Genomic DNA, 144,179 nt, shown 5'->3' with positions numbered 1-144,179 from the left:
CCACTGTTGTGTTGTCAGCAAACTTAATGATGGTGTTGGAGTCGTGCTTGGCCACGCAGTCGTGGGTGAACAGGGAGTACAGGAGGGGACTAAGCACGCATCCCTGAGGGGCCCCCGTGTTGAGGATCAGCTTGGCAGATGTGTTGTTGCCTACCCTTACCACCTGGGGGTGGCCCATCAGGAAGTCCAGGATCCAGTTGCAGAGTGAGGTGTTTAGTCCCAGGGTCCTTAGCTTAGTGATGAGCGTTGTGGGTGCGATGATGCTGTAGTCAATAAACAGCATTCTCACATAGGTGTTCCTTTTGTCCAGGTGGGAAAGGGTAGTGTGGAGTGTGATTGAGATTGCATCATCTGTGGATCTGTTGGGGCGGTATATAAATTGGAGTGGGTCTAGGGTTTCCGGGATGATGGTGTTGATGTGAGCCATGACCAGCCTTTCAAAGCACTTCATAGCTACCGACGTGAGTGCTACGAGGTGGTAGTCATTTAGGCAGGTTACCTTCGCTTTCTTGGGCACAGGGACTATGGTGGTCTTCTTGAAACATGTAGGTATTACAGACTCGGTCAGGGAGAGTTTGAAAATGTCAGTAAAGACACTTGCCAGTTGGTCCGCGCATGCTCTGAGTACACATCCTGGTAATCCGTCTGGCCCCGCGGTCTTGTGAATGTTGACCTGTTTAAAGGTCTTGCTCACATCGGCTACGGAGAGCGTGATCACACAGTCATCTGGAACAGCTGGTGCTCTCATGCATGCTTCAGTGTTGCTTGTCTCGAAACAAGCATAAAAAGCATTTAGCTCATCTGATAGGCTTGCGTCACTGGGCAGCTCGCGGTTGGATTTCCTTTTGTAGTCCGTAATAGTTTGCAAGCCCCGCCGATGTAGTAGGATTCAGTCTTAGTCCTGTATTGACACTTTGCCTGTTTGATGGTTAGTCTGAGAGCATAGCGGGATTTCTTGTAAGCGTCCAGATTAGTGATTACCTGCAAGTGGCTAGCTACACAATTGTAAAAATAAATCTCTGGAGGCATGGCTTAGTAGAGGCCAGGCTTTCATTTACATTACATTTTAGTAGACGCTCTTATCCAGAGCGACTTACATGAGCAATTAGGGTTAAGTGCCCTGCTCAAGGGCACATCGACAGATTTTTCTTCTAGTCGGCTCGGGGATTAGAACCAGCGACCTTTTGGTTACTGGCACTACGCTCTTAACCACTAAGCTACCTGCCGCCCTTTCAGATAGTTATTTTTTGCCACCCGTGACAGTAAATGTAATTCCGGTTAATCTGTTCTGTTGTCTTGTCAATACATGCTAAGGTTGAGCACTGACACATTAATAGCTTTAATAAGTCTTACACAAGCGTACGAGTGCCTATGCATACCCACCTTGTTAAAATATTTAAATAACAATCTCATTAATTTTATATTAAAATGTCATGTGCAAAATGTTTTAAGGAACTTTTAAATTTGCACCATACAAATTTAACATGATGAACATGAATGATTTACTCTCAAGGGTGGCCAAAAAGAACTAGCAGATGGGTCCTTTTAATCTAATCCACAGTGTATTTCCAGGAGGCATGGCCTATTGGGTGTGTGGCTTTCAGATATGTATTTTGGCCACCCGTGAGAGTACATGTCATTCCTTTTCATCGTGCTTTGTTTGTACACTACAAACTAAAATGTTACTTCAATATTTTTTCCACATTACACATTTGAATGTACAATTAATAATATTATTTAAATTGCCAAAAATAACTACAGTGGGGAAAAAAAGTATTTAGTCAGCCACCAATTGTGCAAGTTCTCCCACTTAAAAAGATGAGAGAGGCCTGTAATTTTCATCATAGGTACACGTCAACTATGACAGACAAATTGAGAAAACAAATTCCAGAAAATCACATTGTAGGATTTTTAATGAATTTATTTGCAAATTATGGTGGAAAATAAGTATTTGGTCACCTACAAACAAGCAAGATTTCTGGCTCTCACAGACCTGTAACTTCTTCTTTAAGAGGCTCTTCTGTCCTCCACTTGTTACCTGTATTAATGGCACCTGTTTGAACTTGTTATCAGTATAAAAGACACCTGTCCACAACCTCAAACAGTCACACTCCAAACTCCACTATGGCCAAGACCAAAGAGCTGTCAAAGGACACCAGAAACAAAATTGTAGACCTGCACCAGGCTGGGAAGACTGAATCTGCAATAGGTAAGCAGCTTGGTTTGAAGAAATCAACTGTGGGAGCAAATATTAGGAAATGGAAGACATACAAGACCACTGATAATCTCCCTCGATCTGGGGCTCCACGCAAGATCTCACCCCGTGGGGTCAAAATGATCACAAGAACGGTGAGCAAAAATCCCAGAACCACACGGGGGGACCTAGTGAATGACCTGCAGAGAGCTGGGACCAAAGTAACAAAGCCTACCATCAGTAACACACTACGCCGCCAGTGACTCAAATCATGCAGTGCCAGACGTGTCCCCCTGCTTAAGCCAGTACATGTCCAGGCCCGTCTGAAGTTTGCTAGAGTGCATTTGGATGATCCAGAAGAGGATTGGGAGAATGTCATATGAAACCAAAATAGAACTTTTTGGTAAAAACTCTACTTGTCGTGTTTGGAGGACAAAGAATGCTGAGTTGCATCCAAAGAACACCATACCTACTGTGAAGCATGGGGGTGGGAACATCATGCTTTGGGGCTGTTTTTCTGCAAAGGGACCAGGACGACTGATTCGTGTAAAGGAAAGAATGAATGGGGCCATGTATCGTGAGATTTTGAGTGAAAACCTCCTTCCATCAGCAAGGGCATTGAAGATGAAACGTGGCTGGGTCTTTCAGCATGACAATGATCCCAAACACACCGCCCGGGCAACGAAGGAGTGGCTTCGTAAGAAGCATTTCAAGGTCCTGGAGTGGCCTAGCCAGTCTCCAGATCTCAACCCCATAGAAAATCTTTGGAGAGAGTTGAAAGTCCGTGTTGCCCAGCGACAGCCCCAAAAGATCACTGCTCTAGAGGAGATCTGCATGGAGGAATGGGCCAAAATACCAGCAACAGTGTATGAAAACCTTGTGAAGACATACAGAAAACATTTGACCTGTGTTATTGCCAACAAAGGGTATATAACAAAGTATTGAGAAACTTTTGTTATTGACCAAATACTTATTTTCCACCATAATTTGCAAATAAATTCATAAAAAATCCTACAATGTGATTTTCTGGATTTTCTTTCTCATTTTGTCTGTCATAGTTGACGTGTACCTATGATGAAATTTACAGGCCTCTCTCATCTTTTTAAGTGGGAGAACTTGCACAATTGGTGGCTGACTAAATACTTTTTTGCCCCACTGTATCTGAAAGCCATGCCCCTTCTAAGCCATGCCTGCAGTCTTCTGATCTGACCTGCTGGGTCATAGCTCAATAACCGAACTAAGGCCTAGATTCAATCAGATCAAGTGTTAACAGGCGATAGCAGACACCCGCATAGCGGATGTTTTGACGGTGTCGGAGGTGGAACTGAGTTGGAGCCATCAAATTGGTGAGCAGCTGCTCTTGCGATCATTGTCATGAAGCAACACCCACCCAACTAATGTTAGAAGTTCAGAGCTAAAAGGTGTAGGCTATATAGAACGCTCAAATTGAAAAAACATTAAACAAAATAATGAGGATTTCTATCATTCTAATCAAGGTGTAGATTACATCTCACATTCTAGTGTTCAAACTTGTAAACAAGGCTACATGGGATTTCTGTTAATGTGACTCCATGCAGCCATTGGCAATATCCACTTTAGGTATAATGTAGATTTGACAGCTTTAATGCAGTTCCACCTCCGACATCGCCAAAACAACCGCTATGCCGATGTAGGCTTAAGCAGATCTCATTGAATATTGGCTGGGTCAAAAATAACCCAATGTGTGTTCTGTCCAATATTTATTTACTCAGCCTTGGCTTTTAGAAACCAAAAAGGGTTCGTCTATGGGGACAGCCAAAGAACCCTGTGTGAAGAGAGGACCTCCCAGAGCTTCCTGTCAAACACCTGCATGCAACAACCAGTCTTGGTCTGGTCTGGTCTGGTCAGCGTTAATTTGACCTGACACCCCCTGTACATGTGGTACAGCTCAGCAGCTTCCACTGATGGCCCAGGGGCGGAGGGTGCCATTAGCTCTGAGGTGTGGGGAGGGGAGGGGAGGGGAGGGATGATAATGGAATGTATATCCATAAATTATGTCAGGGGAGTGAATAATGTTATGTTGTTGTGATCTCTTTATTCAACTTTCTTTGTTTCTCTTGTCTAGTCTGTGTCTTTATCTGTTTCCTTTGTCTTCAAGTTCTCCAAGTAGACTTCAGACCCTAGAGCAAAAGTCTATTTGGTTAGAAAACAAATTTAAAAGAAAATAAGAAAATAAGTTAAGTATGTTGGACATATTTCTTCAGAAATGTCTGGCAAAGTTAGGCATTTCTGAAAGTTCCAGAGCTGTCCGGAAATACAACTGGAGTTGAAGAGGTTGAGATGTGCTTTGTTTCGCCAGAAATAGTTGTGTATTTGGACAGCACCGTACCGGGTCACACAAGGCTGCTTTTTGGCAGATGTATGGGAGACCAGATAGCTGCACACAGATGTCTCGCACACGCACACGCACACACACGCACACGCACACACACACACACACACACACACACACACACACACATATATACACACCAGGCCCTTCCCTCTCTTCCCTGTTTCCCGTAAGGAAGATTATATAAACACCTCAGCACCAGCAGACACCTCCATCCCCTCCCACCCTCCCTTCCCAACAGTAGGAAGGTGTTTCCTGACTATCTGATGACTTCCATGCCCTCTGCCCAGACTGGATAGCTAGTGGACAGATGGGATGCTTCCCAAAAGGCACCCTATTCCCTTTATAGTGCACTACTTTTGACCATGGACTGTAGGGCTCAGGTCAAAAGTAGTGCACTACATAGGGAATAGGGTGCTATTTGGGACATTGACATAATCTCTGTCTGACTCTGCTCCTGCTTTGTCATCCTAGTGGCCAGGTACATTCCAGAATGCCCCTGGCAAGAGTCTATTGACAGACAGAGATGAATGACGATATGATGGGAGCTACAATACAGTGAATCCCTTATACAGGAAATCCTCTATACTGTGACAACTTATACATCTCATCACCTAATGCTTGGTTTTGGAAATGGTTTTAAAACTTCCTGCATTCTGGTTTTATTCATGTGCTGAATCCTTATGTCTATAGCTGAATCACAGAGTGCTGCTTAAGCGCAACCTAGTGGTAGATTATGATACATATCCCCTCAATGTCTGAACTAGGTACCTATTAAACTGTGAGCAGGCACAAAGGGAGTGAAAAAGTAAATCACCAATTGACTTTACAATAACATTTGGAAGTGTAATTTAGTAAAAACAGGCTTTGATTCAGTGCCAGTCAATTTTACTCAGGAATAGAATGAGACATTTCATACTGTGTCAGGAACAACTAGCTCTCACAGTCTCACGTCAGAATAAGACATTCATCCATGTTTCTCAGATGTAAAATGTAGAAGTTGTTGCAAAAGTGTTTAAGGTTAAGTTTAGGCATTAAGTCCACATTTTAAAGGTTAGAGTTAAGTTCAGGTGTTAAATCCAAAATCTTAAGGGTAGGCATTAACTCTGAGGTTTGGGATAGGCTCAAAACAAAAACAAACTTTCTATCGCTGGATTCAAACGTGCAACCTATGTAATTAGAGGCAGATGCTTACACCCATCCACCATCCCAGTCCAAAACCACCTAGCAAAACCAAAACCTACTTGAAGGTAACAGCGCTCATTCTTTCCCCCTAGTGACCAGTTTCCACATAATCTCCTGACGTCCTCTGACATGGATGGATGTCGAATACTGACTTGTATCACGGGTGACCTGGCTGGTCAGGAATGATTTCATAAAACAATGATTAGCCTAGCCAAATTATCTCACACATGCCGAACAGGATGAAGCTAATCATGTTGCTTTCTTCCATTAGCTAATCTACCATTGGACATAGATTCAAAGTGTCATTATAAATATATGTCTTTATCCTTATTGGTTCTTTCTTTTCTTTTACGGCAGGGTTGTTCTTGAATTCTGGTGGCATTTGGGCATGGCATTTTAGAACAAAATAAGTTCATTTTGTTCCAGAATTAGTTTTTATTTAGATGTATTTCGGTGTATCTTCCCATTATAAATCAACCAATATGGCAGCTCAATGATTTAAAATATTTGTTTACATTTAGCAGACGCTCTTATCCAGAGCGACTTACAGTCAGTGAACACATATTTTTTTATACTGGTCCCCCGTGGGAATCGAACCCACAACCCTGGCGTTGCAAACGCCATGCTCTATCAACTGAGCTACATCCCTGCCGGCCATTCCCTCCCCTTTCCTGGACGACGCTGGGCCAATTATGCGACGCCCATGAGTCTCCCGGTCGCGGCCGGCTGCGACAGAGCCTGCGACAGAGCCTGTTTACCATTAGGATAACATTGTGCCACCAGTAGGAGTAGTAACACCAATGACGGTAACGTCAATGAGAAATGGAGGCCACAAGGCCACAGATTCTCAAATCTAAGGTCATTAATCCTAGAATAATTATTTACTAAAGTGATATGATTCATAATTTTGCTCTCAATGTTATTTCCCTTCATTTAAATTGACCAAGTGACACTTTGGATTTAGACACACCAAATTATCAATGGAATCTGCAAATGTATTACACTAAAAGCGTGTGATTAGCAAACATTTTATTTAATATAGACCCCTCCCCCGATAGCAGTTTGCCAATGGAGGGAATGCTCAAGTCTTTGCAATCAGTGATTTTCAAGGTGGCATACACTAATGACATAAAACTGATGGACAGACATTATAGAAAATAGCAAAGAGAATATAGGTATTTTATTGATCTATACAATATATTGAATAATTGAGTTCACTTTCTAGCATTCCAAATAACATATATATACAGTACCAGTCAAAAGTTTGGACACACCTACTCATTCAAGGGTTTTTCTTTATTTTTACTATTTTTTACATTGTAGAATAATAGTGAAGACATCTTTACTACGAAATAACACATATGGAATCCAGTAGTAACCAAAAAAGTTTTTAACAAATCAAAATATATTTTATATTTGAAATTCTTCAAATAGCCACCCTTTGCCTTGATAACAGCTTTGCACACTCTTGGCATTCTCTCAACCAGCTTCACCTGGAATGCTTTTCCAACAGCTTTGAAGGAGTTTCCACATATGCTGAGAACTTCTTGGCTGCTTTTCCTTCACTCTGCCGTCTGACTCATTCCAAACCATCTCAATTGGGTTGAGGTCGGGGGATTGTGGAGGCCAGATCATCTGATGCACAACTCCATCATTCTCCTTCTTGGTAAAATAGCCCTTACACAGCCTGGAGGTGTGTTGGGTCATTGTCCTGTTGACAAACAAATAATAATCCCACTAAGCCCAAACCAGATGGGATGGCGTATTGCTGCAAAATGGTGTGGTAGCCATGCTTGTTAAGTGTGCCTTGAATTCTAAATAAATCACAGACAGTGTCACCAGCAAAGCACCCCCACACCATAACACCTCCTCCTCCATGCTTTACGGTGGGAGCTACACATGCTTAGATCATCCGTTCACCCACAATGTGTCTCACAAAGACACTGCGGTTGGAACCAAAAATCTCAAAATTGGACTCCAGACCAAAGGACACATTTCCACCGGTCTAATGTGTATTGCTTGTGTGTATTGGCACAAGCAGGTCTCTTCTAATTATTGGTGTCCTTTAGTAGTGGTTTCTTTGCAGCAATTTGAACACGAAGGCCTGATTCACACAGTCCCCTCTGAACAGTTGATGTTGAGATGTGTCTGTGACTTGAACTCTGTGAAGCATTTATTTGGGCTGCAATTTCTGAGGCTGGTAACTCTAATGAACTTATCCTTTGCAGCAGCGGTAACTCTGGGTCTTCCATTCCTGTGGTGGTCCTCATGAGAGCCAGCTTCATCATAGCGTTTGAGTTTTTCTTTGACTGCACTTGAAGAAACTTTCAAAGTTCTTGAAATGTTCTGTATTGACTGACCTATGTTTCTTTGCTTATTTGAGCTGTTCTTGCCATAATATGGCCTTGGTCTTTTACCAAATAGGGCTATCTTCTGGATACCAGGTTTGCACACATCTCAGGAGGGATTTTGTCCCACTCCTCTTTGCAGATCTTCTCCAAGTCATTAAGGTTTGGCAACTCGAACCTTCAGCTCCCTCCACAGATTTTCTATGGGATTAAGGTCTGGAGACTGGCCAGGACCTTAATGTGCTTCTTCATGAGCCACTCATTTGTTGCCTTGGCCGTGTGTTTTGGGTCATTTTCATGCTGGAATACCCATCCACAACCCACTTTCAATGCCCTGGCTGAGGGAAGGAGGTTCTCACCCAAGATTTGACGGTACATGGCCCCGTCCATCGTCCCTTTGATGCGGTGAAGTTGTCCTGTCCCGTTAGCAGAAAAACACCCCCAATGCATAATGTTTCCACCTCCATGTTTGACAGTGGGGATGGTGTTCTTGGGGTCATAGGCAACATTCCTCCTCCTCTAAACACGGCGAGTTGAGTTGATGCCAAAGAGCTCGATTTTGGTCTCATCTGACCACAACACTTTCACCCAGTTCTCCTCTGAATCATTCAGATGTTTATTGGCAAACTTCAGATGGGCCTGTATATGTGCTTTCTTGAGCAGGGGGACCTTGCGGGCGCTGCAGGATTTCAGTCCTTCACGGCGTAGTGTGTTACCAATTGTTTTCTTGGTGACTATGGTCCCAGCTGCCTTGAGATCATTGACAAGATCCTCCCGTGTAGTTCTGGGCTGATTCCTCATCGTTCTCATGATCATTGCAACTCCACGAGGTGAGATCTTGCATGGAGCTCCAGGCCGAGGGAGATTGACAGTTATTTTGTGTTTCTTCCATTTGCGAATAATCGCACCAACTGTTGTCACCTTCTCACCAAGCTGCTTGGCGATGGTCTTGTAGCCCATTCCAGCCTTGTGTAGGTCTACAATCTTGTCCCTGACATCATTGGAGAGCTCTTTGGTCATGGCTATGGTGAAGAGTTTGGAATCTGATTGATTGATTTGCTTCAGGTGTCTTTTATACAGGTAACAAACTGAGATTAGGAGCACTCCCTTTAAGAGTGTGGTCCTAATCTCAGCTCGTTACCTGTATAAAAGACACCTGGGAGCCAGAAATCTTTCTGGTTGAGAGGGGGTCAAATACTTATTTCCCTCATTAAAACGCAAATCAATTTATAACATTTTTGACATGCGTTTTTCTGGATTTTTGTTGTTGTTATTCTGTCTCTCACTGTTCAAATAAACCTACCATTACAATTATAGACTGATCATGTCTTTGTCAGTGGGCAAACGTACAAAATCAGCAGGGGATCAAATATCTTTTCCCTCACTGTATACATATATGGACAAGCAATGACAGAGCGCTACGGACTTAGATACAGTAGAATTTTATAGAATAGAATGCAGTATATACATATGAGATGAGTAGTGCAAGAAATGTAAACATGATTAAAGTGACTAGTGTTCCATTTCTTAAAGTGGCCAGTGATTTCAATAGGCAGCAGCAGCCTCTAATGTGCTAGTGATGGCTATTTAACAGTCTGATGGCCTTGAGATAGAAGCTATTTTTCATTCTCTCGGTCCCAGCTTTGATGCACCTGTACTGACCTCGCCTTCTGGATGATAGATGTGTTGAACAGGCAGTGGCTCGGGTGGTTGATGTCCTTGATCTTTTTGGCCTTCCTGTGACAGCTGTATGTGTCTTGGAGGGTGGGTAGTTTGCCCCCGGTAATGTGTTCGACAGACCGCACCACCCTCTGGAGAGCCCTGTGGTTGCGGGCGGTGCAGTTGCCCTACCAGGCGGTGATACAGCCCGACAGGATGCTCTCAATTGTGCATCTGTAAAAGTTTGTGAGGGTTTTAGGTGCTAAGCCGAATTTCTTCAGCCTCCTGAGGTTGAAGACGCTCTGTTGCGCCTTCTTCACCACACTGTCTGTGTGGGTGGACCATTTCAGTTTGTCGGTGATGTGTACGCCAAGGAACTTAAAGATTTCCACCTTCTCCACTGCGGTCCCGTCGATGAGGAAAGTGGGGTGCACCCTCTGCTGTTTCCTGAAGTCCACGATCATCTCCTTTGTTTTGTTAATGTTGAGTGAGAGGTTATTTTCCTGGCACCACACTCCCAGAGCCCTCACCTCCTCCCTGTAGGCGGTCTCGTCATTGTTGGTAATCAAGCCTACTACTGTTGTGTCGTCTGCAAGCTTGATGATTGAGTTGGAGGCGTGCTTGGCCACGCAGTCATGGGTGAACAGGGAGTACAGGATGGGGCTGAGCATGCACCCTTGTGGAGCCCCAGTGTTGAGGATCAGCGAAGTGGAGATGTTGTTTCCTACCTTCACCACCTGGGGGCGGCCCGTCAGGAAGTCCAGGACCAGGTTGCACAGGGCGGGGTTCAGACCCAGGGCCTCAAGCTTAATGATGAGCTTGGAGGGTACTATGGTGTTGAATGCTGAGCTATAGTCAATGAACAGCATTCTTACATAGGTATTCCTCTTGTCCAGATGGGATAGGGCAGTGTGATGGCGATTGCATCGTCTGTGGATCTATTGGGGCGGTAAGCAAATTGGAGTGGGTCTACGGTGACAGGTAAGGTAGAGGTGATACGATCCTTGACTAGTCTCTCAAAGCACTTCATGATGACAGAGGTGAGTGCTACAGGGCGATAGTCATTTAGTTCAGTTACCTTTGCTTTCTTGGGTACAGGAAAAATGGTTGCCATCTTGAAGTATGTGGGAACAGCAGACTGGGAAAGGGAGAGATTTAATATGTCCGTAAACACACCAGCCAACTGGTCTGCGCATGCTCTGAGGATGCGGCTAGGGATGCCGTCTGGACCGGTAGCATTGCAGGGGTTAACATGCTTAAATGTCTTAATCACGTCGGCCATGGAGAAGGAGAGGCCACAGTCCTTGGTAGTGGGCCTCGTCAGTGGCACTGTGTTATCCTCAAAGCGGGCGAAAAAGGTGTTTAGCTTGTCTGGAAGTGAGACGTCAGTGTTGGCAACGTGGCTGGTTTTCCTTTTGTAGTTCGTGATTGTCTGAGCCGTTGAATTGCTACTCCACTTTGTCTCTATACTGATGTTTTGCCAGTTTAATTGCCTTGCGGAGTGAGCAGCATTGGTGTAAACTATACTGAACAAAAATATAAACGCAACATACAACTATTTCAATGATTTTACTGAGTTACGGTTCAGATATGGAAATCAGTCAATTGAAACAAATCCATTAGGCCCTAATCTATGGATTTCACATGACTGGGCAGGGGCGCAGCCATGGGTGGGCTTGGGAGGGCATAGGCCCACCCACTGGGGAGCCGGGGCGCAGCCAATGGTGGGCTTGGGAGGGCATAGGCCCACCCACTGGGGAGCCGGGGCGCAGCCATAGTTGGGCTTGGGAGGGCATAGCCCCACCCACTGGGGAGCCAGGCCCAGCCAATAATAATGTGTTTTTTCCCCACAAAAGGGTGGCTGGTCTCAGACGATCCTGCAGGTTAAAAAGTCAGATGTGGAGGTCCTGGGCTGGCGTGGTTACACGTGGTATGTGGTTATGAGGCCGGCTGAACGTACTGCCAAATTCGCTAAAACTACGGCTTATGGTAGAGAAAATAACATTACATTATCTGGCAACAGCTCTGGTGGATATTCCTGCAGTCAGCATGCCAACTGCACGCTCCCTTGTGTTGTGTGACAAAACTGCACATTTTAGAGTGGCCTTTTATTGTCCCCAGCACAAGGTGCACCTGTGTAATGATCATGCTGTTTAATCAGCTTCTTGATATGCTACATCTGTCAGGTGGATGGATTATCTTGGCAAAGGAGAAATACTCACTAACAGGGCTGTAAACAAATGTGTGTACAAAAGTTGAGAGGAAAAATATTTTTGTGCGTATGGTTCATTGCTGGGATCTTTTATTTCAGCTCATGAAACATGGGACCAACACTTTACATGTTGCGCTTATATTTCTTTTCAGTACACTTCCTAATGTTAAAGGTCATGAACAGTCAAAATCATGGTTTTCATGAAATTGGATGATATTTGGATGAAACCAGATCAAAGTATGATGACCAAAGTATTTAAAGTGACTTGATTCTACATTGATAAAGTTTGATCATAAAGTAACTAGTCTCCTCCCCCATGTCAAACACTTGGATTCAGGAGGCGGGATTATTAAGGGGATAGGGTGACATCACCCTAACTCTCATTTTAATACACCAATGGTAACATGATATTCTATTACCTAATTTAAATAAGTACCGCCTTATAGCCAACATCGGAGAAGGCAATATGTTATGTCCTCAATGTGAGCAGTTAATTTTTCGGATGGAATTTTCAGACATTCACAGAAGTAGCTACAGCATAATATAATTCTCATCCAAACCGGAAAATGTAGGCTACATTAGTTTTTGCGCTAATTGAGGAAAGAGTGACCTAACACAAGCGGTCATATTTAGCTAACTCTCAGCTGACAGAAAACATAATATAAATTAGCTAATAGCAATTACTATGTACAATTCATCACATCACGGGTGACCTCACCAGTGATCAAAATAATTAAGTAAAACACTTTTTAAAAACGCCATGTTTTTTTTTTTTTTGTGTCAACCAAAGGTAAGAGGTTACAGGATGAGTTACTGTTTGCAGTATGCATGTTGAAGGGGTTGTGTCGTCTACCATCATTCACTTCCGGAAGTTTACTCGAAAGACGAGTGAACCATCCAGTCACCTCGATTTGTTATAACATCTTTGGTCTGACAGACGTTTACGTGACAACCAGAATGCATTGTATGACGTCAACAAACATGGCGCCACACATAGCTGGCAATTAGCTCATCATAATCACTACAACCTTCAAAAAAGTATTTTACGCACATCATACCATTACAATCTATGCAAGAATTGGAATGCATGATACATACATACATACATACAGTGTGCTACAGTAGAAATGACAACACGATATACAGAAACTATAATGATAGCGTAATAAGGCACTTACTTTGATAGGAACGCACACATGTCCAAAGTTATTATTAGTAGTGAAGGCAATACAGGCACCAACCGGAAAATGTGCCAGGGAGGAAGAAGTTTGTGCTTGGGCTCTAGTTGAAGAGAGAAGTTTGTCCTGCTCAGTAATGCCTCAAACGTAAATTGTCCGCAGCAGTGAAATGGGCTACTTCTATGTGAATTAATGAGGAGGTTGGAACACACCTCAATTCAAACTGTTGTTTGAAAATAAAACTTGTTAGAAAATAAGTTGAAGCATAGCCTATAGATAATTAGCAGGAAGCGTGCCATGATTTGAGGGCAGCGTGGTTTAACTGTCCTGTTGCATAACAAATACATTTTGGAACAGTGAGTGCATTCTGACATCACGTGAAAAAACAATTTAATTTGGGGGGCTGACCTTTAGAGATATTTGAAATTGATAAAAGTTTACACTGTTCATACTTACAGTGAGGGAAAAAAGTATTTGATCCCCTGCTGATTTTGTATGTTTGCCCACTGACAAAGACATGATCAGTCTATAATTTTTATGGTAGATTTATTTGAGCAGTGAGAGACAGAATAACAACAAAAAATCCAGAAAAACGCATGTCAAAATGTTATAAATTGTTTTGCATTTTAATGAGGGAAATAAGTATTTGACCCCTCTGCAAAACATGACTTAGTACTTGTTGGCAAAACCCTTGTTGGCAATCACAGAGGTCAGACATTTCTTGTAGTTGGCCACCAGGTTTGCACACAACTCAGGAGGGATTTTGTCCCACTCCTCTTTGCAGATCTTCTCCAAGTCATTAAGGTTTCGAAGCTGACGTTTGGCAACTCGAACCTTCAGCTCCCTCCACATATTTTCTATGGGATTAAGGTCTGGAGACTGGCTAGGCCACTCCAGGACCTTAATGTGCTTCTTCTTGAGCCACTCCTTTGTTGTCTTGGCCATGTGTTTTGGGTCATTGTCATGCTGGAATACCCATCCACGACCCATTTTCAATGCCCTGGCTGAGGGAAGGAGGTTCTCACCCAAGATTTGACGGTACATGGTCCTGTCCATCGTCCCTTTGATGCAGTGAAGTTGTCCTGTCCCCTTAGCAGAAAAACACCCCCAAAGCATAATGTTTCCACCTCCATGTTTGAAGGTGGGGATGGTGTTCTTGGGGTCATAGGCAGCATTCCTCCTCCTCCAAACACGGCGAGTTGAGTTGATGCCAAAGAGCTCCATTTTGGTCTCATCTGACCACAACACTTTCACCCAGTTCTCCTCTGAATCATTCAGATGTTAATTGGCAAACTTCAGATTGGCCTGTATATGTGCTTTCTTGAGCAGGGGGACCTTTGCAGGCGCTGCAGAATTTCAGTCCTTCACGGCGTAGTGTGTTACCAATTGTTTTCTTGGTGACTATGGTCCCAGCTGCCTTAAGGTCATTGATAAGATCCTCCCGTGTAGTTCTGGGCTGATTCCTCACCATTCTCATGATCATTGCAACTCGACGAGGTGAGATCTTGCATGGAGCCCCAGGTCGAGGGAGATTGACAGTGCTTTTGTGTTTCTTCCATTTGCGAATAATCGCACCAACTGTTGTCACCCTCTCACCAAGCTGCTTGGCGATGGTCTTGTAGCCCATTCCAGCCTTGTGTAGGTCTACAATCTTGTCCCTGACATCCTTGGAGAGCTCTTTGGTCTTGGCCATGGTGGAGAGTTTGGAATCTGATTGATTGATTGCTTCTGTGGACAGGTGTCTTTTATACAGGTAACAAGCTGAGATTAGGAGTACTCCCTTTAAGAGTGTGCTCCTAATATCAGCTCGTCACCTGTATAAAAGACACCTGGGAGCCAGAAATCTTTCTGATTGAGAGGGGGTCAAATACTTATTTCCCTCATTAAAATGCAAATCAATTTATAACATTTTTGACATGCGTTTTTCTGGATTTTTTTGTTGTTATTCTGTCTCTCACTGTTCAAATAAACCTACCATTAAAATTATAGACTGATCATTTCTTTGTCAGTGGGCAAACGTACAAAATCAGCAGGGGATCAAATATTTTTTTCCCTCACTGTATGGAGGCTTAAATATCCTGTTCTAGTGAGATATATATGGCGGAGACTCAATCAAGCTAGTCGTCTTGACTTCTTTTTATCTCATTCTCGTTGGCACCAAAAGTTTAAAAAGTGTTGATAGGGGACAGAATGCGGTCGGACCATCATATAATTGCCATATACATTACTCTTACTCAATTTCCACATGGGCGAGGAAATTGGACATGTTATCAAAGCCTATTGGATGATAATTTATTTTTAACTAGGACAAAGGAATTTATAACTGACTTTTTCCGACATAACATAGGTACAGCAAATCCCCTTATTGTATGGGACACCTTTAAATGTGCCTTTAGAGGCCATGCAATTCAGTACTCATCTCGAAAACAAAAGCAATTTAGGTTAAAAGAGTTTATACTAACAAAGGAAATAGAAAGTCTAACAAAACAGATAGATGGCAATAAAAACTGTAACATAGAGATGGAGAAACTTATTCAAGAAAGATCAAGTGTAATATATTATAAAAAATAAAGCAAACTGGATGGAATATGGGAAAAATGCACCAATTTTTTTTAAAATCTTCAACATAGGAATGTTACCAAAAATAATTTAATGAAATTGGTTATAATTGATGGAGTATACCATAATTCACCAAATTATATTTTGAAGGAGGAAACAAGGTACTTTAAGCATATGTTTTTGTTTCAGTCGCCTCCATCTCCTCTAACTGAAGCTAATTGTAGAGATTTTTTTTCTATTGATAATGTCAAATTAACAGCCAAACAGAAAGACTAATGTGAAGGTGAAACTATAGAGGAGGAACTTCTGGATGCAATTAAAGACTTTAAGTCTGGGAAAACTTCAGGGTTGGATGGCATACCAGTCGAAGTATACCAAACCTTTCTTGATAAACTAAGAGGACCGCTATTTGCATGTTTTAACCACTCCCGTGTAAATGGTAGATTATCTGACACTCAAGAAGAAGGTCTGATCTCATTATTACTGAAACAGGATACAAGTGGAAAATATAAAGATCCAGTCCATTTAAAAAATTGAAGGCCCCTTACACTTCAGTGATGTGATGCAAAAATTATAGAAAAATGTATAGCGCATAGAATTAAAAAGGTATTGTCGGATATTATTCATTCTAATCAGACAGGTTTTTTACATGGAAGATACATTGGAGATAATATAAGGCAAGTATTGGAACAATAGAACATTATGGAAAATCTGAGAAACCAGGCCTGCTATTCATAGCATACTTCGAAAAGGCATTTGATAAAGTATGACTGGGGTTTATATATAAATGCCTGGATCATTTCAATTTTGGTGAATCTCATATAAAATAGGTCAAAATCATGTATAGTATCCCTAGGTGAAACAAGGTTGTCCACTATTGGCATATATATTTATTGTGGCCATCGATATGTTAGCTATTAAAATCAGATCCAACAATAATATTAGGGGATTAGAAATCCAGGGTTTAAAAACAAAGGTGTCATTTTACGCTGATGATTCATGTTTTCTTTTAAATCCACAACTAGAATCACTCCACAGCCTCATAGAGGATCTAGATACATTTTCGAACCTTTCTGGATTACAACCAAATTATGACAAATGTACTATATTATGTATTGGATCAATAAAAAATACAATTTTTACATTGCCATGTAGTTTACCAATAAAATGGTCTGATGGTGATGTGGATATACTCGGAATACATATCCCAAAGGAAATAAATGATCTCACTTCAATAAATTATAATAGAAAGTTAGCAAAAATAGATAAGATCTTGCTACCATGGAAAGGTTGGTTTCCTGTCAATTCGTGGAAAAATCACCCTGATTAACTCTTTAGTATTATCCCAGTTTACCTATTTGCTTATGGTCTTGCCTACGCCTAGCGAACAGTTTTTTTAATTATATGAGAAAAATGTTTTCCATTTTATTTGGAACGGCAAGCCAGACAAAATTAAACAGGCCTATTTATAAAATGAATATGAATTCGGAGGACAGAAATTATTAAATATTAAAGCATTAGACCTATCACTAAAAGCTTCAGTCATACAAAAGTTATACTTAAATCCGAACTGGTTCTCTAGCAAACTAGTAAGATTGTCTCACCCAATGTTCAAGAATGGCCTTTTCCCCTTTATTCAGATTACAATCACTCACTTTCAGTTATTTCAAAAGGAAATCATCTCCCAGATATCACTATTTCTAAAACAAGCCATTGAAAGTTGGTTGCAATTTCAATATAATCCTCCAGAAACGACAGAACAAATAATGCAACAAATATTGTGGTTAAACTCAAATATACTAATTGACAAAAAAACGTATTTTTTTCACCCCCCCCCCCCCCAAAAAAAAAAAGGTATAATCTTTGTAAATGATATCATCGGTAGGACTGGTGGAGTTATGCAGCTAACAAAAACATATGGAAATGTCTGCTCTACCCAAAATTACAACAAAATAATTGCAGCCTTACCGCAAAAATGGAAGAGGAAAGTGGAAGGAGGAGAAAGTAAGGAACTTGTCTGTCGGCCTTGCATTAAAGAACATAATTGGATAAGTAAAACTGTGATGAATAAATAAGGTATATCAGTTTCATTTAAGGACCAAAGGATTGACAGCCATCCCATATAGATCGAAAAATAGTTGGGAAGAGATTTTTGTCGTACCGATCCCATGGCATAGTGTTTATGAACTGATACGCAAAACGACACCGGATTCAAAACTTAGAATCTTTCTATGTAAATTATTATATTAAATTCTTGCTACCAATAGAATGTTATTTATATGGGGGATACAATCTTCACAGCTCTGCAGATTTTGCTGCGAAGAGACAGAATCATTAGATCATTTGTTTTGGTACTGTACATTTGTAGCTTGTTTTTGGACACAGGTCCGGGAATGGCTAAAGGATTGCAATATTTACCTGGAGCTAACCCTGCAGATAGCACTACTGGGTGATCTGAAAGTCATAGTCAATCGATCAATAACATAATAATACTATTAGCAAAAATGTTTATTTTCAATTCACAATCTGTAGAAACAATGAGAATAGAAAGGTTCAGAACTTTTGTAAGACATCACAGTACAGTTGAAATATATATGGCAAATAGAAATCCTATATGGATGGTGTTAAAAGATAGATGGGAGGTGTTGAATGGAATTGAAGCATGGGACTAATAACAACTAACAACAAACAATAACAAGATAACTAATAATGTAGGCACGCTGTGTCCATAATAAGTGTATGGGTTGTAGGTTGGGAGCTTTTGTGAAGGAGCACAGTTAGAAAGATATGGCATATAGAAGCAAACCGGATGGACATCATGAAAATGATCGGAGAGGTTGAGAGTAGAAGAAGTTCAGGAGAAAGAACAAACAAAATGTAATTACTGTAAAATTGACTGTGTCCATAAAATGTAGATAGTGGGTATGGGCTGGAAGTAGAGGCCTAGGCGTTGTTGTTCACTAGTTTACTCCAAGTGGGGAAAGGGTGGCGGGGTTGGAAAGTAATAAAGGGGAATATATATATTTAAAAAAAGGATATGTATGTGTATGTATGTATGTACAGTTGAAGTTGGAAGTTTACATACACTTATGTTGGAGTCGTTAAAACTTGTTTTTCAACTACTCCACAAATTTCTTGTTAACAAACTATAGTTTTGGCATGTCGGTTAGGACATCTACTTTGTGCATGACACAATTAATTTTTCCAACAATTGTGTACGGACAGATTATTTCACTTATAATTCACTGTATCACAATTCCAATGGGTCAGAAGTTTACATACGCTAAATTTGCTGTGCCTTTAAACAGCTTGGAAAATTCCAGAAAATGATGTCATGGCTTCAGAAGCTTCTGATAGGCTAATTGACATCATTTGAGTCAATTGGAGGTGTACCTGTGGATTTATTTCAAGGCCTACCTTCAAACTCAGTGCCTCTTTGCTTGACATCATGGGAAAATCTAAAGAAATCAGCCAAGACCTCAGAAAAAAAATTGTAGACCTCCACAAGTCTGGTTCATCCTTGGGAGCAATTTGCAAACGCCTGAAGGTACCACGTTCATCTGTACAAACAATAGTACGCAAGTATAAACACCATTGGACCATGCAGCACTCATACCGCTCAGAAAGGAGACGCGTTCTGTCCCCTAGAGTTGAACGTACTTTGGTGCGAAAAGTGAAAATCAATCCCAGAACAACAGCAAAGGACCTTGTGAAGATGCTGGAGGAAACAGGTACAAAAGTATGTATATCCACAGTAAAACGAGTCCTATATCGAAATAACCTGAAAGGCCGCTCAGCAAGGAAGAAGCCACTGCTCCATAACCACTATAAAAAAGCCAGACTACGGTTTGCAACTGCACATGGGGACAAAGATCATACTTTTTGGAGAAATGTACTCTGGTCTGATGAAATAAAAATTGAACTGTTCGGCCATAATGGCCATCGTTATAATTGGGGGGAAAAGGGGGTAATTGCAAGCCGAAGAACACCATCCCAACCGTGAAGTGGGGGTGGCAGCATCATGCTGTGGGGGTGCATTGCTGCAGGAGGGACTGGTGCACTTCACAAAATAGATGGCATCATGAGGAGTGGAAAATTATGTGGATATATTGAAACATCCTCTCAAGACATCAGTAAGGAAGTTAAAGCTTGGTCGCAAATGTGTCTTCTAAATGGACAATGACCCCAAGCATACTTCCAAAGTTGTGGCAAAATGGCTTAAGGACAACAAAATCAAGGTATTGGAGTGGCCATCACAAAGCCCTGATCTCAATCCTATAGAAAATGTTAGGGCAGAACTGAAAAAGTGTTTGCGAGCAAGGAGGCCTACAAACCTGACTCTGTTACACCAGCTATGTCAGGAGGAATGGGCCTACATTCACCCAACTTATTGTGGGAAGCTTGTGGAAGGCTACCCGAAATGTTTGACCCAAGTTAAACAATTTAAAGGCAATGCTAGCAAATACTAATTGAGTGTATGTAAACTTCTGAACCTCTGGGAATGTGATGAAATAACTAAAAGCTGAAATAAATAATTCTCTCTACTATTATTGTGACATTTCACATTCTTAAAATAAAGTGGTGATCCTAACTGACCTAAGACACAGAATTTTTACTAGGATTAAATGTCAGGAATTATGAAAAACTGAGTTTAAATGTTTTTGGCTAAGGTGTATGTAAACTTCCGACTTCAACTGTATGTATGTGTGTGTGTATGTACAGTGGGGAGAACGAGTATTTGATACACTGCCGATTTTGCAGTTTTTCCTACTTACAAAGCATGTAGAGGTCTGTAATTTTTATCATAGGTACACATCAACTGTGAGAGGCGGAATCTAAAAAAAATCCAGAAAATCACATTGTATGATTTTTAAGTAATTCATTTGCATTTTATTGCATGACATAAGTATTTGATCACCTACCAACCAGTAAGAATTCCGGCTCTCACAGACCTTAGTTTTTATTTAAGAAGCCCTCCTGTTCTCCACTCATTACCTGTATTAACTGCACCTGTTTGAACTCGTTTCCTGTAGAAAAGACACCTGTCCACACACTCAATCAAACAGACTCCAACCTCTCCACAATGGCCAAGACCAGAGAGCTGTGTAAGGACATCAGGGATAAAATTGTAGACCTGCACAAAGCTGGGATGTGATACAGGACAATAGGCAAGCAGCTTGGTGAGAAGGCAACAACTGTTGGCGCAATTATTAGAAAATGGAAGAAGTTCAAGATGACGGTCAATCACCTTCGGTCTGGGGCTCCATGCAAGATCTCACATCGTGGGGCATCAATGATCATGAGGAAGGTGAGGGATCAGCCCAGAACTACACGGCAGGACCTGGTCAATGACCTGAAGAGAGCTGGGACCACAGTCTCAAAGAAAACCATTAGTAACACACTATGCCGTCATGGATTAAAAACCTGCAAAGCACGCAAGGTCCCCCTGCTCAAGCCAGCGCATGTCAAGGCCCGTCTGAAGTTTGCCAATGACCATCTGGATGATCCAGAGGAGGAATGGGAGAAGGTCATCAGGGATAAAATTGTAGACCTGCACAAAGCTGGGATGTGATACAGGACAATAGGCAAGCAGCTTGGTGAGAAGGCAACAACTGTTGGCGCAATTATTAGAAAATGGAAGAAGTTCAAGATGACGGTCAATCACCTTCGGTCTGGGGCTCCATGCAAGATCTCACATCGTGAGGCATCAATGATCATGAGGAAGGTGAGGGATCAGCCCAGAACTACACGGCAGGACCTGGTCAATGACCTGAAGAGAGCTGGGACCACAGTCTCAAAGAAAACCATTAGTAACACACTATGCCGTCATGGATTAAAAACCTGCAAAGCACGCAAGGTCCCCCTGCTCAAGCCAGCGCATGTCAAGGCCCGTCTGAAGTTTGCCAATGACCATCTGGATGATCCAGAGGAGGAATGGGAGAAGGTCATGTGGTCTGATGAGACAAAAATGTAGCTTTTTGGTCTAAACTCCACTCGCCATGTTTGGAGGAAGAAAAATGATGAGTACAACCCCAAGAACACCATCCCAACCGTGAAGCATGGAGGTGGGAACATCATTCTTTGGGGATGCTTTTCTGCAAAGGGGACAGGACGACTGCACCGTATTGAGGGGAGGAAGGATGGGCCATGTATCATGAGATCTTGGCCAACAACCTCCTTCCCTCAGTAAGAGCATTCAAGATGGGTCGTGGTTGGGTCTTCCAGCATGACAACGACCCGAAACACACAGCCAGGGCAACTAAGGAGTGGCTCCGTAAGAACCATCTCAAGGTCCTGGAGTGGCCTAGCCAGTCTCCAGACCTGAACCCAATAGAAAATCTTTGGAGGGAGCTGAAAGTCCGTATTGTCCAGCGACAGCCCCGAAACCTGAAGGATCTGGAGAAGGTCTGTATGGAGGAGTGGGCCAAAATCCTTGCTGCAGTGTGTGCAAACCTGGTCAAGACCTACAGGAAACGTATGATCTCTGTAATTGCAAACAAAGGTTCCTGTACCAAATATTAAGTTCTGCTTTTCTGATGTATCAAATACTTATGTCAGGCAATAAAATGCAAATTAATTACTTAAAAATCATACAATGTGATTTTCTGGATTTTTGTTTAAAATTCCGTCTCTCACAGTTGAAGTGTACCTATGATAAAAATTACAGACCTCTACATGCTTTGTAAGTAGGAAAACCTGCAAAATCGGCAGTGTATCAAATACTTGTTCTCCCCACTGTATATGTATGTATGTGTGTATATATATATATATATATATATATATATATATATATATATATATATATATATATATATATACATGGGGGATTGGAAGTGATGCAGACAATTACATTGAAGGAAGTTACAATCTATCTGCAATTTTAAGCTTATCTACCCCCCCCCAAAAAAAGGAATGTCCATCAGAGCTGTTGCCAGAGAATTTAATGTTAATTTCTCTATCATAAGCTGCCTCCAACATCGTTTTAGAGAATTTGGCAGTACGTCCAATCAGCCTCACAACCGCAGACCACGTGTAATCACGCCAGCCCAGCACCGCCACATCTGGCTTCTTCACCTGCGGGAACGTCTGAGACCAGCCACCCAGACAGCTGATGAAACTAAGGAGTATTTGTGTCTGTAATAAAGCACCTTTGTGCGGAAAAACTCTTTTTGATTGGCTGGGCCTGGCTCCCCAGTGGTTGGGCCTGGCTCCAAAGTGGGTGGGCCCAGTCATGTGAAATCCATAGATTAGGGCCTAATGAATTTATATCAATTGACTGATATCCTTATATGAACTGTAACTCAGTAAAATAGTTGAAATAGTTGCATTTATATTTTTGTTCAGTATATATTTTCTCTCTCCCTATCTGTCTCTCTCTCTCTGCAAATATTGCTTCTCCCTCATCAAGTATGAACACTCAGCATGCAGACACTCCAGCTGTTAAACATATATATATTTTAAACACTTGCAAATACATTTGACAGACTTCAATGTTTATTTTATTTGTTTAACCTTTATTTAACTAGGCAAGTCAGTTAAGAACAAATTCTTATTTACAATGACGGCCTACACCAGACGACGCTGGGCCAATTGTGCGCCGCCCTATGGGGCTCCCAATCACGGCCAGTTGTGATACAGCCTGGAATTGAACAAGGGAGTCTGTAGTGACGCCGCAAGCACTGAGATGCAGTGCCTTAGACCGCTGCGCCACTCGGGGGCCCAAATTATACTGCAAGTATGTTAAATGTTTAAATAACTTACTTCAGAGTCTTATTGGCCAGTGTGAGCGGTAAATACAGTATGCTACTTTATAGCCTTCCATATGTCCTTATTTGACAGCCAGGCAACGAGCCTGATGATAATGTAAAAACCATGTCTCATTATGGTCTACCTATAATTATGTCAGTCATGCTGCTTTATATCACACTAGCCCTTGTAAATCTGTCAGTACCACAGGTCTGGTCCGGTCAGGTTTCACTACTGTAAGAGGTATCCTTTGTGCAGATAGGAGGAGGTCACAGTACGCTATACTGTATGGTCTTATAATCATTGTGGATTTTAATTTGAAATCATGTATAAGATTCTGTTGCTTCTGGCAAATGTAGGAAATCTTGAGACTACTGGTGTAATGGTGAGGCTAAATATAACTCACGTATGCATGCAGGCACATACAGTACATGCACGCGCCAAACACACACACACTTGTGAGAATGAGTGTACTCTCTATGACACTTCTAGACCACCCTGGTTTTCCTCATGCAATTATAGTCTCCTGACTCTTCACTCTATACCCCAGTTACTCCACTCACCAGACAGACTGTCTTGTACCCACAAGACAGTCTGTCTTAACCCTCTCACCCTCCACTCACCCCTCTCACCCTCCACAGAGACAAATGGAGGTGATTTATGGTGAGACAATTAAAATGTCCTTAGAGAGTTGAAAAGGGGATGATTTTAGGCCTTGTCAGCAGATTGAATGACTAACAATTGCTGGCGTAACGTTGGTGTGGAGAGACGTAAGAATGGGCGTCTATATGTGAGTCTGATTCAACCTGAGGGGTCAGAATCTCTGTGTGTGGCCATCTCTCTCTCTGAGTGTATGTGCATGTGTATGTGTGTGTGTGTGTGTGTGTGTGTGTGTCTCTCTCTCTCTTTGTCTCCCTCCATATCGCTCTGCCTCACTAGGCTGCATGCCTCCTCTCCACAAGTAAAACCAAACAAGAGGAAGGGATTTTTTTATTTTGTATTTATCCAGGCGAGTCAATTAAAAACAAATTCTTATTTACAATGACGGCCTGGAAGAAAAGAGACAAACAGAAAACGAGAGAGCCATGAAGTTAAACAGACAGTCCCCAATCCCCAATTCCCACTGTTTTTACTCCTTACCCAATAACCCTTTCCCCCCTGACTCATTATGTGTGTCTTTTTCCAAGCTTTCAGTCATACGGTTTAAACTCCATAGTGATGGGAAGGACCCAGATAAAACATGACTACCCTACTCCCTCCCTCCTCTTAAAGAGGAAAATGAGTCAGGCGGTTAGCATGTGTTGCAGCTCCGCAGCTGGACGGGACATAGCTGCACCTGCAGTTCCCCTCTAAGTGGGATAACAAGCTGCCGGGTAACATGCGAGAGAGAGAAAGAAAGACCCTCTGTGTATACCCTTTCCTCAATTAATTAATGTATTTCTTTCTCACTGGGCACACAACTGGTTGAATCAACGTTGTTTCCACGTAATTTAAAAGAAATTACATTGAACTAACGTGGAATAGACGTTGAATTTACGTCTGTGCCCAGTGGGTTCTTTCTTTCTCTCGATCTCCCACTTTCTTTCTTTCCCTCCTCCCTCTTTTTTCTCTCTCTCTGGCCTTCTCTAGCTCTGTCTTTTCCTCCTTCCCTCCCTCCTCTCTGAATTTACCCCTCCTTTCTTCCCTCCTTTTTTCCTTAATACATCAATCGACTCTCTCCCTCCCTCCATCCTCCCTCTATCCCTCCCTCCAACACCAGGCTAATTGTAAACAGCGAAGCAGCCAAATCGTTGGTTCTGGATTTGACAACATTCAGCTTTGCAGCCTCTGCATGCAACACAAAAAGGGTTGACTAAGGGCCTATAGGGATCTCATTTTTAATTAGCTGTAACTAGCCGATTCAAACAACTCAGTTTATGTGACATCATGTAGTGCACTGCGGAGACCCAACCTTTTTGACACCAATCAAACAAAAAGTTATTTTGTAACTATCATTACTCAGGGTTGCCAGCTCAGACCCCCTTTTCAAGGCGTTTTATTTTTATTTAGCTTATAAACTTATCCTGTGTTTACCCCTCAAGTCATGTGCTCCGGTTGTTGTATGCACTGTAACAAGTACATCGAAGGTTTGTAATATGCTGAAAAGTGGCCAAACAAAGTTAATATTTTTCAGGCAATGTGCGCAGCCATCTTTGACTTTAACTTTGTTCATTTGAGTCTTGTAGTGAATGGTATTCTGGGATTAAGGAGTTTTTGCTCGTCAAACAAACAAACATGGCTGCCATCATAAAGAATGTATCTGCTGTTAGCTTAGCTGACACTCAACTATTTTCTAAACTATATAACATTTCTCCCTTGTGCTCACCAGAGATGTGGTACCCTGTAAAGAAGTCTAGCTGTTAGGTTGCTAATATATGTTTTGTTTTTTGTAAGCACAACCTGTTATTTAGACTGGTTTATGGAATGAGTTTGGCTTTGGATGTGTTCCGTGTGATGTTTGGATGATGAAGTTTGCATTTATCTTTCACAATAAAAGGTGAAACTGAGGAATAAAGTTGTGAAGACCTTTATTGCCCATCAGTACAAAACATTGTTTAGATGCTTTTCAGACAACAATGCTGTTTAGACGCGTTTGTTGCATCATACGTTCTATTGCTGCTGATCACATATTTGCGATGGTACGCTGCAGGGACCACTCAACAATGATCACAATTATGTGATCGTACGCTTTAAAGGGTTAAATACTTTAATTTAAATTACTAACAGACACTTTATTATAAAGGTGGTTTTGAAATTGTATTTATTAGGGATCCCCATTAGCTACTACAAAGGCAGCAGCTACTCTTCCTGGGGTCCAAACACATCAAGGCACTTACATTACATATAAAACAAAATATAAAACAGTACATAATATAACATGTGATGCCACGAGAGGCTACCGCTTCCAGCGGGGTTGCCCAAGTAGTGCAAGGAGTCCAGGTTCAACCAAAACAAGGATTTTTATTAAAGGTCTTCGGCAACTAACGAAATTATAACACAATTCTCTTCTTCCCCGAGCCCACCCTCCAGACCGTGTCTCTTCCCTTCCAAAACAACTCCAGCCCATCAGCCCCTGATTGGTTTCAGCTGCGTGGGAAGATTGGCCACAGAGGGTTGGAGTTCCCGACCATACCAGCAGATGGAGCCATAGCTGTCTGGGTTTGCAGCCACCTCAGGGGGATGTAACGTCCCTCCAGGACACAGCCTCTCGTGACATCACACATCCCCCTCCTCGGGACCGACGTCCTCGTCGGGGTAAAGGCAGTGAAGAAGGCATCACGCCGGGAGAGGGCGTCCGCATTTCCGTGGTGCTTGCCAGCCCTGTGGACAACCGAAAAGTTAAACGGTTGCAAGCTCAAAAACCATCTGGTTACTCTACTGTTTGATTCCTTGTTCTTGGCCATCCACTGCAGAGGGGCGTGATCAGATACCACCATGAAACGTCGGCCCAGGAGATAGAACCGAAGGGACTCCAGGGCCCAGACTACAGCCAGACATTCCTTCTCCACCGTTGAATAGTTCTTCTCTCTTGGAAGTAACTTCCTGCTTAGGTAGAGAATGGGATGTTCTTCCCCGTCATGTGCCTGGGTGAGGACAGCACCCAGACCCACCTCCGAAGCATCCGCTTGGACCATGAATTCCTTCTTGAAGTCTGGTGCCACCAGGATCGGACTGGAGCAGAGTGCTCGCTTCAGGTTGCGGAAAGCCGCCTCCGCCGCAGGGTTCCACTTCACCATTCGTGAGTGGCGTTTGGTCGTCAGCTCCGTCAATGGTGCCGCTATGGTAGCAAAATCTGCAATAAAGCGTCTATAGTAGCCAGCGAGGCCCAAAAATGACCTTACTTGCTTCTTGTTGATGGGCTGCGGCCAGTCCTGTATGGCCCGCAGTTTGGCTTCCTGTGGTTTGACCAACCCCCGCCCAATGGTGTACCCCAGGTAGTTTGTCTCACTGAAGGCCACCTTGCACTTCTTCGGGTTTGCCGTGAGCCCTGCTTCCCTGAGCGAATCCAGCACCGCTTGTACCCGGGGTAGGTGGCTGGCCCAATCCTGACTTTGTATAACCACATCATCCAAATAAGCCGCTGCGTGCCTCTTGTGGGGGCGCAAGGACTCGATCCATCAGGCGTTGGAACGTGGCAGGTGCCCCGTGGAGACCAAACGGAAGTCGGGTATACTGGTAGAGCCCCTCCGGGGTGGCAAAGGCTGTCTTCTCCTTAGACGCCGGGGTCAAGGGCACCTGCCAGTAGCCTTTTGTGAGATCAAGAGTGGTTATGAAACGAGCATGCCCCAAGGAGTCTATTAAATCATCGACACGAGGCATTGGGTACGCATCAAATTCAGACACTTCATTCAACTTTCGATAGTCATTACAAAATCGTACTGAACCGTCTGGCTTGGGAACTAGTACTATGGGACTTGCCCAGGCACTGTGGGACTCTTCGATTACTCCCAACTCCCGCATCTTCCTTACCTCCTTCTGTATAACCACTTTACGAGCCTCTGGCACGCGGTACGGGCGCTGGTTTACCGTTCGGCCAGGCATGGTGCGGATCTCATGTTGGACCACCTCTGTGTGACCGGGAAGGGAGGAGAAGACATCCTGGTTCTGCTCCACGAGTTCCAGGGCCATCTGTCGTTGATGTGTGACAGATTTGGACCCAGCTGAACCTCTTCTCGCGCCGGTTCCTGGGTCTCTGTGGGGGGTAGAGAGCTAAACAGCGCCTCTCTGGCGTGCCACTTCTTTAAAAGGTTAACATGATAAATCTGCTCAGTTTTCCTCTTATCTGGTTGCCTCACCTTGTAGTTTACTTCTCCCATGCGTTCAATGACCTCATATGGTCCTTGCCAGGTTGCCAGGAATTTGCACTCAACGGTTGGCACCAGGACCAGCACTCTGTCCCCCGGCTTAAACTCCCTGGGATGAGCAGATCTGTTGTAGGAGGCTTGCTGTTGCCGCTGACTGGCCTCCATGTGTTCCCGCATCATGGGATAGATGGCCTTCATTCTCTCCCTCATAGCCCCTACATGGTCGATCAGTGTCCGCTGTTGGCATGGCTGCTCCTCCCAGGCCTCCTTGGCGATGTCGAGCAGTCCTCTGGGTCTGTAGGAAAGCAAGAGCTCAAAGGGTGAAAAACCAGTAGAAGACTGAGGTACCTCTCTCACCGCAAACAATATGTATGGTAACAGCTGATCCCAGTTGCGCCCATCTTCCCCTACCGCTTTCCGCAGCATGGATTTTAGTGTTTTGTTAAAACGTTCGACTAGGCCATCTGTCTGGGGGTGGTAGACCGAGGTTCTCAGCTGTTTGATTTTCAGTAAAGCACAGAGTTCTTTCATCACCCTGGACATGAATGGAGTCCCTTGGTCCGTCAATATCTCTTTTGGGATTCCCAGACTAGTTGAGAGACGGAACAGCTCCTTGGCGATTTGTCTGGATGTAGCCTTCCTCAGCGGAATGGCCTCCGGGTACCGGGACGCATAGTCCAGAATGACCAGAATGTATTGATGTCCTCTGGCACTTTTCGGTAAGGGCCCGACTATGTCTAATCCAATCCTCTCAAAAGGAGTTTCGATAATGGGCAAGGGAATGAGCGGGTTTCTATATGTGGGCTTTGGCGCAACCTGCTGACACTCAGGGCAACTACGGCAGTAGTTCTCTATCTCTTTGTGTACTCCTGGCCAAAAGAAACGTTGCATGATTCTTTCCTTAGTCTTCTCTACCCCCAAGTGGGCCCCAGCGGGTGTGTGTGGGCTAGGTTGAGTACTGTGGCCCGATAGGGCTGTGGCACGAGGAGCTGTTCATGCACTTCCTCATTTTTCTTGACTATCTGATATACTAACCCCCGGTTTACTGCGAAATGGGGGTAAGTAGGGGTTGTCTTATCACCTAACACTACACCTTCTAATACCTGCACATTTCTTAAGGCATTTGCAAGAGTAGGATCTTGTAATTGAGCCGTACCATACTGGCCTGTGAGAGGGGGAAGCTCTTGGGTGCCTGGGACGTCTTCTTCACTGGAGAACGGAGCACTTTCCTGGGCTGCGTTCTCTTCTCCCGTATCCGGACCAGTCTCGGTGTCGGTCTGGGCACCTGCCATCCCTATCAGAGCCCGGGCGGGAGTGAGTAACTCGGAGGATTGCACCGGAGCCTTCCCAGGATGAGTCTTGCCTCTCCGTTTCCGAGGTACTCGGGTTATCCTCTCCTGAGACTCTCTCCAGAGTGGGTAAAAGGCTGGGCAGTCTCGTCCAATTAGGACAGGGACGGGGAGGGAATCAACCACCCCCCGCCGTCGTGTGTATGGTTCCCCGTGTGCTGGTCATTGTAAGTTCAGTAATGGGGTATTCTCTGGTGTCCCCATGGACACAGGAAACTGGGAGGACTTTCCCCGGGGGTCAGACACGTTGGGCCCACCAAATCCTTACGCACCAGGGTGGCCCGGCTACCAGAATCCAGTAAGGCCTCCACATCATGGTGATTCACAGTTACCGGGCAGGTGGGGGGTCGATCTGGGCCGCCATCTACGACTCCCAAGAGCGAGGCAACCCGGTGTGTGGGTGCTGAGCTGGAGGACTCCGCAGTGGGCATAGGTTCATCGGCTGGTTTCCCACACTGCCAGGAGATATGTCCCATCTCCCCACACCGGTAACACTGTCGAAGTTTCCCCCCTCCTGGTGTACTCTTCTTGGACCCGCCTGGTTTCTGGCTCCCCCTGGAGCCGGGATAAGTCCTGACGTGGCTGGGTTCGAGACCTTGGGGTCCTTTGGACGGGTCCTTCCCATTTGTGGTGGGGCCGCACTCCTGGGGTCTTTTCGGGAAGCATTCAGCATCTCCGCTGTGGCCTGGTACTTTTCCACAGCTTCCACGGTCAGATCAGCCGTGGTCAAGGCCTGTTGACTGATGAACCGTTTTGCCTCATAAGGCAGGGCGCGTAGGTAACGATCCACCACAACGGCCTCCACCACCGCCGCTGCTGTATTCCTCTGCGGATCCAGCCATTTCCTTGCGATTCGGACAAGTTCATGCATCTGCGCCCGAGGAGGTTGGTCTGGTTGGAAGGTCCAACTGTGAAAGCGCTGGGCCATACCAAATTTTGTGAGTCCATATCTGCTGAGGATCTCAGACTTCAGGGCATCATAGTCAGTAACCTGGTCAGGGCCCAGGTCCCGGACAGCATTCAGCGCTTCCCCGGTTAGAAAGGGGGCTAACAGACCAACCCACTGTTGCTTGGGCCAGGCTTCCCTAGTGGCCGTGGCCTCAAATGCATGCAGGTATGCCTCAATGTCATCGGTAGCTCCCATCTTAGATATAAAGTCACTTGCCTTTATTGGGCGGGTATTTTGGACCACCCTCTGTCTCTGCAACTGCAATTCCTCTGCCTTCAGAAGGTTGGCTTTCTTTTGCTCCTCCAAGAGAGCCACGTTTGCTTGCATCTGGGCTTGCTGGCCAGCAACAAGGGCTTTCAATATGTCCTCCATTTCAGTCGGCGGGGAGCCTACGGCCAACTTGGAAAACTGGGTGATCAAACCTTCGGTATCCTCCTCTGACATGCACTATTAACGCTTGAGCGTGCCTGTATTCTCCACCATCTGTGATGCCACGAGAGGCTACCGCTTCCAGCGGGGTTGCCCAAGTAGTGCAAGGAGTCCAGGTTCAACCAAAACAAGGATTTTTATTAAAGGTCTTCGGCAACTAACGAAATTATAACACAATTCTCTTCTTCCCCGAGCCCACCCTCCAGACCGTGTCTCTTCCCTTCCAAAACAACTCCAGCCCATCAGCCCCTGATTGGTTTCAGCTGCGTGGGAAGATTGGCCACAGAGGGTTGGAGTTCCCGACCATACCAGCAGATGGAGCCATAGCTGTCTGGGTTTGCAGCCACCTCAGGGGGATGTAACGTCCCTCCAGGACACAGCCTCTCGTGACATCACAAACATTATTACACCAATACATATCTACAATACAAAATGTATAATACCACCGCACAACAATATTCTAATGTACGTGTGTGTAGAGTGCGTGTGCTAGCGCTTGTGTGCATATGCGTGTGTCTGGACCTTTGTGTGTGTCTCTTCACAGTCCCCACTGTTCCATAAGGTGTATTTGTATCTGTTTTTTAAAATCTGATTCTACTGCATCAGTTACTTGATTTGGAATAAAGTTACATGTAGTCATGACTATGTGGTACTGTGCTCCTCCCATAGTCTGTTCTGGACTTGGGGATTGTGAAGAGACCTCTGGTGGCATGTCTTGTGGGGTATGCATGGGTGTCCGAGCTGTGTGCTAGTAGTTTAAACAAACAGCACGGTTCATTCAGCTTGTCAACACTTCTTACAAAAACAAGTAGTGATGAAGTCAATCTCTCCTCCACTTTGAGCCATGAGAGATTGACATGTATATCTTTAATGTTTTCTCCCCGTGTACATTTAAGGGCCAGCCGTGCTTTCCTGTTCTGAACCAATTGTAATTTTCCTAAGTCCCTCTTTGTGGCACCTGACCACACGACTGAACAGCAGTCCAGGTGCGACAAAACTAGGGCCTGTAGGACCTGCCTTTTTGATAGTGTTGTTAAGAAGGCAGAGCAGCACTTTATTATGGACAGACTTCTCCCCATCTTAGCTACTGTTGTATCAATATGTTTTGACCATGACAGTTGACAATCCAGGGTTACTCCAAGCAGTTTGGTCACCTTAACCTGCTCAATTTCCACATTATTCATTACAAGATTTAGTTGAGGTTTAGGGTTTAGTGAATGATTTGTCCCAAATACAATGCTTTTAGTTTTTGAAATATTTAGGACTAACTTATTCCTTGCCACCCATTATTCTGAAACTAACTGCAGCTCTTTGTTAAGTGCTGCAGTAATTTCAGTCACTGTAGTAGCTGATGTGTATAGTGTTGAGTCATCCGCATACATAGACACACTGGCTTTACTCAAAGCCAGTGGCATGTCGTTAGTAAAGATTGAAATAAGTAAGGGGCCTAGACAGCTGCCCTGGGGAATTCCTGATTCTACCTGGATTATGTTGGAGAAGCTTCCATTAAAAAACACCCTCTGTGCTCTGTTAGACAGGTAACTCTTTATCCACAATATAGCATGAGGTGTAAAGCCATAACACATAAGATGAAAAGATAATGTCAAAAGCCGCACTGAAGTCGAACAAAACAGTCCCCACAATCTTTTTATCATCAATTTCTCTCAGCCAATCATCAGTCAAGTGTTGTGCTTGTTGAATGTCCTTCCCTATAAGCGTGCTGAAAGTCTGTTGTCAATTAGTTTACTGTAAAATAGCATTGTATCTGGTCAAACACAATTTTTTCTAAAAGTTTCCTAAGGGTTGGTAACAGGCTAATAAGTCTGCTATTTGAAAAGGGGGCTTTACTATTCTTAGGTAGAAAAATGACTTTTGCTTCCCTCCAGGCCTAATGGCACACACTTTCTAGTAGGCTTAAATTGAGGATATGGCAAATAGGAGTGGCAATATTGTCCGGTTTGAAGAGAGCAGCTTAAATCCACAGGGAGCAGAGGTGCAGGAAGTTTGTTATCAGTCCTTTGTTACACAGTCTTATGGCTGGACATGGCTGGTTTCCATTATAAACAAGCATTGGCGTGAACTGGTTAATTTACTGAACTGAGATGGGGTGAAAGAAAGGCCAAGGGCTAAAGAGACCCTTCCTGCATCTGTCAGTTTAGTCCTCAGCAGACCCACCTATGGCTACATAACAGGCATTTAGGGACACTCCGATTGCCAGAATCCATTTAGGGGCCTAAAACAGTACATACCAAAACACAGTGAGACATACTTTTGTTAACAATTCACTTCAGATAGATTCAATAAGATAATTATTGATTGATGATACAGTAATTGCAGATTAGTTACCTTCCGTACCTCCCTTAAATCAAGTAATTATGTAATAAAAATGTCAAATTAATCTGCATCCCAAATGGAATCCTATTCCCTGCATAGTGCACTACTTTTGAGCAGGGCTCTCCCGTACCCTATGACTTTACTGTGGAAATAAAGTTTGATCGTGGAAATTCTCTAGTATGGCAGGAGCAGCATAGGATGCCTTAGTAATGTGTTTTTAATGGGCCATGACATTGGAACCATTCATTTATTTTATTTTTTTGTGAGCCAATTGACATTTTAGTCATTTAGCAGACGCTCTTATCCAGAGCGACTTAAAATTTGTGAGTGCATACATTTTTCATACTGGCCCCCCGTGGGAAACGAACCCACAACCCTTGCGTTGCAAGCACCATGCTCTACCAACTGAGCTACAGGAGGGCCAATATAACATATATAATATATAAAATATATAATATAACACACACACACACACACACACACACACACACACACACACACACAGCTGGAATTGGAATGTGAGGAAAAACAGGCTGTAGTAGTGTGCTTTGTATAGCACTGAGTTGGTGGCCCTTCACTGTTGCATAAAGCCCACTTTCTTTTTTCAAAATGTTAAATTCCTTTCCAATGTCACGAATTTGTATGCTAAAAAAAGGAATATCATACATGTCAAGGGTGAATACCAGCTCAGTTTTTACAGGAATGTCATACATGTAGACGCGTTGGCCACCATATTATAGCTCAGTAGTCTATACATGGCTAAACCCCAGCACAACCAATTCCATCTGTATTGATGTTATATTTGAGCCCTCAGTAACAGGTCAGCAACATTGCAATAAGAACCAGGAGTCCTTGTTAGTAATTGTTAGTAATCCCCAACTGACATGCTGACAAACAGACAGGTGGTTGCATTGCTGGGTGAAGTAAAGGTCTACCTAGCTATAGTCTAAAATTGATGCACAAATTGGTCCGACTGCTATAGAGAGAGAGAACATTATCCTGGAATGAGGCAAACATCTGTCAACAGACTTCTTTCAACAGACGATTAATCTTCTTCAAAACATTTGGGTATTTTATTGCACCCTGGGAAGGTTTTGCAGCGAGGTAATGGACGTCACTGTCTGTCTGATTTGATGGTACAATTCTCTTTTGTTATCCTCTGACAGCTTTACGGTGCAAACATTTGGCTGTGAGTTTGTTGTGTTGATGTGGATGTCCTTGTGGCATACAGGCTGGCTCACTGGGCAAAAGGTAAATACGTGAGGCTGAGACAATACAACAGTATACTCAGCAGTCAGCAGCTGTGTTATGTAATGCTTTCCCCTAGTGAAGTATTTTATCCTCTCTGAGGATCTGTTGTGTTTCAATGACTCAAAGCCCAGAATAGAATGTTAGACTATAAACTTTTCATTTTAAATTCCAACCAAACACATTCCCCAAGGTTTATCAATGAGTACCAATGCCATCTATTTCCATGAGAACAACCTAAAACCCTCAGCTGTTTCTGTCTCAATGGGCATTGGGAAAAAAAAATATCCAGTTCCAATTCAGGACTCCAACCCAGTGGCGGCTGGTGAAAAATATTCTCGGTGGGGCTGTGCCATACTTTTTTTTTCCTGTAACCATCGCGATATATTTTAACACAAACTGCAGGACAGCAGTGCTCAGTGAAACATTCAGTAATTATTTAATGCCAATATTAAAAAGTTGAGGCATTCTTACACAAAAACATATTACACAAACCCAAGCCTTTCATTTGCATTTAAAGTGAACTTTTCACCATTGGTAGTAAACAGGCAACGCAACAGGCATGCTGTCAGAACAGAGTGGAAAGTGGACAATAACATGAAATTATTATAAAGTTTATAGGAAATCTTACACTGTATAAAAGGATGTATAATATAGAAATGGATATCAAGTGGATGAACTCAAACCTTTGACTGGAAGAATAGCATACAGTATTTTATGATCATACTAAATGTGACTAATTGTTAATGTGCTCCAGAACTGCAACAATTAATTGATACAAAACAACATATATACAGTAATATTAGCAAAGACACTATTAAGACTTTCTAGAGTACCATATATAACTGGATTTTTTATGCTAAGGTCAACTATATACAAAGAAACATGCGGCCAGAGCTGCTCTGTGTGTGTGTGTCTGTCATCTTATTTGTACAGGAATTTTGCCCGTCTGTCCTTCTGAGTGGCAAACCTCTCAATGACCCTTTGATTAAAGTCAGGAATGTCCCTGACAAGTTTCTTCTCCATGGAGAGCATGGCCAGAGCGTTCAGGCGATCCTGTGTCATGCTGTTTCTCAGGAAGGTCTTGATCCTTTTCAGTGTAGAGAAGCACCTTTCTGACTCAGCAGTTGTCATGGGTGTGGTGATGAGGATCTTGAGGAGGCTGGCAGTCTCTGTGAAAGTGCTCTGAAGGTTGTTCTCCATGAAGAACTGGTACAGGGGCACTGCACCACTTTAAGCCTTGAACTCACTGTTCTCATAGATGAGGGACAGTTCGGTTTTGAGCTTGGCCTTGTTCAACATGGGGTACGCCTCCACGGTTGTTTCAAGCGCTGTATCGGGGAACTTCACACTGTGTTGTGGGAACAACTCTCCGTGCAATAGTGTTGCGCTGATGAGGTGCTGGGTGAAGGAGAACCTCTCTTTGGCATGACTCAGGATGGTATCACATACCTGTAAAAGATACATCATCAGCTTTAATTTGCAATTAAGCTATTTTGATGCAAGTGATCCTGACTGACACATGCCTATGTCCAACTCAAGTATATGATTACCAAGGTGCTGATTGTTCAGGGTTTTCGCTACATACTACCAGGCCTGAAAAAAAGTTATAGGGGGAAACACTGACAATTACATCACAACTTACCTCTATAGCCAACCTCTGTTGTTCTCCTGGTCCCAGCATCCTCCGTCGCTTGATGGGCTGTTGCTGCTCGTCAGATGCGCTGTCCCCACACAAAGAGGGGAATTGAGGCCCTGGGTCCAAAAATAAAGTTTAATTTGATAACTTGCAATCAGACTTCTTAACTCACTGTAATTCCCCCTCAACACACAACCAGTGACTTTTATATATATATATATATATATATATATATATATATATATATAAATATATATATATATATATATATAGACAGACAGACAGACAGACAGACAGATAGTGTGTATATACACACAAACTATGTCTAGTAACTGCTTTTAACCTGTGATGTACATAATTAACTGATGTTATTACGTTTTAAAGCCTTTTTCTATTACATTTGTGAGAGGGATGCAACATCATTTTGTTCTGCTGTGCACTTAGCAATAAAGTTAATCTTCAATAACAACTAGGCCTCTTCTAGAAATTGACCTGGTGGACACCTGAATAATTATTACAAACTGTGTAGTACTTTCCTGCATTATTATCAACGTCTGATTGTGTCTTCTCTTTCCTTTTAAAATACTAAAACAAATATAATTGTGACGGCTCTATGATAATCACTCACTTTGATGACCAGACACATTTAGGCTTTTAAACTGTTGTAAGTGAACTATTCATCTTTCTAACAACATCTTTATCAGCCAATAGTAAATATAGTTATTTACCTGATTGTTAGCATGCTGTCTGTGAACCTCTGGACAAGTGCTTTAATGAAGACAGGGTCGATGTTCCTCTTCTGCAGCTGGCTGAAAAGCATGTCCACATTTGGCATGATCTTGTGGAACAGTGCCAGGAAAAAACAGAAAGCCTCGTCTTCGAGCATCCTCACAAAGCCCCCGCCTCTCTGACAGTCGGGGCATCAAAGTTCCCAGAGTCTCTGATGGTCTGGAAACACGTTAGGAGGTCATCCCTGTACTCGTACACAGTGTTTACAGCGCGACTGTGGAAGTTCCACCGTGTTGTAGAGGCTCTGGGGAGTCTATGCGCAACCACTTCGTCAAGCACGGTGGTTCGCTTGGGAGACCTGGAGAAGAAAGCAGAAAATCCTGCAAGGTCGGAAAAGAAAGTGCCGATCCTGGGGATGCGTGAAGTAGCCTGCTGCATGATGAGGTTCAGCTGATGTGCATAGCAGTGGACGTAGTGCGCATTTTCGTACACATCCACTATTTTACGCTGCACTCCGCCGGTGGCTCCCCTCATCACACTTGCTCCGTCGTAAGCCTGGGCAATAAGTTTGGCCTTTTGTCCATGTGAGAGTATGGTGCTGAGCCTCTCCAGCAGCGCTGTAGCGATGGTGTCGGCGGTTGCGTTCTCGATCAAAATGAACTCGAAAAACGCTCTTGGGACGTTACTTTTAGCATCGATGTAGCGTATCACAAGCACCAACTGGCAGTGGGTGGAAAGCGTCAGTCGTCTCGTCAGCTTGAATGGCGATAAAATCAGCACTCTTTACTTCCTCCAGGATGTAATCCTTAAGCACTGACAGCATACAGTCCAACAGCTCGTTCTGTATCGTCTTTGACGTGCCCTTAAAAACGGTAGCTGTCTTCAGGTGCTCCTCCAGCACACTGTCGAGGGAGGCAACAAAATCCACTAAGCCCCGGAAAATGCCGGGGTTGTCCGAGAGTCAGTCTCCTCGTGCCCACGCAAGGCCAACTCAAAAGCCCCACAGAACTTCACACAATCGATAATTTTGGATAGAATGTGCCTGTTTTTATCCACCTCCTCATTGTGTTTCCTCACCGCAATCCTGTGGCCGTCATCCAGCTGCGTAGCAATGTTCACCCCTTCCTAATACAGCTAGCTTTACAGAGTTGTCCATGTGTGCCCTGGTGTTCTCATGTTTCTTTACCTTCTCTGACAGGTGCTTCATATCCCTCACTCCGGTACCTGTCCATGCTGAATCTGACCCCGTCGTTTTAAAAAGCAAGCACGGAAAGCAAAATAAAGCATTAGCATCAGTGCACCCAGCTAGCCAAGCCTTCCTGGTGTACCAGCTACGGGAGAAGCCGCGCATATACTGCTTCCCTTTCTCGCTAGCCTGCTGTCTGATTGAGAGGTCAGGTTGATCTGGGCCCAGCTCTTTCACCCGAACTTTCTCTGACAAAGTTCTCCTCTCAAACGGATCTTGGAGGAGAGATTTCACCGAGTTAGGGTTGGGTCTTGGAGGAGTAACGTTTGCGCTCGCCATTGTCGTCTAGTAAAAATGGCGCCACTGGAGCCCGGTCCTTATTTTATCAGGGGCGAGCTTGGGGCGATAAAATAATCGCCCTCCTTGGATTCGAATTAAAATCGCTGATTAGCTACATTTTATGTCATACATTCATATCTTAAATTAGCAATTGGCTTAACTGCTACGTAGACCCGCCTCCTCGGGGCACTTTCTGTATCGCCCAGAGCTGACGAGGCGTTTGACAGGCAGAGGAAAGGTTGCGAATATGATTTTCTATCATATCTTACACATATTACTGTGTGCATTCCATATTTCAAACACACAAATATTGACATACTGATGTTTTTATTATTATTATTATTATTATTATTATTATTATTTTATTTTTATTTTTTATAATTGTATTTAAGGGGGCGGCGCCCTAGCGCCCTCTATCGGCCAGCCGCCACTGCTCCAACCACTTAAGTAGTAAGGGCTAAGAGAAGGTACTGGGGATAGGTGTTGGACTGGACATGTTTCTGGAGAGTAGGAGAGGAGGAGAGTGCATGGGGTGACAGCTGATGGACGTCCATACAGCTGTCGTGTTGGACCTGGAACTGAAACCCAAACACCTGGACCTGAAACCCCTCCAGAGATAATGCAGCATTCATATCATGTCGGAAACTATGAAAATTCCGACTTGCTAACCTAGGCGGAAGAGTTGGATGCCGAATTGGGAGGTACCAGAATCAACCAATAGGTAGCTCTACGCAAATAACTTACGTTCATTTTAACTCAGAGGTCCCGAGTTTCCAACATTACATGAATGTGGCATAATGCCCTGCCTTTCCGCCATCCTAAACAAGCACAGCTTCAGTCTGCCACATAGAAGTCTTCCCGCCAACTCTGAGCCTGCTAGCTAAGTATAAGTAGCCTGTAGGCTGACAAACATGCATGCTAGCAGTAAGTATACATCTTCCACTTCATAAAGTACATAACTCTGGGTGTTTTTAAGTTGTCCCTTTTTTTAGATCCTCACTGTACTGACATTTATTGTACAGAACACTGTAAGGAAAGGAATTCAAGGGAAACCGAAGCTATTGGTTTTGTCCCCAAATAATTATCCAGTCAGAGGGCTGGATTCAATCAGCTTGACATCCGCATAGAGTTGTTTTGGTGGTGTCTGAGGTGGAATTGCGTTAGATCTGTCAAATCCACAAGCGGCTTGTTGCATTACCTTATTGTGGACACTGCCATTGGATGCAATGAAACCGCACCTGACTATAATCTGACAAATCCCATACAGCCGCGTTAGAAGTTCATGTAGCCGTGTTACAAATTCAAACACTCAAATTAGATTGATAGGCATAAATCCCCTATCCAAATTAACATGAAAACCTAACATCAATGGTTTGACATTTGAGAGTCATTATTTTCAAGAACGATAGAGCCTTCACATTCTAGCGCCGTTTTGAACTTCTAACGTGTTAGGGATAATAAAGAATGGAGTGGTTTGTGACAACACAAGAGCACCCGCTCACCGATATGTCAGCTCATACTGCAGTTACACCTCCAACACCACCAAAACATTTGCTATGCGGATATCGGCCAATGCCGGTTAACGCTCAATCTGATTGCATCCAGGACAGAGTCTAATTAACAAGAACAACAATCAGGGGAAAGTATCTGTATTCATCAAATCAACCATACTCATAGCAATTACATTATACAGTCGTGGTCAGAAGTTTTGAGAATGACACAAATATTAATTTTCACAAAGTCTGCTGCCTCAGTTTTTATGATGGCAATTTGCATATACTCCAGAATGTTATGAAGAGTGATCAGATGAATTGCAATTAATTGCAAAGTACCTCTTTGCCATGAAAATGAACTTAATCCCAAAAAACATTTCCACTGCATTTCAGCCCTGCCACAAAAGGACCAGCTGACATCATGTCAGTGATTCTCTCATTAACACAGGTGAGAGTGTTGACGAGGACAAGGCTGGAGATCACTCTGTCATGCTGATTGAGTTAGAATAACAGACTGGAAGCTTTAAAAGGAGGGTGGTGCTTGAAATCATTGTTCTTCCTCTGTTAACCATGGTTCCCTGCAAGGAAACACGTGCCATCATCATTACTTTGCACAAAAAGGGTTTTACAGGCAAGGATATTGATGCTAGTAAAATTGCACCTAAATCAACCATTTATCAGATCATCAAGAACTTCAAGGAGAGAGGTTCAATTGTTGTGAAGAAGGCTTCAGGGCGACCAAGAAAGTCCAGCAAGCGCCAGGACCGTCTCCTAAAGTTGATTCAGCTGCGGGATCGGGGCACCACCAGTGCAGAGCTTGCTCAGGAATGGCAGCAGGCAAGTGTGAGTGCATCTGCACGCACAGTGAGGCGAAGACTTTTGGAGGATGGCCTGGTGTCAAGAAGGGCAGCGACGATCCACTTCTCTCCATAAAAAACATCAGGGACAGACTGATATTGTGCAAAAGGTACAGGGATTGGACTGCTGAGGACTGGGGTAAAGTAATTTTCTCTGATGAATCCCCTTTCTGATTGTTTGGGGCATCCGGAAAAAAGCTTGTCCGGAGAAGACAAGGTGAGCACTACCATCAGTCCTGTGTCATGCCAACAGTAAAACATCCTGAGACCATTCATGTGTGGGGTTGCTCCACAGCCAAGGGAGTGGGCTCACTCACAATTTTGCCTAAGAACACAGCCATGAATAAAGAATGGTACCAACACATCCTCTGAGAGCAACTTCTCCCAACCATCCAAGAACAGTTTGGTGACGAACAATGCCTTTTCCAGCATGATGGAGCACCTTGCCATAAGGCAAAAGTGATAACTAAGTGGCTTGGGGAACAAAACATCGATATTTTGGGTCCATGGCCAGGAAACTCCCCAGACCTTAATCCCATTGAGAACGTGTGGTCAATCCTCAAGAGGCGGGTAGACAAACAAAACCCCACAAATTCTAACAAACTCCAAGCATTGATTATGCAAGAATGGGCTGCCATCAGTCAAGATGTGGCCCAGAAGTTAATTGACAGCATGCCAGGGTGGATTGCAGAGGTCTTGAAAAAGAAGGGTCAACACTGCAAATATTGACTCTTTGCATAAACTTAATGTAATTGTCAATAAAAGCCTTTGACACTTCTGGAATGCTTGTAATTATACTTCAGTATACCATAGTAACATCTGACAATAATATCTAAAAACACTGAAGCAGCAAACTTTGTGAAGACCAATACTTGTGTCATTCTCAAAACTTTTGACCACGACTGTACATATGCTGTAGTACCATGTTAAAATCAGATGAACTACTGCCCTCCTGTGGACTCATAAAAAATGCAGTCTGGATCATTTAGACTGGATAAGTACAGTATATAGTACAATGCCACTCTCTCTACAGGCTGTGCTATACAGTCTCCCAGTATACAGGATTATCTCTGTTGAGTCTATCATGTGCAGTGTGTCTATCATGTACACACTGCAGGCTTCATGTGATCCTGTAGCTTTAACATGTGTCCGTGAGGGCATGTCTACACTTGACACTTACATGTGACTTCTGCTATCAGAATATGAGGATCACATCAAAAAGACAGGTGGTCTGATTGTGTTCAGAGCTAGCTACCTTTTCATTATAACATTGGAGGAAATATGTTTCTAGCGTGTGAGGAACGTGTTTGCTGGCTTCATAAATGCAAGCCCGAACACATGTGGACACGGTAGACACATTTAAGTGTAGGTGTATACGAATGCTAACTTTTAAAAATAATGTTGATGAATTAGTCAAGAAATTAAGAATTAAGTTGGGCTTCTTCTACAGGAATAGGGCTTGCCTTTCATTAAATAGTAGAATACAGATCATTCAGTCTACATTTATTCCTGTTATAGATTATGGCCATATTATATACATGAATGCAGCTACCAGTGTTTTGAAGCCCTTGGACACAATCTATCATAGCACACTTCGTTTATAACCTCTGACAGTTTTGACACTCACCACTGCATCCTTTATCATAAAGTTGGTTGTACCTCGCTAAAAACACGTAGGTCACTTCATTATTCTGTTTTTGTTCATACAGCTTTACTCAATAAACTACCAATTTACTTAACATCATTGATGAAATATAGAAACTCGGATAACAACATTAGGTCACAGGGTTGGTTAATGCTGGAGACTCCACGTGTATCCACAGACTTGGGTAAATCTGCCTTTTCCTACCAGGCCCCTATCATGTGGAATAATCTCCAAGTAACATTTAATTTGGATGTGTTGTTGTCTCTGTGTAAGTATAGGAGAAAGGCTAGGGATTTTTATATTTATAAATGTGTTTGTTTTGTTTGATTGTTTATTGTGTATATAATATTTGCTATTTATTGAATTTGTTTTTTTAAAATTGTGTATACTTTTCTGTATTGTTCCCAGGGTACATTTGCAAATGAGAGCTAGGTCTCAAGGTGATTTTCCCTGGTTAAATTAAATAAAATAAAAATTAAATAATGTTTTTGGAATTCTATGATCAGAACTCCTTGATCAGAATACAAAAACTGCATTAACTGTCAAGTCTAGACATGGCCTCAGTCACAATAAGCTCATTGTCAGTTGTTCTCTTGGTTCTTCAGTCATTATTGTGTCCAGTCCCATCTTCATCTGGCTGTAGGCTACTGGTTTAACAGATTATTGGTCGAGAGGGGATCACTTTTTGGACAGGAATTTCATTTTATTTCCTGGAGGTAAAAAAATTAAATAAAACAACTTTAAGCACAGGTACATACTTAAACAATATGAGCAGCAGCTTGTCTTCTCACACTCAAATAACACTCAGTTCATACTCTCCAATGTAATGGTCTAATCCTTACCCAGTCCTTTGAGGAACTTGTTGAACCTGCGATGCTCATTGTCATGAATTGAGTCCAAATACTCCTGTACCCTCACCTCAAACAGTCCTGTAGAAAAACAAACAAACTTTGTGTTATCCAAAGTTGGACAATAAAGCTTTAGAACTTTGAATCTGAACTCTGACCTTTGACCCGTACCTCTCAGTGCCTGTCTGTGGTGCTCTCTCTCCTGGATGAACAGGCCAAACATCTGTGTCTCCATGAAGACCTCCAGGAACTGCCTCAGACTCTTAGATGAGACAGACTTACGGAAGGACTCGCGTTGGAAGGAAGAGGGGATGGGGGAGGAGGATGAGGAGAAAGGGGAGGAGGCGTCAACCTCCCTTTCGGTGATGAAGAGCGGATAGTGGCTGACGAGTTCTACAAAGAAACGCACAAAGGCCTCGGACACAACGGTGCTGAGGTGGCCAGAGTCTGAGAGAGAGAGAGAAAGGGTGTGTCAAAACTGATACAGTACAAAACACTATAGTCTGTTGACCTCAAACTAATGGTCTCGAGGGTCTAAAAAGTTTGACCCGTTCTGAAATGGACCCAGGGATTTCCTCTCTGGACCCTACCCGAATAAATAAACATTTTAAATATGGAGACCCGGTCCGAACGGCACTGAGGACAACCAGACACAGCCCTGTATAGACCCGGTCGGGTCCAGACCTGATCTGAGCCGTCCAAGTGAGGGAACCAGCAGAAAAGCCAATTTTTTGCTACCGTAAAACTTCAATTAATAGCCCAGGTGTTTATTTGCTTAAATCACTGTACACAACAGGCACTTATTAGAGACAGGACTCTATATCCTTAATGCACACAGGTTTTGCTAATTTGCATACTTCAATGTTTAATTCCAGTGTTTAAATCAATTTCTTCATTTACATTTTAGTCATTTAGCAGACACTCTTTTCCAGAGCAACTTACAGTAGTGAGTGCATAAATGTTTTTTTGTTTTTTTAGGGGGTAGATCAGCTTTAATATTGCAAATTGTCAGCATCACTTCCAATCCCCCATATGTTTTTATTCTCGCATATATACATATATATATATATATACACATACATACACACACACATATATATATATATATATATACACACATACATACATATGTACACACATATACTGTATATATATATTCTTTTTCTGCATTATCGTCAGACCCCGCCTCCACACACCTGTCAAGTTCGTTGCTGTAGCGCTCATGTGATTGCAGAGTTTGCCAAACAAATGGCCACTGGATTGATGCAAATTATCACAGTATAATTCTGCCAGGCAGGCATACGCTACTTTGAAGTTAACATTTACTTGAGAAGGTTTTGGGGAAAGCCATTCCTTTCCTACCAGAAGAAGGTAACGTGTTTGGTCCAGCCTCCTGTTATTGCTGGAGCCGCTGTTGCTGCTGCCGCCTCCGCCATTGCTGTTATGTTTTAACATTGACGGAGGTGACGTGTCTCTCATGGCTTCGCTCACCCCTGGATGTACCACCTGCCAGTACCTGAGCCAGAGAGTTGCTGAGCTGAAGGGGAGAGTATCTGTCTTGCGCCAGATCAAGGAGGACGAAGAACTCCTGGACTCCATGGTTGCACAAACCACCTCCAAAATCGACGACGTCACCTGCCCCTGGCTTGGCACCTCCACTTCTGCTGAGCCTGTAACGGAGAAACTCCATTCGGTTCCCTTAAATGAGCCATGGCCCAGGCTCGGAGCTAAAACGAAGGGCCCGGTCTGTTCCACCCCTTCTGCTCCACCTCAGGATGCCTGGATTGCTGTCCGGGGAGTAAAGCACTCCAGGAAACGGAATCCATCAAATGTTTCGGAAATACTACAATTGGGGAGGAGATTCAAGGTCCTGGAAGACCTGGATGTGCATTCCAATCATACTGTACAGGGTCCCTCCGCTACATCTCTACTGCTGCCGTCTCACTCTCAGGTGGAAGTGCCCAAGCACACTCATCTGCGCTCCTTGCCTACCGCTAGGTCGTCAGTCTCAGCTGCTAGCCCCCCTCAACCTGCTAGGAGGCAGATCACCCGGGAGAGGCCCCGTCATTTACCCAATAAACCCATCTGTAGTCCTTCCGTTCTCGTGGTGGGTTCATCCATGGTCCGAAATGTTTCAATCCGGAAAGCTGAGACTTTCTGCTACCCTGGCGCTAGGATCCCTGACCTAAATTCCATGCTACCGCTACTTATTAGCAAGCACTCCGCCGCTTCAACTGTCATTGTCCATGTTGGGTCAAATTACATTAAACTCCAGCAGTCATAGAAATTGAGAGACGATTTTAAAACATTGATAAATACGATGCTGGAATCTAGGAAGCAGTGCATTGTTTCCGGTCCTTTTCCATCCCCACGCTACACGGATATGGTTTTAGTCGTATACGCCAATTACACACCTGGCTTAAGGGATACTGCTGCACGATGGGAATTCCTTTGTGGATAACTTTGCAGCTTATACAGACCGACCAGGTCTATTTCTTCGGGACAATTTACATCTTAACAGGTATGGCTCCAGCATCCTCTCCACCAACATGTCTCTTACTCTTGCCTCATGTAGAGCCTTTGATACCTGACGTTGTGTATTTTCGGGGGTTGACTTTTGGGATTGTACGCTCCCCTATCAGGCTATGTTCAATGCTCCTCTCCCAGTTTCATTAATTAGTCCCTCAATTGCAAATATGGAACAAACTACAGCTAACAACCTTTCTGCAATTCCTAGATTATTGTCCAATCACCGTATTGCGAATACTACTTACATGCAGAGAGGTATTGTTAGTAGTAATCTTGTCCCCATAAAATGGAGCTCTGTTAATAGCCCGAAAATGGTTTATTGCTCATTCAGTGCAGCTTCAGGTGCTACCTTGGATACTCCATCTGATATGAATTCCCGTAGCAATGGCATGAGAATAATTCATTTGAATGCTAGAAGCCTGATCCAAAAGTTGGACTTTATTGAAATTTTGGTCTCACAATCAAATGTTGATGTACTGATTGTATCTGAATTGTGGCTGTGTGATTCTGTGCCTGATTCAGATGTTCAGTTGATTGGGTACAATATTTATAGAGCTGATAGAGTTGGTAGAGGTGGTGGTATCACGATTTATGTAAAATGCTGCTTAAATGTTTCTGTGTCCATATCAACCTCTGTTCCAAAGCAATATGAATGTCTAGTTTTAAATGTGGTACTTGGTAATAATGCTCATTTAACTCTAGCAGGGGTATATCGCCCCCCCTCAGCTCCTCCTTGTACTCTATGCAAATTATCTGATATACTGTCTAATTATGCAAACTCTGAATTACTGATTTTGGGAGATTTTAACCTGGATTGGCTTTCACCAGTATCCGATAAATTAAAAGACATTTGTACTGAGCTAAATCTAACTCAGCTGATAACTAAACCAACCCGTCCCAACTTTAAGAATCCAGTCAAATCTACTCTACTAGACATTATTCTAACAAATACCACCCATAAATACACAGCTAGTGGGGTTTTTTCAAATGATATCAGTGACCACTGCTCTATTGCTTGTATTAGAGATACCAGGCTGAAACACTCTGATCCCTGTATAATCTCTAACAGAAATTATAAACATTTCTCACAGCAAGCTTTTATCCTTGACTTATATCACTCTGAGCTTTTATCCACTTGCTGCTTTCTGGACCCGGTTTTAGCCCTTGCTTTTTTCTCTTCTATTGTTACCTCTATGTCTGATAAACATACCCCGCTTAAGAATCACAGAGTAAGAAACCGAACCAGTTCTTTGTTCTCTCCTGAATTGTCAGGTATTTTTCTGCAAAATAATCGGGCCTGGGCCTTGGCGAGGAAAACAGGTACTCCAGCTGATTGGCTGTTTTTTAGGCAATTGAGAAATAAATGTACTGCAGCTGTCAAAAAGGCAAAATCAAATTACTTCCTTAATGCTATGACAGATTCTGCAGGAGATCCAGCAAAATTCAGGAAAACCGTTAATTCACTGAAACAGGGGAATTCTACTGTTTCTCTTCCTAAGCAAATTATCTCAGACTCCTGTATTCTAAGTGAAAAAAATGATATTTGTGATGCTTTTAATAAGCATTTCATCTCTGCTGGTTTTTTATTTGAAAGGATAAGTGGCCATTGTGGTACTGGCCAGTTAGTTGATTTTTCGTCTTGCTTTTCAACCGTTACTCTGAAAAATGGTAACCCTGTTTTTAGTTTCCAGAAAATAACTGAAGCAGAGGTTCTAGCTGCCCTGTGTGCCATTGATACTAAGAAATCCTTAGGCGCTGACAATTTAGACCCGTACTTACTTAAGTGTGCTGCACCTATCATTGCTGGTTCAGTGACACACATTTTTTATCTAACATTAAGCACAGGAAATATCCCTAAGGTGTGGAAAGCAGCTTTTGTTCTGCCATTACATAAGGGAGGTGACGGTAGTGATTTGGTTAACTATCGACCCATCTCTAGGCTCCCTTGTCTGGCAAAGATCCTAGAATCTATAGTCAACAAAGAGTTACAATCTTTTCTTTCTGTTAACAGTATTTTTAGCACCAATCAATCTGGTGTTAGATCTAAACACAGTACCACATCGGCCACTATGCTTGTTGTAAATGATATTGCAAATGCCTTAGATGATAGAAAGCACTGTGCTGTGTTGTTTGTAGATTTGTCAAAAGCTTTTGACACAGTAGACCATGCTATCCTTTTGAGTAAGCTGTCATCTATAGGACTGGGCACTGATGCCTGTCGATGGTTTTATGACTATCTTAAAGATAGAACTCAGGCCGTCATGGTCGACGGGGTCAAGTCTGACCCTTTACAGTTACTTAAAGGGGTCCCTCAAGGTTCAATAATTGGCCCACTATTGTTCTCACTTTATATAAACAACATTGGTGATGATGTCAGATATTGTAAATTCCATTTATATGCAGATGACACAGTGATGTACTCTATTGCTCCAACAGCGGACCAAGCTTTAATGTAGTTGGAGTCTGATTTTAGGATACTACAGGGCTCTCCTTTACAGCTTAAACTTGTTTTAAACGCTAAGAAAACAAATGTCATGTTTTTTTCTAGGTCTAAACTCTCAATTAGAAACACTTTTGTAATCACTAGCTTGGATGGTACTCAAATCAAACAGGTCTCTGCATATAAATACTTAGGGGTATGGTTAGATGATAGGCTTTCTTTTAAAAAACATGTTACTGAATTGGGAAAAAAGCTCAAATTCAAGATAGGGTTCCTTTACAGAAACAGGGCTTGTCTGTCCTCCGTAAATAGAAAACAAATTGTGCAGGCTACTTTTATGTCCGTTTTAGATTATGGTGATATTATCTACAGTGGGGAGAACAAGGATTTGATACGCTGCCTATTTTGCAGGTTTTCCTACTTACAAAGCATGTAGAGGTCTGTCATTTTTATCATAGGCACACTTCAACTGTGAGAGACGGAATCGAAAACAAAAATCCAGAAAAACACATTGTATGATTTTTAAGTAATTAATTTGCATTTTATTGCATGACATAAGTATTTGATACATCAGAAAAGCAGAACTTAATATTTGGTACAGAAACCTTTGTTTGCAATTACAGAGATCATACGTTTCCTGTAGGTCTTGACCAGGTTTGCAGACACTGCAGCAGGGATTTTGGCCCACTCCTCCATACAGACCTTCTCCAGATCCTTCAGGTTTCGGGGCTGTCGCTGGGCAATACGGACTTTCAGCTCCCTCCAAATATTTTCTTTTGGGTTCAGGTCTGGAGACTGGCTAGGCCACTCCAGGACCTTGATATGCTTCTCACGGAGCCACTCCTTAGTTGCCCTGGCTGTGTGTTTCGGGTCGTTGTCATGCTGGAAGTCCCAGCCACGACCCATCTTCAATGCTCTTACTGAGGGAAGGAGGTTGTTGGCCAAGATCTCGCAATACATGGCCCCATCCATCCTCCCCTCAATACGGTACAGTCGTCCTGTCCCCTTTGCAGAAAAGCATCCCCAAAGAATTATGTTTCCACCTCCATGCTTCATGGTTGGGATGGTGTTCTTGGGGTTGTACTCATCCTTCTTCTTCCTCCAAACACAGCGAGTGGAGTTTAGTCAAAAAAGCTCTATTTTTGTCTCATCAGACCACATGACCTTCTCCCATTCCTCCTCTGGATCATCCAGATGGTCATTGGCAAACTTCAGACGGGCCTGGACATGCGCTGGCTTGAGCAGGGGGACCTTGCATGCGCTGCAGGATTTTAATCCTTGACGGCGTAGTGTGTTACTAATGGTTTTCTTTGAGACTGTGGTCCCAGCTCTCTTCAGGTCATTGACCAGGTCCTGCCGTGTAGTTCTGGGCTGATCCCTCACCTTCCTCATGATCATTGATGCCCCACGAGGTGAGATCTTGCATGGAGCCCCAGACCGAGGGTGATTGACCGTCATCTTGAACTTCTTCCATTTTCTAATAATTGCGCCAACAGTTGTTGCCTTCTCACCAAGCTGCTTGCCTATTGTCCTGTAGCCCATCCCAGCCTTGTACAGGGCTACAATTTTATCCCTGATGTCCTTACACAGCTCTCTGGTCTTGGCCATTGTGGAGAGGTTGGAGTCTGTTTGATTGAGTGTGTGGACAGGTGTCTTTTATACAGGTAACGAGTCAAACAGGTGCAGTTAATACAGGTAATGAGTGGAGAACAGGAGGGCTTCTTAAAGAAAAACGAACAGGTCTGTGAGAGCCGGAATTCTTACAGGTTGGTAGGTGATCAAATACTTATGTCATGCAATAACATGCAAATTAATTACTTAAAAATCATACAATGTGATTTTCTGGATTTTTGTTTTAGATTCCGTCTCTCACAGTTGAAGTGTACCTATGATAAAAATTACAGACCTCTACATGCTTTGTAAGTAGGAAAACCTGCAAATTCGGCAGTGTATAAAATACTTGTTCTCCCCACTGTATATGCATGCATCGGCAAACACATTAAAACCACTGGATGCTATTTACCATTGTGCACTCAGGTTTATCACAGGTGATAGTTACAAAACTCATCACTGTATCCTATATCAACATGTGGGTTGGGCCTCTCTATCTGTGAGGCGAGAGCAACATGCTCTCTTGTTTATTTATAAAGCACTTCTATTAAAACTACCTCCTTCTATATCATCATTACTTTCCACTAGATATACTAATTTTAAAACCAGATCACAGATGTGGATTACATTAGAGACTCCTGTGGTCTCCACAGAGTTGGGTAGGACTGCCTTCAGTTCCTTTGCACCTTATTTATGGAACAAACTGCAGATCCAACTTAAATTAGACACTCTGGTGTCCCTTGCCCATTTTAAAAATGTTATGGAGGATCAATATGATGTTGTTTTTGATTGTTTCTGTTAAATTGTGTTTTTGTTTTGTATGTTTGAAATGTTTTTGTCTGTACAGTGGGGAGAAAAAGTATTTGATACACTGCCGATTTTGCAGGTTTTCCTACTTACAAAGCATGTAGAGGTCTGTAATTTTTATCATAGGTACACTTCAAATGTGAGAGACGGAATCTAAAACAAAAATTGAGAAAATCACATTGTATGATTTTTAAGTAATTCATTTGCATTTTATTGCATGACATAAGTATTTGATACATCAGAACTTAATATTTGGTACAGAAACCTTTGTTTGCAATTACAGAGATCATACGTTTCCTGTAGGTCTTGACCAGGTTTGCACACACTGCAGCAGGGATTTTGGCCCACTCCTCCATACAGACCTTCTCCAGATCCTTCAGGTTTCGGGGCTGTCGCTGGGCAATACGGACTTTCAGCTCCCTCCAAAGATTTTCTATTGGGTTCAGGTCTGGAGACTGGCTAGGCCACTCCAGGACCTTGAGATGCTTCTTACGGAGCCACTCCTTAGTTGCCCTGGCTGTGTGTTTCGGGTCGTTGTCATGCTGGAAGACCCAGCCAAGACCCATCTTCAATGCTCTTACTGAGGGAAGGAGGTTGTTGGCCAAGATCTCGCGATACATGGCCCCATCCATCCTCCCCTCAATACGGTGCAGTCGTCCTGTCCCCTTTGCAGAAAAGCATCCCCAAAGAATGATGTTTCCACCTCCATGCTTCATGGTTGGGATGGTGTTCTTGGGGTTGTACTCATCCTTCTTCTTCCTCCAAACACGGCGAGTGGAGTTTAGACCAAAAGCTATATTTTTGTCTCATCAGACCACATGACCTTCTCCCATTCCTCCTCTGGATCATCCAGATGGTCATTGGCAAACTTCAGACGGGCCTGGACATGCGCTGGCTTGAGCAGGGGGACCTTGCATGCGCTGCAGGATTTTAATCCATGACGGCGTAGTGTGTTACTAATGGTTTTCTTTGAGACTGTGGTCCCAGCTCTCTTCAGGTCATTGACCAGGTCCTGCCGTGTAGTTCTGGGATGATCCCTCACCTTCCTCATGATCATTGATGCCCCACGAGGTGAGATCTTGCATGGAGCCCCAGACCGAGGGTGATTGACCGTCATCTTGAACTTCTTCCATTTTCTAATAATTGCCCCAACAGTTGTTGCCTTCTCACCAAGCTGCTTGCCTATTGTCCTGTAGCCAATCCCAGCCTTGTGCAGGTCTACAATTTTATCCCTGATGTCCTTACACAGCTCTCTGATCTTGGCCATTGTGGAGAGGTTGGAGTCTGTTTGATTGAGTGTGTGGACAGGTGTCTTTTATACAGGTAATGAGTTCAAACAGGTGCAGTTAATACAGGTAATGAGTGGAGAACAGGAGGGCTTCTTAAAGAAAAACTAACAGGTCTTTGAGAGCCGGAATTCTTACTGGTTGGTAGGTGATCAAATACTTATGTCATGCAATAAAATGCAAAATAATTACTTAAAAATCATACAATGTGATTTTCTGGATTTTTGTTTTAGATTCCGTCACTCACAGTTGAAGTGTACCTATGATAAAAATTACAGACCTCTACATGCTTTGTAAGTAGGAAAACCTGCAAAATCGGCAGTGTATCAAATACTTGTTCTCCCCACTGTATTTCTAAAACTGTACATGTTTACACAGGGCACAGCCGTAAAAGAGATCTAGGTCTCAGTCTGTTTTTTTCCCTGTTAAAATAATAAAATAAAGATTTTTTTTTTTAAAAGAAAAAAAGAAAAAAATATATACATGCATACATACAGTGGGGAAAAAAGTATTTAGTCAGCCACCAATTGTGCAAGTTCTCCCACTTAAAAAGATGAGAGAGGCCTGTAATTTTCATCATAGGTACACGTCAACTATGACAGACAAATTGAGATTTTTTTTCTCCAGAAAATCACATTGTAGGATTTTTAATGAATTTATTTGCAAATTATGGTGGAAAATAAGTATTTGGTCACAGACAAACAAGCAAGATTTCTGGCTCTCACAGACCTGTAACTTATTCTTTAAGAGGCTCCCCTGTCCTCCACTCGTTACCTGTATTAATGGCACCTGTTTGAACTTGTTATCAGTATAAAATACACCTGTACACAACCTCAAACAGTCACACTCCAAACTCCACTATGGCCAAGACCAAAGAGCTGTCAAAGGACACCAGAAACAAAATTGTAGACCTGCACCAGGCTGGGAAGACTGAATCTGCAATAGGTAAGCAGCTTGGTTTGAAGAAATCAACTGTGGGAGCAATTATTAGGAAATGGAAGACATACAAGACCACTGATAATCTCCCTCGATCTGGGTGCCACGCAAGATCTCATCCCGTGGGGTCAAAATGATCACAAGAACGGTGAGCAAAAATCCCAAAACCTCACGGGGGGACCTAGTGAATGACCTGCAGAGAGCTGGGACCAAAGTAACAAAGCCTACCATCAGTAACACACTACGCCGCCTGGGACTCAAATCCTGCAGTGAAAGACGTGTCCCCCTGCTTAAGCCAGTACATGTCCAGGCCCATCTGAAGTTTGCTAGAGTTCATTTGGATGATCCAGAAGAGGATTGGGAGAATGTCATATGGTCAGATGAAACCAAAATAGAACTTTTTGGTAAAAACTCAACTCATCGTGTTTGGAGGACAAAGAATGCTGAGTTGCATCCAAAGAACACCATACCTACTGTGAAGCATGGGGGTGGAAACGTCATGCTTTGGGGCTGTTTTTCTGCAAAGGGACCAGGACGACTGATCCGTGTAAAGGAATGAATGAATGGGGCCATGTATCGTGAGATTTTGAGTGAAAACCTCCTTCCATCAGCAAGGTTATTGAAGATGAAACGTGGCTGGGTCTTTCAGCATGACAATGATCCCAAACACACCGCCCGGGCAACGAAGGAGTGGCTTCGTAAGAAGCATTTCAAGGTCCTGGAGTGGCCTAGCCAGTCTCCAGATCTCAACCCCATAGAAAATATTTGGAGGGAGTTGAAAGTCTGTGTTGCCCAGCGACAGCCCCAAAACATCACTGCTCTAGAGGAGATCTGCATGGAGGAATGGGCCAAAATACCAGCAACAGTGTGTGAAAACCTTGTGAAGACTTACAGAAAACATTTGACCTGTGTCAATGCAAACAAAGGGTATATATCAAAGTATTGAGAAACTTTTGTTATTGACCAAATACTTATTTTCCACCATAATTTGCAAATAAATTCATTAAAGATAGAACTCAGGCTGATATTTTTTTCTCATTTTGTCTGTCATAGTTGACGTGTACCTATGATGAAAATTACAGGCCTCTCTCATCTTTTTAAGTGGGAGAACTTGCACAATTGGTGGCTGACTAAATACTTTTTTCCCCCACTGTATATACATTTTATGGACACAGTCACTCATTATATTTTGTTTGTTTTTACTCCTGAACTTCCTCCGATCATTTTCATGATGTCCATCTGGTATGCTTCTATATGCCATATCTTTCTGACTGTGCTATTTCACAAAAGCTCACAATATATAACTTATATACTTATTATGGACACAGCATGTCTTACACTAGTTATCTTGTTGTTATTAGTTGTTGTTATTAGTCCCATCCTTCAGCTCCATTCAACACCTCCCATCTGTCTCTTAACACCATCCAAATTGGATTTCTATTTGCCATATTTTTCAACTGTACTGTGATGTTTTACAAAAGTTCTGAACTTTTCTATTCTCATTTTTTTCTACAGTTTGTGAATTGAAAATAAACATCTTTGCTAAAAGTATTATTATATTATTGATCGATTGACTATGACTTTTCAGATCACCCAGTAGTGCTATCTGCAGGGTCAGCTCCATGCAAATATTGCAATCCTTCAGCCATTCCTGGACCTGTGTCCAGAAACAAGCTACAAATGGACAGTCCCAAAACAAATGATCTAATGATTCTGTTTCTTCACAGCCAAATCTGCAGAGCTGGGAAGATTGTATCAAATAACATTCTATTGGTAGCAAGAATTTTATACAATAATTTAAATTGAAAAATTCTAAGTTTTGCATCCGGCATCGTTTTGCGTATCAGTTCATAAACACTATGCCATGTAATCGGTATTTCAAAATCTCTTCCCAACTATTTTGCAATCTATATGGGATGGCTGTCAGTCTTTTGGTCCTTAAATGAAACTGGTAAACTCTTTTAGTTATCACAATTTTCTTTAACCAATTATGTTCTTTAATGCAAGGCTGACAGACAAGTTCCTTACTTTTTCCTCCTTCCACTTTCCTCTTCCATTTTTGTGGTAAGGCTGCAATTATTTGGTAGTAATTTTGAGTAGAGCAGACATTTCCATATGTTTTTGTTAGCTGCATGTGCGACATAACTCCACCATTCCTACCGATAATATCATTTACGAAGATTATACCTTTTTTATTTTTTTTCTCAAAAAAGAAAAGTTTTTTTTAATCAATTAGTATATTTGAGTTTAACCACAATATTTTTTGCAATATTTGTTCTGTCATTTCTGGAGGATTAAATTGAAATTGCACCCAACTTTCTATGGCTTGTTTTAGAAATAGTAATATTTCGGAGATGATTTCCTTTTCAAATACCTGAAAGTGAGGGGTTGTAATCTGAATAAAGGGAAAAAGTCCGTTCTTGAACATTGGGTGAGACAATCTTACTAGTTTGCTAGAGAACCAGTTCGGATTTAAGTATAATTTTTGTATGACTGAAGCTTTTAGTGATAGATCAAATGCTTTAATATTTAATTATTTCTGTCCTCCTAATTCATATTCATTATATAAATAGGCCCGTTTAATTTTGTCTGGCTTTCGCTAGGCGTAGGCAAGACCATAAGCAAATAGGTAAATTGGGATAATACTAAAGAGTTAGTCAGTGTGATTTTTCCACAAATTGACAGATATTTACCTTTCATGGTAGCAAGATCTTATCTATTTTTGCTAACTTTCTATTACATTTTTTTGGAGTGAGATAGTTTACAGTGGGTGAAAAAAGTATTTAGTCAGCCACCAATTGTGCAAGTTCTCCCACCTAAAAAGATGAGAGAGGCCTGTAATTTTCATCATAGGTACACGTCAACTATGACAGACAAAATGAGGGAAAAAAATCCAGAAAATCACATTGTAGGATTTTTTATGAATTTATTTGCAAAATATGGTGGAAAATAAGTATTTGGTCAATAACAAAAGTTTCTCAATACTTTGTTACATACCCTTTGTTGGCAATGACACAGGTCAAACGTTTATTGTAAGTCTTCACAAGGTTTTCAAACACTGTTGCTGGTATTTTCGCCCATTCCTCCATGCAGATCTCCTCTAGAGCAGTGATGTTTTGGGGCTGTCGCTGGGCAACACGGACTTTCAACTCCCTCCAAAGATGTTCTATGGGGTTGAGATCTGGAGACTGGCTAGGCCACTCCAGGACCTTGAAATGCTTCTTACGAAGCCACTCCTTCGTTGCCCGGGCGGTGTGTTTGGGATCATTGTCATGCTGAAAGACCCAGCCATGTTTCATCTTCAATGCCCTTGCTGATGGAAGGAGGTTTTCACTCAAAATCTCACGATACATGGCCCCATTCATTCTTTCTTTTACACAGATCAGTCATCCTGGTCCCTTTGCAGAAAAACAGCCCCAAAGCATGATGTTTCCACCCCCATGCTTCACAGTAGGTATGGTGTTCTTTGGATGCAACTCAGCATTCTTTGTCCTCCAAACACGACGAGTTGAGTTTTTACCAAAAAGTTATATTTTGGTTTCATCTGACCATATGACATTCTCCCAATCCTCTTCTGGATCATCCAAATGCACTCTAGCAAACTTCAGACGGGCCTGGACATGTACTGGCTTAAGCAGGGGGACACGTCTGGCACTGCAGGATTTGAGTCCCTGGCGGCGTAGTGTGTTACTGATGGTAGGCTTTGTTACTTTGGTCCCAGCTCTCTGCAGGTCATTCATTAGGTCCCCCTGTGTGGTTCTGGGATTTTTGCTCACCGTTCTTGTGATCATTTGGCCCCACGGGGTGAGATCTTGCGTGGAGCCCCAGATTGAGGGAGATTATCAGTGGTCTTGTATGTGTTCCATTTCCTAATAATTGCTCCCATAGTTGATTTCTTCAAACCAAGCTGCTTACCTATTGCAGATTCAGTCTTCCCAGCCTGGTGCAGGTCTACAATTTTGTTTCTGGTGTCCTTTGACAGCTCTTTGGTCTTGGCCATAGTGGAGTTTGGAGTGTGACTGTTTGAGGTTGTGGACCTGTGTCTTTTATACTGATAACAAGTTCAAACAGGTGCCATTAATACAGGTAACGAGTGGAGGACAGAGGAGCCTCTTAAAGAAGAAGTTACAGGTCTGTGAGAGCCAGAAATCTTGCTTGTTTGTAGGTGACCAAATACTTATTTTCCACCATAATTTGCAAATAAATTCATTAAAAATCCTACAATGTGATTTTCTGGAGAAAAAAAATCTCAATTTGTCTGTCATAGTTGACGTGTACCTATGATGAAAATTACAGGCCTCTCTCATCTTTTTAAGTGGGAGAACTTGCACAATTGGTGGCTGACTAAATACTTTTTTCCCCCACTGTATTTCATTTGGGATATGTATTCCGAGTATATCCACACCACCATCAGACCGTTTTATTGGTAAACTACATGGTAATGTAACAATTGTATTTTTTAGTGATCCAATACGTAATATAGTACATTTATCATAATTTGGTTGCAATCCAGGTTAGAAAATGTATCTAGATCCTCTATGAGGCTGTGGAGGGATTCAAGTTGTGGATTTAAAAGAAAACATGAATCATCAGTGTACAATGACACCTTTGTTTTTAAGCCCTGGATTCTAATCCCTTGATATTATTGTTGGATCTGATTTAAATAGCTAACATCTTGTTGGCAATAATAAATAGATATGCCGATAGTGGACAACCTTGTTTCACTCCTCTTGACAGTTTAAAACTTTCTGAGAAATAGCCATTATTTACTATTTTACACCTAGGGTTACTATACATGATTTTAACCCAATTTATAAGAGATTGTCCAAAATTGAAATGCTCCAGGCATTTATATATAAACCCCAGTCGTACTATATCAAATGCCTTTTCGAAGTCTGCAATGAATAGTAGGCCTGGCTTCCCAGATTTTTCATAGTGTTCTATTGTTTCCAGTACTTGCCTTATATTATCTCCAATGTATTGCCCATGTATTAAACCTGTCTGATTAGAATGAATATTTTCCGACAATACCTTTTTAATTCTATGCACTATACATTTTGCTAGAATTTTTGCATCACAACACTGAAGTGTAAGAGGCCGCCAATTTTTTAAATGGACTGGATCCTGTTTCCGTAATAATGAAATCAGGCCTTCTTCTTGAGTGTCTGATAATCTACCATTTACATAGGAGTGGTTAAAACATGCTAATAACGGTCCTCTGAGTATATCAAAAAAGGTTTGGTATACCTAGATGGTATGCCATCCAACCCTGGTGTTTTCCCGGACTTAAAGTCTTTAATTGCATCCAGAAGTTCCCCCTCTGTAATTTCACGTTCACATGAGTCTTTCTGCATGGCTGTTAAAAAAATCTCTACAATTTGCTTCAGTTAGAGGAGATGGAGGCAACTGAAACGAAAACATATGCTTAAAGTACTTTGTTTCCTCCTTCAAAATATAATTTGATGAATCATGGGTGACTCCGTCATTTGTCACCAGTTTCAATAAATTATTTTTGGTAGCATTCCTATGTTGAAGACTTTCCCCATATTCCATCCAGTTTGCTTTATTTTTATAATATATTACACTTGATCTTTCTTTAATAAGTTTCTCCATTTCTTTTTGTTTTTCCCCTAATTTATACTGAGCCTCTATGTTAGAGTTTTTAGTGCTATCTATCTGTTCTGAAAGACCTTCTATTTCCTTTGTTAGTGTGGACTCTTTTGACCTAAATTGCTTTTGTTTTCGAGATGAGTACTGAATTGCATGGCCTCTAAAGGCACACTAAAAGGTGTCCCAGACAAATCAAATCAAATTTTATTTGCCACATGCGCCGAATACAACAGGTGCAGACATTACAGTGAAATGCTTACTTACAGCCCTTAACCAACAGTGCATTTATTTTTAACAAAAAAGTTTTAAAAAACAACAACAAAAAAAGTGTTGAGAAAAAAAGAGCAGAAGTTAAATAAATTAACAGTAGGGAGGCTATATATACAGGGGGGTACCGGTGCAGAGTCAATGTGCGGGGGCACCGGCTAGTTGAAGTAATATGTACATGTGGGTAGAGTTAAAGTGACTATGCATAAATAATTAACAGAGTAGCAGCAGCGAAAAAGGATGGAGTGGGGGGGCAGTGCAAATAGTCCGGGTAGCCATGATTAGCTGTTCAGGAGTCTTATGGCTTGGGGGTAGAAGCTGTTGAGAAGTCTTTTGGACCTAGACTTGGCACTCTGGTACCGCTTGCCGTGCGGTAGCAGAGAGAACAGCCTATGACTAGGGTGGCTGGAGTCTTTGACAATTTTGAGGGCCTTCCTCTGACACCGCCTGGTATAGAGGTCCTGGATGGCAGGAAGCTTGGCCCCAGTGATGTACTGGGCCGTACGCACTACCCTCTGTAGTGCCTTGCGGTCAGATGCCAAGCAGTTGCCATACCAGGCGGTGATGCAACCAGTCAGGATGCTCTCGATGGTGCAGCTGTAGAATTTTTTGAGGATCTGAGGACCCATGCCGAATCTTTTCAGTCTCCTGAGGGGGAATAGGCTTTGTCGTGCCCTCTTCACGACTGTCTTGGTGTGTTTGGACCATGATAGTTCGTTGGTGATGTGGAAACCAAGGAACTTGAAGCTCTCAACCTGTTCCACTACAGCCCCGTCGATGAGAATGGGGGCGTGCTCAGTCCTCTTTTTTTCCCTGTAGTCCACAATCATCTCCTTTGTCTTGGTCACGTTGAGGGAGAGGTTGTTATCCTGGCACCACACGGCCAGGTCTCTGACCTCCTCCCTATAGGCTGTCTCATCGTTGTCGGTGATCAGGCCTACCACTGTTGTGTCGTTGGCAAACTTAATGATGGTGTTGGAGTCGTGCCTGGCCATGCAGTCATGGGTGAACAGGGAGTACAGGAGGGGACTGAGCACGCACCCCTGAGGGGCCCCCGTGTTGAGGATCAGTGTGGCAGATGTGTTGTTACCTACCCTTACCACCTGGGGACGGCCCGTCAGGAAGTCCAGGATCCAGTTGCAGAGGGAGGCGTTTAGTCCCAGGATCCTTAGCTTAGTGATGAGCTTAGAGGGCACTATGGTGTTGAATGCTGAGCTGTAGTCAATGAATAGCATTCTCACGTAGGTGTTCCTCTTGTCCAGGTGGGAAAGGGCAGTGTGGAGTGCAATAGAGATTGCATCATCTGTGGATCTGTTGGGGCGGTATGCAAATTGGAGTGGGTCTAGGGTTTCTGGGATAATGCTGTTGATGTGAGCCATGACCAGCCTTTCAAAGCACTTCATGGCTACAGACGTCAGTGCTACGGGTCGGTAGTCATTTAGGCAGGTTATCTTAGAGTCCTTGGGCACGGCGACTATGGTGGTCTGCTTGAAACATGTTGGTATTACAGACTCAGTCAGGGACATGTTGAAAATGTCAGTGAAGACACTTGCCAGTTGGTCAGCACATGCTCGGAGTACACGTCCTGGTAATCCGTCTGGCCCTGCGGCCTTGTGAATGTTGACCTGCTTAAAAGTCTTACTCACATCGGCTACGGAGAGCATGATCACATAGTCATCCGGAACAGCTGGTGCTCTCATGCATACTTCAGTGTTGCTTGCCTCGAAGCGAGCATAGAAGTGGTTTAGCTCGTCTGGAAGTCTTGTGTCACTGGGCAGCTCGCGGCTGTGCTTCCCTTTGTAGTCTGTAATAGTTTTCAAGCCCTGCCACATCCGACGAGCGTCAGAGCCAGTGTAGTACGATTCAATCTTAGTCCTGTATTGACTCTTTGCCTGTTTGATGGTTCGACGGAGGGCATAGCAGGATTTCTTATAAGCGTCCGGGTTAGAGTCCCGCTCCTTGAAAGCGGCAGCTCTACCCTTTAGCTCAGTGCGGATGATTCCTGTAATCCATGGCTTGTGGTTGGGGTATGTACGTACGGTCACTGTGGGGACGACATCATCGATGCACTTATTGATGAAGCCAGTGACTGATGTGGTGTACTCCTCAATGCTATCTGAAGAATCCCGGAACATGTTCCAGTCTGTGCTAGCAAAACAGTCCTGTAGCTTAGCATCTGCATCATCGGACCACTTTTTTATTAACCGAGTCACTGGTGCTTCCTGCTTTAGTTTTTGCTTATAAGCAGGAATCAGGAGGATAGAGTTATGGTCAGATTTGCCAAATGGAGGGCGAGGGAGAGCTTTGTATGCGTCTCTGTGTGTGGAGTAAAGGTGGTCTAGAGTTTTTTTCCTCTGGTTGCACATTTAACATGCTGGTAGAAATTAGGTAGAACGGATTTAAGTTTCCCTGCATTAAAGTCCCCGGCCACTAGGAGCGCTGCATCTGGATGAGTGTTTTCCTGTTGATTTATTGCCTTATACAGCTCATTCAGTGCAATCTTCATGCCAGCATTGGTTTGTGGTGGTAAATAGACAGCTATGAAAAATATAGATGAAAACTCTCTTGGTAAATAGTGTGGTCTACAGCTTATCATGAGATACTCTACCTCAGGCAAGCAAAACCTCGAGACTTCCTTAGTATTTGATTTTGTGCACCAGCTGTTGTTTACAAATATACACAGACCGCCACCCCTTGTCTTACCGGAGTCAGCCGTTCTATCCTGCCGATGTAGCGTATAGCCCGCTAGCTGTATGTTATCCATGTCGTCGTTCAGCCACGACTCGGTGAAACATAAGATATTATGGGGATTTGCTGTACCTATGTTATGTCGGAAAAAATCAGTTATAAATTCCTCTGTTCTAGTTAAAAACAAGTTATCATCCAATAGGCTTTGATTACATTTCCAATATCCTCGCCCACGTGGAAATTCAGTAAGAGTAATGTACAGTGGGGAGAACAAGTATTTGATACACTGCCGATTTTGCTGGTTTTCCTACTTACAAAGCATGTAGAGGTCTGTAATTTTTATCATTGGTACACTTCAACTGTGAGAGACGGAATCTAAAACAAAAATCCAGAAAATCACATTGTATGATTTTTAAGTAATTAATTTGCATTTTATTGCATGACATAAGTATTTGATCACCTACCAACCAGTAAGAATTCCGGCTCTCACAGACCTGTTAGTTTTTCTTTAAGAAGCCCTCCTGTTCTCCAATCATTACCTGTATTAACTGCACCTGTTTGAACATATTACCTGTATAAAAGACACCTGTCCACACACTCAATCAAACAGACTCCAACCTCTCCACAATGGCCAAGACCAGAGAGCTGTGTAAGGACATCAGGGATAAAATTGTAGAGCTGCACAAGGCTGGGATGGGTTACAGGACAATAGGCAAGCAGCTTGGTGAGAAGGCATAAAACTGTTGGCGCAATTATTAGAAAATGGAAGAAGTTCAAGATGACGGTCAATCACCCTCGGTCTGGGGCTCCTTGCAAGATCTCACCTCGTGGGGCATCAATGATCATGAGGAAGGTGAAGGATCAGCCCAGAACTACACGGCAGGACCTGGTCAATGACCTGCAGAGAGCTGGGACCACAGTCTCAAAGAAAACCATTAGTAACACACTGCACCGTCATGGATTAAAATCCTGCAGCGCACGCAAGGTCCCCCTCCTCAAGCCAGCCCCTTCTGAGGTTTGCCAATGACCATCTGGAAGATCAAGAGGAGGAATGGGAGAAGGTCATGTGGTCTGATGAGACAAAAATAGAGCTTTTTGGTCTAAACTCCACTCGCCGTGTTTGGAGGAAGAAGAAGCATGAGTACAACCCCAAGAACACCATCCCAACCGTGAACCATGGAGGTGGAAACATCATTCTTTGGGGATGCTTTTCTGCAAAGGGGACAGGATGACTGCACCGTATTGAGGGGAGGATGGATGGGGCCATGTATCGCGAGATCTTGGCCAACAACCTCCTTCCCTCAGTAAGAGCATTGAAGATGGGTCGTGGCTGGGTCTTCCAGCATGACAACGACCCGAAACACACAGCCAGGGTAACTAAGGAGTGGCTCCGTGAGAAGCATCTCAAGGTCCTGGATTGGCCTAGCCAGTCTCCAGACCTGAACCCAATAGAAAATCGTTGGAGGGAGCTGAAAGTCCGTATTGCCCAGCGACAGCCCCGAAACCTGAAGGATCTGGAGAAGGTCTGTATGGAGGAGTGGGCCAAAATCCCTGCTGCAGTGTGTGCAAACCTGGTCAAGACCTACAGGAAACGTATGATCTCTGTAATTGCAAACAAAGGTTTCTGTACCAAATATTAAGTTCTGCTTTTCTGATGTATCAAATACTTATAACATGCAAATTAATTACTTAAAAATCATACAATGTGGTTTTCTGGATTTTTGTTTTAGATTCCGTCTCTCACAGTTGAAGTGTACCTATGATAAAAACTACAGACCTCTACATGCTTTGTAAGTAGGAATACCTGCAAAACCGGCAGTGTATCAAATACTTGTTCTCCCCACCGTATATGCCAATTATATGATGGTCAGACCGCATTCTGTCCCCTATCAATACTTTTTTAACTTTTGGTGCCAACGAGAATGACATAAGAAAGTAGTCAAGACTATTAGCTTGATTGAGTCTCCACCATGTACACTGCTCAAAAAAATAAAGGGAACACTTAAACAACACAATGTAACTCCAAGTCAATCACACTTCTGTGAAATCAAACTGTCCACTTAGGAAGCAACACTGATTGACAATAAATTTCACATGCTGTTTCTGCAAATGGAATAGACAACAGGTGGAAATTATAGGCAATTAGCAAGACACCCCCAATAAAGGACTGGTTTTGCAGTTGGTGACCACAGACCACTTCTCAGATCCTATGCTTCCTGGCTGATGTTTTGGTCACTTTTGAATGCTGGCGGTGCTTTCACTCTAGTGGTAGCATGAGACGGAGTCTACAACCCACACAAGTGGCTCAGGTAGTGCAGCTCATCCAGGATGGCACATCAATGCGAGCTGTGGCAAGAAGGTTTGCTGTGTCTGTCAGCGTAGTGTCCAGAGCATGGAGGCGCTACCAGGAGACAGGCCAGTACATCAGGAGACGTGGAGGAGGCCGTAAGAGGGCAACAACCCAGCAGCAAGACTGCTACCTCCGCCTTTGTGCAAGGAGGAGCAGGAGGAGCACTGCCAGAGCCCTGCAAAATGACCTCCAGCAGACCACAAATGTGCATGTGTCTGCTCAAACGGTCAGAAACAGACTCCATGAGGGTGGTATGAGGGCCCGACGTCCACAGGTGGGGGTTGTGCTTACAGCCCAACACCGTGCAGGACGTTTGGCATTTGCCAGAGAACACCAAGATTGGCAAATTCGCCACTGGCGCCCTGTGCTCTTCACAGATGAAAGCAGGTTCACACTGAGCACATGTGACAGACGTGACAGAGTAGGGAGACGCCGTGGAGAACGTTCTGCTGCCTGCAACATCCTCCAGCATGACCGGTTTGGCGGTGGGTCAGTCATAGTGTGGGGTGGCATTTCTTTGGGGGGCCGCACAGCCCTCCATGTGCTCGCCAGAGGTAGCCTGACTGCCATTAGGTACCGAGATGAGATCCACAGACCCCTTGTGAGACCATATGCTGGTGAAGTTGGCCCTGGGTTCCTCCTAATGCAAGACAATGCTAGACCTCATGTGGCTGGAGTGTGTCAGCAGTTCGTGCAAGAGGAAGGCATTGATGCTATGGACTGGCCCGCCCGTTCCCCAGACCTGAATCCAATTGAGCACATCTGGGACATCATGTCTCGCTCCATCCACCAACGCCACGTTGCACCACAGACTGTCCAGGAGTTGGCGGATGCTTTAGTCCAGGTCTGGGAGGAGATCCCTCAGGAGACCATCCGCCACCTCATCAGGAGCATGCCCAGGCGTTGTAGGGAGGTCATACAGGTACGTGGAGGCCACACACACTACTGAGCCTCATTTTGACTTGTTTTAAGGACATTACATTAAAGTTGGATCAGCCTGTAGTGTGGTTTTCCACTTTAATTTTGAGGGTGACTCCAAATCCAGACCTCCATGGGTTGATAAATTTGATTTCCATTGATAATTTTTGTGTGATTTTGTTGTCAGCACATTCAACTATGTAAAGAAAAAAGTATTTAATAAGATTATTTCATTCATTCAGATCTAGGATGTGTTATTTTAGTGTTCCCTTTATTTTTTTGAGCAGTGTATATCTCACTAGATCAGGATATTTAAGCCTCCATATATCTACTAGTTCCAATGTATCCATGACCTTCACTATTTCCTTAAGAGCATGAGGGTGATTGTTTGTAGTGTGATTTCCTTTACGGTCCATTGAGGTATTTAAAACAGTATTATAATCTCCCATCATAATAATAGAGTCTTGAATTGCTTGCAAGGTCGATAATTTATTATATATCTTTTCAAAGAAGTGTGGATCATCATTATTTGGTCCGTAAAGGTTAATGAGACGTATTTGTTTATGGTCCAATAACATATTTAAAATAATCCATCTACCTTGCGTATCTGTTTGGACAATTTGCACATTCAGATCGAAATTACTGATAATTAATATTATCACCCCTTTTGAGTTTCTTAGCCCAGGAGAAGTATATTCCCCCGTGGGAATCAAAACCACAACCCTGGCGTTGCAAGCACCATGCGCTACTAACTGAGCCACACGGGACTATCATTTCCTGCACTAATGTGTTATCATTTATAAACTGTCACGTTTCTTTTGTCTTAGTATGCCTCTATTTCGAGAAGACATTTTTTTTTTCCTTGACAGAATAATTATCCTCCTCTTTGCTTTCACCACTAGAGGGCGAAATGCCAGCGTTTATTTGAAACAGGTGTTTATTTGCTGAAATGTGTGCCGCTGTCCGGCTATTAAAAGGGACAGTCGGCTATTTGAGACTCTGCATTTAATTGAAGTTTTAAGGTAGGCTATTAACTTAAGCCGTTAATGCACGAGCCGAGAGCCGAGGGAGAGAGAGACAGCAGCAACCAAGCTGACTCGCACTAGTTTCTAACTTCAAGCTGCCAAAGTAGGTTATTTATCATCAATCTGATTACATAGTACCTTTTTTGACTGCATCAAACCCAGAAGAAAAGCTACATAAGCTAACTAGTTACCTAGCTAGCTAGCAGGGTAGGCTAACTGAGGCTACATAGGCTGCTCTTTCTCCGTCCTACACAATTACAACAACAACTCCATTCAGAGTATTAAGTACCAGCCTACCTGTTGGCTCTTGGTCGTTGTAGCCTATCCTTCTCATTTAACTTTAATTCTGTCATTTGAATTCCATCTTCCATTGATCTCCTAACTTGTTTGCCACGTCACACACAGAGCCAGAGGGTAGTCCCACTTTATGCTGCTGCTCAGGCTTTTCACAAGAATGGCGTGTGTAGCTTGTTGTTGTTGTCGGCCAATCACAAGTAATCAAAGGAGACTATTTTCTCTCTCTCGCTCTCGACTGCAGCAGTCGCGCAGGTTATCACAACAGTATAATATATAATTGTACCATTCGGACTGTGTCCTCCTCGCTCTGACGCCAGTTCTCTCCTCCTCTCCAGGACTGTCTCTAGGGCTGACTGGAGTTTAGAAGGCAGGATAGAGTCCTCATCATCCAGCTGACATGGACATTCAAGAGAAACACAATATACATGATTAGCTAAATATCACAGACTTAGATGAAGTGAACATAATGAAGCTGCATTTGAGTCCAGGACTAGGCTAAATCTGTGTATTTCAGGGTAATCTGTGAAGTAACAGTACCTGTCTGAGGAAGCGACTGTTTCTAAGGTCAACCACCAGCACCTGTGGAGGAGGGAAAGCAGATAGGGTGTGTGAGTCCTGGCCATCAAACTTCAATTCCTTGTGGATTACAGCACCCCAAAACATATCGACAGTACATACTGTATATTCTCCTGTTGAGATTTGAGCACCAGACAGGGGTTGTATTCTCACCTCCTCTAGGGGTAGCTCTGTGAGCTGTGGGAGGGTGCTGGACAGTAGCCCTACGATGAAGGGGGTGGGGGTACACACTATGTCCAGCATGGCAGGGGGCAGCACGGGGATGTAGGTGTGCTGCCAGGTGAACGGGTAGAGTAGAGCCACCACTGCATGGCAGCACTGAGACAGAGTACTGCAGAGAAGAGAAATGGTAAGTGATTCAAGTTATCTAACAGTTAGTTATTTATCCTCCAAGTTGAATCACAACAGGTTTCATGGTATACTCACTGTATTCTTTGCTGCATACTAAAAAAGGTTCATTAAATGGGGCTGAACATACTGATTTGGCCTAGTTTTTTAGCTTACTCATTAAGAAATTCAGCGGCCATGACTGTAGCCAAAGGAGAGTTGTCTTGTGTGTGTGTGTGTGTGTGTGTGTGTGTGTGTGTTCGTACGTGGCAAGCGTTTGTACATTCACTGTGCCAAAACAGTACACAGTTACAGTCTCTCACCCTTCTAGATAACTTTAAACAGTCTAACCTTGTGTCTTGAAGTTGCCTAGGCTAGGCAACTTCTTTCCACAATTAGCTTCAGCCTGCTGGTGTGCGACCGTGGCAGAGTTGGTTTGACTTTGGACAGTCTAGCTCGGGGCTAGTTAAGGACCGTCAATAAATTACACAATGTAAATGGTTGCACACCTTTTAGTTGTCTCATTAATAACATTTTACTGCAGTGGGCTAAATCAGGGTCACACAGATTGTTTCTTGGTAGTCAAATCTACTTTGAAACAAAAGTATACACCTCACACACATGGTTATGGGCAACAAAAAAAAGAAAACACCTGTACCATATAGTTGAAATGTATTCAATTTTTGGTTTGCATCCCAATATTTACACTTTGTAGTACACGTTTTATCTATTTACACTTTGTAGTCAATTTTGACACTAGAATACATTGTAATGACTCATATTGATGCCACATACAGTGAGGGAAAAAAGTATTTGATCCCCTGCTGATTTTGTACGTTTGCCCACTGACAAAGAAATGATCAGTCTATAATGGTAGGTTTATTTGAACAGTGAGAGACAGAATAATAACAAAAAAATCCAGAAAAACGCAAGTCAAAAATGTTATAAATTGATTTGCATTTTAATGAGGGAAAAAAGTATTTGACCCCCTCTCAATCAGAAAGATTTCTGGCTCCCAGGTGTCTTTTATACAGATAACGAGCTGAGATTAGGAGCACACTCTTAAAGGGTGCTCCTTAAAGAGTGCTCCTAATCTCAGTTTGTTACCTGTATAAAAGACACCTGTCCACAGAAGCAATCAATCAATCAGATTCCAAACTCTCCACCATGGCCAAGACCAAAGAGCTCTCCAAGAATGTCAGGGACAAGATTGTAGACCTACACAAGGCTGGAATGGGCTACGAGACCATCGCCAAGCAGCTTGGTGAGAAGGTGAAAACAGTTGGTGCGATTATTCGCAAATGGAAGAAAGACAAAATAACTGTCAATCTCCCTCAACCTGGGGCTCCATGCAAGATCTCACCTCGTGGAGTTGCAATGATCATGAGAACGGTGAGGAATCAGCCCAGAACTACACGGGAGGATCTTGTCAATGATCTCAAGGCAGCTGGGAGCAAGAAAACAATTGGTAACACACTACACCGTGAAGGACTGAAATCCTGCAGCGCCCGCAAGGTCCCCCTGCTCAAGAAAGCACATATACAGGGCCGTCTGAAGATTGCCAATGAACATCTGAATGATTCAGAGGAGAACTGGGTGACAGTGTTGTGGTCAGATGAGACCAAAATCGAGCTCTTTGGCATTAACTAAACTCGCCGTGTTTGGAGGAGGAGGAATGCTGCCTATGACCCCAACAACACCATCCCCGCCGTCAAACATGGAGGTGGAAACATTATGCTTTGGGGGTATTTTTCTGCTAAGGGGACAGGACAACTTCACCGCATCAAAGGGACGATGGACGGGACAATGAACCGTCAAATCTTGGTTGAGAACCTCCTTCCCTCAGCCAGGGCATTGAAAATGGGTCGTGGAATGGGTATTCCAGCATGACAATGACCCAAAACACACGGCCAGGCAACAAAGGAGTGGCTCAAGAAGAAGCACATTAAGGTCCTGGAGTGGCCTAGCCAGTCTCCAGACCTTAATCCCATAGAAAATCTGGGGAGGGAGCTGAAGGTTCGAGTTGACGAACATCAGCCTTTTCTGGATTTTCTTGTTGTTATTCAGTCTCTCACTGTTCAAATAAACCTACCATTAAAATTATAGACTGATTATTTCTTTGTCAGTGGGCAGACGTACAAAATCAGCAGGGGATCAAATACTTTTTTCCCTCACTGTAGATGTTTATCGCCTTCAGTTGCTCTTTAAAAAGTTTGTATGTGCATATTTTCACCACTAGTCGGCAGTGTGGTGTGAAATATTTTGTCCTTCGTCAAAATACAATAACTTCCTCTGTCATTTTCGGATTTCTCCTCAATGCCCATATTTCCCACAGGGGGGCATTTTCCTTCACTCTAGGACAGGGATCATTAAGTAGATACAGCCGCGGGCCACATTTTTTACGACCAGAAATACGACTATTACAACCAGAAATACGACTTTCCCGAATTTGATCCTTTGTTCGTACCCCCCAGGGCAATTGAACTTATCCCAGATGCTGCTCCAAGATGCTGCTGGCAAAGAAGAGGTATTCAGAGTGAACTTCTAGTCAGACTCAGGAGGCGTGCACACAATCCACCGCTTCCGAGTGTTTTACTCGCTAATGTTCAGTCCTTGGACAATAAAGTAGACACGCTCAGGGCGAGGATCTCCTTCCTGAGAGACATCATGGACTGTAACATACTCTGTTTCACGGAACCATGGCTCTCTCTGAAAATACTGTCTCCGTCCATACAGACAGCTGGGTTCTCAGTACATCGCGCAGACAGGAATAAAGAACTCTCTGGGAAGAAGAAAGGTGTGGTGTGATTGTGATAATGTACAGGACCTCAAGTCCTTTTGTTCACCTGACCTAGAATATCTCACAATCAAATGTTGACGGTATTACCACCCAAGAGAATTCTCTTCAGTTATAGTCACAGCCATGTATATCCCCCTCAAGCCGATACCACGATGGCCCTCAAGGAACTACACTGGGCTTTGTGCAAACTGGAAACCACATAACCTGAGGCCGCATTTATTGTAGCTGGGGATTTTAACAAAGCAAATTTGAGGAAAACGCTTCCGAAGTTCTATCAACACATTGCCTCTAGTACTCGCGCAACAAAAACTCTCAACCATTGTTACTCTCCCTTCCAGGATGGCTACGAGGCCCTCCCCCGCCCTCCCTTCAGCAAATCAGATCACAACTCCATTCTGCTCCTCCCTTCCTATAGGCAGAATCTCAAACAGGAAGTACCCGTGCTAAGGTCTATTCAATGCTGGTCTGAACAATCAGAATCCATGTTTCAAGATTGTTTTGATCACGCAGACTGGGATATGTTCCGGGTTGCCTCTGAGAATAACATTGACGTATACATGGACACGGTGAATTAGTTCCTCAGGAAGTGTATAGGGGATGTTGTTCCCACTGTGACTATTAAAACTTACGCAAACCAAAAACTTTGGATAGATGGCAGTATTCGTGCAAAACTGAAAGCCTCAACCACCGCATTTAACCATGGCAAGGAGACTGGGAATATGGTTGAATACAAACAGTGTAATTATTCCCTCCGTAAGGCAATCAAACAGGCAAAACGTCAGTACAGTGACAGAGTGGAGGTTCAATGAAATGGCTCAGACACAAGGCATTTGTGGCAGGGTCTACCGACAATCACAGATTACAAAGGGAAAACCAGTCACTTCGCGGACACAGACATTTGCTCCCGGACAAGCTAAACACCTTCTTTGCCTGCATTGAGGATAACACAGTGCCACTGATGCGGTCTTCTCCCAAGGACTGTGGGCTTTCGTTCTCCGTGGCCAACGTGAGTAAGACATTTAAGCGTGATAACCCTCGCAAGGCTGCCGGTCCAGACGGTATCCCTAGCCGCGTCCTCAGAACATGCGCAGACCAGAAGGCTGGAGTGTTTACGGACATATTCAACCTCTCCCTATTCAAGTCTGCTGTCCCCACATGCTTCAAGATGTCCACCATTGTTTTTGTGCCCAAGAAAGCAAAGGTAACTGAACTAAATGACTATCACTCCGTAGTACTCACTTCTGTCATCATGAAGTGCTTTGAGAGGCTAGTTAAGGATCATATCACCTCCACCTTACCTGACACCCTAGACCCACTCAATTTGCATGCTGCCGCAATAGATCCACAGATGATGCAATCACCATTGCACTGCACAATCAATCAATCAATCAATTTTATTTTATATAGCCCTTCTTACATCAGCTAATATCTCGAAGTGCTGTACAGAAACCCAGCCTAAAACCCCAAACAGCTAGTAATGCAGGTGTAGAAGCACGGTGGCTAGGAAAAACTCCCTAGAAAGGCGAAAACCTAGGAAGAAACCTAGAGAGGAACCAGGCTATGAGGGGTGGCCAGTCCTCTTCTGGCTGTGCCGGGTGAAGATTATAACAGAACCATGCCAAGATGTTCAAAAATGTTCATAAGTGACAAGCATGGTCAAATAATAATCAGGAATAAATCTCAGTTGGCTTTTCATAGCCGATCATTAAGAGTTGAAAACAGCAGGTCTGGGACAGGTAGGGGTTCCATAACCGCAGGCAGAACAGTTGAAACTGGAATAGCAGCAAGGCCAGGCGGACTGGGGACAGCAAGGAGTCACCACGGCCGGTAGTCCCGACGTATGGTCCTAGGGCTCAGGTCTCTCAGTTGGCTTTTCATAGCCGATCATTAAGAGTTGAAAACAGCAGGTCTGGGACAGGTAGGGGTTTCGTAACCGCAGGCAGAACAGTTGAAACTGGAATAGCAGCAAGGCCAGGCGGACTGGACACTGCCCTATCCCGTCTGGACAAGAGGAATACCTATGTAAGAATGCTGTTCATTGACTATAGCTCAGACTTCAACAGCATAGTACCCTCCAAGCTCATCATTAAGCTCGGGGACCTGGGTCTGAACCCCGCCCTGTGCAACTGGGTCTTGGACTACCTGACGGGCCGCCCCCAGGTGGTGAAGGTAGGAAACAACACCTCCACTACGCTGATCCTCAACACAGGGGCCCCACAAGGGTGCGTGCTCAGCCCCCTCCTGAACTCCCTGTTCACCCATGACTGCGTGGCCACACACGCCTCCAACTCAATCATCAAGTTTGCAGACGACACAACAGTAGTAAGCCTGATTACCAACAATGACGAGACAGCCTACAGGGAGGAGGTGAGGGACCTGGTGGAGTGGTGCCAGGAAAATAACCTCTCCCTCAACGTCAACAAAACAAAGGAGCTGATCGTGGACTTCAGGAGACAACAGAGAAAGCATGCCCCTATTCACATCGACGGGACCGCAGTGGAGAAGGTGAAAAGCTTAAAGTTCCTCAGTGTACACATCACTGACAATCTGAAATGGTCCACCCACATTGAGACTGTGGTGAAGAAGGCGCAACAGTGCCTCTTCAACCTCAGGGGGCTGAAGAAATGTGGCTTGTCCCCTCACAAACTTTTACAGATGTACAATTGAGAGCATCCTGTCAGGCTGTATCACCGCCTGGTACGGCAACTGCACCGCCCGCAACCGCAGGGCTCTCCAGAGTGTGGTGCGGTCTGCCCAACACATCACCGGGAGCACACTGCCTGCCCTCCAGGACACCTACAGCACTCAATCATCAACCACCTGAGCCATAGCCTGTTCACCCCGCTATCATCCAGAAGGCGAGGTCAGTACAGGTGCATCAAAGCTGTGACCGAGAGACTGAAAAACAGCTTCTATCTCAAGGCTATCAATCAGACTGTTAAATAGCCATCACTAGCCGGCTACCACCCGGTTACTCAACCCTGCACCTTAGAGGCTGCTGCCCTATGTACATAGACATGGAATTACTGGTCACTTTAAATGGAACACTATACACTTCAATAATGTTTACATACTGTTTTACTCATTTCATATGTATATACTGTACTTTTAGTCAATGCCACTCAGACATTGCTCGTCCTAATATTTATATATTTCTTAATTCCATTATTTTACTTTTAGATTTGTGTGTATTGTTGTGAATTGTTAGTTACCACTGCACTGTTGTAGCTAGGAACACAAGCATTTCGCTACACCCTCAATAACATCTGCTAAATATGTGTATGTGACCAATTACATTTGATTTGATTTGATTTTGAGCAGATGGTCAGGGGTCCGGAACATAATTACAAAAAATATGTAGACTGGAAATTGACCACAAGAAGCCCAAGCATATATAATATTTGACTAAAACCCAATCATTTCAAACCTTGCTTACATTTATATATGATCACATACACAGAGTATACAAAACACCTGCTCTTTCCATGACATAGACTGACCAGGTGAATCCAAGTGAAAGCTAGGATCCTTTATTGATGGCACTTGTTAAATCCACTTCAAACGGTGTAGATGAAGTGGAGGAGACAGGTTAAAGAAGGATTTTTAAGCCTTGAGATAATTGAGACATGGATTGTGTATATGTGCCTTTCAGAGGGTGAATGGGCAAGACAAAATATTTAGGTGCCTTTGAACGGGGTATGTTAGTAGGTGCAAGGCGCACCAGTTTGTGTCAAGAACTGTAACGCTGCTAGGTTTTTCCTGCTCATTAGTTTCCCATGTGTATCAAGAATGGTCCACCACCCAAAGGACATCCAGCCAACTTGACACAGATGTGGGAAACATTGGAGTCAACATGGGCCAGCACCCATGTGGAACGCTTTCGACACCTTTTATAGTCCATGCCCCGACCAATTGAGGCTGTTCTGAGGGCAAAAAGGATGCGTGTGTGTGGGGTGGGGTGGGGGGGGCTGCAATGTATCGTATACTCAGTGTATACCTCTCTATTATGCGTGGGAATACTTTGGAATAGATTTCCTAATTTGCTGGTGTTTTACAGTCTTTTATGTCCAACAATGTAAAAGAAAATGATCATAATCACCCGTGGGCCGCCAGTTGGGGAACCCAACTCTAGGACAACTATGTCATTCCACTCTGCGTACCTCTCTTCTACTACACTGACCCCAGTGGCCCTAGCCATCTCTGGCTCTCACAGGCATTTTCCAAAGAGAAATAAACAGTTTCTAAAAGGGACAGAATCAACACAACAGCAGGCTTCACTCAATATCTCCCTGTCACATTGAAGAAAAACATTTGAACCATGAGGCTGTGCCACTATTTTATTTTCTCTGTTTATTCTGTCTCTTGTGTTTTTCCTCTCAGCTATAAAATCCACAGTCCCAGCTATACTACCATCTTTGGGGATGCTTTGTGGCTGCTTTGAAATAAAATATAATTGTAAAATAATACATCAAATTGTTTTGATTTCTACTTATTAACTATGCCATAAAGTGCTGAGTAGCCTATCAGGCTAATGGCATCACACCTGAGTTTGTCTGCAGTGAAGATGACCCTACGTTCCAGCAGGAGAGAACCAAAGACCCTGAGTAGCAGACGCAGACTCAGACAGGAGAAGAGACACTCAAAGTCCACGTGCTCCAGACGAGAGTCAGATGGACGACACAGCTCCATTACCTGAGACAGGAGATGGGGGTAGAAAGAAGGGGGGGAGAGATAAACAGACAGGGAGTGACAGAGAGAGAAAGACAGAGAGTGAGAAGAGGAGAGAGAGACAAAGAGAATGGAGAGTGAGATATATTTTACTAAGTAATACAAAACGGACGCAGCAAAGAACTCTTCAACTCAAAGACTTTGCATGGCATCTGTATGTAATATTATTGGAGGTCTTCTTTGGAGAATAACGTAAAATCGAGGACCTACCTCAGTACCAGATCCGGGCAGGAAGGTTTTTATGGTGATGGGTCTGCCAGGGGCAGGAAACGGAGCCTCCATAATGGCCCTCATGAAGGGTTGGACCAGGGCTGGAGACAGGGCCCTCCTCCTCTCCACCTCATCCAGGACCTGGCGGACACACACACAGGGCAGGACAGAGAGGTCAGCAGGTAGCCTAGAGGTTAGAGAGACGGGCCAGTAATGGAAGAGTTGCCAGCTCGAATCCTGGGTTTGATGGGATACAGGATGAGAGGTGGCAACCAGGAGGCTGATGTACAGTATACTATACCTTGGAGAAGAGGTGGAAGCATCCCAAGTGGCTGACGATGCAATAGACTTCAGGGAGACGCTTTCCTTTCCCACTGGGCTGGGAGAAGAGAGGAGGATATTTTAATGCTTTGTCATAGCCCCTCTAGGAAAACCTAAGCCGTGTCCCTGCTGAAAACCCCCCAGCATAGACCAGCATAGGCTGCACTCTTAGAAAAAAGGTTCCGAAATGGTTCTTTGCGGAGGGATAGGGTTCTACCAAGAACCGTTTTGATCTGAAGACCCCTTTTGGAAGAGAAGGATTCTTTGTAAGGCAAAGGGTTCTACCTAGAACCGTTTTTGGAAGAAAGGGTTATTTGATGATTCTTTGGAAGGCAAGATGGATTCTTTGGAAGGCAAGAAGGGTTCTACATAGAACCATATATCATATTTCCCAGCATGCTCTCTATTTCATGACCAAAAATACCTTCTGGACATCAGAACAGCTATCACTAACCTCCATTTGGAGGAGGACCTCTACTTCAATGAGTCGGAGGCGAAAGACATATTGATTATCACGGACCAGGCCCAAATCCCCGACACTCGAAGAAGGAGGAGACGGCGCTATAGAGGCCGGCGTGTGGGATACCTGATGAGACTACGTGGATAAATCACCTGTACCCTCCGTTCTATTGGCGAATGTGCAATCACTAGAGAATAAACTGAATAAGCTCCGTTCGATACTATCTTATCAACGTGATCTAAAGAACTGTAATATCCTGTGTTTCTCCAAGTTGTAGCTGAAAAAGGATATGGTAAATATAAATCTAGCTGGTATTTCTATATATCGGCAGGACAGAACGGCTGCGTCGGGGAAGCTCAGGAGGAGGGGGTGTGTGTCTCTGTTAACAGCAACTGGTGCGCAATCTCTAATATTAAGGAAGTCTCGAGATTCTGCTCGCCTGCATTAGAATATCTCATGATAAGCTGTAGACCACACTATCTACCAAAGAGTTTTCATCTAGATTTTTCGTAGCTGTCTATTTACCACCACAAACCGATGCTGGCACTAAGTCAAAACTCAATGAGCTGTATAGGGCCATAAGAAAACAAGAAAATGCTCACTCAGAGGCGGTGCTCCTAGTGGCCGGTGACTTTAATGCAAGAAAACTAAAATCCGTTTGACCTCATTTCTATCAGCATGTTAAATATGCAACCAGAGGGAAAAAAAAACTAGATCACCTTTACACCACACACAGAGATACATACAAAGCTCTCCCTGGCCCTACATTTGGCAAATCTGACAATAACTCTATCCTCCTGATTCCTGCTTACAAGCAAAAACTCAAACGTAAAGTACTCAATACGGAAGTGGTCCGATGGAGTGGATGCTAAGCTACAGGACTGTTTTGCTAGCACAGACTGGAATATGTTCCAGGATTCATCCGATGGCATTGAGGAATTTATTAATAAGTGCATCGACGTTGTCCCCACAGTGACCGTACATACATATCCCAACCAGAAGTCATGGATTCCAGCCAACATCCTCACTGAGCTACAGGCTAGAGCTGCCACTTTCAATGAGCGGGGCACTAATCCGAGACGCTTATAAGAAATCCCGCTACGCCCTCCGACAGAAAAAGTGTCAATACAGGACCAAGATCGAATCCTACTACACCGGCTCTGACGCTTGTCGGATGTGTAGGGCTTGCAAACTGTCACGGATTACAAAGGGAAACCCAGACGCGAGCTGTCCAGTGACACTAGCCTACCAAAGGAGCTAAATACCTTCTATGCGTGCTTCGAGGCTAGCAACACTGAACTATCCATGAGAGCACCAGCTGTTCTGGACGACTGTGTGATCATGCTCTCCGTAGCCGATGTGAGTAAGACCTTTAAACAAGTTAACATTCACAATGCCACAGAGCCAGACGGATTACCATTACACGTACTCAGAACATGCGCTGACCAGCTGGCAAGTGTCTTTACTGACATTTTCAACCTCTCTCTGACCCAGTCTATAATACCTACATGTTTCAAGGAGACCACCATAGTCCCTGTCCCAAGAAAGCCAAGGTAGCCTGTCTAAATGACTATTGCCCTAAAGCCCTCACATCTGTAGCCATGAAATGTTTTGAAAGGCTGGCTCACATCAACACCATCATCCCAGACACACTGGACCCACTCCAATTCACATACCACCCCAACAGATCCACAGATGACGCAATCTCTATTGCACTCCACACTGCCCTTTCCCTTCTGGACAAAAGGAACACCTATGTGAGAATGCTGTTCATTGACTACAGCTCAGAATTCAACATCATTGTGCCCTCGAAGCTCATCACTAAGCTAAGGACCCTGGGAATAAACCCCTCCCTCTGCAACTGGATCCTGACGGGCCACCCCCAGGTGGTGAAGGTAGGCACTAGCACGTCCGCCCCACTGACCCTCAACACGGGGGCCCCTCATGGGTTCTTAGTCCCCTCCTGTACTCCCTGTTCGCCCACGACTGTGTGGCCGCGCACAACTCCAACATCATCATTAAGTTTACAGACGACAGGATGGTGGTAGGCCTGATCACCGATGATGAGACAGCCTACAGGGAGGATGTCAGAGACCTGGCAGCGTGGTTCCAGGACAACAACCTATCCCTCAACATCAGCAAGGCAAAGGAGCTGATTGTGGACTACAGGAAACCGAGGGCCGAGCACCTCCCCATTCACATCGACGGGGCTGTTGTGGAACGAGGCTGTTGTGGAACAGGTCGAGAGCTTCAAGTTCCTCGGTGTCCACATCACTAACGAACTATCATGGTCCACACACATCAAGACAGTCATGAAGAGGGCACGACAACGCCTCTTTCCTCCTCTTCCCCTTCAGAAGGCTGAAAAGATTCTGCATTGGCCCTGAGGTCATCAAAAAGTTATACAGCTGCATCATTGAGAGCATCTTGACTGGCTGCATCACCGCTTGGTATGGCAATTGTTTGGTATCCGACCACAAGATGATACAGGGGGTAGTGCGTACGGCCCAGTACATCACTGGGACCAAGCTACCTGCCATCCAGGACCTCTACGTGGCGGTGTCAGAGGAAGGCACTAAATATTGGCAAAGACTCCAGCCACCCAAGTCGTAGATTGTTCTCTATTCTACAGCACGGCAAGCGGTACCGATGCACTGTAACCAACAGGACCCTGAACAGCTCCTACCCCCAAGCTATAAGACTGCTAAATAGTTAGTTAAATAGTTAACCAATAGCTACCCGGAATATCTGCATTGACCCTTTTTACACTAATCTCTTTTGACTCATCACATAAGCTGCTGTTACTGTTTTTTAGCTATCCTGTTGCCTAGTCACTTTATCCCTACCTATACAGTGGGGGAAAAAAGTATTTAGTCAGCCACCAATTGTGCAAGTTCTCCCACTTAAAAAGATGAGAGAGGCCTGTAATTTTCATCATAGGTACACGTCAACTATGACAGACAAATTTAGAAAAAAAAATCCAGAATATCACATTGTAGGACTTTTAATGAATTTATTTACAAATTATGGTGGAAAATAAGTATTTGGTCACCTACAAACAAGCAAGATTTCTGGCTCTCACAGACCTGTAACTTCTTCTTTAAGAGGCTCCTCTGTCCTCCACTCTTTACCTGTATTAATGGCACCTGTTTGAACTTGTTATCAGTATAAAAGACACCTGTCCACAACCTCAAACAGTCACACTCCAAACTCCACTATGGCCAAGACCAAAGAGCTGTCAAAGGACACCAGAAACAAAATTGTAGACCTGCACCAGGCTGGGAAGACTGAATCTGCAATAGGTAAGCAGCTTGGTTTGAAGAAATCAACTGTGGGAACAATTATTAGGAAATGGAAGACATACAAGACCACTGATAATCTTCCTCGATCTGGGGCTCCACGCAAGATCTCACACCGTGGGGTCAAAATGATCACAAGAACGGTGAGCAAAAATCCCAGAACCACACGGGGGGACCTAGTGAATGACCTGCAGAGAGCTGGGACCAAAGTAACAAAGCCTACCATCAGTAACACACTACGCCGCCAGGTCAAATCCTGCAGTGCCAGACGTGTCCCCCTGCTTAAGCCAGTACATGTCCAGGCCCGTCTGAAGTTTGCTAGAGTGCATTTGGATGATCCAGAAGAGGATTGGGAGAATGTCATATGGTCAGATGAAACCAAAATAGAACTTTTTGGTAAAAACTCAACTCGTCGTGTTTGGAGGACAAAGAATGCTGAGTTGCATCCAAAGAACACCATACCTACTGTGAAGCATGGGGGTGGAAACATCATGCTTTGGGGCTGTTTTTCTGCAAAGGGACCAGGACGACTGATCCGTGTAAAGGAAAGAATGAATGGGGCCATGTATCATGACATTTTGAGTGAAAACCTCCTTCCATCAGCAAGGCATTGAAGATGAAACGTGGCTGGGTCTTTCAGCATGACAATGATCCCAAACACACCGCCCGGGCAACGAAGGAGTGGCTTCGTAAGAAGCATTTCAAGGTCCTGGAGTGGCCTAGCCAGTCTCCAGATCTCAACCCCATAGAAAATCTTTGGAGGGAGTTGAAAGTCTGTGTTGCCCAGCGACAGCCCCAAAACATCACTGCTCTATAGGAGATCTGCATGGAGGAATGGGCCAAAATACCAGCAACAGTGTGTGAAAACCTTGTGAAGACTTACAGAAAACGTTTGACCTGTGTCATTGCCAACAAAGGGTATATAACAAAGTATTGAGAAACTTTTGTTACTGACCAAATACTTATTTTCCACCATAATTTGCAAATAAATTCATGAAAAATCCTACAATGTGATTTTCTGGATTTTTTTTTCTCATTTTGTCTGTCATAGTTGACGTGTACCTATGATGAAAATTACAGACCTCTCTCATCTTTTTAAGTGAGAGAACTTGCACAATTGGTGGCTGACTAAATACTTTTTTCCCCCACTGTATGTACATATCTACCTGAATGATCTCGTACCCCTGCACATCGACTCGGGTACTGGTAACCCGTGTATATAGCCAAGTGTCAGGAACTGATGTGGATGTGGTGTAGGAGTCAGGCGCAGGACACAGAGGCTTAGTCCAACAGACTTTACTAGTCATAAAGTGACAAAATACAAAACACGGGCCTCGAAACAAACAGAGGCGAGCGATTACGCAAACTGTGCGTAAAAACACCAAACAAATAAACAGAGCAGAAACTCGCAGCTCCTACCGACAGGCGGACAATAACACACAACACAAGACTAACCAAACGAGAAACTTATAGGAGACATAATCAACCAAACAGGAAACAGGTGTACACAATCAAACAAAACCAAACAGACATCGAAAACATCAAACGGTGATAGCTAGTACTCCGGGGACGACGACCGCCGAAACCTGCCCGAACAAGGAGGAGGAGCAGCCTCGGCCGAAACCGTGACACCAAGTTAACGTACTCACTGAGTATTTATTCCTTGTGTTATTATTTTTCTATTTATTGCTCGTTTTATTATTTTCACATACTTTTTATTCTTTCTTCTTTGTTGGGAAGGGTCCATAAGTAAGCATTTCACTGTTAGTCTACACTTGTTGTTTACAAAGCATGTGACAAATACATTTAGATTTTATTTGATATGCAGGGTAATTGTTAGAATTATTTGTTTAAATATCTGTGTTTTTGCATGTATGTTGACTGATTGATGAATTGTATGCTATACAAAGATAAATAGCATACCTTTTTCTAAACTAATCCAATCTTTTAGTAGTTAGATTTATTGCACCCATTACTGAGATGATTGTTCCAGTTTAGATGATTGAGGTAGTCTCAGTATTCAATCTCCCTACCCTGGCAGTCATTCTGAATGCAGGTTGCGGGTGATAAAAAAATTCACTAGTTGGATATCCTAACTCTGGCTGGCTTCCAATAGGAATTAAACATCACTTTGCAAGTCAGCATAATGCAACTTGCAGGCCTGATGTGGAGTTTCCTAACACCACTGTGTTAGGGTATAACAAGGACCTCAAAGAAATTATGATATACACTGAATATACAAATCATTAAGAATACCTGCTCTGATCCCTTATGTCACTTGTTAAATCCACTTCAAATCAATGTAGATGAAGGGGAGACGACCGGTTAAAGAAGGATTTCTAAGCCTTGAGACAATTGAGACATGTATTGTGTATGTGTGCCATTCAGAGGGTGAATGGGGAAGACAAAAAATGTAAGTGCCTTTGAACGGGTATGGTGGTGGGGGGCTGCAACTCAATATTAGGTATACTCAGTAAGGAAGAACCCTCCAAAGATAAGAGGGTTCTCGGTAGAACCCTTCATAGAAGGTTCTAGGAAAAACCTTTAGATGATAAAATGGTTATTGGTATAACTCTTCATAGGGGCTTCTAGGCAGAACCCTTCATAGAGGGTTCTAGATAGGACCATATACAGGGGGTTCTATTAAGAACCCTACATAAATGGTTACAACTTGTGTAGACTTTACCGTGAAATGCTTACTTATGAGCCCTTTCCCAACAATGCTGAGTTGAAAAGTAAGAAAAAAACGAGGCTATATCCAAGGAGTACCAGCACTGAGTCAATGTGCAGGGGTACCAGGTAGCTGAGGTAATTGAGGTAATATGTACATATAGGTAGGGGTGAAAGTGACTACGCAATCAGGATAGATAATAAACAGAGTAGCAGCAGCATATGTGAAGTGTGAAAGAGTGTGAAAGTGTGTCTATGTGTGAGTGTATGTGTGGGGCGTCAATATGCACGTGTTCCGTGTGGCTCAGTTGGTAGAGCATGGCGCTTGCAACTCCAGGGTTATGGGTTTGATTCCCAAGGGGGACCAGTACGAACATATATGCACTCACTGTAAGTCGCTTTAATAATAGTGTCTGTTAAATGACTTAAATGTGTATTGGAGTGTCAGTGTAGTATGTGTGTGTGCAAGAGAGGGGGTCAATGCAAAAAAAAGGGGTCAATGCAAATTGTCTGGGTAGCCATTTGATTAACTGTTCAGCAGTCTTATGGCTTGGGGGTACAAGCTGTTAAGGAGCCTTTTGGTCCCAGACTTAGCGTTCCGGTACCGCTTGCCATGTGGATGCAGAGAAAACAGTCTATGGCTTGGGTCTTTAACAATTTTCTGGGCCTTCCTTTCACACCACCTGATATAGAGGTCCTGGATGGTAGGGAGCTCAGACCCACTGATGTACTGGGCCATATGCACCACCCTCTATAGCGCCTTACGGTCGGATGCCAAGCAGTTGCCATACCAAGCGGTGATGCAGCCAGTCAAGATGCTCTCAATGGTGCAGCTGTAGAACATGGATCTGTGGATCTGAGGGCCCATGCCAAATCTTTTCAGCCTCCTGAGGTGGAAGAGGCATTGTCGTGCCCTCTTCACAACTGTGTTTGTACCATGTTAGGATCTTATTGATGTGGACACAGAGGAATTTGAAGCACTCGACCTGTTCCACTACAGCCCCGTCGATGTGAATGGGGGTGTGCTCTGCCCTCCGTTTCCTGTAGTCTACAATCAGTTTCTTTGTCTTTCTGACATTGAGGGAAAGATTGTTGTCCTGGCACCACACCGCCAAGTCACTGACCTCCTCCCTGTAGGCTAACTCATCGTCGCCGGTGATCAGGCCTACTATCTTCAGCAAACTTGATGATGGTGTTGGAGTTGTGCGTGGGTGAACAAGGAGTGTAGGAGGGGACTAAGCACACACCCCTGTGGGGCCCCCATGTTGAGGGTCACTGGGGCGGGGGTGTTGTTTTCTATCATCACCACCTTTCCATCAGGAAGTCCAGGATCCAGTTGCAGAGGGAGGTGTACAGTCCCAGGGTCCCAAGCTTGGCAACGAGCTTGCAGGGGACTATGGTGTTGAATGCTGAGCTGTAGTGAATGAACAGTGTTCTCACATAGGTATTCCTTTTATCTAGTTGGGTGAAGGCAGTGTGGAGTGCAATTTAGATTACGTCGTCTATGGATCTGTTTGGGTGTTATGCAAATTGGAGTGGGTCTAGTGCATGGGTGTCAAACTCATTCCATTGAGGGCCTAGCATCTGTTGGTCTTTGTTTTTTCCTTTCAATTACGACCTAGACAATCAATCAATTCCTTACTATTTAGTGACCTTAATTCATCAGTCAAGTTCAAGGGAGGAGCAAAAACACACAGACACTTGCCCCTTTGTGGAATGAGTTTGGCACATGTGGTCTATGGTGTCTGGAATGATGGAGTTGATGTGTGCCATAACCAGCCTTTCAAAGCACTTCATGATTATAGATGTGAGTGCTACAGGGCGGTAGTCATTGTGGCAGGTAGCCTTAGAGTTCTTAGGAACAGGAATGATGGTGGTCAGCTTGAGACGTGGGGATTACAGACTGGGACAAGTAGAGGTTGAAAATTAAAGTGAATATGCCTGCCAGCTGTTCTGCGCATGCTCTGAAAACGTGCCCTTGTGTACCGTCCGCTCCCACAGTCTTGCGAGAGTCGGCCTCGGTGAGTGAGATCACCCAGTCTTCTGGGTCGGTGGGGGCCCTCATGTACGGCTCTGTGTTGTTTTTTTGTCCAAGTGAGCATAAAATGCATTGAGTTCATCTGGTAGAGGCATCATTGTTCAGATCACGGCTTGGTCTTCCTTTGTAATCCGTAATGGACTGTAGCCCCTTGTCCTGAGGTGGAACATATACATATACAGTGGGGAGAACAAGTATTTGATACACTGCCGATTTTGCAGGTTTTCCTACTTACAAAGCATGTAGAGGTCTGTAATTTTTATCATAGGTACACTTCAACTGTGAGAGACGGAATCTAAAACAAAAATCCAGAAAATCACATTGTATGATTTTTAAGTAATGAATTTGCATTTTATTGCATGACATACAGTGGGGGAAAAAAGTATTTAGTCAGCCACCAATTGTGCAAGTTCTCCCACTTAAAAAGATGAGAGAGGCCTGTAATTTTCATCATAGGTACACGTCAACTATGACAGACAAATTGAGAAGAAAAAAAATCCAGAAAATCACATTGTAGGATTTTTTATGAATTTATTTGCAAATTATGGTGGAAAATAAGTATTTGGTCACCTACAAACAAGCAAGATTTCTGGCTCTCACAGACCTGTAACTTCTTCTTTAAGAGGCTCCTCTGTCCTCCACTCGTTACCTGTATTAATGGCACCTGTTTGAACTTGTTATCAGTATAAAAGACACCTGTCCACAACCTCAAACAGTCACACTCCAAACTCCACTATGGCCAAGACCAAAGAGCTGTCAAAGGACACCAGAAACAAAATTGTAGACCTGCACCAGGCTGGGAAAACTGAATCTGCAATAGGTAAGCAGCTTGGTTTGAAGAAATCAACTGTGGGAGCAATTATTATGAAATGGAAGACATACAAGACCACTGATAATCTCCCTCGATCTGGGGCTCCACGCAAGATCTCACCCCGTGGGGTCAAACTGATCACAAGAACGGTGAGCTAAAATCCCAGAACCACACGGGGGGACCTAGTGAATGACCTGCAGAGAGCTGGGACCAAAGTAACAAAGCCTACCAGTAACACACTACGCCGCCAGGGACTCAAATCCTGCAGTGCCAGACGTGTCCCCCTGCTTAAGCCAGTACATGTCCAGGCCCGTCTGAAGTTTGCTAGAGTGCTTTTGGATGATCCAGAAGAGGATTGGGAGAATGTCATATAGTCAGATGAAACCAAAATAGAACTTTTTGGTAAAAACTCAACTTGTCGTGTTTGGAGGACAAAGAATGCTGAGTTGCATCCAAAGAACACCATACCTACTGTGAAGCATGGGGGTGGAAACATCATGCTTTGGGGCTGTTTTTCTGCACAGGGACCAGGACGACTGATCCGTGTAAAGGAAAGAATGAATGGGGCCATGTACCATGAGATTTTGAGTGAAAACCTCCTTCCATCAGCAAGGGCATTGAAGATGAAACGTGGCTGGGTCTTTCAGCATGACAATGATCCCAAACACACCGCCCGGGCAACGAAGGAGTGGCTTCGTAAGAAGCATTTCAAGGTCCTGGAGTGGCCTAGCCAGTCTCCAGATCTCAACCCCATAGAAAATCTTTGGAGGGAGTTGATGTTTCACGTTTTGTTATTTTGTCAAGTGTTTATTCGTCTTAATAAACATGTACGCATACCATGCTGCACCTTGGTCTGCCCAGCGACAGCCCCAAAACATCACTGCTCTAGAGGAGATCTGCATGGAGGAATGGGCCAAAATACCAGCAACAGTGTGTGAAAACCTTGTGAAGACTTACAGAAAACGTTTGACCTGTGTCATTGCCAACAAAGGGTATATAACAAAGTATTGAGAAACTTTTGTTATTGACCAAATACTTATTTTCCACCATATTTTGCAAATAAATTCATAAAAAATCCTACAATGTGATTTTCTGGATTTTTCTTTCTCATTTTGTCTGTCATAGTTGATGTGTACCTATGATGAAAATTACAGGCCTCTCTCATCTTTTTAAGTGGGAGAACTTGCACAATTGGTGGCTGACTAAATACTTTTTTTCCCCCACTGTAAGTATTTGATACATCAGAAAAGCAGAACTTAATATTTGGAACTTAACTCACATGCCACTGGTCAGTTAATCTAGTATAACAGTACATTTTTCTACCCAATATTTTGAATGTAAGGCACAATCATCACTGCGCTTTGAAATGTAGGTGGGGGCAATGTACCATATTTGGGGGCATGATCTAATATATGTATATTTGTGCCAACTGTCAGTGGAAGTGTTACCAGTTTAAGTGGATGGTTATGTTGTCGAAGTTCTGCAATCTTTGTAAGAGCATGTGATATTAAAGTACTGCACTGTTAAAAGGGTACTGTGCATTTCACAGTAACATCATGGATGTTAGTTGCCTTGAAGTTGCTGTGAATTTTGCATTATCTATCTAGCAACCAGATGTTAGTAAGTTATTGTAAAATGCACAGTAACATACTTGCAACTAGCTGCCAGTAGCTCACTGTACCTTCACTGAACTTTTCTGATTACAAGAAAGCTTATAACATTAGGTGACAACTTTTTGGAGCCAATTTGGGTGTATCTTATATTATTGTCTTATTCAGGCAATTACACTCCCAACCACTAGGGGCATACAAATGGTGGTGGTAAACACACATCAGGTGATCTATAAAGACAAAGGTGTTTGAATGTACAGTGCCTTCAGAAAGTATTCACACCACTTGACATTTTCCTCATTTTGAGCAGTGAATTTCAAACACAGATTCAACCACAAAGACCAGGGAGTTTTTACAATGCCTCACAAAGAAGGGCACCTTTTGGTAGATGGGTAAAAAATTAAAAAGCAGACATTGAATATATATCGCTTTGAGCATGGTGACGTTATTAATTACACTTTGGATGGTATATCAATACACCAAGTCACTACAAAGATAAAGGCATCCTTGTTGACTCAGTTGCCGGAGAGAAAGGAAACCACTTTTTCACCATGAGGCCAATGGTGACTTTAAAACAGTTACAGAGTTTAATGGCTGTGATAGGAGAAAACTGAGGATGGATCTATAATAATATAATGCCATTTAACAGACGCTTTTATCCAAAGCGACTTACAGTCATGCGTGCATACATTTATTTTTTTTGGTGTATGGGTGGTCCCAGGGATCGAACCCACTACCTTGGCGTTATAAGCGCCGTGCTCTACCAGCTGAGCTACAGAGGACCACAGATCTACAACATTGTAGTTACTCCACAATACTAACCTAATTAACAGAGTGAATAGAAGGAAAATATTTGAAAACATGCATCCTGTTTGCAACAAGGCACTAAAGTAATACTGCCAAAAAATATGGCAAAGTAATTAACTTTTGGTCCTGAATAAAACGTGTTATGTTTGAGGCACATCAAATACAACACGTTACTGAGCACTAATCTCCATATTTTCAAGCATGGCTGCATCATGTTATGGGTATGCTTGTAATCATTAAGGACTGGGGAGTTTTTACAGGATAAAAAAGAAATGGAATGGAGCTAAGCACAGGCAAAATCCTAGAGGAATAATTGGAGTTTCTTACCAGGAAGACAGTTAATTTTCCTGAGTGGCTGAGTTACAGTTTTGACTTAAATCTACTTGAAAATCTATGGCAAGACCTGAAAATGGTTCTCTAGCAATGATCAACAACCAATTTGACAGAGCTTGAAGAATTTTGAAAAGAATAATGGGCAAATGTTGCCAATCCAGGTGTGGAAAGCTCTTAGAGACTTACCCAGAAAGACTCACAGCTGTAATCACTGCCAAAGGTGCTTCTACAAAGTATTGACTCAGGGGTGTGAATACTTATGTAAATGAGATATTTCTGTCTTTCATTTTCAATACATTTGCCAAATTTTCTTAAAACATGTTTTCTCTTTGTCATTATGGGGTATTGTGTGTAGATGGATGAGAAAAAAAAAATATTAAATACATTTTGAATTCAGGCTGTAACACAACAAAATGTGGAATAAGTCAAGCGGTATGAATACTTTCTGAAGGCCCTGTATGGTGTGTGTGTGTGTGTGTGTGTGTATGTGTGTGTGTGTGTGTGTGTGTGGATGGTGGAAGAGCTCACAGTTCTTACCGCAATGAAACCAAAGCAATTGAATGCAAGAAAACGCAAGAAACACCAAACAAGATACAAAGGATTAGTACAGTCAACTCTACGGATCAACATTCATTCATTCATTCGTTCAAGGTAACCATTTTTGCCATGTTTGAGGGGCGCAAATAACAAGTCCTTTTGCTACCATCAACTCACCTGGTGACATTAGCTACTTAGAATTCTTAGATTTTCCGAAGCAAATTGTCAACAAAAGGGAAGGGAAAGGGGATACCTAGTCCGTTCCACAACTGAATGCATTGAACCGAAATGTGTATTCCGCATTTAACCCCTCTGAATTAGAGAGGTGCATGAGCTGCTTTAAAGTAAGAACCTATTCTCGATTTATTGGAATTCATTGGATTTGGATGAATTATGTACCGCTGGATTTCTGAAAACGTTTCATTGATTGATTGCACCAGCACATGGATAGTTTGAACACACCGACATTGTGATTTGAAATGCTGACTCACAAAGGAGAATGCCAACGGAGCTGAAGGTAAGACACAAGAAGACAACCAGTGGGTGTATCTTTTTCATTCTCTATTGCATATGGCTACGTTTGGAACAGCATTGGTCTGTACATTGCATTGGGTTACTACTAAGTTGCTGCAAGTGATTAAAGGGGCTGGTTGTGTCTCCAATATATTTTGGATCGTTGGGCATTCGTAAGCATTTGATTGTGAATAATGGACTTTGTGGATTTATGCATTGGATATTTTTTGGGATGCGCTTGTTGTGGATTGCAATCAAACCCAATTTAAAATGCCATTCTTTGGTGCGCTTGTGATTCTTTTGAAGTTGAAATTGAAATAGATATGGCTAAAAAAAGAAACGTATCTTCTTGCTACTGCTGCTATTGAATCTGCTGCTCAAGATTCTGAGAAAAGTGAATGGTAACGATAGTAAGTCAAAGGTTGAAATGGATCATATGGAAGAAAAAAATACCATTAAGCTGACTGCAAAAGGCTTGGAATTGTACATTGACAATCTTCAGAAAGGAAGAAAATTAATTGACTCAAGCAAGTAAAATAATGTTAAATGGATGACCTCATTAAAAACAATGTGAATATGTCAGGTTCTGTCACGCCCTGGCCTTGAGAAGCCGGTTGTCTTTAGTTGGTTTGGTCAGGGTGTGAATTTCTATGTTCTATGTATCTAGTTTTGTATATCTATTTTGGCCGGGTGTGGTTCCAAATCTGAGGCAGCTGTCGATCGTTGTCTCTGATTGGGGATCATACTTAGGCATCCACGTTGCCAACCTTAGTTGTGGGATCTTGTTTGTGACTTGTTGTGTGTAGCCACTGTTTGAGCTTCACGTTTCGTTGTTTTGTTATTTTGTCAAATGTTTATTCGTCTTAATAAACATGTATGCATACCACGCTGCACCTTGGTCTGACCCGTCTCTCAACGATCGTGACAGAAGATCCCACCAAACAAGGACCAAGCAGTGTGCCCAGGAGGAGCAGAGATCATGGACTTGGGAGGAGATATTAAATGGTAAGGGATCATGGACATGGGAAGAGACCCAGGCTGGGATGGATCACCTTCCTTGGGAGCAGACAGAGGCAGCAAGGGAGGAGAAACGGCGACTTAAAAGGACTCGGTCACGAAGAAAGCCTGAGAAGCAGTCCCAATAAATAAAACATTTGGGGGCACACAGGGTGGTTGGCGGAGCCAGGGTTCAGAGCAGAGCCAAATCCCCATATTCACGCTAAGAAGCGTGTGACTGTGCAGGCTCCGTGTTATGCGGAGAAACGCACTATGTCGCCAGTGCGCCTGCACAGTCCAGTACATCCTGTGCTAGCGCCACGCATGTGCCGTGCGAAAATGGGCATCCAGCCAGGACGGGTTGTGCCGGCTCAACGCTCCTGGTCTCCAGTACGCCTCCTCGGTCCAGCATATCCTGCGCCGGTTCTACGTACTGTGTCTCCAGTGCGCATTCACAGCCCAGTGCGTCCTGTGCTAACACCACACACGTACCGTGCGGAAGTGGGCATCCAGCCAGGACCGGGTTGTGCCAGTTCTACGCTCCAGACCTCCAGTGCGCCTCCACAGCCCGGTACGGTCTGTGCCAGCTCACCGCACCAAACCGGTGTTGCGTGTCGCCAGCCCGGTACGCCCCGTACCTGCTCCCCACACCAAACTAGTGGTGCGCGTATCCAGTCCAGTACGCCCCGTACCAGCTCCCCGTACCAAACCAGTGGGGCGCGTATCCAGTCCACCACGGCCCGTACCTGCTCCCCACACCAAACCAGTGGTGCGTGTCGCCAGCCAGGTATGCCCCGTACCTGCTCCCCGCACCAAACCAGTGGTGCGTGTATCCAGTCTAGTACGGCCCGTACCTGCTCCCCGCACCAAACCAGTGGTGCGTGTCGCCAGCCCGGTACGCCTCGTACCTGCTCCTTGCACCAAACCAGTGGTGCGTGTCTCCAGTCCGGCTCGACCCTTGCCTGCTCCTCGCACCAGACCAGTGGTGCGTGTTCCCAGTCCAGCTCCGGTCAGCGGCTCCACTCCGGAGCCAGAGCAGTCCGCTCCACCGGTGTCAAGTCCAGCTCTGGTCAGCGGCTCCACTCCGGAGCCAGAGCAGTCCGCTCCACCGGTGCCCAGTCCAGCTCCGGTCAGCGGCTCCACTCCGGAGCCAGAGCAGTCCGATCCACCGGTGCCCTGTCCAGCTGTGGTCAGCGGCTCCACTCCGGAGCCAGAGCAGTCCACTCCACCGGTGCCCAGTCCAGCTCCGGTCAGCGGTTCCACTCCGGAGCCAGGGCAGTCCGCTCCACCGGGGTCAAGTTCAGCTCCGGTCAGCGGCTCCATTCCGGAGCCAGAGCAGTCCGCTCCACCGGTGCCCAGTCCAGCTCCGGTCAGCGGCTCCACTCCGGAGCCAGAGCAGTCCGATCCACCAGGGTCCAGTTCAGCGCCGGTCAGCGGCTCCACTCCAGGACCAGACGTTAGCCCCTCTCCAGGGTCGGGGCCTCCCACACCAGGGTCCAGACAGGGCTTGGTGCATCGTGGGAGGAAGGAGAGGGGAAGCATTGCGCCGAGGTCCAGACCAGACCAGGGGTGCAACGGGGAGGCAGAGAGGGAGAGGTCGTCACGCCCGGAGCCGGAGCCGCCTCCGAGGCTTAATGCCCACCCGGACCCTCCCCTAATGAGTCAGGTTGGTGCGGCCGGAGTACGCACCTTTGGGGGGGGGGTACTGTCAAGCCCTGGCCTTGAAAGGCCGGTTGTCTTTAGTTGGTTTGGTCAGGGTGTACATTTCTATGTGTTGATCTAGTTTTGTATATCTATGTTGGCCGGGTGTGGTTCCCAATCAGAGGCAGCTGTCGACCGTTGTCTCTGATTGAGGATCATACTTAGGCAGCCATGTTACCTACCTTAGTTGTGGGATCTTGTTTGTGACTTTGTGTGTTTGGCTTGTTGTGTGTAGCCACTGTTTGAGCTTCACGTTTTGTTATTTTGTCAAGTGTTTATTCGTCTTAATAAACATGTACGCATACCATGCTGCACCTTGGTCTGACCTGTCTCTCAACGATCGTGACAGGTTCAAAGCAACTCTAAGTGTTTTTGAAGCTATGTGATGATGCACTTGAAATGCATGGTCAGTTTATGGATCTACCTCTACCTGACAATGAGGGTGAAAAACAGGATGTGTGGTTCACAACTAGATTGAAATCAAATGACAAAAAATGGTGGATGATGTTAAACAATGGCTGGTGTCCAGATCCCTCACCTTAATGCAGATGTGGACCTACTGATTGGCACATTGGATCCCTGGGAGATTATTAATAGTCGAGACAATGGACCTTATGCCGTTTTGACCCTATTGGGATGGGTCATGAATTGGCCTTTAAGAGAAGGCAAAAACAGCAAGGAGAAGAATGGATACTTGCTTTTAGGTTGATCTCTGTCGCCAAAATAGAAGTGTTGTTGGTGGCGCAATATAACCATGATTTTAATGAGAAATCCACAGAGGAAGAACTAGAGATGTCAAGCGAGGACCTGAAGTTTATGGAAATAATGGATTGTTCAGTTATACTTCAGGAGGGACATTGCTGTATGGTCCTGCCATTCAAGAGTGATGACATCACCATACCTAACAACCGCTGTATTTCTGAGCAGTGAGTGCAGTTTGAAGAGAACGTTTAAAAGATACGAGAAGTATCAGGAAGAATACACAGCTTTTCTAACTGACGTTATTGACAAAGGGTATGCTGAGGTTGTGCCAGATCATCAGTTGAACCACAGCGATGGTAAAATATAGAGATGTGGTGTTTGACTGTGGAGCAGTTTTCAGAAGAACATCCCTGAACAGCCAATTGCTACAAGGTCAAGACCTCACAAATACTCTCCTGACAAGGTTCAGAGAGGAACCTGTCGCTTCAATGGCAGACATACAAGCCATTTTCCACCAAGTGAAGGTGTCAGTGAAGGGTGTCGACTTCATTTGTTTTCTGTGGTGGCCTGATGGAAATGTCACACAGGACCCTGTGGCGTACAGGATGCTGGTGCATTTGCTTTGAACGACATTGTTGCCAAACTGGTCAAACTATATGCTGAAGAACAATGCTGAGGACAGTAAGACTTTCTTTGGAGCTGATGTGTTTGGACCTGACTGCTATGCTGTCAAAAGGAGGATTTTACTTGTTAAAATGGATTACCAATAGTTGTGTGGTGTTGACATCTATTCCCAAGGAAAGAATCCAAGGTGACCAGAGAGCTGTACTTTGATATAGATGACTTACCAGGATTACACTGGTGTGTTGAGACTGACACGTTTCAATTCAAGACCTCTGTTGAAACACATCCACATACAAGACGTGGCATCTTGTCGGTGGTCAGCTCAATATACGACCCCTTGGGGTTTCTATCACCATTCACTCTGTCTCCAATACTGTTGCTTACAGGAGTTGTGTAGAAGAAACACCAGCTGCACTCAAAAAAAAAAAATCTGGGTTAAAAACAACCCAATTTGTGTAAATATTGGACAGAACACACATTGGGTTATTTTGAGCCAACAAGTTGGGTCACAAACAACCCATTGTTTTCTTTAAGTTGGGTTGTTGTTGCTGGGTTATTGAGCTATGATCCACCGGGTCAGATCAGAAGACTGGATACATGGCTTAGTGGGGGCGTGGCTTTCATAGTTATTTTTGGCCACCCGTGAGAGTAAATGTCATTCCGGTTCATCTGTTCGTTGTATTGTCACCATGTTAAAATTGATCACCGGCACTTTTGTAGCTTTAATATGGTTTACACAAGAGTATACATTACTATGAATATCCCAATGTTGAGATAGTTACCATCTTCTTATAATTTTTTTATAATGTTCTACATTTTATATTAAAATATTTAACGTGCAAAACTATTGAAGGAAAACTGAAATTTGCAGTGTACAAACTTAACATGATGAAAATGAATGACATTTAGCTCTCACAGTTGGCCAAAAAGAACTATCTGGGGGTCATATCAGTGTGTAGCCCAAACTGTTCGGACGCTACAGACAGAAGTTAGCAGATCAACTGTACCAACTTCAGATTAGTCCCGTGACGTTTGTGGGGTTCGTAGGCTCTCACGAACACACCATCATATTCGTGAGAGTCTCAGCTTTCCACAGAGGGATCATAATAGTCTATAGGCAAACCATGTCATGAACCCTGCGTCCTGAGTCGGTTCCTGCCTGTGTTGCCGTTTTTTCTGCTCTGAATCTCCTGTTTCCTGAAGGTTCTTGAACGCTCCCTGCCTGGTTGCCGGGCGACGTTGCTAGGCGGGAGATCTCCCGATTACCCGCACCTGCATCTCATCAGCGATCTGCACACCTGGTCCTGATCATCACCCTTCATAAGCTCTGACCTGACATCCATTCCCTGCCGGATCGTTAGCCATGAACAGTATGTTTGTCAGCGTATCAGCCTCTGAGTTACTAGCGTTAGTTTTGTTGTTTTGCACCTTGTTGGCTTGCCGTGTACTTACCTCCGTTTGTTTCTATCTACAGTCATTCTCCCGGAACCTTCACCCAACCTCTGCCTGGTTGTCGGCGGCTACCGAGCCATTATTGGATCTGCCACTGCACCTCCACCAACTCATCTCCGCCGCCCGCTCTGTCCCCTGGATTATTCTGCATCGTCTTTTGAATCTGTTAATAAATACTCACCTTCGTTCAACTCACCTTGTCCTGGTCTGCTTCTGGGTTCTGGCTTAGAAAACCATGACAAACCGTTCGGATGCTACATACGTTTTGGTCAGAAGACCAATTTTCGGTATGTCTCATGGTCTGACAAACACCGCTCTAGCTCTGCCACCTTTCACCGCAGATGAGGAAGGGCAACATCGGAGGATGTGGTGGATTAAGACACAGCCCATGCAAAAAAACATATCTCTAATTTAAACTGACAGATTTTGACTGGGATATTTGTATTATGCTAAATAGATTTCAACGGTGGTGCGGTCATCGACTCAAATGGGTTTTAAATTCCTATTGTAATCTAACCAGAGTGGATTCCACAATCTGCATTCAGCATGACTGCCAGAGTTAAAAAGATGAATCTTGTTCTTAAAAAAAAGTATTATTTATTTGTTTGTAATTTTACCCCCTTTCTCGTGATATCCAATTGGTAGTTACGATCGTGTCTCATCGCTGCAACTCCCCAACGGGCTCAGAGGAGGCAAAGGTCAAGTCATGCGTCCTCCGAAACATGACCTGCCAAGCTGCAATGCTTCTTAACAACTGCTCGCTTAACCTGGAAGCCAGCCGCACCAATGTGTCGGAGGAAACACTGCTCAACTGACAACCGAAGTCAGCGTGCAGGCGCCCGGCCTGCCACAAGAAGTCGCTAGAGCGCGATGAGCCAAGGAAAGCTCACTGGCCAAACCCTCCCCTAATCCAGACGACGCTGGGCCAATTGTGCTCCGCCCTATGGGACTCACGGTCACGGCCGGCTGTGACACAGCCTGGGATCGAACCCCAGGCAGTAGTGACGCCTCAACAATGTAATGCAGTGCCTTAGACCACTGCGACACTCGGGAGACTCTGCACCGGTACCCCCCTGTATATATAGCCTCCCTACTGTTATTTTATTTTACTTCTGCTCTTTTTTTCTCAACACTTTTTTGTTGTTTTATTCTACTTTTTTATTTAAAATAAATGCACTGTTGGTTAAGGGCTGTAAGTAAGCATTTCACTGTAATGTCTGCACCTGTTATATTCGGCGCATGTGGCAAAAATATTTTGATTTGATTTGTATTACAGACTTGGTCAGCGAGAGGTTGAAAATGTCAGTGAAGACGCTTGCCAGTTGGTCCGTGCATGCTCTGAGTACACGTCCTGGTAATCCGTCTGGCCCCGCGGCCTTGTGAATGTTGACCTGTTTAAAGATCTTCCTCACATCGGCTATGGAGAGCGTGATCAAACAGTCGTCTGGAACAGCTGGTGCACTCATGCATGCTTCAGTGTTGCTTGCCTCGAAGCGTGCATAAAAGGCTTTTAGCCCATCCGGTAGACTCGCATCACTGGGCAGCTCGCGGCTGGGTTTCCCTTTGTAGTCTGTAATAGTTTGCAATTCCTGCCATCCGACGAGCGTCAGAGTCGGTGAAATAGGATTCAATCTTAGTCCTGTATTGACGCTTTACCTGTTTGATGGTTCGTCTGAGGGCATAGTGGGATTTCTTATAAGTGTCCGGATTAGTGTTCCGCTCCTTGAAAGTGGCAGCTCTAGCCTTTAGCTCGGTGCGGATGTTGCCTGTAATCCATGGCTTCTGGTTGGGATATGTACGTATGGTCACTGTGGGGACGACGTCGTCGATCCACTTATTAATCAATGCCATTGGATGAATTCCAGAACATATTCCAGTCTGTGCTAGCAAAACAATCCTGTAGCGTAGCATCCCTGACCTGTATTGAGCGAGTCACTGGTACTTCCTGCTTTAGTTTTTGATTGTAAGTAGGAATCAGGAGGATAGAAATATGGTCAGATTTGCCAAATGGAGGGTGAGGGAGAGATTTGTACGCGTCTCTGTGTGTGGAGTTCCCTCTGGTTGCACTTGTGACATGCTTGTAGAAATGACGTAAAAGGGATTAAAGTTCGCCTGCATTAAAGTCCCCGGCCACTAGGAGTGCCGCTTCTTGATGAGCATTTTCTTGTTCCCTATATAAAATATATTTAGATTTGTTTAACACTTTTTTGGTTACTACATGATTCCCTATGTGTTATTTCATAGTTTTGATGTCTTCGCTATTATTCTACAATGTAAAACATTTTAAAAATAAAGAAAAAGCCTTGAATAGGGTAGGTGTGTCCAAACTCTTTACAAGTAGTGTATAAATTCCAGTCGTACTTTATCAAAAGCCTTTTCAAAGTCAGCTATGAATACCAGGCCTGGTTTCCCAGATTTTTCAGTGTTCTATTGTTTCAAGTACTTGTCTTAAATTATCTCCAATGTATCGTCCATGTAAAAAATCTGTCTGATTAGGATTAATAATATCCGACAATACCTTTTTAATTCCATGCGCAATGCATTTTGCTAGAATTTCTGCGTCTCAACACTGAAGTGCAAGTGGCCTCCAATTTCTTTATTGGACTGGATCTTTATATTCACGACTTGGATCCTGTTTCAGTAATAATGAAATTAGACCTTCTTGTTGAGTATCTGATAATCTACCATTTTTATAGGAGTGGTTAAAACATGCTATTAACGGTCCTCTGAGTATATCAAAAAAGGTTTGGTATACCTCCACTGGTATGCCATCCAGCCCTGGAGTTTTCCCGGACTTAAATGCTTTAATTTCATCCCGAAGTTCCTCTTCTGTAATTTGGTCTTTCTGTACAGCTGTTAGTTTTATATTATTTATCAATTTAAAAAATCCATACAATTAACTTCGGTTAGTGGAGGTGGAGGAGTCTGAAATGAAAACACATGCTTAAAGTACTTTTGCTTCCTCTTTCAAAATATTGTTTGGTGATTCATGGATGACTCCGTCATTTGTAACAAGTTTCAGTAAATTCTTTTTGGTAGCATTTCTATGTTGAAGATTAAAAAATAATTTGGTTCACCAAAAAAATGTCATTGTGTGTAGAGATAGAACAAGGTTTCTATCTGCGGTTGTACTCTACACACAACTTATTTTCATTCAAAGTAAGCATTACTGTCTTTATAAGCAAATCTATATGATAGCTTATTTACAGCAGAAAATGTTTTGTATTTGTAACACAAACACACCCATCACTTTTTTTGTTGATAAAATGTATCAACAAAAAAGTGATGGGTGCATTTGTGTTATTAATACAAAATATTTTCTGCCGTAAATAAGCTATAATGTAGATTTAACTACACTCAAGCTGGCCATGTTTGTGAAATGTCCACATGTAGCCTACACCTGTATGGATATTAGTCCTGGGATTTGTCCCCCGGGAAAGATCTAACAGCAGACGTAAGGAGAGATGAGATCGTTATAGAACTAGCCAGTTATAGAATATTGTGTTGACAGTTCATATTGTTTCCACTGTAACATGTCTTTACATGACTGATAAAACTTCAAGTTGCAAGCTACTTTAGTAGGAAGGTGTTGTAGAACGAGTGTCTCATGAAACACATTCCAGACACTGGTACTTCTTGCTATCTTGGCATAACTGTGATTTGACAGAGAAATATCAGCTAGCTAGATAGGCTAGCCAGTTGTACCTATCCCCAAGCTATGCTAGCTAGCTAGCTGCTGTCAGGATGGCTAAAAATAACATAATCTTGAGATGGTGAGTCAGTCAGGAGAGGAGAAGTCCTCAACTTCAAAACTTAACTCCCATAGCAAAGCTAGCTTCGCTTACCTCGCTCTCACTAAGTTACTCACTACTGCCTTTGTTTGTTTGTTGTGATTGAATGGCAAAGACACACCCAAGAAACACCCACATTAAAGCACACTCCAAAGACAACTCGTTTGGGCTTCAGTAATAGCCGCTGCATTTCTTAATGAGCACCGGAAGAAACACATGCGGAATCAGTGAGTGCAGTTCACCTTTAACACAGGCTCGTTCTATGAAATAATATCAGTCAGTTAACATGACCTTTATGAATTATGAAGCCTTGATGTGCTTCATGTGCATGTTTTGATTACGTAAATGTTTCAAAATTCACTAAAAGTGATGTTAGCTGATGAAGATAATCTCATAGAACAAAACTCATAAGATCTCCTAAACCTGTGTTTACCACAGATCTTATTTTCCGTGTTTATCCAAAAACCCTACGAAAAAAACATTAATTTCTCCATAGGCTTTAGCCAACGAGCCATGGCAGAGTTAGTGCCTACAAAGAAAAAAGCCATTACTATTGCTCTCTATTCTGAATGTAGATTGTGGGAATCCACTCTGGCTGGATTCCAATAGGAATTAAACATAACTTTGCAAGCCAGCATAATGTGAATTGATGCTGGTTTTGCAAAGGCTGGTCACCAGCGAGAACACAACGAAGGCTGGTCACCAGCGAGAACACAACGAAGGCTGGTCACCAGCAAAAACACAACAAAGGCTGGTCACCAGCGAAAACACAACGAAGGCTGGTCTGCCAGCATAACCAGCTGGTCATACCAGTTTGACCAGCATCCGAACAGCACTGACCAGCATAGACCAACATGGACCAGCTTGAAATTTATGCTGGTCTATGCTGTTTTTTTCAGCAGGGTGAAAGAGACTGAGGATGTTTTCACAGAAATAACAACACACACACAAGCACGCAGGCATCTACAACACTATACACACAGTAAAGCACACACACACACATAAGCGCACACACATGCACATATTTCAGCTGAATCCATCTCAGGGAATAACTGTTTCCCACCAGTCCATCTCTATTTGCAGTATCATGGTTATTTACTCAGCCGACATCATAAATAACCACTTCCTGTCAGTGACTCTATTGTCTGTATGATAGACTATATATACAAAAGTATGTGGACACCCCTTGAAATTAGTGGATTTGGCTATTGCAGCCACACCCATTGCTGACAGATGTATAAAATTGAGCACGCAGCAATGCAATCTCCATAGACAAACATTGGCAGTAGAATGGCTTACTGAAGAGCTGAGTGACTTTCAACGTGGCACTGTCATAGGATGCCACCTTTCCAACAAGTCAGTTTGTCACATTTCGGCCCTGCTAGAGCTTCCCCGGTCAACTGTAAGTGCTGCTATTGTGAATTGGAAATGTCTAGGAGCAACAACGGTCTGCCGCGAAGTGGTAGGCCACACAAGCTCAAAGAATGGGCCCGCCGAGTGCTGAAGCGCACAGCACATAAAAATCATCTGTCTTTTGTTGCAACACTCACTACTGAGTTCCAAGTTCTCTGGAAGCATCGTAAGCACAATAACTGTTTGTCGGGAACTTCATGAAACGGGTTTCCATGGCCGAGCAGCCACACACAAGCCTAAGATCACCTTGTGCAATGCCAAGCGTCGGCTGGAGTGTGTAAAGCACCATTGGACTCTGGAGCAGTGGAAATGCGTTCTCTGGAGTGATGAATCACGCTTCACTATCTGGCAGTCCGACGGACGAATCTGGGTTTGGCGGATGCCAGGACAACGCTACCTGCCCGAAATGCATAGTGCCAACTGTAAAGTTTGGTGGAGGAGGAATAATGGTCTGCGGCTGTTTTTCATGGTTTGGGCTAGGCCCCTTAATTCCAGTGAAGTGAAATCTTAACGCTACACCATACAATTACATTTTAGACAATTCTGTGCTTCCAACTTGTGGCAACAGTTTGGGGAAGGCCCGTTCCTGTTTCAGCATGATAATGCCATCGTGCACAAAGCGAGGTCCATACAGAAATTGTTTGTCGAGATCGGTGTGGAAGAACTTGACTGGCCTGCACAGAGCCCTGACCTCAACCCCATCGAACACATCGAACACCTTTGGGAAGAATTGGAACACCGACTGTGAGCCAGGCCTAATCGCCCAACATCAGTGCCCAACCTCACTAATGCTCTTTTGGCTGAATGGAAGCAAGTTCCCGCAGCAATGTTCCAACATCTAGTGGAAAGCCTTTCCAGAAGAGTTGAGCGGGGGACCAACTCCATATTAATGCCCATGATTTTGGAATGAGATGTTCGACGAGCAGGTGTCCACACACTTTTGGTATTGTAGTGTATATGTGTACTGAAGGAATACATGCTAAAGGTAAATACATTCAACTGTTTCTGTTTACCAGTAGACGACGACAGTATCCAAATCTCCTGCTTCCATCTTCGCCAGTCAAAACAAAAGAGAACATTTCACTGTGGGAAAATAAAATACAATATATTAATGTATAATATGCTTATTGGATTCTGATATAAACCTCCCAGCAAACATGCTCACATTGGCATGATGTGGGCCCAACGCGGGCAAACATATTGGCCCCATGTAGGCTGCCCACATTCGGCCAATGTGCTGTTGCTCAACGGCTCCACGTTGGCCCCCAAGGCATTGGCCCAGTGTGACCCAGTGTGGGCAGCCCATATCTGGTGAGGGCAGCCCTCACTTTGCATGAAATAAGCCCGTACACATTAGAACGATGTGGGCCCAATGCGGACACAAATATTGCCACATGTGCCACAATTGCCTTTGCAATTTCATAGGAATGTATTTATAATTCATTCATTACAATTTAATTTATTTATTTTATTTTAATTCCATTCATACATTGCATAATTGTCAAGACGTAAAGGTATTAAAGGATCATGTTACATTTTATCAGAAGGACAACCAAGACATACTTCTCATATGTCACATTTGGCACTTAAGTATTTAAAATCATTGGCAGTGTACAAGATCAAAAAACATTTTCTCATCACACAACAGAACACAAAGTCACTGTCCGGTGTTTTTAGATTTCTATGAAATATGACCAATAACTAATTACAATATGAGTGAAATAGTTGTTAGTATGTTAAAAAGCAGCTTTTCTGTGTTGGAATGGTGTGGGCGTTCCACAGCAACAGAGTAGACCGCTGACTGGCCAGCTCATCTATGAGGAAATAGCAAGCATTTTTTAAATGGTCTGTTTGAGATACAAGTTTGAGGTGTTTTTTTAAAAAGTGTTTATTCCCCCTCCAATTTATGCTTTGCCCACAAATACAAGTATAGGATGAGTCAACAACATTATTTTGTTATGAGTTAACATAATATGAACTTTTAAAAGTTAGATTTTAACTGGAAAGTTACTATAAACTTGTCTGAAAAGAACTGTGTGCAAATCATGCCCCACAAATATTGCTAGCTGGACTTGGTGTGCGCTGGCCTGTGTTGGGCTGTTGTAGGTTAGCCCGTGTTGGGCTGGTGTGGGCTAGCCTGAGTTAGGCTTGGTGTGGGCTAACCTGTGTTGGGCTGTTGTAGGCTAGCCCGTTTTGGACCTGTGAGGGCTTGGTATGGGCTAGCCCGTGTTGGGCTGTTGTAGACTATCATGTGTTGGGCTGGTGTAGGCTAGCCTGTGTTGGGCTTGGTCTGGCCCGTGTTGGGCTGGTGTGGGCTAGCCTGTGTTGACTGGTGTAGGTTAGCCTGTGTTGGGCTGATTTGGGATTGGTGTAGGATAGCCTTTGTTTGGCTGGTGTAGGCTAGCCTGTGTTGGGCTGATGTGGGATTGGTGTGGGCTAGCCTGTGTTGGGCTTGTTGTGGGCTAGCCCGTTTGGGTCTGGTGTGGGCTTAGTGTGTTGGGATGATGTGGGATTGCTGTGGGCTAGCCTGTGCCCACCTTGCCCACTGAATACCGACATGGGGCCAATGGGGTCATGTTTGCTGGGCCACATAGTCTCCAAGGTCAGTATTTTGGTTTATGAGCCTAATACAGTGAGGGGAAAAAGTATTTGATCCCCTGCTGATTTTGTACGTTTGCCCACTGACAAAGAAATGATCAGTCTATAATTTTAATGGTAGGTTTATTTGAACAGTGAGAGACAGAATAACAACAAAACAATCCAGATAAAGCATGTCAAAAATGTTATAAATGGATTTGTATTTTAATGAAGGAAATAATTATTTGACCCCCTCTCAATCAGAAAGATTTCTGGCTCCCAGGTGTCTTTTATACAGGTAACGAGCTGCGATTAGGAGCACACTCTTAAAGGGAGTGCTCCTAATCTCAGCTTGTTACCTGTATAAAAGACACCTGTCCACAGAAGCAATCAATCAATCAATCAGATTCCAAACTCTCCACCATGGCCAAGACCAAAGAGCTCTCCAAGGATGTCAGGGACAAGATTGTAGACCTACACAAGGCTGGAATGGGCTACAAGACCATCGCCAAGCAGCTTGGTGAGAAGGTGACAACAGTTGGTGCGATTATTCGCAAATGGAAGAAACACAAAATAACTGTCAAACTCTCTCGGCCTGGGGCTCATGCAAGATCTCACCTCGTGGAGTTGCAATGATCATGAGAACAGTGAGGAATCAGCCCAGAACTACACGAGAGGATCTTGTCAATGATCTCAAGGCAGCTAGGACCATAGTCACCAAGAAAACAATTGGTAACACACTACGCCGTGAAGGACTGAAATCCTGCAGCGCCCGCAAGGTCCCCCTGCTCAAGAAAGCACATATACAGGGCCGTCTGAAGTTTGCCAATCTGAATCTGAATGATTCAGAGGAAAACTGGGTGAAAGTGTTGTGGTCAGATGAGACCAAAATGGAACTCTTTGGCATCAACTCAACTCACTGTGTTTGGAGGAGGAGGAATGCTGCCTATGACCCCAAGAACACCATCCCCACCGTCAAACATGGAGTTGGAAACATTATGCTTTGGGGGTGTTTTTCTGCTAAGGGGACAGGACAACTTCACCGCATCAAAGGGATGATGGACAGGGCCATGTGCCGTCAAATCTTGGGTGAGAACCTCCTTCCCTCAGCCAGGGCATTGAAAATGGGTCGTGGATGGGTATTCCAGCATGACAATGACCCAAAACACACGGCCACGGCAACAAAGGAGTGGCTCAAGAAGAAGCACATTAAGGTCCTGGTGTGGCCTAGCCAGTTTCCAGACATTTATCCCATAGAAAATCTGTGGAGGGAGCTGAAGGTTCGAGTTGCCAAACGTCAGCCTCGAAACCTTAATGACTTGGAGAAGATCTGCAAAGGGGAGTGGGACAAAATCCCTCCTGAGATGTGTGCAAACCTGGTGTCCAACTACAAGAAACGTCGGACCTCTGTGATTGCCAACAAGGGTTTTGTCACCAAGTACTAAGTCATGTTTTGCAAAGGGGTCAAATACTTATTTCCCTTATTAAAATGCAAAATCTATTTATAACATTTTTGACATGCGTTTTTCTGGATTTATTTGTTGTTATTCTGTCTCTCACTGTTCAAATAAACCTACCATTAAAATTATAGACTGATTATTTCTTTGTCAGTGGGCAAAATCAGCAGGGGATCAAATCCTTTTTTCCCTCACTGTAAGAGTAAGGTATGGTACAGATCCAAGATCATTAAAATGAGCTAAATACATTTGATCTATAAAGCACTTTTCTCAAACATGAGAACTGTGTATGAATACAAAGACATGTAGGCTATATTAGATTAGTGTATTATGAGTGTGATCCTGCTGACCTGGGGTAGTTCTCTACTGGCTTCAAGTCCTTAGCATCAGGGAAACAGAACTGGGGAATGATCCTTAGCTGGTCCTCTGTCTCCCTCATGAACTTGAAGCTCCGCTCCAGCTGCAGACAGAGCAGGGCAAAACAGCATTACACTAAGTCTGGGTCAAAAGATTAAATCCAGCAAAAACCGAGTCTAATCCCGACCCAAATCAACCCTTAGCCGTTAACTTCGAAACACTTTCCCAAAGACCCATTGCAGATCTGAGAGGATTACCCAATGCTAAGCCAATTTTAAGGTTAAGTGGAACTATCAACAGATTGCTCACTATCCTGTCCTTTTAAAATGTAAAACATCTTTATACTCCCCAAAGTGGAATTCCTGTGCAGCATAATTTTATATCTGCAAATCGAAAAGGAGAAGAGGCTAGGTCAGGACACATTTTCTGTCCAAGCATTCAAATCAAATCACATTGTATTTGCCACGCTTCATAAACAACAGTGAAAGGCTTACTTATTTGTCCTTTTCCTTTTCCAACAATACAGAGTTAAGATAAAGATATAGAATAAAACATGTAAATAGTAACACAAGGAATAAATACACAGTGAATAACAATAAAGAGTAAAAGTGACATGGCTATATACAGGGAGCACCAGTACCGAGTCAATGTGCAGGGGTACGAGGTACTTGAGGTAGCTATTTTCAAATAGGTAGGGGTAAAGTGACTAGGCAACAGGATAGATGATAGACAGTAGCAACAGCGTATGTGGTGTGTGTGTGTCTGTGTTTGTGACGTCAGTACTCAGTATGCATGTGTGCGTGTGCTATAAAGTGCTTTCAGAAAGTATTCACACACCTTGACTTTTTCCACATTTTGTTGTGCTAAAAAGTGGGATTAAAATGGATTTAAATGAGTTTTTTTGTCAACGATCTACACAAAATACTCTTTAATGTCGAAGTAGAATAAAAAAATCTAATGTTTGTAAAACATGAATGAAAAATAAACAGTATCGTTAAAAAAAAAAATTGGGGGGTGGATCACCTTTAATATTGCATATATTTCCCTGTATTATATTCCCCTAACCCTACCACCCCTCCCCTAATTGGAGTAAACTAATGGACTACAACACTTAGGCTTCTACTTCCAGCTCATACATACTATATACATTTTACGAACACAGTACATTTTACATTAGTTATCTTTTGTTTGTTTTTAGTCTCATCCTTCATCTACCCTCAACCCCTCCCATCTATCTCTGAAGACCATCCAGTTTTGATTTCTATTTGCCATATATTTTCAACTCTGCTGTGCTGTTTCCCAAACATTTCACAAAATAATCAATTTCCTTGCGGATCTGTTTGGACAATTTACACATTCGGATGAAAATTATTGTTAATTAATATCATCACCACTTTTGAGTTTATTTGCCCATGGGAGAAGTACAAATCAGTCCTTTTTCCACAAAACTTGATCTAACATTTTTGACTGAGTTTCCTATAAGAGTTAGGTAAATACTGATTGTCTTTTCTTATTATCTGCTAAGCCAATACAATTATAACTGGCTATACTTATTTCACCATTTACCATAATGAGATACAAGTTTATATTCTATTTCTAATTTTTTATTTTATTTTATTTAACCTTTATTTAACCAGGAAGGGCTCATTGAGATTTAAAATCTCTTTTTCAAGAGCGTCCTGGCCAAGATAGGCAGCACCAAGTCATTACAAAAAATTACAGACAGACAACATGAAAAACTACAAGTAATCTAGTAAAAACCATTCATGAATTCACAAGAGTATAACAATATCAAAAACAGCAAATTAAAAACATTGACAGGTCAGGGAATCAGCCTCAAAATCCTTCATCAGAGATTTAAAAACACCAATCGGGACAAGTTCTTCCAGTTTAAAATTATTTTGTAAGGTGTTCCAAGACGATGGCGCAGAGTACATAAAAGACCTTTTACCAAATTCAGTTCGGACATTTGGAACAGTTAGCAGGATAAAGTCCAGTGAACGAAGAGAGTACCCACCATATTTCTGAACAATAAAAATGCCCAAATAAAAAGGTAGTAAACCCAAAATGGCTTTGTAAATAAAAGTATACCAGTGACTGAGCCTACGAGTGACTAGAGAAGGCCAGCCAACCCTGGTATACAAAGTGCAGTGGTGCGTAAGGGTTTTGCAGTTTAAAATAAATCTCAAAGTACCATGGTAAAGAGTGTCAATTGATCTCAAACACTGAGCGGAAGCATTCATATATAAAATATCCCCATAGTCTAGTAAAGGCATAAATGTAGCTGATACTAGCCTCCTTCTGTCTTCAAAAGAAAAACAGGCCTTATTCCTAAAATAAAATCCCAATTTCAGCTTCAATTTTTTTGTAAGTTGTTGAATATGCAATTTAAAAGAGAGGCCGTCATCAATTAGAATTCCAAGATATTTATATGAGGTTACAACCTCAATCTCCTTGCCCTGACAGGTAGTAACAGGTGAAAGGTTCAGAGGTCTATTTCTTGCATTAGAAAACACCATTAGTTTAGTTTTGTCAGTATTGAGGATAAGCTTCAATTGACACAAGGTATGTTGAACAGTATAAAAAGCAGTTTGCAAGTTCTGGAAAGCTTTTGTAAGAGATGAGGCACAACAGTAAATAACAGTATCATCAGCATAAAAATAATATATGTTTGTAAATGTACCATGATGATTGAGTGTCCATATTGCTGTACCATGATATTTGCACTGCTACTGAGTAAACCTCCAATTGTTCTCCACTATCCCACCCGCTAAAACCTCCCCCAATCCCAAGTTGGGTTGTGGGCCCAGTGACTGGCAGACCACACCTGTCCACCTGGGTCCTAGGGCCTTTGAGAGATTGGGACCCACGCTTTAAAAAGAGCATAAAGTGCCACCTACAGAACAGAAGCAGATTAACAGCCAAAAGCATTTCCAATGCCCTCATCTCGATTTTATTGTACACTGTTATAAAATATATATATATATATATATATATATATATATATATATATATATATATATATATATATTGTTTTTTTTTTGTGTGCATATCTTAATATATTTTCACAATTAACGTTATGTTGTGACCATTTTCCCAAGCATCTCTGAACAGTCAGACCTTTGAGTGGAATAGAGTTCCATGTAGTGACCCCAGTAACCCATGGGGAGGGGGTCACACTCAGATAATCAGAGAGGGGGCAAATTATTGTGGCCCTGGTGGCACAAAATAATAAAAGGTCTGACTGTTCAGAGATGCTTGGGAAAATGGTCACAACATAACGTTAATTGTGAAAATATATTAAGATATGCACACAAAAAAAAAACATATATATATATATGTTTTTTTTTTGTGTGCATATCTTAATATATTTTCACAATTAACGTTATGTTGTGACCATTTTCCCAAGCATCTCTGAACAGTCAGACCTTTTTATTATTTTGTGCCACCAGGGCCACAATAATTTGCCCCCTCTCTGATTATCTGAGTGTGACCCCCTCCCCATGGGTTACTGGGGTCACTACATGGAACTCTATTCCACTCAAATATTCCATTCAAATAACTCATGCCAGCAGTAAAATTAGATTTAAAAAACAGATAAAAATACACCTTATGGAACAGCGGGGACTGTGAAGCAACACAAACATAGACACATGCATACAAACATATGATAAAATACGCACTATACACATGGAATTTGTGTTATAGATACAGTGGGGAAAAAAAGTATTTAGTCAGCCACCAATTGTGCAAGTTCTCCCACTTAAAAAGATGAGAGAGGCCTGTAAATTTCATCATAGGTACACGTCAACTATGACAGACAAATTGAGAAAAAAAATCCAGAAAATCCCAATGGTAGGATTTTTAATGAATTTATTTGCAAATTATGGTGGAAAATAAGTATTTGGTCACCTACAAACAAGCAAGATTTCTGGCTCTCACAGACCTGTAACTTCTTCTTTAAGAGGCTCCTCTGTCCTCCACTCGTTACCTGTATTAATGGCACCTGTTTGAACTTGTTATCAGTATAAAAGACACCTGTCCACAACCTCATACAGTCACACTCCAAACTTCACAATGGCCAAGACCAAAGAGCTGTCAAAGGACACCAAAAACAAAATTGTAGACCTGCACCAGGCTGGGAAGACTGAATCTGCAATAGGTAAGCAGCTTGGTTTGAATAAATCAACTGTGGGAGCAATTATTAGGAAATGGAAGACATACAAGACCACTGATAATCTCCCTCGATCTGGGGCTCCACGCAAGATCTCACCCCCGTGGGGTCAAAATGATCACAAGAATGGTGAGCAAAAATCCCAGAACCACACGGGGGGGACCTAGTGAATGACCTGCAGAGAGCTGGGACCAAAGTAACAAAGCCAACCATCAGTAACACACTACGCCGCCAGGGACTCAAATCCTGCAGTGCGAGACGTGTCCCCCTGCTTAAGCCAGTACATGTCCAGGCCCGTCTGAAGTGCATTTGGATGATCCAGAAGAGGATTGGGAGAATGTCATATGGTCAGATGAAACCAAAATATAACTTTGTGGTAAAAACTCAACTCGTCATGTTTGGAGGACAAAGAATGCTGAGTTGCATCCAAAGAACACCATACCTACTGTGAAGCATGGGGTTGGAAACATCATGCTTTGGGGCTTTTTTCTGCAAAGGGACCAGGACGACTGATCCGTGTAAAGGAAAGAATGAATGGGGCCATGTATCGTGAGATTTTGAGTGAAACCCTCCTTCCATCAGCAAGGGCATTGAAGATGAAACGTGGCTGGGTCTTTCAGCATGACAATGATCCCAAACACACCGCCCGGGCAACGAAGGAGTGGCTTCGTAAGAAGCATTTCAAGGTCCTGGAGTGGCCTAGCCAGTCTCCAGATCTCAACCCCATAGAAAATCTTTGGAGGGAGTTGAAAGTCTGTGTTGCCCAGTGACAGCCCCAAAACATCACTGCTCTAGAGGAGATCTGCATGGAGGAATGGGCCAAAATACTAGCAACAGTGTGTGAAAACCTTGTGAAGACTTACAGAAAACGTTTGACCTGTGTCATTGCCAACAAAGGGTATATAACAAAGTATTGAGAAACTTTTGTTATTGACCAAATACTTATTTTCCACCATCATATGCCAATAAATTCATAAAAAATCATACAATGTGATTTTCTGGATTTTTTTTTCTCATTTTGTCTGTCATAGTTGACGTGTACCTATGACGAAAATTACAGGCCTCTCTCATCTTTTTAAGTGGGAGAACTTGCACAATTGGTGGCTGACTAAATACTTTTTTTCCCCACTGTATGTGGTAGTAGAGTAGAGACCTGAGGGCACACACTTAATATGTTGTGAAATCTGTTATGAATGTATTGAAATGTTTTTAAAATGTATAACTGCCTTAATTTTGCTGTACCCCAGGAAGAGTAGCTGCTGCCTTGGCAGCAGCTAATGGGGATCCACAATAAATACACTGCTCAAAAAAATAAAGGGAACACTTAAACAACACAATGTATCTCCAAGTCAATCACACTTCTGTGAAATCAAACTGTCCACTGAGGAAGCAACACTGATTGACAATACATTGCACATGCTGTTGTGCAAATGGAATAGACAACAGGTGGAAATTATAGGCAATTAGCAAGACACCCCCAATAAAGAAGTGGTTCTGCAGGTGGTGACCACAGACCACTTCTCAATTCCTATGCTTCCTGTCTGATGTTTTGGTCACTTTTGAATGCTGGAGGTGCTTTCACTCTAGTGGTAGCATGAGACGGAGTCTACAACCCACACAAGTGGCTCAGGTAGTGCAGCTCATCCAGGATGGCAGATCAATGCGAGCTGTGGCAAGAAGGTTTGCTGTGTCTGTCAGCGTAGTGTCCAGAGCATGGAGGCGCTACCAGGAGACAGGCCAGTACATCAGGAGACATGGAGTAGGCCGTAGGAGGGCAACAACCCAGCAGCAGGGCCGCTACCTCCGCCTTTGTGCAAGGAGGAGCAGGAGGAGCACTGCCAGAGCCCTGCAAAATGACCTCCAGCAGGCCACAAATGTGCATGTGTCTGCTCAAACGGTCAGAAACAGACTCCATGAGGGTGGTATGAGGGCCCGACGTCCACAGGTGGGGGTTGTGCTTACAGCCCAACACCATGCAGGACGTTTGGCATTTGCCAGAGAACACCAATATTGGCAAATTCGCCACTGGCGCCCTGTGCTCCTCACAGATGAAAGCAGGTTCACACTGAGCACATGTGACAGACGTGATAGAGTCTGGAGACGCCGTGGAGAACGTTCTGCTGTCTGCAACATCCTCCAGCATGACCGGTTTGGCGGTGGGTCAGTCATGGTGTGGGGTGGCATTTCGTTGGGGGGCCGCACAGCCCTCCATGTGCTCGCCAGAGGTAGCCTGACTGCCATTAGGTACCGAGATGAGATCCTCAGACCCCTTGTGAGACCATATGCTGGTGCGGTTGGCCCTGGGTTCCTCCTAATGCAAGACAATTTTAGACCTCATGTGGCTGGAGTGTGTCAGCAGTTCCTGCAAGAGGAAGGCATTGATGCTATGGACTGGCCTGCCCGTTCCCCAGACCTGAATCTAATTGAGCACATCTGGGACATCATGTCTCACTCCATCCACCAACGCCACGTTGCACCACAGACTGTCCAGGAGTTGGCGGATGCTTTAGTCCAGGTCTGGGAGGAGATCCCTCAGGAGACCATCCGCCACCTCATCAGGAGCATGCCCAGGCGTTGTAGGGAGGTCATACAGGCACGTGGAGGCCACACACACTACTGAGCCTCATTTTGACTTGTTTTAAGGACATTACATCAAAGTTGGATCAGCCTGTAGTGTGGTTTTCCACTTTAATTTTGAGGGTGACTCCAAATCCAGACCTCCATGGGTTGATAAATTTGATTTCCATTGATAATTTTTGTGTGATTTTGTTGTCAGCACATTCAACTATGTAAAGAAAAAAGTATTTAATAAGATTATTTCATTCATTCAGATCTAGGATGTGTTGTTTAAGTGTTCCCTTAATGTTTTTGAGCAGTGTATAAATACAAATACTGCAGCTAGTGTTGCCAGCACTGCCACTACCTGGGGTCTCCACTGGAATTCCCACCGGCTAGTTACAAGGTTGTCAAGGTTCTCATTAGCAGCTTTGAGAAATTCCTTGTATATTATGCTCTCCCATCCGGGGGCTTTGGCTTTGTTGGACCAACCCTGACAGGCAGGCTCAGACTCTTGAGGGGGAAGTGCTGCTTTAGTGGGTCTCTGAGAAGTCCTGATCTTTCTGTCTTGGTGGCGTATAGAATACTTGCAGTAGGCCTATAAAACAGATAAGGACTTCTCCTTAGTGTGTGGAACACTCATGTGGGTGTCTAGGGTACATGGTTGGGGACCGTTCCATCATGATAGGACATTAAATAAATAGACTATATTTGTAATTTATTTTAAAATATATATCCCATATGTGCACAACATTTAAAACTCTCTGTCACAACTCCTGCTTGCAGACACACATGGGCTCTGGCATTTGCAACCATTTTCATTTTTCAATCACTTAACTCACCACACGTTTCCAATCACAAAAAACACTACTATCTTGATTAGATAAGTATTGAACCCCCTGAGTCAATACATTTTAGAATCACCTTTGGCAGCGATTACAGCTGTGAGTCTTTGTGGGTACGCTTCTAAGAGCTTTCCACACATTGGATTGTGCAACCCTTGCCCATTATTCTTTAAAAAATTATTCAAACTCAGTCAAGTTGTTGATCATTGCTAGACAACCATTTTCAGATCTTGCCATAGATTTTTTAAATAGATTTAAGTCAATTGTACCTTGGCCATTCAGGAACAGTCACTGTCTTCTTGGTAGGCAACTCCAGGGTAGATTTGTGTTTAAGGTTATTCTCCTCTGAAAGGTGAATTAATCTCCCAGTGTCTGGTGGAAAGCAGACTGAACCAGGTTTTCCTCTAGGATTTTGCCTTTGCTTAGCTCCATTCCGTTAATTTTTTTTTTTCCGGAAAAACTCCCCAGTCCTTAACGATTACAAGCATACCCATAACATGATGCCGCCACCACAATGCTTGAAAATATGAAGAGCGGTACTCAGTAATGTGTTATATTGGATTGGCCCCAAACAACACTATGTATTCAGGAAAAAAAGCTAATTGCTTTGCCACATATTTTGCAGTATTAATTTAGTGCCTTGTTGCAAAACAGTATGTATGTTTTGGAATATTTGCATTCTGGACAGGTTTCCTTCTTTTCACTCTTTCAATTAGGATAATATTGTGGAGTAACTACAATGTTGTTGATCCATCCTCAGTTTTCTCCTATCACAGCCATTAAACTCTGTAACTGTTTTAAAGTCCCCATTGTCCTCAAGGTGAAATCCCTGAGCGGTTTCCTTCCTCTCCGGCAACTGAGTTAGGAAGGACACCTGTATCTTTGTAGTAATTGGGTGTATGATACACCATCCAAAGTGTAATTAATAATTTCACCATGTTCAAAGGGATATTCGATGTCTGCTTTTTTTTTTTACCCATCTACCAAAAGGTGCCCTTCTTTGCGAGGCATTGGAAAACCTCCCTGGTCTTTGTGGTTGAATCTGTGTTTGAAATTCACTGCTCGACTGAGGGACCATACAGATAACTGTATATGTTTGGTACAGAGATGAGGTAGTCATTAAATAACCATGTTAAACACTATTATTGCACACAGGGTGAGTCCATGCAACTTATTGTGATTTGTTGAGCAAATTTCTACTCCTGAACTTATTTAGGCTTGCCATAACAAAAGGGTTGAATACTTATTGACTCAAGACATTTCAGCTTTTCATTTTTAATTAATTTGTAAACATTTTGAAAAACATAATTCCACATTATGGAATTGGGTGTGGGCCAGTGACAAAAATGCCACATGTAATCCATTTTAAATTCAGGCTGTAACACAACACCATTTTGAAAAAGTAAAGGGGTGTGAATATGTTCTGAAGGCACTGTATGTGTGTGGCGTATGTAGTGTGTGTGTGTATGTAAGTGTTGGGATGTCAGTGTAAGTATGTGTTAGTGTGTGGGTAGAGTCCAGTGTGTGTGCATAGAGTCAGTGCAAGAGAGTTAGTGCAAAAAAGGGTAAATGCAGGTAGTCCGGCTAGCCATTTGATTAGCTATTTAGCAGTCTTGTTTATTGTTTAGTATTCTTATGGCTTGGGGGTAGAAGCTGTTCAGGGTCCTGTGGTTCCAGACTTGGTGCACTGGTACCACTTGCCTTGCGTTAGCAGAGAGAACAGTCTATGGCTTGGCTGGCTGGAGTCTTTAACCATTGTTTGGGCCTTCCTCTGCCACCGCCTGCTGTAGAGGTCTTGGATGGCAGGGAGTGACATACTGGGCCGTGCTCACCACCCTCTGTAGCGCCTTGCGGCCGGGTGCCTTGCAGTTGCTGTACCAAGCAGTGATGCAGCCAGTCAAGATACTATCAATGATGCAGCTTCCTGAGAGGGAAGAGGTGCTGATGTGCCCTCTTCACAGCTGTGTTGGGTGTGTGTGGACCATGTTAATTCCTTAGTGATGTGGACACAGAGGAACTTGAAGCTCTCGACCTGCTTCACTATCGATGTGGATGGGGGCGTGCTCGCACCGTTGTTTCCTGTAGTCCACGATCAGCTCCTTTGTCTTGCTGACATTGAGGGAGAGGTTGTCCTGGCACCACACTGCCAGCTCTGACCTCCTCCCTATAGGCTGCCTCATCGTCGCCGGTTATCAGTCTTACCACCATTGTGTCATCAGTAAACTTGATGATGGTGTTGGAGTCATGCATGGCCATGCAGTCCTGGGTGAACAGGGAGTACAGGAGAGGACTAAACACACACCCCTGAGGGGCCCCGTGTTGGTCAGTGTGGCGGATGTGTTGTTGCCTCCCCTCACTGTCTGAGTGCGGCCCGTCAGAAAGTCCAGGATTCAGTTGCACAGGGAGGTGTTCAGTCCCGGCGTCCTGAGCTTGATGATGAGCTTGGAGGGGTCCATGGTGTTGAATGCTGAGCTGTAGTCAATGAACAGCATTCTTACATAGGTATTCATTTTGTCCAGGTGGGTGAGGGTAATGTGGAGTGCAATATAGATTGCGTCGTCTGTGGATCTGTTGGGGCAGTATACGAATTGGAGTGGATCCAGGGTGTATAGGATGATGGTGTTGATGTGAGCCATGACCGGTCTTTCAAAGCATTTCATAGCTACAGAGGTGAGTGCTACGGGGCCATAGTCATTTAGACAGGTTACCTTGGTGTTATTGGGCACAGGGACAATGGTGGTCTGCTTTAAACATGTAGATATTACAGACTAGGTCAGGGAGAGGTTTAAAATGACAGTAAAGACACTTGCGAGCTGGTCAGCACATACTCTGAGTACACGTCCTGGAAATCCATCTGGCCCCGCGTCCTTGTGAATGTAAACCTGTTGATAAGTTTTACTCACATCAACTATGGAGAGGGAGATCATACAGTCGTCTGGAATAGCTGGTGCTCTCATGCATGGTTCAGTGTTTCTTGCCTCAAAGTGAGCTTAGAAGGCATTTAGCTCACTGGGCAGTTCGTGGCTGGGTTTCCCTTTGTAATCCGTGATAGTTTGCAATCCCTGCCACATCCGATGAGCATCAGAGTCGGCATAGTAGTATTCGATCTTGGTCCTGTATTGGTGCTTTGCCTGTTTTATGACTCGTCGGTGGTCGTAGCAGGATTTCGTATAAGCGTCTGTATCATTGTCTCGCTCCTTGAAAGCGGAAGCTCTAGCCTTTAGCTCAGTGTGAATGTTGCCTGTAATCCATTACTTCTGGTTGGGTTATGTACGTACAGTCACTGTGGGGATGACGACCTCAATGCACTTATTTATGAAGACGGTGACTGATGTCGTAAATCTCAGAACATATTCCAGTCTGCGCTATAGTGAAACAGTCCTGTAGCTTAGCATCCGCTTCGTCAGACCACTTCCGTATTGAGCTATGCTCGCTTCGAGGCAAGCAACACAGTACTTCCTGTTTGAGTTTTTTTGCTTGTAAGCAGGAATCAGGAGGATCGAGTTATGGTCTGATTTGCAAAGGGAGGGTGAGGGAGGGCCTTGTATGTGTTTCTGTGTGTGGAGTAAAATTAGACATCGCGCACCCGATGTTGTTAACAAAAAGACACACCCCTCCCCCTCTCGCCTTACCCGATTTTGCCGTCTGGTCTTAAGGATGCATAGAAATGACAGCAACTCAGAGAAACATGGCATATTACAGTTTTTCAGGTCCCGTTGATAGGATAGTCTCGAGCAGAGCTAATTGAGTTTGCACGTTCGCCAACAAAACCCTCATGCTCATCTCATACTGACCTTTAAAACGTATTTAAAACCAAAGCCATTTAGGTCAAAAGAGTTCATATTAACAAAGGAATTAGAGGGACTAACAGTACAGATTGATAGCAATAGAAACTGTCCCATAGAGGCACAGAATAAGTTAGAGGAAAAACAAAAAGAACTGGAGGAACTTATTCAAGAAAGATCAAGTGTAATATATTATAAAAATAAAGCCAAATTGATGGTATATGGGGAAAAATGCACCAAATTATTTTTTTAAATTTAACATAGAAATGCTACCAAAATTTATTTTCTGAAACTTGTTAGAAATGACGGAGTTAATCGCGCTCTCCATGCTCGCTGAAGTAGTCTTCTCATGACGCTGCCTCGTTTGTGTCATGTCTACTCCCTCTCCCCCGCTCCGGCGCTCGACGTCACCGATCTACTAACCACCGTTTGCTGACGACCCATCTTTACGCACACCTGGCAACCATCATTACGCACATCAGTCACACCTGGACTTCATTACTCCCTTGATTACCTACCCTTTATTTAGCACTCTTTTGTTATCAGTCAGCAGGTAGTATTGTTTGTGTTTCCATGTCTCTTGTTTTGTATCGTTCCATGTTCATTGTTATTAAACTCACTAACTGCACCTGCTTCCTGCCTCTATGTTACAGCTTGCCTCTTTTTCGCCACCGCTTCCTCTTTCGAGTCCTGGGATCAGGGCCTGGTCCGGGGTAAACAGAACGTCCAGAGCTGCCGACTTGTTAAAGTAGAACACTTTATCCAAATCGAGGTTATTGATCACTGTTCTGATGTCCAGAAGCTGTTTTCGGTCATAGGAAATGATGGTGGAGACATTATGTACAAAAAAAGTTATGATCAGCATAGAAAATAACAAAAGAAATGGCAGAATCGGTCAGGATCCTCAAAGACGGCAGCTATCCAATTCAGCGCTATCTTCAAACTCCTTCATTCTCCTCACCTTGAGAGGAAATTGCTGTATGACCACCGGCAGGTAGTGGATGCCAGCCTTGGTGCTGTGCAGCGCCACAACCAGAAAGTACTCAAAGAGCTGACGTTGATGTAGCTGCTTCAGATTCCTGGTGCGGTCCAGAGAGCTGTGTTTGTTACCGTACTGACCCTCACCCGGCTGGCTCAGGATAGACTGGACTGAGGACAGACGCTGCCGATGGGCTGAGAGAGAGGAAGGAGGGAAGGGAAGGAAAAAGGGAGGGTAATGAAAGAGAAGGAAAGGGGTAGAAAAAGGGAAGATGAATGAATGTGAGATTGAATTGAATACTGACAAAAGCACTTGATGTCAGTTGTTCACATAGTACCTTTAGCCCTGTCCTCTGTCTCACTCTCTGAGTCAGTGTATTCATCTGTGACTGCAACAAAAAGGAAACAAAGTGTTACAAAATGGAGAGCATTTAAATAATGTTAGTCAAGTTTTGGGGGGTTGAAAGAATCTCACACTCACCTCTCCCTGAGCTGGTCTCAGCAATGTGATAGACCCTCCTCAGATGTTTCTTTCCAACACGAGCCTCGAAGATGCTGTTGATTTTAAGCACATCCTGTTGGAAGAATGAATGTTAGAAATATAAATATTGGATATACACTGAGTATACAAACCATTAAGAACACCTTTCCATGACATAAACTGACCAGGTGAATCCAGGTGAATGCTATGATTCCTTATTGATCTCAATCAGTGTAGATGAAGGGGAGGAGACCGGTTAAAGAAGGATGTTTAAGCCTTGAGACAACTGATACATGGGTTGTGTATGTGTGCCATTCAGAGGGTGAATGGGCAAGATAAAAAATGTATGTGCCTTTGAACAGGGTATGGTAGTGGGGGGTGGGGGGGTGCAACTCAATGTTAGGTATATTCAGTAGGGAAGAATCCTCCAATGATAAGAGGGTAAGATAAGATAAAAAGGTTCTCGGTAGAACCCTTCATAGAGGGTAAGTGCCTTTGAAAGGGGTATGGTAGTAGGTGCCAGGCGCACCGGTTTGTGTCACGAGGAGAGGAAACAACTTAAGACTATTGAGATTACCCCACAGTCTCTTACCGTTGGTATCCTCCTGCAGGCAAGGTTATAGGAATCTCCTCCAGACAGCCAATGGGGCAGCTCATCTGGGCTGTGAGGGGTGGAGGGGGGGCTGAGCCGGGGGGGAGATGCTACTCCTCCTCCACTATCACTACGGTGGTGGTTGGTCTTACGCAGATCTGGAAGCTTGAAGCTACACTTCCCACCAGAGTTCTGTCTGAAGAAACCAGGCCTCGAGATCTGCACAGAGACCAAAAACAATCAGGTCAATCTGTGAAGTAAAGTAAGTCAAAAACGGATGTAAAAGACATCACACTGCTTGCTTAGCGAGTACCTCTTCCTCCTGATTTGGCTCATGAGGCTCAAACCCAGGACCTCTGCCTCGCAAACACACATGACCGCCCTCCTGAAGCATCTTACTCAGTCACGCCACCGAAAAGCTAGCTATTCAACAGCGCTTGTGGAGACACTTCAGGCTTAGGAGTGAGCATCACAGATCCCCATCTGCTACACTGACACAAACTGTCATGACTGTTGATGACATCTTTTATGTCATTATTGAGACAGTGTTATGTACCTTGGAGCATTCTGACCCAGGAGAGGAAGGTAGAGAAGGTTGTGATGAGCACTGACTGGATACGTCAATGTCCTCATATGGGTTCTCCTTGGAAGAGTCTGCAGAGAGACCAAAGATAATTAAACACTATTGAATTTAGGTTCAATGATTATTTGTGATCGATCTGTATTTTATTCTTCACCTGTAATAATTTCATAATGATGATACGGCGGATGACATGACAGAATGTCCTCGAACTCAAATGATTTCCTGTGAAGGAACAGAAGAAAGAAAGGGGGAAATAATATGAATATATTGTTTGTATGTTTATATGAGAGTGAATTAATTACTGTTAGTGTGAATGTATTGTTGTCTGTTCTGTACCGCTATTTTACCTGTTTTGGTTGTCTCTATCTCTTTGTCTGTCTGTCCTGGGTCTCCTGTAGATGTCGGGGGAAGGCTGGTTGGACAGAGGTGGAGGGGAGATGGAAGGCAGTGGGGGCAGATTCCTCTGCACTTTCCCATGTCTCGGTAATGAGCGGGTCCTCCTTTCAGATTTGGAGAGGTGCTGGAAGGTACTTTGCTGGAAGGTACGCTGGGGTTTGGGGACCGGGTTTATGGGTGGTGTCCCTGGCTCTGTGTACACATTCTCCTGGTCTCGTCCCTCTTGCCCACCTTGCCTCGACCCCCCAAACGTCTGGTCAGCGTCCAGTGTTCCTAAAATGGATTCTAACTCCCTTCTCTTGGCCTCTACTTGTGTATCTCTGCTAGGAGGGCAGAAGTAGTTGCCAGGTAGCTCTAGAGGACTCTTACCGGGGTTCTCCTCCCTCATGGTCTGCTCCAGCTTCTTGAAGAGAGTGAAGACAGCTCTCTGCTCCACCAGTCTCCTAACGTTGTCTTTCTTCAGCATCCCCATCACCTGCTCCTTCACAGGCTCCACAGTAGGCTGAGAAACCCCAGCCCTTCCTATGATCTCTTTCCCAATGTTCTGCTGCTTTTCCCTGCTGGCCAACCTGCTGCAGTGTCCTTCATGCTGCTCCTCGGAGGGTCTGACATTCTTCTTCTGCAGGGATTCAGTTATTTTCACAGTAGTGTCCTTTACAGGCCCCACAAGCGAGGTAGGCCTCAAATCCCCAGCCATTCCTTCATTCTCCTTCCCATGGTTCTGCTGCTTCTCCTTGCTGGCTGGTCTACTCCTGTGCTCCTCCACGGTGGGTCTGGCGTCAATCTTTTTCAGGGATTCTGTTCTTTTCACAAGAGGAACTGTAGTGACTGTTGGGGAGGTAGGCATTGAATCCCCATCCTTTCCTATGTTCTCCTTCCCATTGTTCTTCTGCTTCTCCCTGCTGGTTGGTCTTTTGGAGTCCTCCATGGTGGGTTTGGAATCACTCTTAATTAAGGAGTCAGGTCTTTCCACAATACTCTGAGTGGGTGTAGTAGTAGCTGTTGTTGTTAATGGTGGGGATGGGGAAGACTCCTTTCCTTCCCACTTTGAGATCTTGTCTTTGATGGTGGCATGGGGAGGTTTGGAGAGTTTTCTGCCCCCAGCCAAGGTGTTCCTCTCAGCCTGCATGGCTATGCTTGGGACCTCCAGCTGGTTGTTCAGGTTGTCTAGGGAGGTGAGGGGCAGTTTGGTTGCCCTGACCTGTTGTTACGGTCTGTAGGTGCACTGTCCCCTTTATTCAGTCCACGACACAGTGGTCTGAAATATCAGTCCAAATGTTTACACTTTCAAATGGTAGTCAACACAATGGTTACTAAACCATGTTAACACAGGCAACTAAAACTTTTAGACCTCAAACACAACCTTCAATTTTATATTCAGGCAAAATAAGACCTCAAAGTACACATACAACTGAAACGTGTGGCGTTTGACTTTAAAATCTATTGTAGACCTCAAACTTGTAGACTTCAAATTCTCTATTTGGTCAACATAAAAAGACAATAACAACACAAACTCCATTTAAGGAACATTCCAGTCTGTTCGGTCATTGATGGGAAAGTCAGGGTCTTTAGTCTGGCGGTAGCCTAGATGTCATGAGGACAGGCCTGTGACCAACCATACTCTTCTCATAGAGCTTCAGTAAACAAACACATACTTGGACCAGAGCCACTTGGATTAGAGCCATCTAGAACTGTTTTGTTTTCAAAAACAATTAGAGGAAATTAGCATTCTGCACCCAAGTAAAAACGTAACAGTCATGAATTAAAGAAAAACTGAATGTGTTGTATGTGAGTTGATATTTTTGAATTGGGAAGTAAATTAGTAGTTGAAAGAGTAATTTGGCTTAAGGGGAACCCCTTTAAGTTGTAACCATTATCTTTTTTGGTGATTTTTTTAATGGACCCATCGATATTCCTCCAACATTATAGGTCCTGCAGTCATCCTGCTAGCAGACTCCATTCGAGAGAGAGAGAGAGAGAGAGAGAGAGAGAGAGAGAGAGAGAGAGAGAGAGAGAGAGAGAGAGAGAGAGAGAGAGAGAGAGAGAGAGAGAGAGAGAGAGAGAGAGAGAGAGAGAGAGAGAGAGAGAGAGAGAGAGAGAGAGAGAGAGAGAGAGAGAGAGAGAGAGAGCCTTAATCCTAGTTCTAGAGTCATGTAGATCTGTCTATGAAGCCCATAAAATCCCTAGCCAGACATCTAGAGTGAAGGCATCTCTGTCCCAGTGAGACTGGATCAGTGTAATAGTATCCTATAACTGATTTTCCACCTCTCATTCATTCCTCACATCTGGTTTCCTACAGTATTTCTCACAGCCAGTTGTTAAGTCACAAAACCAAGACAAAAGTAGTTCAGATCCTATGAGGGGCTAAGTCAGCACACAAATAAAATTTTTTAGTCACATATCACTATTGGAGAGAGAGTCCTGATACTTTTTAAACAATGTCACTGCCACCATGGCAAATTGAAATGTTTTAACCACCCAGCTCGCTTCTCTATGAGAGTCAACTCTAACTGTCTCTGTCTTTTGGGTCTCAGGGCATTGTCTCTCAGTTCACTGGCTTCTAAGAAGATCTTGGGTAGAGTTTCCCAAGCAGCCCCTTTTAGATCATAATGTTATGGTAGTGTGTATGGACATAAAGCACATATTTGCAACTGTCAGGAGTAAATAGAGACAGCATATGGCCCCTCTGCTGTATACTAAGTCATAGATAAGATGAAAAAGCACCAGGGATTCACATACTGCTGGATATACAGCAGACCATGCATAATATCAACATTATTCTCATTCATCAGCCTTGTAGAGGTCCTAGAATTTTGACACAGGACAAGAACCTAATACAATATTATCAAACTCAGCCAATGCACAAATTGTAATCTAGTTGTCCTTACCTTTCTCTGTTGCACAGACCTTGTGAGACTACCAGTGGAACAGGAGCTCATTTCCACATCAGTGACCCTTGATACAACAGCATCCATCTCCATGACTTCCTCAATCACAGGCAGGTCACCTCCTCTCTCACATACTATCTTGTCCTTTGCTGTGGATCTGCCATACTACGATCTGCCTTTCCTTTCCCACGACTCCAACACTAGTCATCAATCATCATAAGACACCTCTCTCACACACTATGGCAAACATCTCTTGGCTTATTATGAAGAAGTGTATCTCAAAGGTTGCATCAGGTCCAACACAGCTCCAAGGCTGTAGTAGTCTGATTTAGTATTTTCCTCTAAATGCTTTATTTGCCATCCATCCTCAAGGAATAGCTGACCCCTTTCTCCTAAGCTCTCTCTCCCACTATAGCTGCAGACCCCTCCCACTCTTTCGCAATGGTCCCTTCCCAGCTAACTGAAAGTTCTGGTTCCTCTCCACCAATTCTCATCTTTAGGCACATCGTTGGAAATTTTAGCTGGCTGAGGTTAAGTTGACATGCAATGTAATGGGTTCAAATTACTATATCCACTCTGCAGGGATTGCTAACTTTTCTGTCAAGAAGTTCATTTCTGTAGTAAAGATTTTGCTTTACTGTTCTGAGGTCATTGGTCTGTTTCTCTACCGCTTCCTGCTGGATATTGTGATTACTGCAACTTGAAGTTCATAACTATTTCATAGCATGATGATTAGGCCAAAGTTATTGATTTGAGTTAGTCATCAACTGCTAGTCCAAGAGAAAGGGGTGAACAGTGATAGCTATACTAATTTCCCTCAAATCCATGTGTTGAACCTCTCATAGCAACTGTCTATCTGCACCACTGTTGCAATGCAGCTATGCCTACACATTTCGATCCCCATGCCTGCTACAAGAACTACATCTTCCTGCATGTAACATATATGTCATTATGTAGCAACAGCTTATTACAATATCCCAGTCTATGATTTTTGAGATATTCATATCATAACTTTAAATAATTATGCTTTATCATTTTCAACTAACTTTGCATCAATGGTTTCAGTGCAACAACAGAGACCACACACACAGCACATGCATCACTTCTTACAATAACATAATACAACAGTTTCCCAAAAAAACTTTCACTTACCTGTGTTCACCTAAGATGAAATGCATGCACCAGTACTGTAAGTACTTGTGAAGTGGCACAGTAGAAGTGTTTCGAAGTGCATATCATGCTACAGAAGTTACAGCCAATGATTGATGTGGACACAGCGACAGGTGACCATTCATGTCACTGTCACTGTAGCTGCTGTGGTCTTGTTCCCTGCAAGCAGGGATTTAGGATCTGTCCAGTAGGTGGCATCACTGTTATTCTGCTTTCTCAATGTGCACCCTTACTGTACAGTAGTGCCCTTCCTGATAATGTCGAATTGCAGTTGGCCTACATCCAATTCAATAATCAAAGGCTGTGAAGTTTATTTAATGAAATTGTATATGTGTAATTCGGTTTGTTGCATTTGATTGATGACGGACCGGTCTACCAATCACAATCTTTTTCTGTAGCTAAACAATATTTTCTAATCTGCTATTTTCAGAAAATAAGTCCACATATTGTAGCTTTTCCCTTTCCTTGGAGTGGGCACAGAAGTCAAAAGGGTACATTGCCTATTTTCTGGCTTCCAATAAACATGGCAGTAGGGGTTGTGAAAGCTTTTCACACTCTCAGCCTTTTCGTGTGGCGCCAGTGATCGTCGGATCGATTAAGCCATTTAGAGGACAAAGGTGACAAAAGGCTGACCATGTTCGGCATCAATGTGGTAGAGTTAGAGGCTCTTTCATCCATGCAGTATTCTCAGCAATGGGCTTACAGCAGAGAGGCTAAAGTGAACACAAATACTGTCTGAATAGGTCCTCCACTGAAAGGTCTCTGTATTCAAGTTGGGCCTTCTACACAACAATGTTCAAACTTTTGGCACTGGGAATTCTTCAGTATGTACAGTTCACTTCATTTTGCTCTATTGGATGTTTGTGAGGGACTTCCAATTCATACAGTTTGCCAGGCTCATATTTCTTGGGAGGTACAATACTTAGGTAGTATCTGAAAGTTGAAATAAAAGTGCTTGTAAAAGGGACATTCTTTACCTTTCTTTTGCCTGGGCCTACCCTTACCTTGAAATGTTTGTCCAATTCTTTGCTCCGACTTCTTCCTGTGTACCACTGAGCAAGATTATAAGGAATTCACTTTGCGCTCGGCAAAGGTTGTTCAAGTTCTCAACAACATACTGTATACAACTCACTTAAGACGTCAACATTAATTTGTGAACAGCAGCTCATGAGAAGAATACACACTTGAAAACAATAACAACAACAGCGCTGGTTTGATTAATGAGGAAGGTATGTCTTTGTGAGAGATCTGCTGTATTGATTTTGAGGTACGAAAGGGTATTCAAATTGCATGGCGCTCTTCATCCAAGGGCATTGATCAAAAAGATGAGACAGACAGACAGAAAGGCAGAGTGTTCCATTTAACATCTACTTCAAAGAACAGAGAAAGCCCAGCAAATATGTCCACATTGGCACGATGTGGGCCCAATGCGGGTCAAATATTGGCCCCACATAGGCTGCCCACATTTGGCCGATGCGCCTTTGCTTATCGGCTCCACATTGGCCCCCAAGGCATTGGCCCAATGTGGCCCACTGTGGGCAGCCCATATCTAGTGAGGGCAGTCCTCACCTTGCCTGAAATAAGCCCATCTTTTCCCAGCAAACATGCCCACATTGGCACGATGTGGGCCCAAATCAAGTTAAAACATTCAACCTATGCAGGCTGCCCCTTTCTTTCTATATTTTTAGGGGGTAGATCAGCTTTAATATTGCAGATAGATTGAGGCTTCCATCAACGTAATTGTCTGCATAATTTCCACTCCCCCATATTTTTTTAAATATATATACAGTACCAGTCAAAAGTTTGGACACACCTACTCATTCAAGGTTCTTCTTTATTTTTACTATCTTCTACATTGTAGAAAAATTGTGAAGACATCAAAACCATGAAATAACACATGGAATCATGTAGTAACCAAAAAAGTGTTAAACAAATCAAAATATATTTTATATTTTAGATTCTTTAAAGTAACCACCCTTTGCCTTTTATTTTTATTTATTTTTATTTCACCTTTATTTAACCAGGTAAGCCAGTTGAGAACAAGTTCTCATTTACAACTGTGACCTGGCCAAGATAAAGCAAAGCAGTGCGATAAAAAGAGTTACACATGGGATAAAAAAAAACATAAAGTCAATAACACAATAGAAAATCTATATACAGTGTGTGCAACTGTAGTAAATTATGGAGGTAAGGCAATAAATAGGCCATAGTGCAAAATAATTACAATTTAGTATTAACACTGAAGTGATAGATATGCAGAAGATGATGTGCAAATAGAGATACTGGGGTGCAAATGAGCAAAATAAATAACAATATGGGGATGAGGTAGTTGGGTGGGCTAATTACAGATGGGCTGTGTACAGGTGCAGTGATCGGTAAGCTGCTCTGACAACTGATGCTTGAAGTTAGTGAGGGAGATAAGAGTCTCCAGCTTCAGAGATTGTAAAAGTTTGTTCCAGTCATTAGCAGAAGAGAACTCGAAGGAATGGCGGCCAAAGGAGGTGTTGGCTTTTAGGATGACCAGTAAGATATACCTGCTGGACCGCATACTACGGGTGGGTGTTGCTATGGTGACCAATAAGCTAAGATAAGGCGGGGATTTGCCTAGCAGAGATTTATAGATGACCTGGAGCCAGTGGGATTGGCGACGAATATGTAGTGAGGGCCAGCCAACGAGAGCGCACCGGTCACAATGGTGGGTAGTATATTGGGCTTTGGTGACAAAACGGATGGAACTGTGATAGACTACATCCAATTTGCTTAGTAGAGTGTTGGAGGCTATTTTGTAAATGACATTGCCGAAGTCAAGGATCGGTAGGATAGTCAGTTTTACGAGGGCATGTTTGACAGCATGAGTGAAGGAGGCTTTGTTGCGAAATAGGAAGCCGATTCTAGATGTAACTTTGGATTGGAGATGCTTAATGTGAGTCTGGAAGGAGAGTTTACGGTCTAACCAGACACCTAGGTATTTGTAGTTGTCCACATATTCTAAGTCAGACCCGCCGAGAGTAGTGATTCTAGTCGGGCGGGCGGGTGCAAGCAGCGTTCGATTGAAGAGCATGCATTTAGTTTTACTAGCGTTTAAGAGCAGTTGGAGGCTACGGAAGGAGTGTTGTATGGCAATGAAGCTCGTTTGGAGGTTTGTTAACACAGTGTCCAATGAAGGGCCAGATGTATACAAAATGGTGTCGTCTGCGTAGAGGTGGATCTGAGAGTCACCAGCAGTAAGAGAGACATCATTGATATACACAGAGAATATAGTCGGCCCGAGAATTGAACCATGTGGCACCCCCATAGAGACTGCCAGAGGTCCAGACAACAGGCCCTTCGATTTGACACATTGAATTCTATCTGAGAATTATTTGGTGAATGAGGCGAGGCAGTCATTTGAGATACCAAGGCTATTTAGTCTGCCAATAAGAATGCAGTGATTGACAGAGTCGAAAGCCTTGGCCAGGTCGATGAAGACGGCTGCACAGTACTGTCTTTTATCGATCGCGGTTATAATATTGTTTAGGACCTTGACCGTGGCTGAGGTGCAGCCATGACCAGCTCGGAAACCACATTGCATAGCGGAGAAGGTATGGTGGGATTTGAAATGGTCGGTGATCTGTTTTTTAACTTGGCTTTCAAATACTTTCGAAAGGCAGGGCAGGATGCATATAGGTCTGTAACAGTTTGGATCTAGAGTGTCATCCCCTTTGAAGAGGGGGATGACCGCGGCAGCTTTCCAATCTCTGGGGATCTCAGATGATATGAAAGAGAGGTTGAACAGGCTAGTAACAGGGGTTGCTACAATTTCTGTGGTTAATTTTATAAAGAAAGGGTCCAGATTGTCTAGCCCAGTTGATTTGTAGGGGTCCAGATTTTGCAGCTCTTTCAGAACATCAGCTATCTGAATTTGGGTGAAGGAGAAGCGGGGGGGTGGCAGCCGTAGCAAAATGCTTATTGAAATTCTCGGTTATCGTAGATTTATCGGTGGTGACAGTGTTTCCTAGCCTCAGTGCAGTGGGCAGCTGGGAGGAGGTGCTCTTATTCTCCATGGACTTTACAGTGTCCCAAAACTTTTTGTAGTTAGTGCTACAGGATGCATATTTCTATTTGAAAAAGCTAGCCTTTGATTTCCTAACTGAATGTGTATATTTGTTCTCTCTCGCTCTCCTCCCACACTACTCACTCTGCCCCTACACAGATGGTAATGCGCCGCCGCAACCTTCGCTCTCTCTCTCCCACTACTCTCTCCTCTTCCATCCTATCATCTCTTCCCTCTGCTCAATCCTTCTCCCTCCAATCTCCTGATTCTGCCTCCTCAACCCTCCTCTCCTCCCTTTCTGCATCCTTTGACTCTCTGTGTCCCCTATCCTCCCGGCCGGCTCGGTCCTCCCCTCCAGCTCCGTGGCTTGATGACTCATTGCGAGCTCACAGAACAGAGCTCCGGGCAGCGGAGCGGAAATGGAAGAAAAACTAAACTCCCCTGCCGACCTGGCATCTTTTCACTCCCTCCTCTCTACATTTTCTTCATCTGTTTCTGCTGCTAAGGCCACTTTCTACCACTCTAAATTCCAAGCATCTGCCTCTAACCCTAGGAAGCTCTTTGCCACATTTTCCTCCCTCCTGAATCCTCCCCCCGCTCCCCCTCCTCTCTCTCTCTGTGGATGACTTCGTCAACCACTTTGAAAAAGAAGGTTGACGACATTCGATCCTCGTTTGTTAAGTCTAATGACACTGCTGGTCCTACTCACACTGCCCTACCCTATGCTTTGACTTCTTTCTCCCCTCTCTCTCCAGATAAAATCCTGCGACTTGTGACTGCAGGCCGCCCAACAACCTGCCCGCTTGACCCCATCCCCTCCTCTCTTCTCCAGACCATCTCCGGTGACCTTCTCCCCCTACCTCACCTCGCTGATCAACTCATCCTTGACCGCTGGCCATGTCCCTTCCGTCTTCAAGAGAGCGAGAGTTGCTCCCCTTCTCAAGAAACCAACACTCGATCCCACTGATGTCAACAACTACAGACCAGTATCCCTTCTTTCTTTTCTTTCCAAAACTATTGAGCGTGCCGTCTTTAGCCAACTCTCTTGCTATCTCTCTCAGAATGACCTTCTTGATCCAAACCAGTCAGGTTTCAGGACTGGTCATTCAACTGAGACTGCTCTTCTCTGTGTCACGGAGGCTCTCCGCACTGCTAAAGCTAACTCTCTCTCCTCTGCTCTTGTCCTTCTAGACCTGTCTGCTGCCTTTGATACTGTGAACCATCAGATCCTCCTCTCCACCCTCTCCGAGCTGGGCATCTCCGGCGCGGCTCACTCCTGGATTGCGTCCTACCTGACCGGTCGCTCCTACCAAGTGGCGTGGCGAGAAGCTGTCTCCGCACCACGTGCTCTCACCACTGGTGTCCCCCAGGGCTCAGTTCTAGGCCCTCTCCTTTTCTCCCTATACACCAAGTCACTTGGCTCTGTCATATCCTCACATGGCCTCTCCTATCATTGCTACGCTGACGATACACAACTAATCTTCTCCTTTCCCCCTTCTGATAACCAGGTGGCGAATCGCATCTCTGCATGTCTGGCAGACATATCAGTATGGATGACGGATCACCACCTCAAGCTGAACCCTGGCAAGACGGAGCTCCTCTTCCTCCCGGGGAAGGACTGCCCATTCCATGATCTCGCCATCACGGTTGACAACTCCGCTGTGTCCTCCTCCCAGAGTGCGAAGAGCCTAGGCGTGACCCTGGACAACACCCTGTCGTTCTCCGCCAACATCAAGGCGGTGACCCGCTCCTGCAGGTTCATGCTCTACAACATTCGGAGAGTACGACCCTGCCTTACACAGGAAGCGGCACAGGTCCTAATCCAGGCACTTGTCATCTCCCGTCTGGACTACTGCAACTCGCTGTTGGCTGGCCTCCCTGCCTGTGCCATTAAACCCCTACAACTCATCCAGAATGCCGCAGCCTGTCTGGTGTTCAACCTTCCCAAGTTCTCTCACGTCACCCCTGGTCACTCCACTGGCTTCCAGTTGAAGCTCGCATCCGCTACAAGACCATGGTGCTTGCCTATGGAGCAGTGAGGGGAACGGCACCTCTGTACCTTCGGGCTCTGATCAGTCCCTACACCCAAACGAGGGCATTGCGTTCATCCACCTCTGGCCTGCTGGCTCCCCTTCCTCTGCGGAAGCATAGTTCCCGCTCAGCCCAGTCAAAACTGTTCGCTGCTCTGGCACCCCAATGGTGGAACAAGCTCCCTCACGACGCCAGGACAGCGGAGTCACTCACCACCTTCCGGAGGCATTTGAAACCCCACCTCTTTAAGGAATACCTGGGATAGGATAAAGTAATCCTTCTACCCCCCCCCAAAAAAATTGTAAAGTGGTTATCCCACTGGCTATAGGGTGAACGCACCAATTGGTGAGTCGCTCTGGATAAGAGCGTCTGCTAAATGACGTAAATGTGCCCTTGAGCAAGGCACTTAACCCTAATTGCTCCTGTAAGTCGCTCTGGATAAGAGCGTCTGCTAAATGACTAAAATGTAAATGTAAATGTTCCTAACTTCCCTGAAAAGTTGCATGTCGTGGGGGCTGTTCGATGCTAATGCAGTACGCCACAGGATGTTTTTGTGCTGGTCAAGGGCAGTCAAGTCTGGGGTGAACCAGGGGCTATATCTGTTCTTAGTTCTGATTTTTTTTTATAGGGCATGCTTATTTAAGATGGAGAGGAAAGCACTTTTAAAGAACAACCAGGCATCCTCTACTGACAGAATGAGGTCAATATCCATCCAGGATACCCTGGCCAGGTCAATTAAAAAGGCCTGCTCGCTGAAGTGTTTTAGGGAGCGTTTGACAGTGATGAGGGGTGGTCGTTTGACCGCGGACCCATTACGGACGCAGCCAATGAGGCAGTGATCGCTGAGATCCTGGTTGAAGACAGCGGAGATGTATTTAGAGGGTAAATTAGTCAGGATGATATCTATGAGGGTGCCCATGTTTACGGATTTAGGGTTGTACCTGGTAGGTTCCTTGATAATTCGTGTGAGATTGAGGGCATCTAGTTTAGATTGTAGTTAAGCATATCCCAGTTTAGGTCACCAAGCAGTATGAACTCTGAGAATAGATGGGGGGCAATCAATTCACATATGGTGTCCAGGTCACAACTGGAGGCTGAGGGGGGTCTGTAGCAAGCGGCAACAGTGAGAGACTTATTTCTGGAAAGGTGGATTTTTAGAAGTAGAAGCTCAATCTGTTTGGGCACAGACCTGGATAGTATGATAGAGCACTGCAGGCTATCTCTACAGTAGATTGTAACTCCCCCCCCTTTAGCAGTTCTATCTAGAAGGAACATTTTGTAGTTCGGGATGGAAATCTCCATTTTTGGTGGCCTTCCTAAGCCAGGATTCAGACACTGCTAGAACATCAGGGTTGGCGGAGTGTGCTAAAGCAGTGAATAACTCAAACTTAGGGAGGATGCTTCTGATGTTAACATGCAAGAAACCAAGGCTTTTACGGTTACAGAAGTCAACAAATGATTGTGCCTTGGGAGTAGGAGTGATACTGGGGGCTACAGGGCCTGGGTTAACCTCTACATCACCAGAGGAACAGAGGAGGGGTAGAATAAGGATACGGCTAAAGGCTTTAAGAACTGGTCTTCAAGTGCATTGGGTACAGAGAATAAAAGGGGCAGATTTCCGGGCGTTGTAGAATAGATTCAGGGCATTATGTACAGACAAGGATATGGAAGGATGAGTACAGTGGAGGTAAACCTAAGTGTTGGGTAACGATGAAAGAGATAGCATCACTGGAGGCACCGATTGAGCTGGTCTCCGCGTATGTGGGGGGTGGGACAAAGGAGCTATCTGAGGCAGGTTGAGCAGGACTTGGGGCTCTACAGTGAAATTTTATAATAAGAACTAACCGAAACAGCAATAGGCTAGGCATATTGACATGGGAGAGAGGCATAAAGCAATCACAGGTGTTATTTGAGAGAGCTAAGACAACAACTGGTAATGGCGATGAAAGTTTGGGCTGAGGCTAAACAGATAAACAGGACAGATAAACAGGATGGGGTGCCGTGTAAAGGAACAGTCCAGCAGGCATCAGCTGTGTAGCTGAGTGATCATAAGGTCCAGTGAACAGCAATAGGTGAGTCCGGGAGCAGTTCGATGGCTGCTATGTAACAGGCGAGCAGGAGGCACGGCTGTTGATTGCGTGTGCTAGCGGGCCGGGGCCAGCAGATGGATCTTCGTGGTCTTCGCAACGGGAAGGCTGTTGAAACCACATCAATTACGTCGGCAGACCAGTGGTGATGGATCGGCAGGGCTCCGTGTCGACACTAGGAGGTCCCGTCCAGTTGACAGAGAGGTAGATAGCCGGGAGATGGGCTTGGCTCGAGGCTAGCTCAAGGCTAACTGGTGCTAGCTTCTGGACAGTGGTGATTAGCCAACTACAATATCCATTCGGTTGCAGCTAGCTAGTTGCGATGATCCGGTGTTAAGGTCCAGTGATTCAGTGTTTCCATCAGAAAATCCGATATGTTCTGGGTCGATAGTGCGCTGTGCAGACTGGCCGATAATTGTCCAGGCTAGAGCTGGCTGGTAGGTAGTGCAGGCCATGGACAATGGTGAAAACCGCTAACGGTGGCTAATAGCAAGTAGCTAGCAAGTAGCTAGTTAGCTGGCTAGCTGGCTAGTTTCAGCTGGTTCTAGATAAAAAGGTATAAGAAATAATAGAATCCGTTCCACATTGGGTGAGGCGGGTTGCAGGACAGTACGCCATCTTGGAATGCAAAGCCTTGATGACAGCTTTGCACACTCTTGGAATTCTCTCAACCAGCTTCATCATGAATGCTTTTCCAACAGTCTTGAAGGACTTCCCATATATGCTGAGCACTTGTTTGCTGCTTTTCCTTCACTCTGTGGACCAACTCATCCCAAACCATCTCAATTGGGTTGAGGTCGGGTGATTGTGGAGGCCAGGTCATCTGATGCAGCACTCCATCACTCTCCTTTTTGGTCAAATAGCTCTTACACAGCCTGGAGGTGTGTCGGGTCATTGTCCTGCTGAAAAACAAATGATAGTCCCAATAAGCGCAAACCAGATGGGATGGCGTGTCGCTGCAGAATGCTGTGGTAGCCATGTTGGTTAAGTGTGCCTTGAATTCTAAATAAATCAAAGACTGTGTCACCAGCAAAGCACCCCCACACCATCACACCACCTCCTCTTTGCTTCACGGTGGGAACCACACATGCGGAGATCATCCGTTCACCTAATCTGCATCTCACAAAGACACCAAAAATCTCACATTTGGACTCATCAGACCAAACGACAGATTTCATTTCTCGTGTTTTCTGGCCCAAGCAAGTCTCTTCTTCATAAAGTCGCTTCTTCATATTGGTGTCCTTTAGTAGTGGTTTCATTGCGGCAATTCGTACATGAAGGCATGATTCACGCAGTCTCCTCTGAACAGTTGATGTTGAGATGTGTCTGTTACTTGAACTCTGTGAAGCATTTATTTGGGATGCAATCTGAGGCTTGTAACTCTAATGAACTTATCCTCTGCAGCAGAGGTAACTCTGGGTTGTCCTTTCCTGTGGCGGTCCTCATGAGAGCCAGTTTCATCATAGCGCGTGTATATAGGGCAGCAGCTTCTAAGGTGCAGGGTTGAGTAACCGGGTGGTTTTGATGAACAGGGTGGTTATCTTTTTTTTTTTTTTATACCATCCTTCAGCTACCCTCAACCCCTACCATCTATCTCTGAAGACGATCCAGTTATGATTTCTATTTGCTATATATATTTTTAACTGTGCTGTTTTACAAAAGTTCTGGAACTATATATATTTTATGGACCCAGTTTATTTTACATTAGTTATCTTGTTGTTTTTAGTCCCACCCTTCAGCTCCCCTCAACCCCTCCCATCCATTTTTGCCATATATTTTTCAACTGTGCTGTGATGTTTCATAAAAGTTCTGAACCTTTCTATTCTCATAGTTCCCTCAATACCCACCATATGGTACAATGATGAATTTTCCACCTAAAAGGAAATAACATTTTTGTCACTGGGGTGATACCCTAAAAATTCAAATTCGTACCATAATCATATTTCCCTGCATACTCTACTAGAGGTAGATTTTTTAAAATAGTTGTAATGTTTTTTTGCATGTACATTGATAAATGTTAAGTTACACAAAGACATACATATTTCTAAATTAATCCAATCAGTCTTCCATACACGTGATGTGAATTGGGTGCCACAATCGGAGACAATATCCTTCGGAAGGGGCACTGACGGATGTGTTGAAATGACAACTGTGTCAGAGTTTTGAACAACCCTCCCCCCTTTTGTTCCATGTTGGCTGAAGCCATAGCTAGCCAGTAACTAACACCTGACACAGATGAAAGGGGAGACATAAGTATCTTTGCCATAGATGAATACTGTAAACGTTTAATTATATTTACTGACACCCTACAGCCACATTTTGGCACCAGTAGAATAGCTATCTAGCTACACTATATATACAAAAGTATGTGGACACCACTTCAAATTAGTGGATTTGGCTATTTCAGCCACACTCGTTGCTGACAGGTGTATAAAATTGAGCATACATCCATGCAATCCCCATAGACAAACATTGGCAGTAGAATGGCCTTACTGAAGAGCTCAGTGACTTTCAACGTGACACCGTCCGTCATAGGAAGCCAACTTTCCAACAAGTCAGCTCGTCAAATTTCTGCCCTGCTAAAGCTGCCCCGGTCAACTGGTGGGGACCAACTCCAGATTAATGCCCATGATTTTGGAATGAGATGTTCTACAAGCAGATGTCCACATTTTGGTCATGTGTGTGTATATATATATATATATATATATATATATATATATATATATATATATATATATATATTTATATTTATTATTTGGTGTATAATGTGTATATTTATATTGTATTATACAGGGCACATTCGAAAAAGAGACCTACACTACATTACCAAAAGTATGTGGACACCTGTCAAGTCATAATGCTGGCTTGTAAAGTGGTGTTTAATAAATACAATTTGCATTCAAGAATGACTGCCAGTTTTTAAAAGATGAATGATTGAACATCTATACTTGAACAACCCTTTCAGTAACGCGTGTAAAAGATTGAATTAGTTTAGAAAAATATATTACTTGGTAGTCAACCTCAATTGGGATTTGAACCTTTTGGTTGCCAGTGACCTGAATTTCCTGCTAAGCCACTGGATCTGTGGGTATGAAAAACTATATGCGAAGGAGATGTGTCGCATTGCATGAGGCAAATGGTTGTCACACCAGAAACTGACTGGTTTTCTGATCCACGTCACTACCCTTTTTTTAAGGTAACTGTGACCAAACGATAGATATCCGTATTCCCGGTCATGTGAAATCCATATATTAGGGCCTAATTCATTTCAATTGACTGATTTCCTTATATGAACTTTAACTCAGTAAAATCTTTGAAATTGTTGCATTTATATTTTTGTTCAGTATATATATATATATATATATATATATATATATATATATATATATATATATATATATATATATATTTTTTTTATCAGTCTCTCTCTTACCCATACTTCTGGCCCCTGCTACCTATTAGAAAAGAAACCCTGAGCTGTCAATCAAACTCACTGCATGATGGTTAAGAGAGGCCCAGCTGTTCTGTGCCTTCACCCCATCAGAAGTGAGTGATAGCTACCTTAGGTAATATTATTAGAGTCACGAACCAGGTTTCCATCCAACCTCTATATGCAAGAAAAGTACATGTCGGATAAAGCATTTCATGACAGGCCTGATGGAAACAGAATATTTGTCGGTAAACTTTCCAAATGTCAACAGAACAAAATATGCTGGACAAGGTGGGATCTTTTTGTGTCTATAAAATTAATTATGCGAGAAATGTCGGTGGAAGTGCTTTTATGTGCAAATATTGATATAATAACCATCATATCGAAGTAAACTTGGAGTCACGCGATGATATGGTGTGTGGTCCTACCACTACGACTCATCAGGAAAGCATGCATTTTATTAGGCTAGATATTAGGCCCATCCATTTTTGCCATATATTTTTCAACTGTGCTGTGATGTTTCATAAAAGTTCTGAACCTTTCTATTCTCATAGTTTCTACAGATTATCAATTAAAGATAAAATGTTTTGCTAAAAGTATTATTATATTATTTGATCGATTGACTATGACTTTTCAAATCACCCAGAAGTGCTATTTGCAGAGTTAGCTCCAGGTAAATGTTGCAATTCTTTCCTGAACCTGTGACCAAAAACAGGCTGCCCATGTTGAGGCAATGCGCATTTGGTCATACTCCCAATGGCAGCCCTCACTTTGTCTGAAATAAGCCCACCCTTTTGGATCAGCTGACCTTTACATTGTAGAAGAAAGATAGCTAAGTTATTTTATATTATACAATGTATATTTATTCCAGAGAAACTTAAATTTCGTCTTCGCCCACTTGACCTTATCCAAAAGACTTTGTCTTCAGCAGTGTACAAGATACATATATCCTTGACATCACACAACAATTCACTTAAACTGGAATTACACTCTTCGTAACGGTTGCAGTAAAATAACTTGTGGACTAAGAACGATAAGGTTCTATCTGAAAAAAATATGATTGATTCCGAGATAATTGGCTTCAAAGTTCAGAACCCTTATTGGTTTGAATGGTATCAGCAATTTGTATCTTCTATTCTTTTTTAACTTAACTTAACTTAACATGAATTGGGGTATTTTCAAATCACACCCCCAATATTCTAATGAGACCCCGCCTCTACATTCTGAAGTAGCTGTACTTGGTGTGGGCTAGCCTTTGTTGAGCTGCTGTAGGCTAGCCCGTGTTCGGTTGATGTTGGCTTGTTGTGGGCTAGCTTGTTTTGGGCTTGTTGTGGGCTAGACTGTCTTGGGCTGATGTGGGATTGCTGTGGGCTAGCCCCCACAGATGAATTTACTGAACCGTTTTGTGGGAATGGGTTAGGGCAGGACTGATCAATTCATTTATAATAAGTATGTTTTGCTATCTGTTTGAACAAACCTTTTTTATTTTTGTACTTATGTATTGTATATCATTTTCCATGTAAGCCCTTGGGCTTCCAACCACACCTGCACAGCAGTCTATCACTTGTTTTCTTTGGTGCAAATAAATAAAAGTAAATACAACTAAGGGCTTCACAAACTTGGTCCTGGAGCCCACTGGGTGCAAGTTATATTTTTTGCCATAGCAGTACACAGCTGATTCAAATAATCAACTAATCATCAAGGGTGGGCTCCAGGACTGAGTTTGGGAAACCCTGCGTTAGGATAGCTGTGGATACTTATACTGTGCGCTTTCAAGTCATTTTGTAATGTTACACAGATTAACATAGGAACTGAGGGAATACCTTAACTATATAATCTTCAATAAGATGGATTAATACAATCAGATGCCCTCTCTGTTTTATAGGATATCAAGTGAATTCAATGACACTTTGTCTTTGCTGTCTTCACCGGGGAACATAGTGTCACAGGGAAACACCAGCAACAATGTATACCCCCTCTACTCTACTCAACATGTTATCGGACTTGCCGTGACCCCTCATCTCAAACAATCAATTATTTGACTGAAATAATCCTATAATGCCTTCAGCTGGAAATGGTTTTAGAGCCCGTACAGGCAAGGCTAAGACAATTAACACGGGATGATGATAAACTCTTTGGTTGCATCCCAAATGGCACTGTATTCCCACTACTTTTGCACCACAGGAGGTTGGTGGCCCCTTAATTGTGGAGAACGGGCTCGTGGTAATGACGCTCGTGGTAATGACTGGAGCGGAATCAGTGGAATCGTATCAAATACATGGTTTCCAGGTGTTTGATGCCATTCCATTTGCGCCGTTCTGGCCATTATTATGAGCCATTCTCCCCTCAGCAGCCTCCACTGTTTTACACTGGTAGATGTGCACTATAAGAAATAGGGTGCTTTTTGGGACACAGACTGGTAGAGCTCTGTCTGTGAGACGAGAGACACAAGAGTGACAATATTGAGTTTCTCTGTGACAAATAATCCTGCTGATGTTTGCCCTACAATCTTAGAAATATGGTACAGTATTGTTCCCTGGGGTACAAATATGTACCTTCAGAGGTACACAATGATCTCACATGGTAATGTTCAGTACCTTTTAGGATACACGTGCGGATAAAGAGTATAATGGTACATTTTTGTACCCAATATTTTGAAAATAAAAGTGCAATAATCACATTCTCAAAAAAAGGGTACATTTCTGTTTCCAGGGTACAAACGTACTTTGTGTACCCTCAATACCCACCATATGGTACAATGATGAATTTTCCACCTAAAAGGAAATAACATCTTTGTCACTGGGGTGGTACCCTAAAAATTCAAATTCGTACCATAATCATATTTCCCTGCATACTCTACAAGAGGTAGATTTAAAAAAAATAGTTTTAATGTTTTTTTGCATGTACATTGATAAATGTTATGTTACACAAAGACTTACATATTTCTAAATTAGTCCAATCAGTTAGTTAGATTTTTTTCCATCCGTTACTGAAGTGGGAAGGCATCCGCCAGGGGACCACGAACCACCGGCCTGAGGAGGGAAACGTGAAAAGAGGGTGAGATCCGGTAGTTAGTGGGGAGCTGAAATCGGTACGTTACCTCACTGACCCTCTAGAGGACTTTGAATGGCCCCACAAACCGGTGGAAGGGAGGGCTCCTTCTGGTGGTGGATGGCGCGTTGGAGCCTCACGTGGGCAGCGTTCCACACCTCCTCTGCGGCCGGAATCACTCGTCCACCGCAGGAGCTTCGGTCTGGCTCGGGGTCCACGAAGCCAGGGCCGGCTGGTACCCCGGGACGCACTGGAAGGGAGACAGTCCGGTGGAGGAGTGACAAAGTGAATTCTGAGCGTACTCCGCCCAGGGAAGGAATCGGGCCCACTCCTGGCAGTGACTCCTCAGGAACCTCCCCAGCTCCTGGTTCATCCTCTCTGCCTGCCCGTTAGACTGAGGCCGATACCTGGAAGTGAGGCTGACCATGACCCCCAGCTTCTCCATGAAAGCCTTCCATACACGTGATGTGAATTGGGGGCCAAAATCGGAGACAATATCCTCCGGAAGGGGCACTGACGGATGTGTTGACATGACAACTGCGTCAGAGTTTTGAACAACCCTCCCCCCTTTTGTTCCATGTTGGCTGAAGCCATAGCTAGCCAGCAACTAGCTAACACCTGACAGAGATGAAAGGGGAGACATAAGTATCTTTGCCATAGATGAATACTGTAAACTTTTAATTATATTTACTGACACCCTACAGCCACATTTTGGTACCAGTAGAATAGCTATCTAGCTACACTATATATATACAAAAGTATGTGGACACCACTTCAAATTAGTGGATTTGGCTATTTCAGCCACACCCGTTGCTGACAGGTGTATAAAATTGAGCATACAGCCATGCAATCCCCATAGACAAACATTGGCAGTAGAATGGCGTTACTGAAGAGCTCAGTGACTTTCAACGTGACACCGTCCGTCATGGGATGCCAACTTTCCAACAAGTCAGCTCGTCAGATTTCTGCCCTGCTAAAGCTGCCCCGGTCAACTGTTGGGGAGCAACTCCAGATTAATGCCCATGATTTTGGAATGAGATGTTCTACAAGCAGGTGTCCACATTTTGGTCATGTGTGTGTGTATATATATATATATATATATATATATATATATATATATATTTTATATTTATTATTTTGTGTATAATGTGTATATTTATACTGTATTATACAGGGCACATTTGAAAAAGAGACCTACACTACATTACCAAAAGTATGTGGACACCTGTCAAGTCATAATGCTGGCTTGTAAAGTGGTGTTTAATAAATACAATTTGCATTCAAGAATGACTGCCAGTTTTTAAAAGATGAATGATTGAACATCTATACTTGAACAACCCTTTCAGTAACGCGTGTAAAAGATTGAATTAGTTTAGAAAAAAATATTACTTGGTTGTCAACCTCAATTGGGATTTGAACCTTTTGGTTGACAGTGACCTGAATTTACATTTACATTTACATTTTAGTCATTTAGCAGACGCTCTTATCCAGAGCGACTTACAGGAGCAATTAGGGTTAAGTGCCTTGCTCAAGGGCACATTAACGTCATTTAGCAGACGCTCTTAGCCAGAGCGACTCACAAATTGGTGCGTTCACCCTATAGCCAGTGGGATAACCACTTTACAATTTGGGGGGGGGGGGTTAGAAGGATTACTTTATCCTATCCCAGGTATTCCTTAAAGAGGTGGGGTTTCAAATGTCTCCGGAATTTCCTGCTAAGCCACTGGATCTGTGGGTATGAAAAACTCTATGCGAAGGAGATGTGTCGCGATGCATGAGGCAAATGGTGGTCACACCAGATACTGACTGGTTTTCTGATCCACGCCACTACCCTTTTTTTAAGGTATCTGTGACCAAACGGTAGATATACGTATTCCCGGTCATGTGAAATCCATAGATTAGGGCCTAATTCATTTCAATTGACTGATTTCCTTATATGAACTTTAACTCAGTAAAAACTTTTAAATTGTTGCATTTATATTTTTGTTCAGTATATATATATATATTATATATATGTATATATATATCAGTCTCTCTCTTACCCATACCTCTGGCCCCTGCTACCAATTAGAAAAGGAACCCTGAGCTGTCAATCAAACTCACTGTATGATGGTTAAGAGAGGCCCAGCTGTTCTGTGCCTTCACCCCATCAGAAGTGAGTGATAGCTACCTTAGGTAATATTATTAGAGTCACGAACCAGGTTTCCATCCAACCTCTTTATGCAAGAAAAGTACATGTCGGATAAAACATTTCATGACAGGCCTGATGGAAACAGAATATTTGTCGGTAAACTTTCCAAATGTCAACAGAACAAAATATGCTGGACAAGGTGGGATCTTTTTGTGTCTATAAAATTAATTATGCGAGAAATGTCGGTGGAAGTGCTTTTATGTGCAAATATTGATATAATAACCATCATATCGAAGTAAACTTGGAGTCACGCGCATGATATGGTGTGTGGTCCTACCACAACGACTCATCAGGAAAGCATGCATTTTATTAGGCTACATAATAGGCCCATCCATTTTTGCCATATATTTTTCAACTGTGCTGTGATGTTTCATAAAAGTTCTGAACCTTTCTATTCTCATAGTTTCTACAGATTATAAATTAAAGATAAAATGTTTTGTTAAAAGTATTATTATATTATTTGATCGATTGACTATGACTTTTCAAATCACCCAGAAGTGCTATTTGCAGAGTTAGCTCCAGGTAAATGTTGCAATTCTTTCCTGAACCTGTTACCAAAAACTGGCTGCCCATGTTGGGCCAATGCGCATTTGGTCATACTCCCAATGGCAGCCCTCACTTTGCCTGAAATAAGCCCACCCTTTTGGATCAGCTGACCTTTACATTGTAGAAGAAAGATAGCTAAGTTATTTGTATTTTACAATGTATATTTATTCCAGAGAAACTTAAAGTTTGTCTTCGCCCACATGACCTTATCCGAAAGACTTTGTCTTCGGCAGTGTACAAGATACATCTATCCTTGACATCACACAACAGTTCACTTAAACTGGAATTACACTCTTCGTAACGGTTGCAGTAAAATAACTTGTGGACTAAGAACGATAAGGTTCTATCTGAAAAAAAGATGATTGATTCCGAGATAATTGGCTTCAAAGTTCAGAACCCTTATTGGTTTGAATGGTATCAGCAACTTTTATCTTCTATTCTTTTTTAACTTAACTTAACTTAACATGAATTGGGGTATATTCAAATCACACCCCCAATATTCTAATGAGACCCCGCCTCTACATTCTGAAGTAGCTGTACTTGGTGTGGGCTAGCCTTTGTTGGGCTGCTGTAGGCTAGCCCGTGTTGGGTTGATGTTGGCTTGTTGTGGGCTAGCTTGTTTTGGGCTTGTTATGGGCTAGACCGTCTTGGGCTGATGTGGGATTGCTGTGGGCTAGTCCCCACAGATGAATTTACTGAACCGTTTTGTGGGAATGGGTTAGGGCAGGACTGCTCAATTAAATTATACATTTATAATAAGTATGTTTTGCTATCTGTTTGAACAAACCTTTTTTATTTTTGTACTTATGTATTGTATATCATTTTCCATGTAAGCCCTTGGGCTTCCAACCACACCTGCACAGCAGTCTATCACTTGTTTTCTTTGGTGCAAATAAATAAAAGTAAATACAACTAAGGGCTTCACAAACTTGGTCCTGGAGCCCCCTGGGTGCAAGTAATTTTTTTGCCATAGCAGTACACAGCTGATTCAAATAATCAACTAATCATCAAGGGTGGGCTCCAGGACTGAGTTTGGGAAACCCTGCGTTAGGATAGCTGTGGATACTTATACTGTGCGCTTTCAAGTCATTTTGTAATTTTACACAGATTAACATAGGAACTGAGGGAATACCTTAACTATATAATCTTCAATAAGATGGATTAATACAATCAAATCAAATCAGATCAAATCAAATCAAATTTTATTGGTCACATGCGCCGAATACAACAGGTGCAGACATTACAGTGAAATGCTTACTTACAGCCCTTAACCAACAGTGCATTTATTTTAAACAAAAAAGTAAGAATAAAACAACAACAAAAAAAGTGTTGAGAAAAAAAGAGCAGAAGTAAAATAAAGTGACAGTAGGGAGGCTATATATACAGGGGGGTACCGTTGCAGAGTCAATGTGCGGGGGCACCGGCTAGTTGAGGTAGTTGAGGTAATATGTACATGTGGGTAGAGTTAAAGTGACTATGCATAAATACTTAACAGAGTAGCAGCAGCGTAAAAGGGATGGGGTGGGGGGGCAGTGCAAATAGTCCGGGTAGCCATGATTAGCTGTTCAGGAGTCTTATGGCTTGGGGGTAGAAGCTGTTGAGAAGTCTTTTGGACCTAGACTTGGCACTCCGGTACCGCTTGCCGTCGCGGTAGCAGAGAGAACAGTCTATGACTAGGGTGGCTGGAGTCTTTGACAATTTTGAGGGCCTTCCTCTGACACCGCCTGGTATAGAGGTCCTGGATGGCAGGAAGCTTTGCCCCAGTGATGTACTGGGCCGTACGCACTACCCTCTGTAGTGCCTTGCGGTCAGAGGCCAAGCAGTTGCCATACCAGGCGGTGATGCAACCAGTCAGGATGCTCTCGATGGTGCAGCTGTAGAATTTTTTTGAGGATCTGAGGACCCATGCCAAATCTTTTTAGTCTCCTGAGGGGGAATAGGCTTTGTCGTGCCCTCTTCACGACTGTCTTGGTGTGTTTGGACCATGATAGTTCGTTGGTGATGTGGACACCAAGGAACTTGAAGCTCTCAACCTGTTCCACTACAGCCCCGTCGATGAGAATGGGGGCGTGCTCAGTCCTCTTTTTTTTCCTGTAGTCCACAATCATCTCCTTTGTCTTGGTCACGTTGAGGGGAGAGGTTGTTGTCCTGGCACCACACGGCCAGATCTCTGACCTCCTCCCTATAGGCTGTCTCATCGTTGTCGGTGATCAGGCCTACCACTGTTGTGTCGTCGGCAAACTTAATGATGGTGTTGGAGTCGTGCCTGGCCATGCAGTCATGGGTGAACAGAGAGTACAGGAGGGGACTGAGCACGCACCCCTGAGGGGCCCCCGTGTTGAGGATCAGTGTGGCAGATGTGTTGTTACCTACCCTTACCAACTGGGGGCGGCCCGTCAGGAAGTCCAGGAAGTCAGGAAGTCCAGGATCCAGGAAGTCCAGGATCCAGTTGCAGAGGGAGGTGTTTAGTCCCAGGATCCTTAGCTTAGGATGCCCTCTCTGTTTTATAGGATATCAAGTGAATTCAATGACACTTTGTCTTTGCTGTCTTCACCGGGGAACATAGTGTCACAGGGAAACACCAGCAACAATGTATACCCCCTCTACTCTACTCAACATGTTATCGGACTTGCCGTGACCCCTCATCTCAAACAATCAAAGATTTGACTGAAATAATCCTATAATGCCTTCAGCTGGAAATTGTTTTAGAGCCCGTACAGGCAAGGCTAAGACAATTAACACGGGATGATGATAAACTCTTTGGTTGCATCCCAAATGGCACTGTATTCCCACTACTTTTGCACCACAGGAGGTTGGTGGCCCCTTAATTGTGGAGAACGGGCTCGTGGTAATGACGCTCGTGGTAATGACTGGAGCGGAATCAGTGGAATCGTATCAAATACATGGTTTCCAGGTGTTTGATGCCATTCCATTTGCGCCGTTCCGGCCATTATTATGAGCCATTCTCCCCTCAGCAGCCTCCACTGTTTTACACTGGTAGTTGTGCACTATAAGAAATAGGGTGCTTTTTGGGACACAGACTGGTAGAGCTCTGTCTGTGAGACGAGAGACACAAGAGTGACAATATTGAGTTTCTCTGTGACAAATAATCCTGCTGATGTTTGCCCTACACTCTTAGAAATATGGTACAGTATTGTTCCCTGGGGTACAAATATGTACCTTCAGAGGTACACAATGATCTCACATGATAATGTTCAGTACCTTTCAGGATACACGTGCGGATAAAGAGTATAATGGTAACTTTTTGTACACAATATTTTGAAAATAAAAGTACAATAATCACATTCTCAAAAAAAGGGTACATTTCTGATTCCAGGGTACAAACGTACTTTGTGTACCCTCAATACCCATCATATGGTACAATGATGAATTTTCCACCTAAAAGGAAATAACATCTTTGTCACTGGGGTGGTACCCTAAAAATTCAAATTCGTACCATAATCATATTTCCCTGCATACTCTACTAGAGGTAGATTTTTTTAAAAATAGTTTTAATGTTTTTTTGCATGTACTTTGATAAATGTTATGTTACACAAAGACATACATATTTCTAAATTAATCCAATCAGTTAGTTAGATTTTTTTCCATCCGTTACTGAAATGGGAAGGCATCCGCCAGGGGACCAGGAACCACCGGCCTGAGGAGGGAAACGTGAAAAGAGGGTGAGATCCGGTAGTTAGTGGGGAGCTGTAATCGGTACGTTACCTCACTGACCCTCTAGAGGACTTTGAATGGCCCCACAAACCGGTGGAAGGGAGACAGTCCGGCAGGGCTCCTTCTGGCGGTGGATTGCGTGTTGGAGCCTCACGTGGGCAGCGTTCCACACCTCCTCTGCGGCCGGAATCACTCTTCCACCGCAGGAGCTTCGGTCTGGCTCGGGAACCATGGAGCCAGGGCCGGCTGGTACCCCGGGACGCAATGGAAGGGAGACAGTCCGGTGGAGGAGTGACAAAGTGAATTCTGAGCGTACTCCGCCCAGGGAAGGAATCGGGCCCACTCCTGGCAGTGACTCCTCAGGAACCTCCCCATCTCCTGGTTCATCCTCTCTGCCTGCCCGTTAGACTGAGGTTGATACCTGGAAGTGAGGCTGACCATGACCCCCAGCTTCTCCATGAAAGTCTTCCATACACGTGATGTGAATTGGGGGCCACAATTGGAGAAAACATCCTCCGGAAGGGGCACTGACGGATGTGTTGACATGACAACTGCGTCAGATTTTTGAACAACCCTCCCCCCTTTTGTTCGATGTTGGCTGAAGCCATAGCTAGCCAGCAACTAGCTAACACCTGATACAGATGAAAGGGGAGACATAAGTATCTTTGCCATAGATCAATAGTGTAAACTTTTAATTATATTTACTGACACCCTACAGCCACATTTTGGCACCAGTAGAATAGCTATCTAGCTACACTATATATACAAAAGTATGTGGACACCACTTCAAATTAGTGGATTTGGCTATTTCAGCCACACTCGTTGCTGACAGGTGTATAAAATTGAGCATACAGCCATGCAATCGCCATAGACAAACATTGGCAGTAGAATGGCGTTACTGAAGAGCTCAGTGACTTTCAACGTGACACCGTCCGTCATAGGATGCCAACTTTCCAACAAGTCAGCTCGTCAAATTTCTGCCCTGCTAAAGCTGCCCCGGTCAACTGGTGGGGACCAACTCTAGATTAATGCACATGATTTTGGCATGAGATGTTCTACAAGCAGGTGTCCACATTTTGGTCGTGTGTGTATATATATCTATATATTTTTATATTTATTATTTTGTGTATAATGTGTATATTTATATTGTATAATACAGGGCACATTCGAAAAAGAGACCTACAATACATTACCAAAAGTATGTGGACACCTGTCAAGTCATAATGCTGGCTTGTAAAGTGATGTTTAATAAATACAATTTGCATTCAAGAATGACTGCCAGTTTTTAAAAGATGAATGATTGAACATCTATACTTGAACAACCCTTTCAGTAACGCGTGTAAAAGATTGAATTAGTTTAGAAAAATATATATTACTTGGTAGTCAACCTCAATCGGGATTTGAACCTTTTGGTTGCCAGTGACCTGAATTTCCTGCTAAGCCACTGGATCTGTGGGTATGAAAAACTCTAT

The 144,179-nt window shown here is 43.5% G+C and overlaps 1 protein-coding gene across 1 annotated transcript; it reads right to left on the bottom strand.

Annotated features, from left to right (window-relative positions):
- Positions 1-41,738: 41,738 nt before the first annotated feature.
- On the bottom strand, positions 41,739-118,859 carry LOC121581239 (DENN domain-containing protein 2A-like). The gene is made up of 18 exons (XM_041896728.2): positions 117,557-118,859; positions 117,364-117,431; positions 117,183-117,280; positions 116,627-116,845; positions 116,035-116,128; positions 115,892-115,942; positions 115,537-115,748; positions 103,209-103,318; positions 99,838-99,907; positions 75,048-75,125; positions 74,747-74,887; positions 74,352-74,500; positions 66,835-67,012; positions 66,643-66,684; positions 66,389-66,497; positions 43,513-43,788; positions 43,336-43,422; positions 41,739-43,203 (listed from the first exon to the last, which is right to left on the bottom strand). Exons 1-18 carry the CDS (start codon positions 118,732-118,734, stop codon positions 43,172-43,174), a joined length of 3,192 nt encoding a protein of 1,063 aa, XP_041752662.2. The 5' UTR covers positions 118,735-118,859; the 3' UTR covers positions 41,739-43,171.
- Between the last annotated feature and the right edge of the window lie 25,320 nt (positions 118,860-144,179).

This window comes from Coregonus clupeaformis, chromosome 14 (genome assembly GCF_020615455.1).
Source record: "Coregonus clupeaformis isolate EN_2021a chromosome 14, ASM2061545v1, whole genome shotgun sequence".
Classification (NCBI taxonomy): Eukaryota; Metazoa; Chordata; class Actinopteri; order Salmoniformes; family Salmonidae; genus Coregonus; species Coregonus clupeaformis.
Note: the sequence above shows the minus strand (reverse complement) of the source record. Positions and strands in the feature narration are given on the sequence as shown.

Excerpts from the sequence above, each read along its gene's own strand:
- LOC121581239 (XM_041896728.2), bottom strand. The coding sequence starts at position 118,734 with ATGCAGGCTGAGAGGAACACCTTGGCTGGGGGCAGAAAACTCTCCAAA. Across the intron at positions 66,685-66,834 it reads CAGAGCTACCCCTAGAGGAG|GTGCTGGTGGTTGACCTTAG; the intron begins GTGAGAATACAA and ends CCTCCTCCACAG. Across the intron at positions 66,498-66,642 it reads ACAGTCGCTTCCTCAGACAG|CTGGATGATGAGGACTCTAT; the intron begins GTACTGTTACTT and ends TGTCCATGTCAG.